This window comes from Akebia trifoliata, chromosome 7 (assembly GCF_017979445.1).
Source record: "Akebia trifoliata isolate Shusen 1 chromosome 7, ASM1797944v1, whole genome shotgun sequence".
NCBI lineage: Eukaryota > Viridiplantae > Streptophyta > Magnoliopsida > Ranunculales > Lardizabalaceae > Akebia > Akebia trifoliata.
The window spans coordinates 3,676,073-3,806,295 of NC_141381.1; the positions used below are offsets into that span (position 1 = coordinate 3,676,073).

Genomic DNA, 130,223 nt, shown 5'->3' on the forward strand with positions numbered 1-130,223 from the left:
GTTCTGTCAGGGAGTTCGGCATTACAAAATAATTCAGTCACCAGGACAGTCTAAAAACAAAAAGTCCAAAATAACATTAGAGTATCAAAGGCTAACCTGGCAATTTCTTATCCACAAAGAATACAACCAGGTTTACTGTGTACCTACAAAATGGATCAAATAGATTTGTTAGTGTCAACATGGAAACAAGTATTCTAAAATTGAACTTAACATAACAAGTCTTTCAAACAAGAATACCACTTACATTAAGTAGCTACACATAACAATCTCATAGAGTTAAAAAGAAAAAAAAAATTCAACACCACTTGGCTCAAGCACAGTTTCTAGATAATAAAATAATGGTGTTTCAATCCATGTTATGATGTTAATATGCATAGCAAATCACTAGATCAAGTAGAGTGGATCATACTTATGGGAAATGACACAATGTAGGCACCCCATTTTTTGCACTTACCTGATTAATCAATTCGTCAATCCAATTGTGACGATTCCCAATGATGGATGAATACTTCAATGTTTTTTATTTGTTACTAGATATGTTTCAGAAATTTAAATGAGGTATTTCAAGCAAACAAAACTTTAAAAATCACGCTGTGCTAGAAAAATACGACCCAAAAATATAGAAATCATCATTTTTAGATAAAAAGAAGTTTTACGAGAAAAATCACTAAAAAATAATCAAATTACCAAAATACCCATAACATCAAAACATCCATAGAGCGCATATTTCGCTTAGGAAAACTCTTTCAAACACATAAAACAACAAACTAAAATCAAATAAATTATTTTGTCAATTTTTACAAAATTTGACAAAATTACGAAAATGCCCTTCATAGGATCCATGATCATTTCACACCAAAAATCCATAAATGATACAAATCGATACTCCTATTAAATTCCTTATGAAAAGTCAATTCCAAAACATTGAAAAACGACTTTTCAACGCAAGTCCTCTTCGGAGGCAAAACGATAATTTTTTAATTCTAAAAATTTAAGATTTTAAAATTAATAATTAAAGTATTAATTAACGTAAAGTGAAATCTTAATAAATTAAATTAAAATTTTTAAACAATTAAAACCAATTAATTAAGCCCACGGGCCAAATTTTAAGTGGTGGCCCATTTATCTAAGTGGGAGCCCACCTAACATATATTAAAAGACCCCTCCATCTAGGGGCCCAAATAATTAAAGATATAATTAGGAGGATTCTCTAAAAAAGCTTAAAAAATATTATTTCATTGTACGTAAGAATTAAAATCCTAATTCACCTTATCATAAAGAGACTTAGTCAAACTAAAAAAACTCTATAAATAAGAGCCTCCATAACCTAATCTCGTAGGTCAAAGGAAATCCTAGGAAAGAGAGATCAAAAACACCCCCCGACATTCTCAAAACCTTAAATCCAAAGCCTCAACTTCCTACCTAACACCCAAACCCCCTTTTCTACTTAAAAAACACCTCACAAATCCTCAAAACACCCAGAACATCCAACAAATATTCAGATTTTGGAGGAGAATACCTCATCTTGAATATCTGAAGCCGATCCAGTGACAAAGACAAATGCAAGAAGGTTCATACGAGGAATGCACTCTGCCAGTACTGAGGGAATCGACCGTCACAATCACCCAAGGTAACAAAGGTAATATTTTATTTTGATTTTTATGTCATTTTTTTAGCAATGAAAATTTTGGGAAAGTAGAGACATACATTTGTCAAGCGGGATTGGTGCCTAAGACATTTCAATCCCATAACATAATCCCCGGACCCATAGTTTGTTTTTCGTAGATTAGTGTTATTTATTTGTTTAGAGTCATGATCCAATTCCTAGACCGTAAAACTAGGTGACGACTCCCAAACACCAAAAAAATGGATCCGCAAGTCACGGATTGAGGTTGCTTTTACATAATGTTATTTTCACTCTAAGAAAATTAAGGGAGGATGGTGATTGATTTAAAAAACTTCCAAAAATAAGTCATTAAAGGAAATAAATAAATAAGACTTCCAAGTCAGGTGACTTCAAAATGAGTTCATGACGTAAATCTAGAACTCAACTCTTGTCTGCTTTCCATAACCACCACAACGAAAGTACTGGGATGACATAATAATGGGAAAAAAAACCTGATAACATAGGTCAGAACGATGCCAATGAGAAAAATAAATTCGAAAAGGAATATAATGCAGTGTTAAGAATGGTGACAAAAAAACTTACCAATGTTAAGAGACAAACCCCTTTTCATGGCTCATATTCTTCCAAATATACTTTCATAGCTCAAGAAAAAGTGAGCTCTTCAAAGACAATTCTAAGATATTTGAACTACAGACTGCTTCCTTGAAAGCGCCCTCGATCCGCGGGGTGCGCGGATCCGCTTTTGACCCTTGAGGTTTGGGAGTCGCCACCTAGTTTAGGTCTAGGAACCAAATTGACCCTACAATGGATAAAAAGAACTAATCTACTATAGAAATCTGAATTCGGGGATCATGTTACGGGGTTGGAAGGTGTTAGGCACTAACCTTGCCCGGCCAATGCCGGTCTCTACTTATCCCAAATAGATCTACATTGCTAATGATAAAACCTAGATTAAAAAAATAATAAAAAACCTTACCTTCGATCTGCAAAAGCACTATTCCCTCAGATCTGAAAAACAGTTCCTTGTACCGTACTCCTTACTTCGTTTTGTCTCCGGATCTGATTTCTGATCTCCGAGGCAAGGTGTCTCCTTCTTGGATCTGAATGCTTTGAATTTGTGGTAGATTTTTGGGATGTTTTTGGGAGGTTTTTTTGGTGTTTTTTAGGCTAAAATAGGAGTAGGGGTGTTAGGGAAGGAGTTGGGGCTCCAAAATTTTGGAGGGGTTGTGGAAGCTTCTTCACCTACTTTTTCTAGAATTTTTTCTTTGATACGAAAATAGGGTGTGGAGGCTCCTATTTATAAAGTTTTTAGAAGCATTTAGGGTTTGATTAGGGTTTCTTTTAGGGTTAGGGTTTTGACTTAGTCTTTAGGGTTTTGACTTTAGTCTTATGAGATTAACTTGATTAGTTTTAAATTAGGATTTGGATTTAGGGTTTTGACCTTAGTCTTATGAGATTGACTTGATTAGTTTAGATTAGGGTTTTGATTTAGGGTTTTGACCTTAGTCTTCTGAGATTGACTCGATTAGTACCTTGACTTCAGTCTTGCTTGATTGACTTTAATTTTGACTTCAGTCTCACTTGATTGACTTTAATACCTTGACTTCAGTCTTGCTTGATTTACTTTTAATTTTTGGAGAACCCCCTTCTATTATATCTTTAATTCTTTGGACCCCCAACTGGAGGGGTCCTTAAAGAAATATCCCACGAACCCTCAACAATTTTGCATGAGAGTCCAATTAATCGATTTTTTAGGTTCAACTTTTTAAATTAATTTCATTAATATTTCACTTTAATTATTTAATGTTTTATTTATTATTTCGAATTTTTTAATTATGAAAATTGTGAAATTACCGTTTTGCCCTCGGAGAGGATTTTTTACGTTTTAAGTCGTTTTTCAATGTTCCAGGATGTTTTGGAATCAGTTTTTCGTAAGGAATTCAATGGGAATGCTGGTTTTTGTCATTTATGAAGTTTTTTGTATGAAATGATCGTGAAATTTATGAGGGGTATTTTCGTAATTTTGTCAAATTTTGTGAAAATTGGCGAAGTGGTTTACTTGGTTTCGATTTGTTGTTTTATGTGTTTGAACGGATTTTTCTAAGCGTAATGTAGGCTCTAAGGTTGTTTTGAGGCTAGGGGTATTTTGGTAATTTAATCATTTTTAGTGATTTTTATCGTGAAACTTCTTTTTGGTTTGCAAGATGATGATTTCTATGTTTCTGGGGTCGTATTTTCCTAGCGTAGCGTGGTTTCTAAGTTTTGTCAGTTCGAGATACCTCATCCGAATTTCTGAAACATATCTGGTAACAAAATAAAGCATTGGAATAGACATCCATCATTGGGAACCTTTGCGATCGGGTTGACGACTTGATTAATCAGGCGGATGCAAAAATGAGGTGTCTACAGATGCCCCTATTTGGCAGAGGGTTGAAGCAAACTAGATAGCAAATCTATCTTGGTAGATTAGTGCGATATCCGAATGCCAAAGCTAGTGACAGTTCATTTTGCAGCTTGATTTAACAATTCGTCGGGGTATTCGGATCATTGAGCATAAAATTCTCCCCGAACTAGAAAAATGTTAGGTCCTTGAGCGCGAGCTCTCACTGGCAGTGTCAGATCCTTGAATTTTGAAAAATTCTCCTTGACTGATATAACAACTGTGCAAGTGTGTGGGCTCAAAATCTAAGATAGATTTCAAAGAGTTTGAGTTGGAAATGAGTCAAAATGAAGTAAATTTAAACTGAGCGTAAACTGAGCATAAATCTAAGAAAACCATTGGCGGCAACCGAGCAAAGTCCAAGATAACACTTGGCGGCAACTGAGCAAAATCCAAGATAACCCTTGGCGGAAACTGAGCAAAGTCCAAGATAACCCTTGGCGGCATCTGAGCAAAATCCAAGATAACCCTTGGCGGCATCTGAGCAAAATCCAAGATAACCCTTGGCGGAAACTGAGCAAAATTCAAGATAACCCTTGGCGGCATCTGAGCAAAATCCAAGATAACCCTTGGCGGAGACTGAGCAAAATCCAAGATAACCCTTGGTAGAGACTGACTGAGTAAAACTGTGAACAAAGAAATAAATCTGGGAGAGAAACGATTGAAAATGAGTCTGGAGAAGAGTGGTTGAATCTGGGCATGAATAGATTTGGGACATAATGGATATCCTATCTCCTATGTGAGATTCAGAATGCATTTGTTTGAACCTCAAGGTTTTATCAAAAAAGTTTTGTAAATTTAAAACCTGAGTTTGAACCTTAAGAGTTTTTTGAAAAACTACTATCAAGAGGGTAACCTTAGGTTTGGAGTTCTCATTTTAGGATTAACATTGCTCAAAAACAAATGTCCCTAGTTTGACAATAAACATGGCATTGAAAATAATTGAACACATCATAAAGAAGATGCCCCTGGTATAAGGAGGAAATTACATATCTAGATGAAAAAGAAAAATGCCCCTGGTATGAAGATTTGAAATATTTGATTACCACAAGCGCAATAAAGATTCAACTTTTAATTTTGATTAATTTTATTAAAGATTTTGAGTCAGGCTCAAGAGAACAAAATATTTCCTTTTGAGACTCATCATAGAATTCACCATTCTCTCCATTGGTTTACTTGGGGAAGTAAGAATTTTCAGATCGATCGTAGACAAGATACTTGTGGCTTCTGAATCTATGCCTGGTTTAAGCTGAGTATTGAACTTGATTATTCGGATTTCTGACTTTTCGGCTCGAACTGCTCTCAGCTTGGGATTTTCTTCTATTTTTTTTATTGCTCTAATTTTTGCCTAGATCGCCTTTCCAGGTTTTCAATCTATCGAGCTTGCTCTAACTTTTGCCTAGATCACCTTTTCAGGTTTTCAATCTAGCGAGCTTTTTCTTTTTTTTTCTTGGCTCTGATTGTTGCCAAAGTTGTCCTTTCAGATTTTCAACTTTGCGAGCTTGCCTTAATTTTTGCCTAAGTCGCCCTTTTCGGATTTTCAACTTAGCAGGCTTCATCATTTTTTTTTTTTTATCTTTTTTCTTTTCCTCTGACCTTCTAGAATTACTGTCTGATCATGTTCTACTACTCTCCTTAACCTTTTCACACGGTACTTAGGAGGACTTTTATAGGTAGGCTTGAGGCTCAAAAACCCAAATGCCCCTTGTGTGGCATTTCATTTAAACTTTTTCTTGAATTTTCTTCCCCTATTCTTTTTTTCTTTTTAGATTTTTTCTTCATCGGGGAATCTATTTTTTTATTTTGGTGTGGTCGGTCCTGAAGTAACTTCTCAGGTTGCCTACGTACCCCAAATTTTTGGGATCAGACCAAAACGTAGTTCGAATTTTTCCCTCCCCTAGGTTAGGCGATCAGGCTAAGAAATAAAAGGCACAATTTTTCTCTTTTTGAACAGGCTGCAAAGGGGTTGAGAAAGAAGATAAAGAATTAGGTAATAGAAAAATTGATTCGGCCAAAAATGGCCTCCTTAAATATAGTACCGTTTGATTTGGTCAAGGTTGGTTGGTTCTGGTAACTCGATTCCATCATGATCTTGAAGCCTGACAGCTTTTCCTGGTAGTATCTCCTTGATGATGTACGGACCTCCCCAATTTGGTTTGAACTTCCCTCTAGGGTCAAAGATAGGTGCCCGATTCTCTTTGAGTTCTAAATCCCCGACTTGTAAGTGACGAACCTTGATCTTTTTATCAAATGCACGGGCAACTCTTCTTTGATAAGCTTGCACGTGATACAAAGCTCTCAGTCGTTTTTCTTCAATCAAATTCAATTCTTCATACCGCTGGCGAACCCAATCTATTTCTGACAACTGACTTTCCAATAAGACCCTCAGAGATGGAATTTCCATTTCAACTGGCAAGACTGCTTCCATGCCATACACTAAAGAGTAGGGAGTAGCTCCAGTAGAGGATCGAATTGAAGTTCGATATGCCCATAGTGCAAATGGTAATTTTTCAGACCAATCTCGATGTGATTGACACATTTTCCTAATGATAGTCTTAAGATTCTTATTAGCTGCTTCGACTGCTCCATTAGTCTGAGGGCGGTAAGGAGATGATTTGTGGTGTGAGATTTTGAACTTTGAACACAAAGTAATAACCTCAGCTTTGAAATGTGACCCGTTATCAGAAATCAGTTCTGAAGGTACCCCGTATCGGTTGATGATGTTCGTTTGGATAAATTTTGCAACTCGAGACGCAGTGAGAACAGCATAAGAGGCAGCTTTGACCCACTTAGTAAAATAATCGATAGCAACCAAAATGTATTCATGCCCATTTGATGCTTTAGGCGATATTTTACCAATAATGTCGATTCCCCAAACTGAGAATGGCCATGGTGAAGTCAGACCAACTAATCGAGAAGGTGGCACATGTATGAGATTTGCATGTATTTGGCATTTGTGACAGGTTTTGACCATGTGATGACAATCTGTTTCCATCGTAGGCCAATAGTACCCTTGTCTCATAATTTTTTTGGCTAACATTTTCCCACTCATGTGAGGGCCGCATTCTCCTGAATGTAGTTCAACCATTATCTGTTCAACTTGATCTTCATCGACGCATGACAAATGAATCCCATCATAAGACCTTTTGTACAAACTTCCAGCGCACAGGATGAATTGAGATGCTAATCTTAGAAGGGTTTGCCATTCCTTCCTCGATGCTTCTTCTGGAAATTCTTGTTTTTCCAACACCTTTGTAATATCTGTGTACCACGGCTTTCCGTCGGGTAGTCGAGTAGCAATATCGATCTGACAGCAATATGCAGGTTTGTCTTTGACTTCAACAGTGATCGGCCTCAGTTCCATGCCAGGGGGCAAATGGATCATTGAGGATAGAGTGGCTAACGAGTCAGCAAATCTATTATCTTCCCTTGACACGTGTTGAAACAGAATAGCTTCAAACTTACTCACTAAGTTTAACAAATATTCATGATAAGGCTTCAGCTTTTCATCCCTAGTCTTCTATTCTTCCAATGACTGGTGTATGACCAAGGCTGAATCTCCAAAAACTTCGATTTCTGTAATGCCCAGATTCAAAGCAGCTTCAAGTCCAGCGATGCATGCCTCATATTCGGCTGTGTTATTGGTATTAGAGAAAGTTAACTTAATAGCGATCGGAATGTGGCATCCTTCCGGAGAAAACAGGACTGCCCCTATTCCATACCCATTCTGATTGGCGGCTCCATCGAAATACAACTGCCATGTTTGGTTCTGAGGCTCTTCTTCAACATGTAAGATATTCTCATCTGGGAACTGATCAATAGGCCTTAATCCTTCTACTACTGGGTGATCTGCCAAGTATTCTGCTACAGCTCTCCTTTGATGATTTCTGTGTAACGTGCGTGATGTCAAACTCTGATAATAACAATAACCATCGTGCAGTTCTTCCTGTCAGTGCCAGTTTCTCGAAAAGATACTTGAGAGGATCCATCCGAGAGAACAAGATAATTGAATGGGATAGCATATAGTGTCGAAGTCTCTGAGTAGCCTATACTAGTGCCAAACAAGTTTTTTCCAGGGTTGAATACTTTCGTTCATACTCTAAAATCTTCTTACTGATGTAGTAGATAGTCCTTTCTTTACGAGTATCTTTGTCATACTGTGCCAGCATGCATCCCATAGCTTCTTCTGTGACTGACAGATAAAGAAGAAGTGGTTCACTCGGTGTGGGTGGAACCAAAATAGGTGGGTTCAAGAGATACTCCTTGACTTGGTCGAAGGCCTTTTGACATTGCTCATTCCAAACTGTTGGTTCATTCTTCTTGAGGAGCTTGAAAATAGGTTCGCAGACATTGGTGAGTTGAGCGATGAATCTACTGACATACTGGATTCTGCCTAAAAAACCTCGAATTTGTTTTTCGGTTTCTGGCGGTGGCATCTCTTGGATAGCTTTAATCTTCACAGGGTCTACTTCGATCCCTCTTTGACTGATCACAAATCCCAACAATTTTCCAGAAGTTACTCCAAACACACATTTCTGCGGGTTGAGACGGAGTTTGTACTTTTGAATCCTTGTGAGAAATTTTTCTAACGCAGCAACATGCTCCAATCGTTCTTTGGATTTGACTATCATATCGTCTACATAGACTTCAACTTCCTGGTGTATCATGTCATGTAGTAGAGTGGTGGCTGCTCTTTGATAAGTGGCCCTAGTATTTTTCAGACCAAAAGGCATAACCTTGTAGCAAAAGGTTCCCCACTGTGTGATAAACGACGTCTTTTGCATATCCTGAGGATCCATTTTTATCTGATTGTACCCCGAAAAACCATCCATGAAGGACAATAAAGCGTGCCCTGCTGTACTATCTACTAGAACATCTATGTGTGGTAAAGGAAAACTATCCTTTGGGCTTGCTTTGTTTAGATCTCTAAAGTCCACACACATCCTGACTTTTCCATCCTTCTTCGGCACCGGGACAACATTGGCAATCCACTCAGGGTATTCTACTACTTCCAAGAATCCAGCGTTAATCTGTTTCGTAACTTCTTTTTTTTTTTTCAAAGTCCATTCCGGCTTCATACGTCGAAGTTTCTGTTTAATGGGTCGAACATCTGGATATAACGGAATCCGATGTTGAACAATGTCTGTGCTTATTCCCGGCATATCCTCATAAGACCACGCGAACACGTCTTTGAATTTTCTGAGTAACTCTACTATCCCTTTGCGTTCATCAGGGGATAATGTGATCCCAATCCGAATCTCTTGAGGATTTTCTTTTGTTCCGAGATTGATAACCTCTACTTCCTCCATTGGAGGTTGAGCCCGACGTTCATTTTCTTGTTCAAGTAATTTGATTATTTCAAGGGGAGGTTCTTCATCAGAAGATTCTCCCTCCGAAGTCAGATTATTAGTTAAATTATTATTGCGCTTGGGGTAATCAAGAATTTCTTTCATTTCATTAAAAGAAGATGGGGTAACAGGACTCATTGCCAACTTGACAGACTCACTTAACTTAGCAGCGATAGTGGACTTACTTGACTCAACAGAAACAAATGACTCATCTGGCATGTCAGACTGAACAGGACTAAGGGGACTGACAGACCCAGTCTTGACATGCAATACAGGACTAATTACATGATAGCTAGAGAGATACCCTACAGCAGGTTTGATTGTAGATCGAGGATTTGAGATCCCTTTCTCAGTTGACAACACCAAGACACTGTGATCTTCAATGAATAACTGGTCGATGTTGAGGGAGTCTAGATTGAACTGCCAGTCTTCAATTTTCTTCTCTTCAGCTTCTATGCTTGCTTCCTCTTCAGGCCAATCCATGCCAAAGAAGATCTCAAACCCCGGTAGACGAGTACCTGTGATGTGGTCAATGAATGGCTCGGGGAACCCACAGTAACGGAAATCTTCTCCTTCCTTCATGAAATAGCTATTAAGGGTCTTACGATAAGGCTTCATTTTGATGAGATCCGTGGTGCGTCTTTGCCTTTTCGCAATTGCCTTGTCTCGCTTTGTCTTCCAGTATTGGGCCCAATCTTCATTAGTAGGCTTATACCCTAGTCCAAATGTGCCAATGACCTCTTTAATCACTGGTGCCTCTTTAATACCTTGTTGCTTGCGGCCTAAGCCCATACCAGGGAAAAATCTCATTTTCTTGAATATATTGGCCATATTGCAGTTAAAAGTATTTTCCATTGGAAAATATTCTTTCATGGCTTGATCCCATTGGACTGAACATATTTTCTCAAACTCGAACCCACTGAGCTCTACTCCCTGTTGTTCTGGCTGAATCTCAAGCAGCGGTTCATCCTTAGCTTCAGTACTATTTATGATCCCTACGATTTCAGCATCTCCATGGAGAGTGATCACTAGCCCATCTCTAATAAACTTGACCTTCTGGTGCAGCGTGGAAGGTATAACTTTGATTTGGTGTAGCCACGGTCTTCCTAATAACAGATTAAAAGAGGACTGGATGTCTATGACTTGAAATTCTACCAGAAATTCAGCTATGCCCGTGGACAATCGAAGGTGCAGAATTCCCAGTACGTCCCTTTTAGTGTTATCATAGGCCCGAACCCCTTGATTAGTGGGCTTGAGATCTTCAGTTTTAAACCCAAGGCAAGTGGCGGTCTTCAAAGGGCAAACATTCAATGCACTCCCATTATCGATCAATACCAGAGGTACCCTCATCCCGTTACAGTCAACTGTGATGTGCAATGGCTTAGTGTGGTTTGCTCCTTCCTTTGGGAGATCGGAGTCCGAGAATGACAAGATATTTTTCACATAGGTCGCCCCTACTATGTTGGCTAGCTGATCTGGAGAAGTGTCAAGGGAGACTTGGGCTGTACTTAATGCTTTGAGAACAGCCTCCCTATGGGCAGTGGAAGCCATAAGTAATCCCCAAACCGAGATATTGGCTCTTGATTTCTTCAATTGCTTAATCACGGAGTTATCTTCTTCAATGTTTTCTTTGATAGGATCTTCTCTTTCTTTTCTTGCCAAGGTTGCCGGATTATCAACACAAAGTTCTTGTGGCTTAAAAACTCTTCCCCCTCGAGTCATATGTCTAACTTCATCACAGGAGAGAGGATAAGGTTCATCTTCTTCAGACAGCACGTATGGATCTTCATCTGTTAAAGGTACCGGGCTTTTTAAGTTCATCTGGGCCAACAGGTAACTGGTGAATGTGGGGCTACTGTATCGAGGCGGGGACAAACAATACGTATCATCTGAGGTTAAATCGAATGGTTCGTAATTTGTAGTGAAAACCTCATCAGTGAAGGCTATCCCGGCAAGGGGGTAACTAGGTGGTTTGACTTGAATGGGATGGATGAGAGAGACAGGATCGAATGGTAATGGTGTATGAGACATCATGTTCAAAGTTGGTGGAGGTTGATAGGTAGGCAGTGGATTAGTGGTGACATTCGGTGGGCTAGGGATTGTGACCTTTTTGTTGTCGATCAGGTTTTGAATGGCATGACGTAGGGTAATACATCGATCCGTGTGATAGCCAGGATTTTGATGAAATTCACAGAATAAGTTGGGATTGTGTCCGGCTGGCAAGGGATTTGGTAAAGGCCGGGGTTGAATCGAGGTAAGCAACCCTTTTTTCAATAGTTTTTGCAAAGCTACAGTAAGGGTCATCCCTAAATTGGTAAATTGACGTGGAGTTCGAGGTTGACTTGGGTGAGCTTGGTTATTAGTTCGGATTGGGGGTTGAGCTGGGGTAACTGATGTGTTGGCTATGTAGACATGGTTGGTGCTAGGTTTAGAAACATAGGGTTTCTTAAACTTGTTATCCGAGGGGTTAGAAAGAATCCCAGAGGCAAATGCATCCTCGAGTTGGCTTCCAGCTTGTAACAATGACTCGAAAGTAGGGAGATATTGGGCCACTAAGTGTTGAGCATATCCTTGCGAGAGGTTCTTTAGGATAATCGATACTTGTTCTTTCTCTGACGGTCTATCCCACATTTGGGCAGCCTTGGCCCTCCAACGACCAATGAAATCAGTAAATGTCTCCCCATTTCTCTGCTTAGTCGCCTCCAAATCTCTTCTTGAAGTCTCAATCTCGGTACTGTACTTATACTGATGCCAGAAGGCCTTTGACATGCTCTCCCAGGTTCCCACAGTAACTGGATCTTGAGACATTAGCCAACGTAGTGCTGACCCTGATAAAGTCCTCTGAAACAACAATGTCATATGTTCGTCACTGAGCCCCATAGTGCGCATGTTAGTAACATACACCTTAAGATGTGTTTTTGCACACCCTATACCACTAAACTTGTCCATTTCTGGCATCACAAACTTCTCGGGCAGATGGATTCTAGGGATACGGTTCAGAGCTTCAATACCTGCTGCAATTTCATCGATGCCTTTTATACTTTTCATAGCCGACTCTAACTGAGACATTCTGTTAACTAACATCGGATTTTCATTGACATATTCTTCATCTCCGTCGAGTTCGAAGACTTCATGTGGACGTCTCTCTTCTACTTTCTTTCCTTTTGGATCATTTAGGAGATTGTCTGTTGATTCCGAAGTCTGTTCTAGCACTTCCACTTTGCCCTTTATACTGGTGATATCATTGGCAAAGGCTGCCAAGATCTTACGGATCTCTGTCAGTTCAGATTCTGAAGCCATCTCTGCTTGTTGACTTGGTACCGTAGCTCGTTCTAACCGACTGGACTTACGACTCCAACTAGGAGGTGGACGCTTGAGTTTGGGCGCAATGATAATCCTATATGACCCCATCAAAGGTAAATTTAGTCAATTTCAGTATTACCCTCTTGATAACATTTTAAGGAATCATTTCATTGAAGTTTGTGCACCAATCCATTAATTAATCCATTCACATAATGAACATTCAAAGAAGAAATCAATATAGCTTTATTGAAAATGATTGACAAATAAATGTTAAAAACATCTTTCAACAAATTTAACTTGAATTATTTTTACATGGACGCTTGGCTTTGTCTTGACGGTCATCAGGATTGCTGTCAGGCTTGACCCTCTTGGCTCTAACAACTGGCTCTTTGAATTCTGCTGGTCCGTCTGAATACCCTAAGGTGCGTTTGTTCCAAGCTTTCTCAATGAGGTGTACTAACTTTTCAGTCAGAGGCTCGGGGGGAAAGAAAGCTTTGTGCTGAGGTAAGGATAACTCTGTAGGTACATCGTACTGTTCTGGGATTAGATTAGGATGGTAGAAAGATGTTTCTTCTAAACCAATCAGACGGACATAGTATGATCCTTTGGTTCCTAGAACAGGGGGATCAGTCATCCACCAAGGGCACCTAAAATTGATATGACAGGCGAGGCGAGAGTCTAACCATTTGCTCCAGGCTTTGACTGAATTGTGACGCACTAACAGGTTTCTCTTGGAAAAATGTTCTGGACCATATTCGAGGTTTGAGGGAACCTCTATGATTTTGAGACGATCACAAAGCCACATATAGAGTAGGTAGGGGCTTCCCTTGAAGCTTTCCCGCTCACCATTTTTTATGGCATCTAACCCTGAGAAGGTTTCAACTAGGATGAGAGGTACTGGGTTGGCTTTCCTTGAGAGCTGAGAGGCTATATCTATGAAGAATTCAGGGATGGTTTGGCCATCACTATTGGAGGTCAGTATGTATTGGGCTAGGATTCCTAGGCACAATCGATAATCTCTAGTAGCTCGCCAGGCTTCGGGTTTTACATTGATAGGGTGACTGCGGGAGCGATATGGGCTTAGTAAGGGTACTAAGTTCAATCTCCCGTCATTGACTAAGACTTTAGCTTCTTCCTTGGAAATGTTTAGTCCTGTGACGAGTTCACCAGAATATCCGGTCTTCAATGAGGGCCTGACTAGAGGTCCTGAAGTGGATATCCTCATGATGCCGCAATAATCCTCGTGAGTGGGGTACAAATGCATATACCCCATATGGAATATATGAAGGTGGGGGTTCCATCGCTTAGCCATAGCATGTAGGAGGTTTCAGTCTATCTCAAACTCATGGAAGTAAAGAGCACTCCTCAACATGAATCTCCCAAAATTGATCTTCTCTACAGGGTGCATCCCTACAACGGTCGTTTTGACTAACTGTTCGATTGGATTGTCGCCTGCGACTAGCATCCTGGTTTGACACAAAAGGGTATTTTAGTACTTTTCCAAGGTCCATGTAAAAATATCAGTTTTTTATCTTCTTTTGGAAAATCTTGTTCTTATGGAAAATATTTTCTGGAAGATATTTTTCTGGAAAATATTTCTAGAAAATATTTTTTCTGGAAAACATTTCTTCTGAAGAACACTTCTTTTTGGAAAATAATCTTTTCTGAAAAATATTTTTTTCTGGAAAACATTTCTTCTAAAGAGCACTTCTTTTGGAAAACAATCTTTTCTAGAAAAGATTTTCTTCCTGTAAATTATTTGAAAATTTGATTTCCATCTTCAATTTAAATGGCTCGGCCCACCATGATTGTTGGATCGGGATGGACTGGGTCATATTGTAAAAGAATGGATTCTTTATTGGGTCGGTGCACCCATTTTAATTTTCAAAACAACATGTGATCCTCGAGGACAATCATACACTCTGATCTACACCATTCACATCACTCACATACATTCATCAATCAACAGGTTCCATTCAATAAACAACCCGGGAACACCCATGATAAGTTCGAGTCGTGACCTATTGGGAAGGTTTCTAGACTCTAAGCTTACTACGTGCAATGCATTTTTATCTGGCCACCCTTGCCCAAGCACACCTATATACCTTTCGATACGTGGTGACTTGATTTGATATACCATAGAGGTGATAATCTAAAACCTCAATTCACTTCTCTGAAGCCAAAAACAGCCAGTTTGATCTCCAGTTGAGAGGTGGCGCACAATGCTGAGCAAGGGCCCGCTTAAATACCTCTCGTCTAGAATAGACGTAGTCTATCCCCCTCGAACAGTAGGGTACAGTGGGGCAAGATCTGCTTAGGCACCGGTTTTGACCAAGAAGTGCAATTGATATACTTAGACTATCTTTTATACCTACGGGTACGAGTCAAGAGTTGTAACTTTCATAAATAGTTTGGCATCCCACGAGGGGACTGACCACGTACTAGTACTACGTTGGCAATCGGGACATGTGACTGTGTGGCTCACAATAGGACAAAGGCTCAGGTCGCCCCAGCCTGGGTGCATCAATATGTCTATCAGAATCACCTAATTAGACGGTATTGATGCCCCAGTTCGATATACCCTAAGGTACGTGACTGGAGTTGTGGGTTTCATGAATGACGTCGCATCTCCGAAGAGACCGGGCCACACATTAGTGCCACGTTGGCTAAATGGGACGTGTAAGTGAGTAAAGCGGTAAACGTGCATGTGGTGTGTGCAAAACAGGGTGGGGTGTGCCCGGGGCCTTTTCCAAACAAATGGGCCCATGGCCCAATCAAACCAATTATAACATGAATTATATGGACATAAGCACCATCACATAAACATTTAATCATGATCAACATTATGACCAACATCAAACATGTATTTCCAATGACATTATAGCATATTAAATAGGCAATCATCATAAATCAATAATATGGTCCGCTTCACGATTTAAACATGCACATATACGGTATGTGGCAATCAATTAGACCCGATCATCGCAATAATTTGACAAATTTTATAGTCCAATCAAGGGCGTTTTGGGGTGACTCGAAATAATTCAAAATTTCTAAGGGTATTGAATTGGGGGAATAATAACGATCGATGAAATGAAGCGGGTATTTTTTTTTAAAAAAAACAAGTTGAACCCGATCAAAAGGAATTCAGAAAAAAAAAAAAAACTTGATCATATGTTGCTGTTAGCAACATTTTAAAAATGATTGTGTTGTTCCTTGAACTTCCCTTTTTTTTTTTTAATAAAAACTCACTGATCTTTACTTTTTGATTTTTCTTTTTTTTCTTGAAACCAATTAATTTCCCTTTTTTTAAAAAAAAAACAAAAACATATTAATTTAAAACCCAGTAGTATTGTGAAGCAAATCATGTGCTGTTGGCAACAAATTGGACTCATCCGGCACACGTCGAGATCGGTCTTGTTGTTTTAAAACAGTAGGATAACGTCGAGATCAACAGCAGCTCAACGTCGAGCTCAACGGCAGCTTAACGTCAAGATCACCCTTAACAGCAGCTTATCGTCGAGATCAACAGCAGCTCAACGTCGAGATCAACTCATAACAGCAGACCAGCGTCGAGATCAACCTATAACAGTAGACCAGCGTCGAGATCAGCCTGTAACATGGGATTTTTCGACGAATTGTTCGCCATTTCAGCGCTGTGATGAGAGAAATCTCTTTCTGAACTTCTTCTCCAGCCGTTCGTTCTTTGAATCAATTTTCTGTTAATTCAACAGAAATCAACTCACCGCATCATCACCGATCGTTCAACCTTGAATCATGAGTTCAAAACCGTACAAAACTCCATGAGAATGTAGGTTTTCTATTTCTAAGTGAACACCAGGGGAGAGTTTGAGGAACCGCGATGGTCTCCCTCTCGTTATTTCGGTTCATGGTTCTCGTTCGACCGCGAAGTAACAGACTCAAAACCTCGGGATCGTTCGAGCTTATTAACCAAAACATGGGGTTTGGAACCTTCGAGGAGAAGCATTCTCAAGTCTCTGTCGAGACAGATGGGATCGAATGGGGAAGAAGACCTCTTTTAAAAGAACTAATTGAGAAGTAAAAATGGGTTTTCGCTTATGGCACACCAAACACACCATCATGGGTGTAAACGAAAAAATAGCAATTTACTTGTGGCACACCACGCGCACCAGCACTGTTGACAGAACTTAAATTTTTTTTTTTTACTATTTGTTTCTCACTTGCTGTCAACGGACAGCACCCTCATCAACACAAATCGATCATAAAAAATAAAAAATTAAAATTAAAATTAAAAAACTATCGACCAAAAGATCGACCACACCCCTACAAATAAAATTAAATCAAAAATCGTTCTCCCTTTCAAAAAAAAAAAAAACCCAAGAATAGATCAACGTGTGCCTAATTAAAAAATAAAAAATCGAAGATCTCCCTATTCTAATAATCATTAATCCATTCTTAATAACACCAACTTTCAAAATTTTGCATTATTTAGGGTCACCTTAAACAACCCTCAATTGAACCACAAAGATAATAATATGCCCAAAATATCAAACATTCGAAGTCCAAACGCATACTCAATAATCAAAAAAAAAAAAAATCAAAGATGCAAATAAGCTAACAAATAAACAAATAAACGAACAAAATAACTAAAACATTCTAGGTAATTTTAGTAATACTCCCATACTTGGGGCTTTTCAAGTCTGATCCTCAATGTCCCCAGTGGAGTCGCCACTGAAAGTGCCCTCGATCCGCGGGGTGCGCGGATCCTCTTTTGACCCTTGAGGTTTGGGAGTCGCCACCTAGTTTAGGTCTAGGAACCAAATTGACCCTACAATGGATAAAAAGAACTAATCTACTATAGAAATCTGAATTCGGGGATCATGTTACGGGGTTGGAAGGTGTTAGGCACCAACCCTGCCCGGCCAATGCCGGTCTCTACTTATCCCAAATAGATCTACATTGCTAATGATAAAACCTAGATTAAAAAAATAATAAAAAACCTTACCTTCGATCTGCAAAAGCACTATTCCCTCAGATCTGAAAAACAGTTCCTTGTACCGTACTCCTTACTTCGTTTTGTCTCCGGATCTGATTTCTGATCTTCGAGACAAGGTGTCTCCTTCTTGGATCTGAATGCTTTGAATTTGTGGTAGATTTTTGGGATGTTTTTGGGATGTTTTTGGATATTTTTTAGGCTAAAATAGGAGTAGAGGTGTTAGGGAAGGAGTTGGGGCTCCAAAATTAGGGTTTTGGAGGGGTTGTGGAGGCTTCTTCACCTACTTTTTCTAGGGTTTTTTCTTTGATACGAAAATAGGGTGTGGAGGCTCCTATTTATAAAGTTTTTAGAAGCATTTAGGGTTTGATTAGGGTTTCTTTTAGGGTTAGGGTTTTGACTTAGTCTTTAGGGTTTTAGGGTTTTAGGGTTTTGACTTTAGTCTTATAAGATTGACTTGATTAGTTTTAGATTAGGGTTTGGATTTAGGGTTTTGACCTTAGTCTTATGAGATTGACTTGATTAGTTTAGATTAGGGTTTTGATTTAGGGTTTTGACCTTAGTCTTATGAGATTGACTCGATTAGTACCTTGACTTCAGTCTTGCTTGATTGACTTTAATTTTGACTTCAGTCTCACTTGATTGACTTTAATACCTTGACTTCAGTCTTGCTTGATTTACTTTTAATTTTTGGAGAACCCCCTTCTATTATATCTTTAATTCTTTGGACCCCCAAATGGAGGGGTCCTTAAAGAAATATCCCACGAACCCTCAACAATTTTGCCTGAGAGTCCAATTAATCGATTTTTTAGGTTTAAAATTTTAAATTAATTTCATTAATGTTTCACTTTAATTATTTAATGTTTTATTTATTAATTTCGAATTTTTTAATTATGAAAATTGTGAAATTACCGTTTTGCCCTCGGAGAAGATTTTTTACGTTTTAAGTCGTTTTTCAATGTTCCAAGATATTTTGGAATCAGTTTTTCGTAAGGAATTCAATGGGAATGTTGGTTTTTGTCATTTATGAAGTTTTTTGTATGAAATGATCGTGAAATTTATGAGGGGTATTTTCGTAATTTTGTCAAATTTTGTGAAAATTGGCGAAGTGGTTTACTTGGTTTCGATTTGTTGTTTTATGTGTTTGAACGGATTTTCCTAAGCGTAATGTAGGCTCTAAGGTTGTTTTGAGGCTAGGGGTATTTTGGTAATTTAATCATTTTTAGTGATTTTTATCGTGAAGCTTCTTTTTGGTTTGCAAGATGATGATTTCTATGTTTCTAGGGTCGTATTTTCCTAGCGTAGCGTGATTTCTAAGTTTTGTCAGTTCGAGATACCTCATCCGAATTTCTGAAACATATCTGGTAACAAAATAAAGCATTGGAATAGACATCCATCATTGGGAACCTTTGCGATCGGGTTGACGACTTGATTAATCAGGCGGATGCAAAAATGAGGTGTCTACATTCCCAGCCCTCAAAGCTAGGAAATAAATACAAGACAGTTAAAAAATCCCATTTATTGTATACTTTACGCTGCAGTTTTGTGTAAATAACTTCTTAACATAATCCCCTTTTCCTTCATTTTTTTAATCATGTTTTTAATGTGACTAGTAGCTCAGTAATGGTGGGAATTGCACTCGGGTCATTAACAAAGATGAAATATTTGGTGAGATCATTTACAAAAATGAAATTAAAATTACATTGGTCCAAATGAGAATTATTGTGTGCTCAACTGAAGTTGGATGAGAAAAATGTTCAAAGCAAACTTTGGAAGACCACATCTTTCTAAGACATACCCACACCAATTCAGTGACCTTTTAACTTACGTTATCAACTTTTAACAATGATAAACCCATTTGGTCATTTTGGTGTGCATCCCGATACATCCTGAAATGTTTGGAAGCTATTTGAAAGCCTTGCCTCTTATTTGATACTAGTGTAAGCTCAAATATTGTATAGAATTTTCCTTTTTTCTTTTTGTATGGTTTACAACTCAATCCATAGATGTACAAACAAGAAAAAGAACTCATTGGATAAACAAGGTGCCATAAGCAACATTAATTAGTTGGAAATAACTACCACTAGTTAACTTCATTTCTTCACTATTAAGAATTTCGTTTCATTTACTTAAGAAACAAGTAAATATGAAAATCAAAAGAAACGACCTCAATAAGTTCCACAAGTGATGACTTTCAAAATTGAAACCTTACATGTAATTAGAAATTCTCTATAACACTAAAAGGAAGAAGTGCCACTTAGCTAAGTGGTAAGACGCGTGGAAGTTGTTCCCAGGTCCTAGGTTCAAAATCCTTGAACCCATACTTCTTATGCTAACTAACAAGTATCAATATTCTTGTACTAACCAAGCATTTACCTATCAAAAGAAAAGAAAAAAAAAAAAAAAAAACACCGAAAGGAAACAAAAGCATGTGTGTGCCAAAGAAAGCTATAAAAGATTTGCAGATTAAATTATTACGCTACAGAGCATGTGAAGACAAATAACAAAATAAGGCCAATTCGATGAGAACAGGTGGAACCTTTGCTGTTGATGCTTATTCTCTGCCTATAGAAATGATGTACCACTAGACCAAATCCAAAATAAATGACCCATAGGGCTGCAAGAATGAAGCTAGCACCTGTAAATCCGATAGACTACAAAATATAATAGTCAAAATATTCATAAGTTATGAGTGGTGTCCAATAAAATTATCATTCTTGTAACTAGAATAGGAAAAAAATAAAAAAAATAAAAAAACAATGCATGACTCAACCTTCAAATAAAACAATTCCAAAAGTAAATGCACATAACCCTTAAAATCAAACACATTGAAGAGTCCATATTTCTAGACAGATCAATCACTATTCCTACTACACACAAACAACATTCTTTAACCCATCCTTGTATTTGAGTAGAATTAACCAACATTATACCCTTAACTCTAATCCAATGTAACATGGCCAAGGAGTGGGGCCATTTTACTTTCTTTTTCATATACACTAGACCCTTAATTTATTTTTAGTTTTTCGTTTGTGGAGCTGTTAAATTATTGGAATAATCATACCTTTAGTGCTAAGGCAAGGATTTTGTGGAGAAAATTAACATTTTCAATTTTTTGGAATCTATAAAAAAAGATAAACAAAAGACCCTTTGAGGGGAAGGAAATTTTTTTGATTTTTTTATTTATTCATGTAGAAGCTAAAATATTTCTTTGGTAAAAGATAAATTCTAGTTCATAGGGTATTATTTGAAAATTTTCATTTTAGATGGGAATCCATATTGATGTAAAGTATGTAGCTTGTTTGTGACCTCATGATTAGTCTGCAATTTTGCCTCTTTGGCGGTTCATCTCGACTTCTTTAACTATAAAAATCAATAAAAAAAAAAATCTATGATGAAAAACAGATCAATGGTTCATAAGAGGAAAGAAATCGAGTTGGAAGAAAGACTAAACTAATATTACCACCTAAATTCATTATTCCAAACATTCTATAATCCTTTGTATGGATAGTGTCCTGTGCTGTGATTTAACCAACAAATTTAGTTTCTTCAATATAAAATATAACAAACTACCAAAATCACACTAAAATATGAAACAAAACCTCAAGAAACTAAAGAACTACTCAAAATTAAACAAAAACTAAAATACAACATGAAAATAGAAGAAAACAAGCTTCAAAACTCACCGATATTACTAGAGATTAACGCAGAAAAACCCTAGAACATAGTTATAGAATTCGAAGTGGAGAGTGGAATCCTGAAAAACTACTTAAAACTCTCTTTCTCAACTAAGTATATAAAACATTTAAAAACCTAAACAACGCATCAAAATGCTTAACAAAGTACTTAAAAACAAAACAAAAAATTAAATTAAAATTCAGATTGAATAATAGAATTGCATGCCTTTCAATTTGAATAATCTGAAAATCACTCTTCAGTTTCAAGAAGTAAATTCAGATAGCAATTTATGAAAACTATCAATCTCTCTTAATTTCCTCCTATCTCAACCTCAGTTTCGCAATTTTTCTATATCTTCCATCTCCTTAGTCCCAAATGTTGTCAAAGAGAGATCGAAAGAGATGTTGTTTCAAATTTTAGGGGAGTTCTTCTCCGACTGATAGAGAGAGAAAGAGAAGTTTCAACAGAGAGAGATATGAAGCCAACGAACTAAAGAGGGAAGAGACTAAGAGGTCGATCGAGGGAGCGACTGAGAAAGAAAGAGAGATGAGATTGAGAGTTTGATCAAGGGAACGGCTGAGAGAGAGAGAGAGATTTGTTCCAACAGAAAGAGATGGAGGTTGGGTTGTTTTAAAAACAAATAAAACAGTTTAATACCGTTTTAAAATAAAAACGGCTTAATGCCATTTTAAACGTATGTTCCTATTTTGCAATTTTTTTGTAGTGTATTTTAAAAGAAACCGTGTTATCACGAGCTCTTTTCATTTTTAACTGTCAAGAGGACTTCCTCAATAGACTCTATGTACAACATCTTTTATTTTTCATATTTATTGGAGTATTAAGTATTAAATAATGGAAGACACACAACAGCCTTCTAATACAAACTGATATAAAAACATGAAGGTAGTCCACTCATGAATAACCATAAGATAATAATTCTTAATATCCTTAAGAGATCCCTTTGTTAACTAAATCATGCAGTGTAAAATACTGCAGCCACTGACAGTCCACATATATGCATATTTTAACACCTTTTATGGCAATGTTCAGCCTTCTTTGCATTCCAAACTCATTTCACATCTACATAGTCACAGACTAACAACCTAGAGAAACATAAATCTCTCTCTCGCTCTCTCTCTCTCTTTGACACACACACACACACACACGTACAAAAGTTCCTGTTATCTAACGATATTTATTCTGGCATGATGTGAATGACCTCACAGCAAGAACTTGCTGCAATATTCAAAAAAATTGGTGACAAGCAGACGTACACCATCAAGAAAAAATGCACTCGGAAGGACACCTTCAAGTGTGCCATTGTCGACCCATCCTCCAGTTGCCTTAACCATTTCTTCCCCTAAATTTGCAATAATGTTGTTTGCTATTGTTCGTTGTGAATTTCGGTCATTGTTGCCGAAGATATGGTGCTGCTATTGTTTCTTGACACACCTAACAGTACAAAACAAGCACAGAAGTGGACCTTATGACCTGCAGAATACACAGAGAAAGAGGCCATATTGCATTGTATCCCATATTATGCAATAGAAAAGATCTAATTGTTGTCAGCTTTGACGGACTTCTTTAAGAAATTTGAGAACCAGCTTGCAAGATAAACATAACTAGGGATCACATTTCTTTAAAAAAAGGTTCCATAGACCACATTCATCAAAAGTAAAACATATGTCTGTTAGTAACACAAAAGACGTCATTAACACTTCTACATCACTTTATTAAATTGGTTTTTTCAACAAATTTAGAACAAAAATCATCAATATCAAACTCTACTGTTATTTTTATTTTTCCCCCTCTTGTTGAACTTGAGGAGCTGTTGCTTGCATTGTCCTTTGAAGACGAGCCTGAAGAGTTAGAAGACTTTGAATTCTTACGACTAGGAGGATTCAATGCATCATCTAACAACTGGAAGTCTCCGCAAACTTGGCACCTTAAAAATTTCTGACCAAAACTATGTGGTTGTTTTGATGTTAATAACTTCCGAGTACTCAAGCATATTGCATTTCGGCATAAAAGACCTACCTAAGAACAATCTTTTACCCAACGAGTGTGTTGCAACAAAGAATCATAAATAAATTATTTTTAACCAACAAAAAACAAAATCTTTTATAACAATAAAAATAAAACTCATCTCATATTTATTGCCTTCCACCCATTTTACCCAACGAGTGTCTGACAGCAAGCAAAATATCAATTCAAATTAAACCATCATCAAAAAAAGAAAAGTACAATCCATCCAAATTGTTTCAATGTCTAGGAAAAATAGTCTCAAAATTCTTGTAATAAAGGATTAGCCAATTAAATCAATGAATCAACTAATTAATGGACTATTCATCAATTTTAAAATGATATATGATAACATTTTAATCCTTCACTCTCAAAATTTCTATAAGGATCAACATTCAAACCTCAAGAACAAAATAGGGCTTTCAGAGAGGTCGAAGATAATGGATGGATTTCTATAAGGAATTTAGAAACATTGTTTGTACATAAATAAAAAAATTCAGCTTTTTATATGCATTTTTATGCAAATTTAAGATCAAAATTTGTTGAGCGAAACCTACAAACCTAAACCCTAAACGATTGCAAATGGAAAAAGAAATGCACCTTAGAAGGAAAAGATTTTTCTCTCAAAATCCATCTTTTACAACCTTATCTTCTACCCCTCGTTTTCAATCTTACCCATGATTTTAAATCTTGCTCGAAACCGAGACGTATCACTCGAGTTAACTCGATATCAGAGCTGAACGAGACCAACTCACAAAGTCATTTTTTGATCAAGATTTATGACTCACTATCATTTTTTTTATTTAACTCACGAGACATCTCAAACGTATCGAAAAACTCATCCGAGATGACTCGGTATCGAGCCTGGATGAGACGAGACGAAATACAGAGTTTAAAAACCATGGTCTAAAATCGAGATGTTCGAGGAAAAAAATAAGAGAGCTACTATTTCCACACTAACTTTTATTAATGCCACACCAATTCTTATATAAATCACCAAAGAATTGCAGTGAAAATTGGTGTGGCAATAGCAACTCTAAAAAAATAAATAGACACAGTTGAAGACAATGGACGGATCAATTTTATCAGTCAATCACATAAATCTGAGTTGAGTTAAAAGGCTGTGTTCTGTACTTCTGTTCGACTTTTTGATATTATTATTCGAATTTGAATCGAAAATTATTAGATATCTGATAAGTTATTAATGCATATAAAGATTTTGGATTCGAATTTGGATTACTCACCCAACTTCACAAAACCTTTGTCTACAAGGAACAAGGATGAAGGAAGGAAGGAATGATACCTGAACCGTTTCTGGGACTTAGGAGAGTTACAACCGTAAACTGCCATCACCTTCTTAGGGTTTTACAAAACAAACCAATTCTCTCCAATTTCACCCAAAATCGAAGGAACCAAGCTTTCATCAACACTTCCATGGAATATTCGAAGAAGAAGAAACTAGCATCAGCAGTACTGTATCATTACCCTTGCCCCGATGGTGCCTTTGCTGCCTTTGCCGCTCATCTCTACTTCTCTGCCACCTCTCATCCAGTACTCTTCTTCCCCAACACAGTCTACGATCCCATCAAGTCTCTCTCTCTCTCTCTCTCTCTCTCTCTCTCTCTCTCTCTATTTCTGTTTCTATCTCTTGTGCTGCTTAAATATTCTAAGAGACTGAAATTGTTGTTTTGTTCTCCTTCACAGGCCTGAAGATCTTCCTTTAGATGACATAGATGAAGTTTATCTCCTTGATTTTGTGGGTCCTTCTGGTTTTGTTGGGAAAATCTCTTCTCATGTTCGGAGGTTTGTTAGTATGCTTTAACATCTCTTTTCCCTTTTTTAGCAATTATTTTTTTAACTTTTGAGAAATTTTGGGACTCTCTGGATGCACAACAACAATGGGGTTTTTTTTTTTGTTGTTGAAAAAATCAATCAAAGTTATTGTTTTTTTGGCAACACCAAATTATTCATTCATACCCGCTCATCCACATGTTTCCAAACTTTAGGAATTTTCTGCTAGGTGAAATTCGCCCCTCATTAACAACAATGGATTTTTTAATTTTTAAAAAATCCGATCAAAATTATTATTATTATTATTATTTTTGGCAACACCCCTCTAATACAAGAAATCAATCATTAATGCCCATCCATCCACAAGTTTCCAAACTTCATAAATTTTCTGGTTGACAAAATTTACCTCTCATTGGCTTGTTTTCAGTGAAAAATACATTGTCCAAAAAGAGATGGGTTTTCCTGGATAAAATTGAACATTTGATTTGTGTAATAGGAAGAGCATTTCTCATTGTACCAATAAAGAAAAAGAGAAAAAAGATTTACATTTACATTGTTAGTATTTGCAAGTGCTTTAGCTCTCTCTCACTGATTCAGTAGTATACTATATGTCTATCTTTATTAGAACTCAGTTTTGGTGATAAAGACTATGGTGTAATCGCACATTTGAAGGAAAAAGCGAGACATTAGACAACATTGTTATGTCAATTTTGAACTTGCTGTTTTTTTGGTATAAGGCCTTTAAGGAGTTTAGGGGGTTCTTTTTTGAAGACTTTCTTGGAAGGTGGGACCAAGTTTGTTGAGTTGTGTCCCCTTAATTGTGCCTCCTTGTATTATTTCTTTGCATCGGTCATCTCGACTGTCTTAATGAAATGATATTTTATCTATCAAAAAAATAAAAATAAAGACTATGGTTCTCAAAGTATGTGGAACTTAAATTCTATCACTAATCATAACGTTAATGTTAAAAGAAAAGAGTAACACCTTGATTTGACTAGAATGCTGAAACACTGCGTTTCTTAATTTTGATCAAGGGTTATTCCTAAACTTTGAAAGTAAAGAAGGGTATTGTTGAAAATTATGATAATTTCCATATGATTGTATCATAGTCTGGAAATTACCAATCAAATCTTATTTTGTATTTTTGTATATTTAAGAAGGATTAACTTAACATCCATAAGGCTAGTTACTTAAAAGGATCATGATATCTATTTTTGATAAAGAAAATTGTAGTGTTGAGTGTAAGACTAACGACTGACATGAGAAATATTGCCTTGGGAATACTGAAAGCAAAGACATATTCCATTTTTTTAATAGGTAAGCTGGACTTGAACCCACAACCTCAAACTTGCTTTGCAATGTGTCAAACCAACCGAGCTATGGGTTTAAGCCCAGCAAAGACATATTCCTTGTTTGGTTTGTTATCTCAAGTGTCTTAAGTGAATTTCCTTTCCTGCAAATCGTGGGCTTTTTGGATGTGCATGCATAAAGAGCTTTAGTTCAAGTGGCAATATTAACTGCATGGTTTATTGTTCTAATTACTTTGATTGATTGATTGGTTTCCAGTGTTATCGTTTTAGACCATCACAAGACTGCACTTGAGATGTTTAGTGCGAACACTTCAGCTGATGAAAATGTGATAAAGATAATAGATATTGAGAGGAGTGGGGCCACCATTGCTTATGACTACTTTAAGAAAAAGTTCTTGGAGAGAGGTTTTGGGGGAGAGTTGGTTCCTGGGAATAAACTTGAAAAGGTGAATAAGCTGTTTAAATATATTGAAGATGGTGACCTGTGGAGGTGGTGTCTTCCACAGAGCAAAGCTTTCAGTAGTGGGATGAAAGATTTAAATACTGAATTCAACATTAGATCAAATCCCACTTTATTTGATCAGGTAGGCATTCATTTTAGACCTCTTTGATGTTTTATGGTTTCATTATCATCTGAATAGTTGTGATTAGTAGTATAAAATATGGTATGATAAGTGTGTTCTCAACTATGTAAACTCATTTTGGACCTCTTCTGTTTTCTTCTTCTTTTCTTTCTTCTCTTCTTCTATTTCTTTGCCATTGTTTGCATGTAAAATATTGGAACATTTATAGATAAATTTGAATATGAATATATGCAAAGAAAGTTGTTGGATTGATTTTATCATTAATGATTTTTTATAGTATCTAGTACAATACAAAGAAAGTTGTTGAAAAAATAATATTTAGTGATACTTTTGCATAAATATAAAATAGTTATTTATAGCAAAAACTTTAAATTATTGAAATATTAAATAGTGTTTCCTTATTATATATAAAATGCATATTATATATATTATTGTTAACGTAGGAGAATAAAACTTGAATTCGATTATGTGGGCTTGAAATTTGAAGTTTGGAAATATGGGTTGACTCATATGTTTTATATTTTCAATATTAAATATTTATAGACCTTATATTATTTATTTAAAAATTTCATGCATGTGAGGCTTCTTACTTGGCGTATCAGTTGCTCAGTCAAAATATGTTATTCCCACATGCTCTCTCATTGGGATCCTTCGGAGCATGGGATTAACAACATGTAGGGTCGTTTTCACCCTGGCCACTTAATGGAAGAGGACAAATAAAAAAGGAATGCTATGGAATGTCCATACATCAACCAAAGTGACGGTGACAAATGTTCCAAAGGGGTTGGTATTTTTTAAGGCCGCTTTGAACTTTGGGGATCACTCTTGTTGTGGTTACATTTCTTTGTTTAAAAAAAAGAAAAAATAAACTTATATGTCTAGATATTCTTATGTTGAGTTAATGTCTAGTTTGAATTTGATGCTCTATTTGATCTTTTGGTCATTTCTTTGAGCCAATAGCATCTGCAAACATGTAGTTCTTACACTGGTGGTGGTTCCAGCACTGGTTTATGGTGCTTGATAATTGATATCATCTTATAAACCTTTTTTGTAAGGATATCATAATTTCTTGGGGGAGGTTTTCTAAATGTTGTGTACATATTATATTTTTACATTTTGTCTAATTATTTATATTTTTTCTAACACAACTTCACAATTTTTAGCTTACTTGACTGTTGTACTCAACAAAAACTATCACTGTTTAACCAATAACTCAAGCATATGCATATATTTTTGTGATTTTTCCATTGCTTGTTACTGAGTGGAATTTCATAAATTTGCGCAGTTATTGGCGATAGATCCTCAGTCCGTCATCAATCAAGGCATGGAGAGCTTATCATATAAGCAAAAATTAATAGATGAAGTTCTTGAGCAGTCATATGAAATTGCACTGGGGGGTGGACCATTCGGACATTGCCTGGTATCTGCATTTTCCCATATTTGGTTCTCCACAACTGCTTATAGCCGTAATAAATTAATTAAAAAATCTTGTGTTCAAAATATTGATATAGATGCCTCGAAATCTAGCCTTCGAAAAAAAGAACAAGGCTTGAAGTTGTTTGATCTTTCTAGTTTTATGTATTTTGATTATGTTGTGGTAATTCTTGTCCATAGCACGTACACTCTTTAGGACATCAACAGTTCTTATGGAGTGCCATAACTCTGTACTTTTGGCACATAATCACCACAACTGGATGCTTCCATTTGTAGAAGCCCATGGGCCTAACTCATCCTCACAAAACCAGCTTGTAAGGTGAGGATTGCCCTCGGTTTATATGTAGCCCAAGGTCATACCTAGACAATGTGGGACTTTCTCTTACACTCCCCCTCACGTGTAACGTGTCTCCTACATCCCTATGGTTACCCGCTCTGATACCATGTAGAAACTCATGGGCCTAACTCATCCTTACAAAACCTGCTTGTAAGGTTAGGATTGCCCCAAGTTTATATATAGCCCAAGGTCTTGATACCTAGGCATTGTGGGACTATCGCTCACACTCCCCCTCGCGTGTAACGTGTCTCCTACATCCCTTTGGTTACCCACTTTGATACCATGTAGAAGCCCATGGGCCTACCTCATCCTCACAAAACCGGCTTGTAAGGTGAGGATTGCCCCAGGTTTATATATAGCCCAAGGTCATGATACCCAGGCAATGTGGGACTATCTCTCACACCATTAACTATTAGGCTTAAAACCTTTGAGACCTGTTGAGATGGTTTGATATGAATCCAATGTTGAGCTATTTGGTGAAATGGTCTTTTATGTAATTTGAGGTGTGATAAGGGTGTGGTGGTTATTTTGAATAGTTCTTTTTAAATATACATATGTGAAGGGTCAAAACCAAATCTCTCTTTTTAGCATTTTATCGATATATCCCACCCTCATGCAAACCAATTTTTGATAGGTCATTTGATTCTAGATATGACCCTTTCTTTTTCTGTCAATCTTTGTTCATAGGCTGTTGACGCGGACTCTGTTTCAGAATTAAGGAGTGAGCTTGGACACCAGTTGGCTAATAAGAGCCGTAACCTAGGTTTGAGGTGCAGTACCTATTTCTTTTCATGTTTTTCAACCTTCTGTTTACATTTTATTTACTTATGTTGTAAGCTATCCTTATTTTTTGGAAACCAAACTGCCATTATAGCCCCCATATTTCATGATTATCTATCCATCTTCATAGGTTTTCTTCAACTCTCCATGCCGATTCTTTATTCAATGTAAAAATCTACCATAACTTCACTGTAGACTGTTAGGATGATAAACCAATGGTATAGCGACCCAGATGTCTGGGATCGGATGCTTGGGTCTTTTATGGCCTTAGAAGTCTCCTAGATGGGTCTCATTGAATGTGGCCTTCACCCCCTCTTCATGTTTTCAATTTTGACTGCTATGTGGTTGCAAGACTTGGAGTCTGCCCAATGAGTACCTTGGAAGTCTGTCAGTAAGTGTGTTGCACAATATGGAGTTTGAACTTGCTGCAGACATCTGTTGTTTTCTAGAAGGATAATTAGGGTATACCTGAGCACTTTCATCCCATTTCAGGACATTAACATAATTGCTTACCAATTACTTATAAGGGGTAAAGCCATTTTGGGTTTTCTGTTACCGAATTCATTCTCTTAAACCAGTTCTCCACTTTTGATTGATAAGGAGGTGCTCATCCATACACCCTTCTTTATAGTTTCGACCTTTTCTTTTCTGATTTAACTCCAATGGAAATTATTTTTAAGATCATTGAATTGTGATCCGAAGTTTCTGGCCCTTCAGATTCAAGGCGTTTGAGGTCTGTTTTACTAGAAGTAATCATCTGTGGGAATTTAATGTGATTGGCTAGTGCAGAATATTATTTTCATTTGGACAGTCATCATCATAGCCCTTGTTCTAATTGTTTGAGGTTTGTAGTATGGTTCCTAGTCCTTCATTCATTCTATCTATAACCATTTCTTCCCAAAAAGACAAGAATCTTCAAATCTTTTCTTACTTCCTAAATATGTGGTCTTTTGGCATTGAAGTTACTCTTTAGACCCTTCAATTTGCAGTTCCTTCTTGCCGGTGGTGCTATCATCAATCACTACTTTATTGAGCTCTCAGACTTCTATAGCTTTGAAACGCATTATGATCTTGTAAATGAGTTTCTTGATTGCCAAATAATGTGCTTCATAAAGCACGGGCAGTTCTATTGCCATCTTATAAAATTTTCCTTACATTTTGGTTGGTGTTCATCCCTTACACAGCTCTCCATGAGCACATCTCCACTTTTGTCACCCAGTTCTAATGTATGGGCCTCCAGCCTCCTTAACATTTCCCTTCTATTGACAACTGAACATTGGTTGGAAAGTTCCAAAACAATATTTCTTTGAATTATTGGTCTAAATCTTCTTTGAATTTCAGTGACCTTTTGGTTTCTTGAACTGAACTTTCTCTTAGTTTTTGTGTTGCATAACTTATTAATGATTAACTGTGTTTATACCCTAGAGGCATTCTTGGTGGTAATTGAGGGTCCAAAAATATGATTGAGGTTCCTCATTTTAACATGTTGTGCCTAAAATTGACTCACTATGGTGTACTGCTATGCAATTTGTGTCATAAGGATTGAGGGATTGAGGAAGATGTTGCCCAAGAATCAGAGCTGGGTGGTTAAAGTGGAGGTGTACTTCACTTAATATGTGACAGATGCATACCAATCAAATTAAATGGAATCTTTTATAGGATGGTAGTAAAACCAAGTATGCTTTTATGGAGAGTGTTGGGCGGTTAAGAATCATCTTGTTAATTAGTTGAACCCCTAGGGATTGGTCTAGTGGCAAGCTGGGTCTTGATAAGCTCCTCAGGAAGGGTAGGTCAAGTGTTCGAAACTCCACGAAGCAATGAATTCCTTGGAGCCACCCTCCAGGGTCCAGTTGACCCTCCACTCAACCAGTTGCATGTAGGACTTTCCGTGGGGGTGGTGCGTGTGACCATGGTATCAGTCTCATTTGAAGGGTGGGGATACCCACGATAAGCACAAAAAAGAGGATGTTGAGATCATGGTAATGAAGTTTGGATTTGGCTGGGGGGACAATTCTTATGAATTTGGGATATAATCGACTCCCCCCCCCCCCCCCCCCCAAAAAAAAAAAAAAAAAAAAAAAAATTATCTGTTCAATTGTCACTTTTTTCGTTTGATTAATTTGTCAATTTATCTCTTCAGTTAATTTTTCCAAATTCTCGACAAGTTTCAAAGAATTTTGTGACGGTGGTTGACATGGAAGGGTGAAAGACAAAATTAAAAATGAATGCATTCGGGAAAATGTAGAAGTAGCTCCAATAGGCGATAAACTAAGAGAACGTCGAGGGATATAGTTTGGGCATGTTCAACAAAGGCCGGTTACAATGTCAGTTAGAAGAAATATTTAAATTGAAGATCCTAAAAGAGCAAGAAGATGGCCCAAAAGAACATGGATGGAGATGGTGAAAGCAGTTATGAACTCACTTTTAATAAAATATCAAAAGATTTGCCTATATCTATAGTGGAATGGAGGAGCAAGATCCATTTAGCCAACCCCAAATCTTTGGGATTAGGCTTTGTTGTTGTAGTTAATCTAGGATATCTTATAATCACTCTCTCTTATTTTGACTACTTGTTGAGATGATTCATACCCCCATGTTACTTGCCTTCCACTTACTTGATGTATGTGCCTTCTTAGGGGCATTGGAGCTGTTGTCTACTGGGTATCTGAGCTAGAAAACAAACAGTTACTGAAAATAAGTCTTAGGAGTGTGGACTCAGTAGATACAACACCTATCTCTCAGGTTTGTTCTTCTTTCCTGTTAGGTTTATGAGATGTGTTCCTGACTTTAACAAAGAATATATCAGCCTGAGTGCGATTTTGGAGAAGACATTTAGTAGACCATACATTCCTATTGTTCCATGTGTATTGGAGGGCATCCCAACGTGCATAACAATGACATTTTCGTAATTTTTTGGTGTCCTTCAATACACGTGAACCAATGGGAATGTATGGTCTCAGTGGGTCTCCCAAATGTCAATTTCCAAAATTGCACTCTATCAGATAAGGTTTGTAGAATTTTACAGTGCGTTTGGAAATTGCCATGCAGGAATTCGGAGGGGGTGGGCATCGAAAGGCCAGTTCCTTCATGTTAAGTTCTGCCAAATTCGAGAATTGGAAGGTTTAAATCAAAGGTGTCGATGCGGGCTCAATGGCCTGAATTTGAGTTGTATGATCGGGCTGAATCACCTGAAAATTTATCAAAAGCGAAGTCCGGCCCCAGCCCACTGACACACTACTGATTCCATGTTCGGGATTGAACTAGTTCATTTCAAGCAAAATGCTTGCATTGTTGGCATTCCCGGGGCTGTAGCATGATTGCTGAATTTCCATGGAAGCTGGCATATTGTAACTTATAGTTAGAATTTTTATGTTAGAACAATAGAAACACTTTTTGTTTCCCTTTTTTTGATCGATAAGCAGGTGAAGGCAGAGTTTGTTCAGGTGATTGGTGTCTATAACAGTGTTATAATATATTGTTGAAAGCGCCATATTTAGATTTTAGGTAATTTCTAAGTATTTGAGTGGGGTTAAATCTAAACCCATTTTAAGATTCAGATGGCAGCCAACTCTTATGCCTTGTTTGATTTCGGGTCATCACTGAGAGCTCAAACTGATCTAATCTCGATGCCTTGACGACACAAACCCACAAAGCACGATTTAACAAAGAGATTAAAAAATGAAAGGTAGTCTCACATTTCTTATATGAGAACCAATCCCAAGCTTTGTGGGAAATCTTATTTTGAGTGCTGGTTTTGTTACGCAACTTGGCAGGGTGACTCAAAAACTCACTGATGTGGCACGGGTAAAGAACCGTAGAGTCCTTCCCTCAGGATACACAACCGACCTGACCAACCTGCCATTTGCAGTTGCTTATCCCGAAAGAACCTATGATTCTTTACATATGCTAGGTCCGTGAGTTTTGAGTTATCTATTGTTTGTTTGTTTTACGTTTAATGAGTTTAGACATAAGTTCTCACTCCTGTAACTCTCTCAACAATTGAATCTCGAGACAAATGGGGGTGTGTTAGTCGTGTTGGAGTGACTTCAAGCTAGAATCTCATATCGCACTTCTTGATATGAAAGTGGATAGGAACCATAGATGCTTTTTCACTCCCATCTTGATGAAAAGCATCTATGATTTCCATACACTTTCACGTCAAGAATTGCGATATGAGATTCTAGCATTTGGCCACTTCAACATTATTCTTCAATTAATATAGCAAATATCCAATTTGGGTGGTCCAATATTTTGAAAATATGAATCAATTAGGTTTTATGTTTTTGATATAAAATAATTAATTTTTTTATTATTTAAATGATTGTTATCTATATGAAAGTATGATTCTTGCTGGAGTAACATAGAAATTGACTTCAATTCACACATTGTTGGCATGTAAGTCCACAACTATTTTTATCTCATATCTCGATGAAAAATATCTATGGTTCCATACACATCCACGTCAGCAATGTGTGAATTGTTATTGATTTTAGTGTCACTCCAACATTTTCCTAAAAATATAGATTTCTTGACTGAGCATCTACCATGGTTTTTAAACTCAGTATCTTGTCTCATCTCGTTAGCTCTAACACAGAGTTGACTCGAACATATGTCTCGTCTCATTCGACATTGACACAATGATTTTTAATCATTTAAAAATTTTAAAAAAATTCATAAATGATTCTTATTAAAAAATGAATTAAAAAAAAAATTATATATATATATATAAATCAATTTGAGGGTGAAAGAATAGAGGGTTAAGGCTTTAACTCGTTTGTCTCAGTTAACTCGGATGAGATTTTCAAAATCTTGTCCAATACATCTCATTTAACTCGTGAGTTAATTATTTTTTACGTTGTTTCGTTTGTATCGCTCGAGATATTGAAAATTATCGTTCGAGACGACTCGCTAATCTCATGATACGCGGTCGTCTCAAAATACTTTGTGAGTTAGTCTCATTCAACTCCGATACCAAATTAACTTGGGCTATATGTCTCGGTCTTGGACGAGTTTAAAAACCATGGCATCTACTAAGCCACTTTATAATAATAAAAAATTTATTTAAACATCTAAATATAAATATAATATAGATAATTACTATTGACACCCTAACTTTTACTTATTACACTCCAATTATTTTTAATTATTTATCACACCCTAATCAAAGACTAAAACAAACCATTCAAACATTACAAAAGTTTGGTTTAAATTATTATTCCAAACAAAACAAAGTGTTACAAGTTATAACACATTGGAACAACTTCAACAGTTGTTCATATAAAATCCTAAATTTAATAATTAAAAATCTAAAAAAAATTGATAGAGAGAGAGAGAGAGAGAGATTCTATTGGCACCCTAACTTTTACTTATTACTTATTCTCAATGTGGCTCATCTTACCATTTTTTTTTTAAATAATTAGGGTGTAATAAGTAAAAGTTGCGGTGTCAATAGCAACTCCAAATATAATGTTTAGAAGTAGAGGTGCAACTTGGTTCGGATTGAAGTCAAATTAGAACCGAACCGACATAGATTGGTTCCACTAAAGAAGAATTAGAATCAAACCAATCCAAATCGAACTAAAGTAGGTTTAGTTCAGTTCGATTCTAAGGATTGCCAATATTCTATAAATTGTAAGTAATATTTTTTAATGAAAAAACAAATATATAATAAGCATAAAATTTCATACAATAATCGTTAATGTATCCATAAAAAATCATTAGTTTATCCATACAAAAATACAAATTATGACTTAACTCCTAAATTAATTCATCATTATTATTATTTATATATTTATTTATTGCATAGGGATTTGGTTCTTAGGTTGATTTGGTTCTATACAAGCTTGATTCGAGAGTTGAATCAAATTGATTGGTTCTCCATTTTCATAATCCGAATCAAACTGCAACTTGTTACAAACCGAACCAAATCATTTTAAAGCTATCAGTTTGGTTCGATACTCGATTTGGACAGGATCAAGCTTCACCCTTATCATGGTTTTTAAACTCAATATCACGCCTCGTCTCGTTCAGCTCTGATACCGAGTCGTTTCGGATGAGTTTTTCAATACGTTTGAGACGTCTCATGAGATAACACAAAAAATTAAACGTGAGATGTAAAACTCGGTCAAAAGAATGACTTTGTGAGGTGGTCTCGTTCAACTCCAAATACCGAGTTAACTCGGGCGATACGTCTCGGCGTCGGAAGAGTTTAAAAACCATGACCCCATTTAGAAGTGCAAACCGATTGACTCGTCTGACACGAGATGACTAGTATCAGCTAACTCGGTAATCTTGGGGAGCGAGACGAGACGAAGATACCTGATACCCGCTATTACCGCCGGTGCACATATAGAGTAATAGAGACTATGGAGTATGGACTATGGCCTATGGTACGGTACCTAGTTGCAGTTGAGACGGTCACGACTGTGGAAATCTAACTTTCACACAAGAAGAGAAGAGAGAGAGAGAGAGAGACTTGATGGGTGTGGGAACAGAGGCTCAAAAGTACGTATGGGAAGGAGCCATTCCACTTCAGATCCATCTTCACGAATCCGAGATCACCACTCTCCCATCTCCTCCACCTGCACTGGTAACTATCTTTCTCTCTCTAATTCACCTCTTTTTATTTTTATTTTTTTGGTTTTAATTCTTCAATGGATTGGGTTATTGATCTTCATATTTGTAATTTTTTTATTTTTGATTTTTGATTTTTGATGATTTGATGCGCTACTAAGCTTTTCTGAGATAGAAACAATATATAAACCCTAAAAAGATCCAGAGAATTTCTGAATCTGAGCGTTAATAAGACTTGGGTCGATGGAAAAAAAGTCAGCTTGATGTTACAATGATCTATAGCAACTATTCTTGAAGAGAAAAATTGAATCTTGAAAGTAAAATAATTTTAATTATAAAAATGAATAGATTGCCCCTAATTTTTATTTTATTTTTAACCAGATTTGTTAATAACAAGTTTAGAGAAATAATTTTTGTAGATCTTCAATGCAACATTCCAACAAGTCAGATCAGATGTCAAGAAAATGGACGTTGGAGTGCATAAAATTATTATTTATAAATATTTTTTGTTGTTTTTAATGGAAAATTTCTTGCCCATATGCATGGATGTGCAACAATGTAGTAGTTTGTTAGTATTGCCTGAAACAAGGATAAAAATCTGTTTTGTTTTGGTGCTTCGGTAAAAGTTGAAATGGAATCAATACATATGGACCTCCAAAAAATGTTCTTAGCATTCCATTTAAATTTAGAAAAAAATATTTTTTAATGATTGGAACTTAGAATTAAACGTAAAAGTTTTTTCACTTTGATATGCATTAGGAATATGCCAACATGTTCATAAAAAAACCGTTGTGTACCTTGAAATATTGCATTTTATGGCATTATATAGTTCTAGTTCCTCATTGTCTTCATCTTCCCTTCTGCTCTCTCTTGTTTGAACTCTTGAATTTGGAGAAAGACGATATTTGAAGATCACTTTCCCTTTCTTAAATAGATGGGAGTGTTTTTTTTTTTTTTCTTTTGGTCCAGCATGATCTTTGGCATTGAAAAATCTCATGTTTTTTTTCTCTTGAAAAGTGAATGTTAAAAACAATAATGAAATATATTCTTTTTATACATATATGTGCTACGAAGCGTACAAATAAAATACAAAACCTATTGAAATATTGCGGTACATTTCATTCTTTCAAACATAAAGCAAATGTATATGTATATGTATTGATAAGTAATGATCAAGATTATATTAAGATGAAAGAAGGCGCCGAGAAGGCCGCCCAGATACAACAGAGAGAAACTAAAAAAGAAGAAAATGAAAAGATACAGGCATTACAAAACACTAATGCTGAACATAAAAGATCCCACTTGCACGTAAAGTTGGGAACTTTGCGTGACATACAATTTACCTTTTCCTTATAATTTACAAAGTTGGAGTTTATATCCTATTCTTTACAGATTTTAGGCCCTCGGATTGGCTACCTGCCTCTGTTAGTGCCTCTTATAAAGCCTTACTTCAGTAGTACACTTCCTCCTGGGGTAGACACTGTCTGGTTTGATTACAAGGGCTTGCCTCTGAAATGGTATGCAGTTCTTCTCTTTTTTCATATTCATGATCTTCTTTTTTATCATTGGGAAAAGCATCACTATATCAGAGAATGCAGAAGGAAACCACTATATCAGAGAAGTTGGTCTGCCTTCACAATTTGCATACTTTTCTAATTTGAAAATAGATACAAGTCTTATAATTTGACTGCTTTCTAAATTTAGATACTTTTTAATTTGAAAAAAAAAAAAAAAAAACCCTCCAGACCTACCACTTTATAACATTTTATCAAATGCAATTTGATTTGTTGGCCAAATAGATGAGTGAAGTCAAAACTTTTCTTGGTTATTGACCTACCAAATCAATGGATAGATGAATAAATAACTTTTGTAATATTTTTCTGTTTTCATTTTATATTATGGTTAAATGGTATTTGGCCTTACTCTCTTACTTTATTGGCTGAAATAGAAAGCACTTGATATTTTCTATTTATTGGCATTTCACTCCTTGACTCAGGTCAATGTGACATCCATGAACATTTCTCATCCGGAGGTGTTAATTAATCTTTTGCTCATCATCTCCATTGTCATTGTTGTCAAAGCTCTACCCCGACTGTTGACATTAAACGTTTTCCATGCGGTCCAAAATGTCTATGAAACACCTATTGGGTTTTCCTCTTATGCTAATTTGTTAGCATTAGAATATATATTCTCCTAATTCACCTTAACTATGAATCTAAATTTAAGATTTTATTGGAAATTTGGCCATTTCACAGAGGGCATTCGAGAATGTCTCAAGACAACAACATTTACCTTTTGATTGCTTGATCAACAATGCCCCTTTTTATTCCCCTTGACAAGGAGAAGTAGGTGTGGTCGAAGGAACATAATGGCTTGTTTACTGTTTTGTCCCGTTTGCGTTGTATTCTTCTCTGGGTTCTTCCTTTCCTGCATTTTGTTTTAGGTTTTGTAAATGCAAAAATTTACACTACCTTGAGATTTGTGATGATGCCTCACGATTTTCTCTCCTCGTACCCCTATGTGTGCCTACAACAACATCACTCCAACGCTCAAGTCAGGAGTTTAGTACAAAAAATAGTGTAAAATTTAGAAGGGGGAGAACTCATACCTTTTAATACCTCTATCCATCTATTTATAGATATGAAACCCTAAGATTCCCTTAAATATTGTTATTGATTTTACCCTTATCTAATTTAGAAGGAGATTTTGGATCATATCTAGTTAATATCCCATTTTCATACATTCCTTCTTCTGTGAGACTTTTTCTCATTAAGATATTAACCACTTTTGATGTAGTACCTATTTTTTAAGGATTTGGGCTGATTGAACAGCTCTATCACTCGTCCTTGACCCACTATTTCCCCGATCAACCGAGACCTAAACCCACAGTTGGTATAGCGAAAGCCTTGGCCCGTCATGGGAGCATAACCCGATTTGGGACTTCGATCGGTTATTCTATTATCAAAGTCTTGACCTGTTAAGGGAGCCAAGCCCGATTTAGGACTTCGATCGATTATTTTATTATCAAAGCCAGCCGAGCCTGATCTGGGATTTCGATCGATCATTCTATTATTTCTTTAAGCCTTTTCCCGTCAGGGGAGCCGAGCCTGATCTGGGACTTCGATCAGTTATTCTATTATCAAAGTCTTTGATCATTTTGGAATTTAGACCCAATTTGGGAGTTCAGTCGGTCCTTCTATTATTTAACAAAAGCCTTGGCTCGTGAGGAGAGCAAATCCCGATTGTAAGGGGGTCAGTACACAATGAAAATCTTGGCATGTAAAGGGTACCACGCTCTACCAATGAGGGTCGGGCTAACTTGTCCTTGTTTCTAATAACGACTGATTCGTAAGGGAGGCAAGTCCAATCATTGGGAGTGGGCTTAATTGATTTATGTTCCAAACCTGACCATAAGGGGGTTATATCCATTGGTTTTGAAGATTTGGTTCATGGTGGCACCAAGTCCAATCGATAAATAGAAAAGGACAAAAAATGGGGGAATAGACAATGTATTTGTAAAATAAAAATACCTCGAGATAAACCAAAGTCATTATAATCATCACACTTTCGAAGGTAAAACAGGTAGATGACGCATGGAATGAACAGATCGTAGACCTCGAATTGAGAATTTATAAGGAGTGCGGCCACGTGTCACATGGTACCGTCTGTTTATTCTTGGGCGCCTGGACTAAAAGCCCAAACCCTCGAGAGGGGGTATTGTGGAGCATATTTCTCCCTAGGTATCAAGGGGCAACACGTGGCACCTAAGGATTTGAATTAGACACGGAGATCCCAGCCAACTTGTCTGAGGGTAAGCTTGGTGGTTTGGTTACAAACCAACAGTGGGTTCAGGTCTCGATTGGTCGGGGAAATATTTGGTCAATGATGTATGGTAGAGTCGTTCAATCAGCCCAAATCCCTAAAATGTAGGGGACTAAATCAAAAGTGGTTAAAATCTTGATGAGGAAAAGTCTCAAGGAATAAGGAATGTATAAGAACGGGATATTGACTTGATACGTTCCAAAATTTTCTTTTAAATTGGATAAGGGTAAAATTGGTAACAGGATTTAAGGGAATCCTAGGGTTTCATCTCTATAAATAGATGAATAGAGGTACTAAAAGGTATGAGTTCTCCCCCCTCTAAATTTTACACTATTTTTTGTACTAAACTCCTGACTTAGGTGTCGGAGTGGTGTTGTTGCAGGCACACCTAAGGGCACGAGGAGAGAAGATCGTGAGGCACTATCACAGATCTCAAGGTAGTGCAAGTTTTTGCATCTACAATTTGCAGGTTTCAAGATACCATCCAATGTGGCATTTTTGTGTGGTCCGCCTCTTTGGACAAAAAAACTGTTATTGTCGTCATTTATTTCTCGCAAAAGAATCATCATTAATTTCTGCTCCATGTGTAAATCGGTGAAAATTACAATCACCTTTGTCATTGTGAAGTAGCTATTTGTTTGTGTGTGCATGCAAATCCACTGCTGAAAATGTCAATCACCTCGTGTGTGTGTGTGTCTGTGTGTGTAAATCCCTTGGTGAAAATGTCAATCACCTCATATCTGTGTTTGTATGTGCACACCTGCGTGTGTGTAAATCCCCTGTTGAAAATGTCAATCACCTTGTTTGGAAACTATGCCCCTATGGAATTCATTGGTGCATCTAGAAAGAAGTGATTTCTGAAATTTCTAAGCCAAAGAAACTAAGATTCAGTCTATAGACTTGAAGGTTAAGGCCACACGAGGCATTGAGTGTCTATCTACTTTGAAGATTTTGTTTTTAGGTGTAGCAGACAATATCCTGATCATATACTTTCATTTTCGTTGATTGTTTTCCATCCACCCCTTTTGAGAATCTCTCTATCTTTTTTCTTAACGTTTTCTTTGCTTCTTTCTAATAAAATTCTTGGTCACGACCAGCTAAAGCTAAAGTTCCATTAAAGAGCGTTTCCACAAGGTAGAACCTTATAAAATAATAATTATAAAAATACTTGAAACTTCTAATCAAACACCCCTTATTAGTTTAGCTTCCCCTCTTGTTCCTATGAACTTAAATCTGTGTAAAATGGATTTATGGGTCTAATTGAAAAAAAAATATTGGATTTATGGGTCTGGATCATTCAAGCCACATTTTTTTTTTTTTTTTTGATAAGTTCATTCAAGCTATAATTGGAAATGCAATTATTTTGTCCTTCTCTTTGAGAACTATGATGAGCCATATTTCTCACAACATTGGCCTTAGACCCATAGCTCAGTTGGTCGACACATTGAATTTTGAAATGCAATTGTGTGGTCATGGATTCAAGTCCAACATGCCCATAAAAATTATTTCTTATGACATTGAGATATTTCTTATGAAGAAACAATGGTTGTTATGTACATGTCTTGCAGGTATATACCAACAGGTGTTCTTTTTGATCTTCTCTGTGTAGAACCAGAAAGGCCTTGGAATTTAACGGTAGAAACATTCAACTTATTTGTTTTAGTTTCTAAGTAATCTTAACTTAATACTGTCTCTCTTCATTTTTCATTTAGGGAAATTGACAAAGCTGCCAACTTCTTGGCCCATTTTTGTTCTTTTCATGATAAGATACTTGTATATCCTTCTGACTTCCTAGCAAGCGTACCAAATATATTGTGGAAGATGCTAAGGTTTATATACTTATACCATACTGTAGCTTAGCAACAAAAAAAAAAAAACCACATACTGTATATTCTTTTCTATTGATTAATTTAATATAGCTGGTTTGGCCTAGGCTTTCCTACTAATGATATTGTTGTTTTTTCATTTATAATTTTTGGAAATTTGAAAAATTGTCACTACTTTATTCGCTTGCATCAGTAATACCCTCCTCTTCCTATTGGTTTAAGAACAGACAGTTGTAGTCGAGGAATCACAATCCTATTTGTGTTTATATTCTTCTATGTGGCCTTGGACATTTTGTCTGGTTCTTGCTTTCCTGTTTCGCTTGTTTGGTTTCCAAGATCCAATCCAAAGTGCTCTTTTTGGATAGAATTTTCATTGTTGGTAATCTAATTAGTTGTAGAAGGATTATCATAATTTCTGAGAATCACCAGTTCTTCATCAGTATCCAAAATCCTTTTAGATAGTGGTTTAAGAGTGCCTTGTTTGTGAATATTTGAAGAACTTCCATAGAGCTGGGACTTTTACGAATTGAAACTGGTAAATTTATGAAACAAAAAAGTATGACAAGAACATTTGAAGACCTTCAAGAACAAATTTGGCTGATAACCAAAACCCAGTATGTGTATTCTGACCTTACGAAGTAATAATTTGATTTTATGGGTTGTCATTGGAAGAGATCTGGGATGCAATATGTGGGTGCTTTGTGTTATGTCCATCTCACAACATCTGTTTTCCAAGTCACACAAACCTGGAAGGTTTGGAGAACCCTGTCCAACTTGAACGGTTGAGCCCTCTCTTTTACTTTCCTTTATGCTAGTTTGTTGAACCTGATGCATATTCTGGTGGTACATATAAATAAAGATGTATAATCTGGTAGTATATTTGTTTTTGAGTACTGGTATATGCTTTTCAGTAGATTTATGCTCTACTAATTTCATTTGTTGAAAAAAAAACCTGTCTTTTGGATAATATGTTTTTGCCGGATGATGTCTTCTTCCCCTTAAAAAACAAGCTGACAGTATGGTTTCCACAGGTACATTTTAGAGGATACCCAGGGGATCTTCTAAGCCCCTGCGAAGGTGAAGACAGTGTAAAGTGGAGCTTCATTAATTCACTGAAGGAGGTTAGGGTATAATTGTTTTGGTTTTTGGTTTATTTTTTCTAGGATTTGTTTCATCCAGAATATTACATTTTGGCATATTTCAAAAGAAGAAAAAATTCTTGGCTGAATTTTTTTTTTATGTTACTTTTGGGTTGAATGCTTAGATTATGGTTATAATATGGTACTGTGAGTGTATAACTATGGATAATGAATTTTTGTTTGGTGTCATGTATGGAACTATGCTTTATGGGTTATAGTTGTGCATTGGCTGTCTTGATTCATGATTACTTTATTTATGATGTTATAAACATACTTCTTAGCTGTTGAATGTTGATGATACTTTGAAGACTGATATATAAGGTTTTTTACTTGGAAGTGATACCTGTTAAGATAAATCATACAAGCTAACAATCTTATTTCCTTACTTTATTTTTATTTCTATTGTTTATTAAAATTTTAAAAATCATTACGATATTTTTAAGGGAATTTTCGGGAAAATTTTGAGGTTCACCCCTTGTACTTCTGTCAAGGTTTATGTCCATATCATGAAAGCAAACCACCTCATAATAGGTTTCGCTTCTTATTATATCCTCTCATTTTGGCATGAGCACCATGACAAACATCTGTGATGTTTTTTTGTAAAAGAAAAGGAATTTTTAATATAATTTGTGTTTGTTAAGTAGTTATCATCTCTTCTTGTTTGGTCACCTATTTTTTGTGATTTGTTCTTTCTTCTTCCCCAGATGCATTTCTAATTAGTCATCTTAGGGTTTAGGGTTTCTTCTCTTCTAAATTTAGCTTGATGACTATGTTATTGAAAAGGATACAAGCATATGTGCCCTGTAAGATACGGTTGAATGTTCTGATGCTATTTATTTATGTCTGCAGGCAGCGTATATACTCAATGGTAACTGCAAGAATGTCATGTACATGTCCCAGTCTGATCAATTGGAGCTCTGGCGGTCTGTAGTAAATGGTATGCATGCTTCATAATGAAAAATCATGGAACACTTAAAAAAATGAACGCTTTCTTTAGTAAATTTATTTTATTTTATTTTTGTGTGGATGATTGAAGTTTAGACTACTGTTATTGCTTGTGTTGGAAAAAAATGACATGTCTTCAATATGTAGAGATACATGACAGTTAGCTATTTTTAACACTTAACTAATTTAATAATAGATTTCACATTTTTTATGTATGCTATATGCTATAACAATCACATAATATAAAAACTAGATTTTGGGTGCGTAGATTAGGGTTTTGTTTACTAGATGACAAATACTATTATGTGCACTTCACAGGAATGAGACTCTGCTAAAGTCAGTTTGATGGTATGATGAACCATGACTAGAGACAATTATGGCTACAAGTCCAAGTGTTAAACTTGCTTGACTCTTGGGAATATAATACGTGGCCTTGGAATTTATAAGAAAGTTGGTGCAACATAAATATGAGATAATTGATTTATAAGTTGATTAGGATAGTTTTCTTTGCTGTTAGGCATAAGGGCAAAGGCGGGGTTTTGATCCCAGATCTTTGGTCTGACTACACACAGATTTTACCAACTTACCGAGTTGGTGCCTTTTATATGTAATTTTGAGAGCAGAGCTTTGGTTTTTCTGCTTCCATAGCCGTCTTGGGCATCCTCCTCTCCTGTTTTTGTGTTTGATCATATTCTTTATTTTGTTGCCATAAATTAGCAATCACATTGGTGCTGTGTGAACTAGGTTACAAATGAGCTTATCTGATAGAACCAGGATTAGCTTCAATAGGTGTAATAAAATAGAGTTTCTAGTACCACTCAAAAAATATATATATAGCTTCTAGTCTCGGTCTTAGGACAATACAGCAATGGGATTGATGTGTTTATAAGACAATATGGATACCAACAAGTCTGAGATGTGACACATGGAGAGGTGTTAAATATTTAAAAATCCCAAAAATCAATGAAAAATCATGACAACACAAATGATGTGTGTTCAGACGATGCAATCAAAATTGGTGTAGCTGATCATATATATCCACACACTACATGGCTTGGAAAGTAATTCACATGTCCCACCACTGTTTTTATTTATTTATTTATTATTAAAACAATGGCATGTATAAAATTGTTTGACAAAAATGATGGAAAAAATTTATGTTTTGGTTTTCTTTAGAACATGTATCTAGTCTTCACAATCTCCTTATCCTTTTCAATAAATAGCTTACCTCACTACATGTTGGTAGTGCAAATTGTCTTTTTCCTTGTTTTGACTTACATCAAGATGTTTTAACATGGGTTTTGCATCAGGTAACCTGGATGGGTACTTGAGGATTTCATCTAAGCTTAAGCTTGGAATATTTGGGGAAGAGTGTGCAACAAAAGTGACTCCAGGTTCAACACAACCTCAACAAATTACTATTGAGACAAATATTTCTGGACCAAGCCGAACAGGTTCATTTCCCCCTCCAAGACATTTCCTATTAAATACACATTTAATGCGTGCTCACCCAATGCTTGACTGTATCAACATCCTTATTTATTTCAATTGACCTTGTTATTTATTTTTTTTTTTTTTGAATTTTTAGTATCATATTATTTTTAAGAGTTGTAAAGGACGATCATTAAAAAAGTAACTTTAGGAACATCCACACTTTATATATAAAAAAAATTAGAGGGATACTATTGCCACGCCAATTTTTACTTACAACACACCAATCCTATGAAATTAAGCAATTGTTTACGTATGGATTGGTTTGTTAATTAGTAAAAGTTGTTGTGGCAATAGCAGCCCTAAAAAAATTATATTTACAAGATAATTTTAGACAAGTATATTTTGGGTAGGAACTGACGAGGAAGAAAAAAAAAAATCAAATTTGGAGAAAAGGTTGGGAATGAATGTGTTCGATGCTCCAAAATTCCAAATCAGTAAGCTCCTATATGGCTGATGACATAAGTAGTAGGGGAGAAGGAAAAGAATTACATGTTACGTACAGTCCCTACGTTTTTAGTTGGCATTTAATTAATTTGTTGCAGTAGCTCATACATGTACATGGGTCAAGTGAAATGATACATGTGAGGCATTTACGCGTGTGAACTATTATGTTAAAAGTACTTTCTAGCAGGTCTGATTTCCTGCTGCCATCATTTAGGGATAAAAATTTCCTTAAAAGGTGACTTTCCCTGACTGTTTGGCTGCCTTAGACGAGATTCTGACTTGCGATCACCTCATTTCTTGTGGTATCATCCTTTTGGCAAAGCTGGTGATGATTGTGTAGCATTAATTGGATTTTGTCTTTATTGAATATTTCTCTGTTCCAAAGTTGACAAACCACAACCTTGGTCTCTTGAAAGAAAATTTTGTTGAGATAGATACCGTTCATGATTTCATGGGGTCTTTAGAAGGATAAGAATGGATGTTTTTTCAACATTTTCTCTCTTATTTTGTTATGTCATTTCAATGAATTCAAATGTTTCATATTTGAGGGCTTTTTATTCGGGGGAGGAGCTTGTATGTCAGGGTACGTTTTAGTCCATGACCATTTTTTTTTTCTGTTTATTTTTTTTTGTGGTTGTGTTTTCTGTTTTCTAGGTAGCTCACCTTGACCTCTTCTTGGTACCATCTATCTTCTTCCTTCATGAATTTTTTGTTCCCAAATCAAAAAAGAAAAACAAAAAAGTAAATCACAGGAAAATGCAATAATGTTGATGAGCTGTAATGAAATGCATCTACTCCCCCTGGAAATATATTAAAAGTGTCCATGACAGTATCCCTGCCCTATATATGATGTCATTATTTTGTTGTTTGGGGGAGCTTAACCTAACTTTCAGGTCATGGTTAAAGCCCAGCTTGGCCACCACCAAAAAAAAAAAAAAAAACCCTTAACATATTAAATTGGTTTATTTCAGGACCTACACTCTGTGTTGTTTTGCGCTTTTATGATACTTACATGCCTTAACATGGCTCAGATAGGGCTATCAATGGGTTGGGCATTAAACGGGCCGATGCTGATCATTCCTCAAAATCCTAGTTCGAACCTAACCTGTATAATGGGTTGGACTGGGCGAAATAACATATATATTAAAGTTATAGGGCCAGGCCACCCAACAGGCCTAAGTTTGTCTGATTCGTGAACGGGTCTAGTTGCACTTCCCAAACCTTGTCCATAACCCAGCTCATTGACAGTCCTAGTATCAGACCAATGTGACTTTTTGTTGATTCAGTTCAGTAGTTGACTTGGTAATACTAGAATATTACTAGAAATCTGCCTTCAAATAATTGTGCCACATTTTACCGTCTTTCTTTCCTATTGCCATCTTAAATTTCACATGTCAGTGTTTATTGGTTTTGGATGGTTTGAGCTACTTGGTTGTTTCATAAAGCACCTTTTTGTAATATGTTGGATAAAAGAATCTTGGCAGGATGTGAACGGGCAATTCTTTTCTTTCTTTTTTTTTGTTTCCCTTTTTTTTGTTCTCTTATTATTTGTAGTATGGTCAGGCAGGATTCCTGTTCGATTGTACGTGCAGAATGTTGGCGAGGATATAGCTGACATAGGGGACGTACCTCCCATCGATAGTTGGGACAGAATCTCGTACATAAACCGCCCTGTTGAGATTCACAGGGAAGATGGTAAGTTCAGGATCTCTGTTATGTGCATACAAATGTGGGTGTGGTTGTGTGACCCAACCCACTAACCTGTTATTTATCTGAATCTTTTTCATACTAGTTTGTATTTTAAGATTTAAAAACTATATGATTGCCTATTATTTTAAAAAAAGAAGCACTATTTGCCCTCAAGCTATTGGATTATATTCCCAGCATTCAGGGGGACACTATTATATTTGAGTGCACATCTCATTCTTCCAGGCTATCTAGTCATGAGACTATATCTTGGATTGGATGTAGTACATGAAGGCTTGCAAATTGGTTGTCTTTATCTGTTCAATCTGATGGGTAGTTAAAATCATGGTTTAAAGTTTCATACCATCTTGGAATGTCTAGGTCAAGATATTCCAGCTTTGGCTGTGAGATTAATGAAACATTGACTCCAAACAATGAAGATTCAGGATTGTCTCGGAATGTTTTGTTTCGAGACTGTAATGAGACATTGACTCCAAAACAATGAATATTTCAGGTTGGTCTCATAATGTTTTGGTTGAGACCGTCTCATTTTTCTCTTGACCAGGGCATTGCCTTGAGATTAGCTTTTAAACCTTGGTTAAAATGATTTGTCAACATAACTTTTGGATTTGTGGTACTTTTCCAATTAATTGGATGGTATGGATCAATAGTCATGTTATATCTTATGTTTGTACTACAGGTAAATTCTTCACTTTACATGATGTGGTTAAAACTCTACTGCCCGAGTTCTTTGAAGATGAGCCCTCAATTGATGAAGAAATATTGAGAATGGAACTGGAGGATGAGCCAAGAAACTCAGAGACTAATTTGTGCAGTCAGATGTCAGATAATGCAAGCCCTTCGAAGAGTGGATTGGTTAGAGAAACATCAGATAAATCTCATGTAGAGGCTTGTTTCTCATCCCAGAAGGCTGAGATCAAACTTATTCGCATACAAGGGATTAAACCCAAATTGGACATTCCTTTCACTTGGGTGGTTAAGAACTTGATGAACCCAGAACACTTTCTTCATATCTGTGTTTTTGTTGGAGTTCCTCAAGATCGAGCCGAGAAAAGATGATGGGTAGTCAGTCTACTTCAATCTCTCACCATTTTTAGGAATCTGGTATCCTCATTTTTCTTTACAAGGTCTCCCACTATATTTGATTTGCTGTATAAAAATGTACAGATATAATTTCATTTTCTAAAACTATTGAAAGGTTTCATTTCTTGGTTTTCCCTAGAAATTTGGTGCATATGCCTTCTGATCTAACTTGATGAAGTATTTCATAATGTCACTAATTAATTCATACTTGCTTATACGTGTGTACTTGGGGATTTCCTAAGTTCACTCAGATGATACAACCATCTTTTATGTAGTCGGCCTTGCTTACATGTATACTTCTATTTTCTTTGATTTTAACTCTAGATCTCTACTTTGTGAGGTGTGGTCTTGGTCATCTCACCAACCCTTTTTTGGGTTAATAGTATTTTATGTTCCCCCAATTAAAGAATTGCTCACTTCAACTACATTACTCACATCTCTTATTATGTATAACATTTCACTCCTCAAAAATCCAATCTTATTATTGAGGTTTGTAGGTTGAAGGTAAATTTTTTTATCTGAAACCATGGGTTTTAGGGTGGGGTAGCCAGGCCTGAGGTTTGTAGAACTGACCCCATATATATATATATATATAGAGAGAGAGAGAGGGGGAGATTTAACTGACAGACCAAACTGTTACATTTTTATTACAAAAACTCCCTTGAAATTCTGATAACTCTACAAAACCTTACTTTATGAAGTTTGTTACCCACCAAACCTCACTTTTTGAAGTTTGTAACCCATCAAACCCAAAGTGAGATCCACGTCATAAGATTAAAATTTATCGGGTTAATATGGGTTAATATGTTACTTAACATACGTTGGAGTGGATTCTGACTACACGAATTTATGACATTCAAAAACATGATCTGATGCCACAAAGTTATAAAGGATAAAATAATAAGAATTTCAAAAGAAAATTTTGAAAACAAATGTTAATTTTCACCGTTGAATTCTAATTTTAAACTTGGGAGTTCAGTGGCCATCCATTTTCAACACCTATAATCAAAGATCAAAATGGTTTTTAGTTTTGAATCTGAGTTTTTTCGTGAAAGCTACAAGTCTCTGTCGTTGGATTGCTAATTTAATAATCCATGTATGCTCAACGACCCTTAGTAAGTTTGGAAATCTTACTTAGTCATGGTAGTGTGATTCATAAAGTAAGGTTTGTTCACGTAACAAACTTCGCAAAGTAAGGGAGTTTTTGTAATAAATTTACAACAAATAGGTCTGCTCGCCAAATCTCTCTCTTTCTCATATATATATATAGGGGAATGCTAACATTCAATACTTCAAGGGAACGTTACTATTGTCCGGCATTTTTTTTTTAATGATACCCCTCTTCATTTTGTCTTTTAATGAAAAAGACAAGGATGTATTGATCTTTTACATAATAAATATTTATTTACATAATAAATACTGTGAACATTTAAGTATTTTGAATTAAATATCTTTTTTATAGTAAATATAGTCATTTTGGTAGACAAACATATGGACAAAATTTGTTGTCTTACTTGGGCTAGAAGTTTAGAAAGAGCATAATATATATATAGGGAGCGGTTCAGCAGCCCTAAAGTTTGCCAAGTTTGGTGCCAAACATTTTTTGTAAATCACTTTTGATGGGGTTAGAAGTTTTGGAATAGGCTGATTTTTTGTAAGGATGATCTCTACGGTGAAGAGATCATCCTCACAAAAAATCAGCTCATTTTGAAACTTCTAACCCTAGTTTACAAGTTGAAGAATCGTGGACTGTCCAATTTTTGTAACTCACTTTTGATGGGGTTAGAAGTTTTGGAATATGCTGATTTTTGGTGAGGATGATCTCCTCATCATAGAGATCATTCTCACAAAAAATCAACTCATTCCAAAGCTTCTAACCCATATTTTGAAAAATGTTTGGCACCAAACTTGGCAAACTTTAGGGCTGCTGAACCGTCCCCATATATATATATATATATATATATATATATATATATTGTGAGGATGATCTCTTTGGTGGGGAAATCACCCTCATAAAAAAATCAGCCTATTATGAAATTTCTAACCCTACCTTATAAGTTTGAGAGTCGTGAATTGTGAATTTTTTACTGTTAGTTTGTAACCACTTTTCATGGGGTTAGAAGTTTCAGAAGTAGCTAATTTTTTGTGAAGATGATTTCCTCACCATAGAGATCATCCTCACAAAAAATCAGCTCATTCTGAATTTTTTAGCTATGTAAGATAAAACTTTGTCTACCAAACGTTGCTCTCTCTCTCTCTCTCTCTCTCTCTCTCTCTCTCTCTCTCTCTCTCTCTCTATATATATATATATATATATATATATAATATATATATATATATATATATTGTGAGGATGATCTCTTTGGTGGGGAAATCACCCTCATAAAAAAATCAGCCTATTATGAAATTTCTAACCCTACCTTATAAGTTTGAGAGTCGTGAATTGTGAATTTTTTACTGTTAGTTTGTAACCACTTTTCATGGGGTTAGAAGTTTCAAAAGTAGCTAATTTTTTGTGAAGATGATTTCCTCACCATAGAGATCATCCTCACAAAAAATCAGCTCATTCTGAATTTTTTAGCTATGTAAGATAAAACTTTGTCTACCAAACGTTGCTCTCTCTCTCTCTCTCTCTCTCTCTCTATATATATATATATATATATATATATATATATATATATATATAGGGAAATGTTCAGCACCCTAAGTTTTACCACACACTTTAACAAACGTTTTTTGTCCTACATGGGTTAGAAGTTTTGGAATGAGCTGATTTTTGGTGAGGATGATCTCTATGATTAGAAGATCATCCTCCCCAAAAATCAGCCCATTCCGAAATGTTTAGCCCCATGTTTACACGTTAAAAAATTGTGGACCGTCCATTTTTTGTAAATCAATTTTGATGGGGTTAGAAGTTTTGGAATGAGCTGATTTTTGGTGAGGATGATCTCCTCACCATAGAGATCATCCTCACCAAAAATCAGCTCATTCCGAAACTTCTAACCCATGTAAGACAAAACGCATTTGTTAAAGTGTGTGGTAAAACTTAGGGTGCCGAACGGGACCCATATATATATATATAGGAGCCAACGCCTTTGTCCTATATGGCTTAAAAGTTTCAAATTAAATTGATTTTTTGTGAAATGTTCTTTATGACGAGAAAATCATCTTCACAAAAAATCAGCCCAATCTGAAACTTCTAACCATAGATAGAGAGACAGAGAGTAAATTAAAGAAGTTTGATCCGGTCCTTCTTAGCCCAAAAATATTATGACCTTATCACTGTTTCCTAGCCCGATCCATGTCAAGTCAGGCCATTTTTCGACCCTTAATAGCTTTGCCTAATTGAATATATCTCTAACATTACCATCAACACTTGAAATGAAGGCATTTGAGTATGGACTAAGGATGATAGTAAAGAAATGTTTCGCTAAAATCTTATATTTTATCTCATTTTTTGATGTCTCAAAGGATCATTATTTCCATCCTCTTTCGTTTGAGTTATGAAGATCCCTTCTAAGGTAGCATGTTTTATTTGGTAAATTATTTTAAATAAGATTTTCGACTCTCATTTTTTCTCGTTTCTTTGTCACCTTGGTGAGTTTGTTGATCACATTCTTATTCATCCTAAATTTTCAAGTCTCTTAATCTCATGAACATTAATTCAATCTATTTTCTTTCGGAGTTTAAATGAAATCGAACAAGAAAATTCTATGGAGAATACTTCCTTTCGAGACTTGTTGGGCTACTCTTTCGCTCTCTCAACGGCTCCTCCTATAGATACCTTCCCTTCCCTCACTTTACTTCAATAGGTTTGGATTAATCTTTAAGCAACCAACTTTCTTTTCCTACCAGAAAAGAATGCCTTCTTTGATTGGGCCCACCTTTGATTTTGGGTTTGGTATCTAGCATTGAAAGGTTTCCTACCTTTTTTTAGAGCTGCTATTAGCACTCCAACTTTTACTTATTACATCCCAATATCTTAAATTATTTATCACTCTAATTAAAGATTATACCTACTCTTCAAGCAGTTTTGACTCAAATTATAATCTCCAACATTATAACACTCGTTCAAAAATTTCAGTAGTTGTTTACAATTATGATTAGGGCTATAAAATCCTAAACCCAAAACATAGATATCTAGCAATAAAAAGTAAAAAATAAAAATAAAAAAATTCTATTGGCACTCTGACTTTTACTTATTCTCTCAATCATTCACTTAGTTCCTTTAGTTTTGATTGGGATGAATTAATTGTGGATGCTCAACTATTATGGGGAGCAGATCTTCTATAACACAAATCTTTTGTAGCCCTCTGTAGCACATATCAACATTTGAGGGTCTGCTACATCATCACAATGATTGCATCCAATGGTTTAAATATAGGAGTATAGTGACTATCCATTTCAAGTACTTGGTTAAGGAATAAAAACAGTTTTTTTTTTTTTTAAAATTTATTTTCTCAAATATGATCTAAACCATGAATCCAAGAGGGTTGTCTTATTATTTTCCTTGAATGTGGTGTTCTACGCATTGTAGAACAAGAGCTACATGAGAAATGGGTTATAGAGGAGTGATTGTTTGCTCAAAGACCAACACCTTGGCATGTAGCATTGATGACGTAAGTAATAAGAAGGAAATTTCTCTCACCTGCCCACACATGCACTATCCAGAAATCTTTATTTTTAGATTTCAAATCTTAAAAAGCATTGTGGGATCCATATATTGGCAATTAAACATTACAACCTTCTAGATTTCAAGAAAAACATCATGATAGAAAATAACGAAAAAAACCAAATTTTTTCGAACTTGATCAATGGTATTGAAACTAGGTGGCTACCAAACACCAAAATTTAAAATAAAAATACAACTTCATCATAGAATTTCATTCTCTACAACACTTTTATATTGGATCATATTTTTGAATGTGACAAGATGATCTTATTACAAAATTTCACTTTTTTTACCATTGGGCAAGAGAGAAAAAATCTCTTATTATTACTTATGTCATTAGCGCCACATGTCAAAATGGTGTTGGTATCTGAGCAAACAATCACTCGCTGCGGAGAATCCGCTCCCGCTATTACGGGGATCTGTATATAAAGCCAGCTGTGCCACTTGCATTAGCTAAACTTCAGTGGGCCCATCATCAAATCAACACTATCATGTTCACCTATCCTACACAATCTCTTAAATGCATAAAATTATTATAGTAAGAGAATAATTGAGAAAGTGAGACCCATAATCTTAAATGCATAAGTTAAGATTACGTGTCTAGGGTTCCCCATAATAATGTTCCTTCTTTTTCTTTTTCTTTTTTATTTTAAATTAAATTTTACGTCGTCAACTTTGCCATATATAATTATATATATAAGTTCCACTAGAATCGTAACCAAAGTTTCATCTTTTTATCTCCAATATTCCAATACTAATAATCTCTCTATCACTTTACAATTCTTTATTATTGTTTCCTCCGCCATGACTAGTTTTTCAAGCAAATCATCAATAGTTCTCTGCCTTCTCTTCACATCCCTGTGTTTGATCTCTACTACTTCGGCCGAGTTACAAAAATTCCATCAACGTGTCAAAGGTGATGGGTCACTTAGCTTTTTGGTTGTTGGAGATTGGGGAAGAAGAGGTGATTATAATCAATCTCAAGTTGCCCAACAGGTATTTTTTTTCTTTTTAATTTTATATATTATACCATATTTTTGAAAATTTTCGTATTAATATTTGAAACTCAATCATTTGGAACGATTTTCAAAGATCGAGAAAAAATGTAGATTGAGATAGTGAAAGTAGATACGATAATAAAAGAAATTAATTCAAATATAGCAATAGTTTTATTACTCGAACCTTCATCAAGTCAATCCAAGCTTTCGACTTGAAAGATTCAAATAAATATATATAATTTCTTTTTTAATTGATAAAGTGCAATTAATGCATCTACAAAACCCTTCCACCAAAGTATTGTTTTCTCTTAATACATTTAATTTTTTGTTTAAGGTGCGCTAAATGCATCTTACCATATGACCTTAGGACACTCATTAAGAGGATCCTCTCTCTATATATATATGGAAATTTTCCATCAAATTTCGGACTAAACCACCAAGCTGACGAATTGAAATTTAATGGGTCGTTCTTCTTTTTAAATTTCATAGGTTACATCATCTTTTAAAAGTTTTGTGTATTAGTATTTTTAAATTTTTAAATGATTTTAAAATATCAAGAAAAAAGACTCAAGAAAATGGGTTAAGGTCATAAAAGTCCATATGAATATAATTAATAACAGAAAGCAATGCAAGGACTCGAATGAGTCAAATAAAAATATGTTAAAACTACAAATATTTTCAAAATAATTTTTAATATGTAAAATAAATATAAAAAAACATTCTTTTTTTTTTCTTTCTCCACCACTAAAATATTGTATAAAGGCCAATAATTCAGTCAAGTTTCTAACTTGACACAATGCATTTTCAAAGTGTCGTGATAATCTAACGTCCCCTTTGATATACGCCACCATCACATAATCGTAGATCATTTGCCTCAAGACACACAAGAAAGAAATTTATGATTCTATATATCTCGAGGTAAATGATTTACGGTTCTAGGATGGAGACGTAGGGGGGACGTAAGTCAGAGGGGGTCTTTAAAAATCACCTCAAAATTCAATTGAGTTGAGAGACTCGGCAGAGTTTTGAGTCGACTCGACCAATTTTAAAACTATAGATATAAATTAGATGAACATGAATCGTTTGGATGCATTTGATTATGATGAATAAAAAAGTATAGGAAATTAACTCTGCATGTGTGAGCATTTGGCTTTGGATTACTGCCAAAGCCACTGAGATAACGTATGTAGACCAAAAAGGGCCTTGTAAGCTAAGGAAATGCCCACGATGTGAGCCCTACACTTATAATAGATTCATGGGCCCAAAAGTTTTCTCTATTTGCAAGTGAGGACACATGTGCCAAGGTTTTTTTTTTCTTAACCCACAGACTAGTGATTTTTTGGCCAACTCACCATATGTGCAATTACTCTCATTCAGTTATTCAGTTACGTTTGGTTGAGAGTCAAATTGCCTTTCCTTGGTTGAAAGTCCTTATGTCAGCTTTCTCTGACACTTTTTTGTTTTGTTTCAGTTCAAAGTTGAAACTCAATCTCTTCTCTTTATCAAGTACACACTTTTATCAAAACTTAAAATCGGCCAAGTGCGGTGGACAGTAGGTCACAAGATAACATTTTTTATGTTATCTTGTTATACTCTTAGCCAATGATCAACAGACACCTGGCAACATGTTTCAATATTTTAAACTTGCTAAGCTGTCAGCTCTCATTTAATAGTAGCCACAACTGCTACCATAATTATGATGAAACTTGATACGGCTCAAATCGATAATTTTGGCATGATTTGGTTCATTTTGAAATAAATTATGATTCAGCTCAAAATTATTAATATGAAGAATCAATCAATTTGATTCGATTCTCAAATCAAATCAATAATCAAATTCACATCTAATAAATAAATATATTATGAATTATTTAATGGGTTAGGACATATGATAGTAATCTTTTATGAAAAAACTAATGAATTTTTTATGGACAGATTAATGATTTATTGTATAAAATTTTATATTTATTTTTTTATTAAAAAATATTACTTATAATTTATAGAATAATGATATGTAGAGTCGAATCGAACCAAGTTGCACCTCTAATTATAATAATAGAGATTATATTAAGACACCAATCTATATGAAGGATTAATGGCATTATTATTATAATATTTTGGTTATATAATAAATAAATATTATTTTTCCCCTTTTTTTTAAGTTTCTTTTAATTAATTGTAGATGGGAGTGATTGGAGAGAAGCTGGACATAGATTTTGTGATATCAACTGGTGATAATTTCTATGAGGATGGACTGATGGATGAAAATGATCCAGCGTTTCAGGAGTCCTTTACCAAAATCTACACAGCTAAGAGCTTGCAAAAGCAATGGTACAGTGGTATGAACTATGCTTTAATGTTCTAAAACACCACAACTAGTCACTTAACTCTTCTTTTTTTTAATATTTAATTAGTATGTTATAATTATGTCAACACACCATTTTTTTGGTGCGTTGTAAAAACAAAGCTGGTGTGGCAAAATAAGTTCTTTTATTTTTTTATTTTTTTATTTTTATTTATTTTTTTGCTTTGACGGGTACCGCACACATGTAAATATTAAATAGTCACCTTTTAGTAGAAGGGCATATAGAATTTCAAACGTATGACTTAGAGAGTAAACCCAGTCAACCTTACCAACTCATCTAATCCCTTGTGATTAAAATAAACCCTTTTATGCTTTGATTTTATAGAAAATAAATATAAAAGAATTTTTTAATTTACTAATAGCAATAATATATTTTATGATTTATGAGTCATTGAGTTGACTCAATTAGGTGAGTCGAGTATTTGAGTTAAATATTAATGTTTTGATTTTCATTTTTTCCAAATAAAAATTGCAGTTTTGGGTAACCATGACTATAGAGGTAATGCAGAAGCACAATTAAGCCCTGTACTCACGAAGATCGATAGAAGATGGCTTTGCTTGAGATCCTTTGTTCTCAAGGCAGGTAAATCCAATAATAATAATAATAATAACTTATTTACGTTCGAATTCTCCAAACCATTTTGAAATTAAAGAAATTAAATGATCTAATGTATTTCTACTTCTTTTCTATTTATTAGAAATTGTAGAATTTTTCTTCGTCGACACGACTCCTTTTGTGGACATGTACTTTACTGACTTGGAAGGCCATACCTATGATTGGAGAAGTGTATCTCCCCGAAATGATTATATTACCCAACTTATAAAGGTAAATCATCTCAATTCGAAGCGTTGGAAACATTAATCTTATAAGATCAAGTATAATTATATAAATCAAATATTAAATTAAAGTTGATTTAAGAAGAACATTGCAACTCAAAGGGTTAATTTTGTGACAAGGATGTGGAATTGGCATTTAGAGAGTCAACGGCGAAATGGAAGATTGTAGTTGGTCACCATACAATTCGAAGCATTGGGCATCACGGTGATACCTTAGAACTTGTCAACCAACTTCTCCCAATCCTACAGGTAATTAAAAGTATTTTATACTATTAGAAAGATTGTCATCATCATCTTCATCTTCATCGTTCAATTATATTTCCGAAGTCATGTCTTGTGTTAAGTATATATATATGGGAAATGTTCAGCAACAAATATTTTGGCAAAACATTTTTCAAAACATGGGTTAGAGGTTTTAGAATGGGCTGATTTTTGGTGAGGATGATCTCTACAGTGAGGAGATCATCATCACCAAAAATCAGCCAATTCCAAAACTTCCAACCCCATCAAAAATGGTTTATAAAAAATTGACAGTCCACGATGTTTCAACGATGTTTCAACTTGTAAACTGGGGCTAGAAGTTTGGGAATGGGCTGATTTTTGGTGAGGATGATCTCCTCACCATAGAGATCATCCTCACCAAAAATCAGCCCATTCCAAAACCTCTAACCCATGTTTTGAAAAATGTTTTGCCAAATGTTTGTCAAAATGTTTGTTGCAGAACGGGACCCTATATATATATATGGAGACCGATCATAGGACAATAATTGTGACAAAATCTATGACAATAGTTTTTGTCTTATATAGGTTAAAAGTTTCATAATGGGCTGATTTTGGTGAAGATGATCTCTTCACCATAAAAGATCAACCTCATCAATCAAAAGTGATTTACAAAAAAATTGACTGTCCACGATTTTTCAACTTGTAAACTGGGATTAGAAGTTTAGAAATGAGCTGATTTTTGAAAAAAAAATTCAATGATTGAGATTTATGATTATTTTGATAACACAAATCTCGGAGATACTTATTCCAAGGATAAATCTCACACCAATCTTTTTAAATTAAGCAGTTCTCGAAATTAGATATGATGTATGGGTGCCGTTAACAACTCTGTTTCAAAGTAATGACTGCACCCCTTCATTTATTGGTGTTGCAATAGAACTTCTTAAACTATACATAAAAGACTTCTCTTAGTAAAAATCTCATTATGATTTCTCAGGCCAACAATGTTGATTTTTACATGAATGGGCACGACCATTGCCTGGAACACATCAGTGACACTAATAGGTATAAAATCAAACTCTTAACTAAGATCTAATAAAGCTTTTTGAAATAAATATTTTGATTAATTTCACTCGTTGAATCGGTTTGTGGATGCAGTCCTGTCCAATTTCTAACGAGCGGAGCAGGTTCGAAGGCATGGAGGGGTGACGTAAGAGGATTGAATCAAGATGGAGTAAACTTCTTTTACGACGGACAAGGTTTCATGTCCATGCAATTGACCATGAACAATGCCAAGATTATGTTCTACGATGTTTTTGGCGAGGTTTTGTACGAACGGAACATTTGCAAGGAACCTCACTCGACCATATAAAAGATTACCCAAAATCTGTTGTATCTAATGCAGCTTATATAAATCATCAACCGTTAAGAAATTTGTAAATGAAATTATCATATTTAAGCTATGGTATTTCTAATTTGCTGTAGTTACAAGTATTTTAAAGTAATTTCGTATTCGATTCAAGTTGTAAACCTATGTAAAATTTAGAGAAAATTCTGAAAACGTGCACGCACAATTGCAAAAATTTAGATTCCGATATATTATTCATTTTAATTCCTAAAACATGTTTTCTAGGAAAATCGTCATTTTTATAATAAGAGATCTCATTGATAAATTACTAGTGAGATCGCAGGTAATTTTAAAGTCAAATATCCTTAATATCTTTAACGATGAGATCATGGGTATTTTATCTGCGAGATTGCAGATTATAAAATGAAGATATTCTCATTGGAAAACATGTTTTGGGAATTAAAATGAATAATGTACTGGATTCGGAATTTTGCCATATTCAATGCACAAAATGGAAATTTACTCTAAAATTTACATATTCAGGTAATAAGAATAAGGGTAAATTACACCCTAACCCCCTGTAGTTTGGCCTAATTCCATTTTGATCCTCTAATATTTTGATAATTGCACTTGCCTCCCCCTTTAACTTTAAAATTCAGATGTTATTTTACCATTTTACCCTCTTATTTTATGTTATTTTTCATTAAAACAAATTTAAAAACAGAAACTTAAATGCCCCGGTCTAACCATTCATTGAACCCATTTTTAAAAACAGGCATATTTTTATATATTAAAAAGAATATCATTTTAAAAAGGGTAAAATGATATTTATAAAAGGAACTTAAAGGTTGGCAGCAATTTTAGGGGGCGATTGATTCAGCTTCTTAAAACTGCTGTCAGTTTCTGCTGTCTGAATCTGCTGTCTGAATCTGCTATCAGAATCTGAAAAGCTGAAAAACTTGTTTGATAGAGCTTTTTAAAACTGCTGTGCTGTTGACTAGAATCTGACTGTGGACTGTTTGATACAGCTTCTAAAATCTGCTGTAGTAGGGTAAAATGACCAGAATGCCCTTAAGGTTGATAATGCAACCAGAATGCATAAAAATTACCAGAATACCCCTATACATATATAATTACACTAAATATATATATAAATATAATAAAATTATATAAAAAATTAAAAAAATAATTATTTTAATTTTAAAATGTTTATAAATCTATAAAAAATTATAAAAAAATTTATAATTCTATAAAAATTTCGGCAGCATCTCCTCTTAAAAATAGACATATAAAATTTTCCTGATAAACAAAATACCTGCATAATACACAATCTTGCATAATATTCACTTTCAAATATTATTATACATCTTACAATCCCCCACTAGATTGTAATATTAGAAACATAATCATATTATGCATATGAAAAGGTATCTTTCGATTTAAACCTTTAGTTAGTGTAAGTATTTCAAAGTTATAATGAACACAATGGTGGCCTAAGCTTAATCCAAGATTTCTTAATGTCAAAATCGGAAACATCACACACATTAAATCGGAAACAGTTGGATTGGATATTTCTAAATGAGTATACTAGTACAATAGAAAGAAAAAAAAAACTGTTAGAGAGGTAAAAATACTTTACAAGGAGGATCTACCAACCCTATTGCCATGTAATGTGCATTGGCAAAACCTATCACATACTTTACAAAGCCCAAAGAAGGAACCCCTAAACTCTTCGTAACTTTTAGACAAAATGAACATACGGTTGCCAAAATAGAATTAGGCAAAGACTCCTTGCCCCAAATGTTCTTCTATTTCTTTCTTTCTAGATAGACCAACAAACTGCAAACAACAACTCTCCAAAGGAGTCCCATATTTAGCATTAAAATGATATCTGAGCCAGCTAATAAAGAAGGATGGAATTGAAAAGGGGAGAGTCGAGTAAATGTCTAAAAGAGAAAAAAAAAAATGAGACCAGATACTTCTAGTCCCAAGGCAATGGATGAGTAGGCGATTGACACTCTCTTCACATATCATATAGAAAGTAATGATAATTCACCTACAAGCAATTTAATTATCAACAATTATGATTCTTCTAAAGTGGCTGAACAGAGAAAGAAGACCACTTTAGACAATTTTCAACTCCAAAATTATTGAACCAGGAAAGAAACAACTCTATAAAATTCATAAAATTAGAACTATTTGGTGAGAAATTACATATAGTCCTCAAAAAAGGATGTAAAACAATTAATATCAAACTCCTAAAAGTTTCCTAAACTAACATCATACCCAAGGTTACTAATTTTTTATTTAATCCCAACGAAAATAAACAAACCATATAGATAATTCCGCCATAATTCTGCATCTTGTTTGCTTTTTGAATGAAGCTCACTCAAATTATTTCAAATTGTACAATCTTGAGATCATTGGCATCAAACTTGAAGCATTCAAAAACAGAAAAATATAGCCACATATTAAGAGATGAGATTGTACAACATCATTGACGCAATTAGAGACCTATTAATCATGGTAGTCTCTCACTTATTTGCAATTCTAGCAATGGCTAATGTTGAGGAGAGCTCCCTCTTCATAAAGTTAAATATGTCGTCACATAATTACATCACAAAATGCAATCAAACTCTAACCAGAATAACATACTTTCTAATTTTTTCCCTGTTTTTTTGTGTGTGTTTTCCAATTATGGAAGAACTTTGATACAAGATGAATTAGGATTTTAATTTTGGTAGTTTGAAAAGAGCTAAGAATATTATTATTGCACAACCAAGGTTATAACTCCAAGTTTATATTTTATTCTATTTTTTATTTTTATGAACTCCCACATTCAATAAAATCTAGCTACAACCTCAAACAAGTTCTGTTACGAATATTATAATCTCAAGCAAATTACTTTAAACATGGAACAAAGGCAAGTGGAAGGGTATTCAATTATCATAGTTCTGTAATTTGTCATTCAAGTAAAAAAAATTACTTTAAACATCAACTAAAATTCAAATATCATATTGTTTATTATCTTGAATTGCTGTCTTTCTTCTTCTTGGCTAAGCAATTGAGTCTATATTAGAAAGTAATGTAAGTACTGTACAAAGTTTTGGGACCATGCCACCTACTATTCAAAGATCAATGCCAAATCTGAAGTAATCATATTTTCTCCAAAATACAAGCGTAGGTTGATAAAAATTAAAAACCCAACTCAAACTATTTTTCTCCTAAATACAAACACGGGTTGATAAAAATTAAAAACTCAACTCAAACTTATGGGGAATCAATGGTTAAATAAAAAAATCACAATCATCTTAATTTTTACTCCTAGTTTAGAAAGTAGAAAATTGTTCAGATTAATGATAGTTGGATAACTTATTTACTGAAAAATAAAAAACTAAAATCATCAAATTTTTTTTAACAACTAACGTCTCAATAACTGTAAGATGAGTTTCTTTAAGTTTCGATACTAAACAAATAATTTTATGAACTTCCTCCACATTGATTATAGTTACAAGCTCAAAACATGGTCTATTAAAAATATCATACTTGAAGCAAAAAAATTTAAACATGGAGCAAAGGCAGTTGGAAACAATATCCAATGAGTCATCAAACTTGTCACTATTATCCATAATATAGAAATGGAAAATGGACAAGAAAATAAGTTGGAAAAAAAATGAAAATTAGTTAATTAGGAACTTCATGAATGACATTATAATTACTCCAATTTCAAGTACGGAAACTTTGGACGTAAAAGAGCTCAGTATTAAAATTTCTACCAAATAAAATTTCTATTAATTTCTAACAAATAAAATTTCTATTAAGCTATTATTTTTTAATAAAAATCTACCAAGAAATTAGAACCCTAACAGAAAATTTTCTGTTAATCCAACCTTTAATACACAATTTCATCAAGAATCATTCACACAAATTTCGGCAAGAATTATTCACAAAAATTGAAATCAATTAGAGAGAGAGAGAGAGCTCACAGAGATTGGAAAAAGGGGTTCCGATCGGGAAAAGGGGTAAACGGAGGGATTGATTTCGAGTCGTCGTCTTCAATGCCGTCGATAGCAAACGGGGTCGTCAATGCCGTCGATCTTCGTCGCTGTCTTGATCGGGGTTGAATTCAACGATGAAGGGTGTCGATCGATATGGGTTTTTGCATTTCAAATGGTTTTACCGCCGTCGTCGTTGATGGGTTTCGCTTGAACGAAGTTAGCGTCGTCGATATGTTAGATCGGTGCTGGTGGTCGTCGTCGTCGATGAGTTCAGTCGGCTGCTGCTGAGGAAATCGATGGGTAAGAAAAACCCTTTCGATGAACGAAGTAAATATCGCGGACATAAGAAGTAATTTCTAATAATGTCGAAGGGTATAGTAGTCATTTCACTTGACTGCGTTTAAACGTGGTTGGGCGAAGCGTCTCTCGTGCGCTTTTCAAAATAGCGGTTATATTTCGTAAATCGCGTTAAAAATTTCAAAACGCGGCATTTAGAAGCGTTATCAAACACGCAAAATATCGTCAAACGCCGTTTTTTAACGCAAACGCTGGAAAATCTGCGTTTTGAAGCGCAATCAATCGCCCCCTAAGTGATCCCCTTAGAGAATTATGAGGGAGGTAAGTGCAATTATCAAAATATTAAGAGGTCAAAATAGAATTATGCCAAACTGCAGAGGTCAAAGTGTAATTTATCCTAAGAATAAATACAAACATGTTTGTATTAACCAAAGAAATGGAATTTGGAAAGACAGAAGCTCACATATTTTTAGGATTAAACTTTATTAATGTAAACTACATTATGTATTATATTTAAAGTTGAATCCTAACTTCCAAGATTCAACGGCGTGTTAGCAACCTCCACCACACTTGATTTTTCATACATATCTTTTTTTTTTTAAAGGTCAACAGGGTTAAGGTAGACCTAGACTAGCATAAGAAGGGATTCAAGGGGTTTGAACCTAAGACCTTAGGAACAACCTCCACAAGGTCTTATCACTAAGTTAAGTGGTCATTCTTATTTTTCATATATATCCATCAAAAGATTTTATTATATTTGTCTTTTAGTATAAAAAAATAAGGGTGTTACTATCACGGGCAATGAGATTTTTATAAATATTAAAAAATTCAAATAATTATTCACTAAAATATCATTGCAAAATGTCAAAAACACCCTTACTTTTTTGCAATAGATTACAAAACAATAATTCTTTTTTAAGATATACATAATATATATAATATAAAAAAATCCAATATTGTGGTGGTTGCTAACATGGTTTTAAAATAATCCGTGATAGAGATGATTCAAGAAGTCATCTCATTATCGTTAGTGAACAAGAAAAAAAGTGGCAAGATCCTTCAAGTTCTTCTTCTTCTCATTTTTTTCGTCTCTTCATTCAGGCTTAGAGATCTTCATCCCATTGAGATGTCTTGCCGAATCATCTTAGTATAGTTCGCAAATGAAACGAGATGGAAAATCGAGATTGAAAATTATGGTTACTAATGTCCCCTATGAGGTCTTGGAAATACTAACAAATTACGTGATCTTAGATATTGTCTATGACAGTAAATGTAAAACGTAGACGATGATTAAGGTCTTAAATATATTACAGATTTACATGCACAATGGTCCTATACCACGTTAGCAACCGATCACGGATAGCTTTCCAAGCCTTAGAATAACAGGAATCAAACTCGTGATAGAACCTTCTCCCTTTTTACCTTTGAGATGGTTCAAAGACCTAAACTTATAATTCTCTTGATCAATGTGAAGCTTACTTCATCATTGCTCTTACTATTTATACCACTTTTCTATCAAAATGAGGGAATCCCCTTGCCCCACATGTCCTATTCCTTTCTTATCAAGACTTCCAATAATGCCTTGCTTCCTCTTTATAATATTTATTCACCCTCCAAGGGCCATGCCATTCATTCCTCTACCAGCAACTTGTTTGACTATATCCTATTTGTCACGTCATGATGGTCATGCCAGGTTGTCATTTTATGGCCAAATCCTATTTGACCACCCATAGATGTAATGAGTAGAGAACAAAATTCAATCAACCATGAACAATCTAAAAAATGATCGTTATTATCCTTCTCTTTATTTTTTGTTTGAAAGTAAGGAGTGCAACTTTTCTTTTCTTTCTCTTTGGGAGTACAATCATACCAATATAGCGCAAAATAGATATTCTAAGTGACGTAGACCAGGACAAGTAGTCGCTCCTTACATATAATACAATAAAGAGTCTAGTTGAACTGGGTTAGTATCTTTTTGTTGGTAATCTAGGTTATCCCACATACCTTTTGGGATGGAACTAGCCCTCATAGATTTGGGCATTGTTAAACCCTACCTTAACCTACCTTCAATATGTTTTAAAAAAAAAATTTTAACTTAACCCTGTCTTTCCGAGCTCAAGACCAAGGTCTTAACCTTTTTTTCAAGTGCGGGTTGGGTTAGTGGGCCCAATTGACAGTCCTATTTAGACCTCGACATACCTCTCTATATTTTGGTGAATATTTTAGATATATATGTTCGTGTTTATAAATTTGAGACATGGTCTCTTTGACCTCAATCTTCTCTTATAGGCTAATAAAAAATTATGTTTTCTTCAACTTATAATAAAAAAAACCCTTCATCTTTAGAAAAACAATCTTTTTCAAACTCTTCAACTTTTATAATTGATTATTTTTTAATTTATTAAACCTCATCTTCAATTCATTATTTTCTACCCCACCTTAATCCCTAGTAGAAAATTCTTGATTTTTTTCAATCAAAATTTTGTCATCTTTAAATTTAAAAATTATATCTTGTTCTTGAGTTTTGAAAGTTGAAATATATATATATATAGAATCTTAAAATTTAATAGAAGACGGATTTTGAGAAGAAAAATCAAGATTATTACAATTTGAAGATGAGGCATTTAGGTCATTTTGCATTAGTAATCTATTAAAGAAGGCCGAGGTCAATAGTATGTCACGTGACAACAATGTACATTCCAACAATGTACAATAGTATAATCTATTAAAGAAATTATATATATTCAGTTAAACAGTTGGACATGGTTGTGCCAATTTGCTCACTTCCTCATGTCAACTTCACTGAAGCCTTCTTGTTTTAAATAAATAAAAACTCAAACCTTTATATTGCTTAAAACCGACAAGGTGGTGTATATAGACCACTATGTCGCAAGAAGACATTTTTCTCTGACAATTTTTCGGTGTTCAAATTTTGACTAATCACAAAGGAACAACTGACAGTTTTAAAACTACAAATATCCAATTTAATTTGTTGGCAATGGAACATGGATGATCACTCATTAGAGTTACATATTAATTGATCGCACAATCCCCCACATGTGTAATGGTTATATAACTCAGTTTCACGTCTCATCTCATCCATGCCAGATATTGATTCGTATAGGACAAGTTTTCCAATACATTTGAGATGTCTCATTCAAAAATTTTAAAAACGAACATGAGATATTAAATCTGATTCAAAAAATTGATTGATGCATTTGTATTGTTCAACCCTAATATTGAGTTAACTCAGATGATACGTCTCAATTTCGAACGAGTTTTGAAACCTCACTTGTGTTGAGATATTCCCAATTTACAAAACTACCCATGTGATTGGTATGAAAATTAAAGATACATCTAGGACCGTAATGTTTTAGGAATATTGATTTAATTTGGATTCATTTATAGAGTATTTTTTTTTTTTAAATGTGATAATTATTGTCTATATTGATTTATGGGAAAATGACTTCATAACATCAAATTATTCACGTTGAAGAATGATTAGATCAAAATTTGAAGTGATAAGTACCCACGAGAGTGTACCCTCACTCACCTAGTTCGTGTGATGTGCAGGTGCTGCATGTGCCCAAAGAAGGGACTCATATGTTTTGGTCCCCAAGCCTTGGCTCACCTATTCCCTCTAGTCGGACGTAAGTTCGGATATTCTTGTCATTAAAAAAAATCAAAATTTATTCAATTAAAGCACTATTAATTTGATAATAAACTTCCAATCATGTAAAAAAGATGACTTGAAATAACTGTGACCAACATATAAGATTTCATTGAAGAAAATAGAGTCCAACAAACCATACTAAGTTAGTAATGATTTCAACCTTACTAAGGGTCCTTAGATTCACCTGGTGACATCCAAAAAAGAGATCTGATGCTTTGGGGTTGTAAAGAACAAAATTCTTTGAATTTAAAAAAGAAAAAAGTTAATTTTTCATCGTTCGATTTTAATTTTAAAATTTAGAGTTAACTAGAAGTTCAGTAGTCATCCATTTTCAAAATCTTGGATTTAATTCAAAAGATTTTTTTTTTAATTTACGTTTTTTAATATGAGTTTTTTGATGAAATCTAGAGGATTGTGATGTTAGATTGCTAATGTAGTAATCCATTTAAATGAAAAATCCTTAGTAAAACTTAAAATCTTTACTAAGTTAGTAAGAAAATTGTTTCTCAAGAAAATACTTGATTCAGTTAAACAGTTTCATACGGTTGTGAAAAGTTGCTCGTCTCCTTATGTCAGCTTTCTCTCAACGTTTTTGTCTTGTTTCAGTTTCAATAAAATCTCAAATCTCTATAAAAAGAGTGATGATTTACGAACTGGAAAATCTTCACACACGATCAATACTCGGTTGACGTGGCATGGATAAAGAATTATAACTCTTTTTCCTCGAGAAATACAACTTCAATCCAAGTGCCGTTGTGTATCTTAAGGAAGAAGATCTATGATTCTGTCTCCGCCAAGTCAGTCGAGTATTCATCGAGTAAAGATTTTTTAATTAGAAAATCATTATTCCTATAAAAATGACTCTTTTAACTACTTAAAAGTGGTCGAAACTGCAATAATAGAACCACTGACTACGGTCGCAAGAAGACATATTTCTCTGACACCAGTTCGGTATTTTAATTAACCAATAACGAACTGACACCTGGCATTTTAATTACAAGTTGCATCCAATTTTATTTACAGGCAGCAAAAAATTTCTCAAAGTCTATAGCCACAAAATATTTCACGTTAAAAAATAGAGCAAAAACTAAATAAAAAAAAAAAATTCAAATTATTCAATTAGACCTTTAACGTTAATTTCATAATAATAATCTTGGGAGGTAAAAATCATCATGGTTCTACAATTATATTGTGAGAGATGATGAGCTCATATAAATTAGAGAGCTGCTATTGCCACACCAACTTTTGCTAACACCACCCCAATTGTGTGCAATTCTTCCATGATTTACATAAGAATTTGTGGCATTATCAAAACTTGGTGTGGCAATAGCATCTCTCATAAATTATTGTTACATAGAGCAATTAAAAGGAATTCTTAAGCACTCGCAAAATACTTATGTTAGTGGAAGCTGGTGTTGTTGGGATAATTTTCGGGTGATGATACTAGAGACCTGGATTCAAATGAATTCATTAAAAATGAGTTTACTAATAATAAATATTACAAAATACTTATTTATTTATTTTTTGATATTGTAGGATTTTCACTCATCCTTTTGGGATTGGACTAGTCTTTAGAGTTGCAAGTCCCGAACCCTTGAAAATTTCTCAATGTGCAACATGATAAATAAAGAGACCATAAAATTTCTAACACATAATTAAAGCGACAACATTTTGCTAGTTTTACCGATGAACCTAACTCCTAAGAGTAACAAACATATAACATTGATTGTTGATTTACGAAATTCAACAATTATAATCTACAAATGACATAAGTAGGTAAATCAAGGGATCTCCCTTCTTCGCTCCTAAACACAATAGGCTTATCTATATTATCCAAACTCGATCGATCTCTATGGAAACACGTCGTGTTCTAGTCTATCAACAACCGTCTCTATCTACCCTCTGGATGAAGATGTTCGAGTGTTGACAAAGGATCATAAATAATTTTTTAAGTTAATTTTATATATATATATATCAATTTTAGATTCCTTGGCTTAGATCCTCTTTTCCATCCCTTTTCCTCTGGTTCTGAACACTCTTTCCAAGATAACATTTGTTTATTTTGTTATTCAATTTGAATAAAATTTTAACTATCATTTCTCTAATATCTCGAAACATCATGATCTTAGTGAGTTTGTTTATCACATTCTCATTCATTCATTGTACCTTCTCAAGAGTCATTTGAGTCATATTTCTTAGTCTCAAGATCACTAATTGGATTTATTTTCTTTCTATGTCTACCTGTTGATCCAAAGTTGAAGTTCCCTTCTCCCCTTTTTCACATTTAAATTTTAAGCAACCAACTTTCTTTTGCTACCACAAAACATGCCTTCTATCATGGGTTGGGCCCACATTTAGTTTTGGTGTTTGGTGTCCAACAGTGAAAGGCTTAACTTTCCATTTCTTTAATCTTCTTTATCGTAGATGCCCATCTATTCAGAGGTCCATATGTGCCACTCTAATTGGCCAAACTTTATAGTAGGCCCACCAAATTAACATTACCCTATCCTACTCTATATTAAATGAATTATTGTAATAGAGAATAATTGAGAAAGTGGAACCCACACTTTTGTACATCCAATAAGTTTTTCTTCTAATATTTTCTTTTAAATTGAAAAATGTTGGATGACTTCATTCAACACTGCACTGATGTAACAGTGCATATCTCGGAAAAAGAAATGTATGATTATATGTGCATTGTCACATTAGTGCAGTGTTGAACGCAGTGTCCAACTAAGTCAATGTAACACGACTTTTTTTTAATTTTCAATATGCTACCAGGAGTAAGGTTAAGAAACAACTACTTTTTATAAAATTAAAATATAACTCTTTTTTTATTTATATTTATATAAATTAATTTTATTATGATGTCAATTTTGCAATATAAAGCTTAGGTTGAGTTCCACTAAGATTCCAACCAAAACTTCCACTCTTTCATCTCTCCCACTTAGTAATTCTTTCTTGTTTCCTCCACCATGAATGGTTTTTCAAGCAAATATTCATTAATGGTTATGTGGCTTCTCTTGACAGCCCTTTGTTTGATTTCTACAACTAATGCTGAGTTACAGAGATTCCAACACCATGTGAAAGGTGATGGGTCACTTAATTTTTTGGTTGTTGGAGATTGGGGAAGAAGAGGTGCTTATAACCAATCTCAAGTTTCCCTACAGGTTTTGTTCTCTTTTTATCTTCTTTTATCTTTAGTTCTATAGATTATATAATAACTTTTTATAATTTTTTAAATAAATATTATTGTGAGATGTCTAGTATTCTTATTGGGTTTGGTGAGTTGCAAGTTCTGTAATCTTTGTTGATAATTCGTGGACGTAGGCAATTTGTCGAATCACGTAAATCTTATTAAGAAAGTAATTTACTCTTATTACGCTTCCGCACAACAAATATTTTTTAAAAATAAAAATATTTTTTTTCCACATGAATATTATATATAGCCGAGTAATTAACGTGGTTGAGTTTCTGACCCTACTCGATGCATATTCGAATTTAGTTGATCGAATTGGCGGAATGTTTTTTATTAGTTGATTCTTTCGAGTTTTTGGATGAGGTTTCGTATCGGTTAAAATGATTAAAATTGGATGAAAATTAGATGTATAACAAAAGGACATTATTTTACTTTAAAAATGATGATTTTCCTTGGAAATTAAACTTATTTTTTTTAATGAATTTCTTTAAAATGGTGATTTTCCAAAGAATTTATTTCACCTTAATTTTTTTAAAATAAATTTTTTTTTTTTTTTTATAGTTATTTTGATAATTTCAGTTGGAAACAGTGTTTAGTGGATTACGGTCAAACCAATTGAGAAAATGTTGACGATGTGGGCCCTACATAACAATTACGGAATATTGATGTACAGGTGTCAGCTCTTACCTTGCGAGATACTATCAGAACAATGAGCCTAGTACATTGTATCATATTCTCAAACCAACGTTTGATTTGGAGTGTCAAATGTGAGCTGAGAAGGGGAAAATATCACCTAGAGATTCCTCTGTAGCTAATCTCTATGAAACTGTACTATTCTCAGTCATGTTTCATACTTTACTTTCGAACGTGGTTTGAAGTTAGAAAAGTCCCAACAATGCCAATATTCCTGCACAGAGTTAGTTTTTGTCTCACTGTGAGTGAGGAGACACGTGGAATGATTGGGTTTTTTGGGCCCACATACCTGTGAAAATGTAGACTAGCCCACACTTTGGTGGACCTTTATATCATAAATTTCATGATCAATGATTTCCAACCATCAGATCTGAGCAAGCTTAAGCATGAATCGCAATTGTGGATGAAAACCTTTAGGACTTCAAGCCCCTTTGATGATTATTGCTCAAATCATGGCTCCCACACTGCAGATCTTGCAACATAGATATCAGAATTTTCTTTTTTAAGTGCATTTAATGAGAGATCACAGTTTTAAATTAAAGAGAGATTTATGGGAGGAACTTATTTGTTGCATTTATGTTACAAAAATTTTATTTATTAACTTTGTTACTCGATAGACCTTAAGTAAGATTCACATCATTTTAAATAAATAAGGGTATTATAAGTATTTAATTTTTTTAAATGTAGATTGCATTTCAAGATTTGTTAAAAAAGATAAACAATTAACCAACGAACGTTGGGCAAAGTAACCAAGGCATCTCTCCAAAGAAGGGTGAGGTCATGAGTTCAAACCCACAAGGATTTAACCTTGCTTACTTGGTATTTGTGATTTGTGGGGTATGACATTTACCCAGGGATTTTGGACGAAATATGATGCTCTAAGAGGTTAGTTGCCTCATGTTTGCTAGTCAGGCCTATGGGTTTGAAATCCCTATTATAACAACAACAACAACAACAACAACAACAACAACAAAATTCATCCTTATTAAGATTGTAAGAAAAAAAATTTGCATCAATTGTTGTCATTCAAAAACTTGTTATGATGCCACAAAGTTGTAAAAGACAAAATTCTAAGAATTTTGAAGAAAAAAAAATTAATTTTCACAGTTGAATTTCAATTTTAAATTTGAGAATTCGGTAGTCGTCATTTTTAACATCATTGATCAAGCTAAAAAAGGAAAAGAAAAAATCTTTTTTTCTTCTTTTGAGTCCGAGTTATTCCATACAATCTAAGAGGCTGTGGTGTTGGATTTCCAATTTGATAATCCAAGTGGGCCCAATAACTCTCAGTAAGATTTCAAATCTATGAAAGTCAGCCTAGTCTATTTTTCTAGAAAGAAAGTATTTTTGAGTAACAAACTTGAAATCCAAGTGGGCCCAATGACTCTCAGTAAGATTTCAAATCTATGAAAGTCAGCCTAGTCTATTTTTCTAGAAAGAAAGTGTTTTTGAGTAACAAACTTGTTAGGTAGTTTGTTTATGTCAGCTTTATGTCAGGATGCCCCCCTTCCCTAATGTCAACTTTCTCTCAACCTTTTTGTTTTGTGCAATAGTACAATAGGTCACAATTAAAAATAAATAAAAAATTCCTTTTATAATTTTAGCCAATGAAAAATTGACATCTGGATACATTTTACAAAAGATTTTTAAAAAAATGAACACTTTTTTTCCCTCTATTTTTGATTAAATATGAAATATTATTTTTCTTATATTTTTTTATCATAGATGGGAGAAGTTGGAGAGAAGCTAGAGATAGATTTTGTGGTCTCAACTGGTGATAATTTCTACGACTATGGACTGAAGGATGTAAATGATGCAGCTTTTGAGGACTCTTTTTCCAAAATCTACACAGCTAAGAGCTTGCAAAAGCAATGGTACAGTGGTATGTTCCAATGTTCTAATATTATATTTAGAGGATTTATATTGACACACCAATAATTTATTTCTATGTAACAGTCCAGTAGCAATGAAATTATATATAATATACGAAATAAGGAGAAAATATTTTACAAAGAACTGCTATTGCCACACCAATTCCTATGTAAATCATCAAAGAATTGCACACAGCCATCGATCGGCATGGTGTTAGTAAAAATTAGTGTGGCAATAGTAACTTACTCTCAAAGATAATGAAGAGGGGGAAAGGACGCGAGCAGCTGTGACAATAATATTTAACTATTGATTTCTTCCTTTTTTTTCACTATTTCTCATAACTTATCCCTTCGGAACTTGAATTTTGGTGTGTTAAAAATTAAAGTTGGTGTGAAAATATAATTTTTATTTTGAAATAATTGATTAAAAAGTAATTAAACATCGTTAACATCCCTCATACTCAATTATAAGATTGATAATTGATTATCAACCTCAAGAATGATTACCAAATGGCCCATTAATATATTTTACGAACTTGTTTGAGTCAAATTATGAGTTATCGAATTGACTTGACTCAGTGAACATTATCGTCAAGTCGAGTTTTGATCTGTACAACGACTTATAGAAATGTATATGGCAGTGTTGGGTAACCACGACTACAGGGGAAACACAGAAGCACAATTAAGCCCAATATTACGGAAGATCGATAGGAGATGGCTTTGCTTGAGATCCTTTATTCTTGACTCAGGTAAAAATAAATAAAAATTGTCGCATTTACGCCAAATTCTTTTTCTACAAATGAATCAAAGATCTAATGTGTTTCTTATTTTTCTCTATTCATCAGAAATTGCAGAAATCTTCTTCGTCGACACAACTCCTTTCGTGAACGCATACTTTACTAATCCTAAGGGCCAAACCTACGATTGGAAAAATGTGATTCCCCGAAATAATTATATTACAGAGCTTCTAAAGGTAACTTAATTACCATCATAATCGTCTACATCTTATATCAATTATTGGGATTGGCAAAATGAATCTTATAAAATCAAATATAATCATACAAATTAAAGTTGATTTAATAAGGACATCGTACCCCGCAAGAAGGCGAAAACATGCATGTGAGACTTAATATAAATTTTGTGAGTAGGATGTGGATTCGGCATTGAAGGAGTCAGTAGCGAAATGGAAGATCGTAGTTGGTCACCATACAATCAGAAGCGCTGGTCATCACGGTGATACTCTAGAGCTCGTAAACCAGCTTCTCCCAATCTTACAGGTAATTAAAGTGCTATTAAAACACCATCACCATTAGAAACATATGATCATCATTCTTATTATAGAAAATTTGGGTTCCACTAAAAGGAACATTTTTAATTATATATATATATGGGAAATGTTCAGCACCCTAAGTTTTACCACACATTTTAACAAACGTTTTTTGTCCTACATGGGTTAGAAGTTTTGGAATGGGCTGATTTTTAATGAGGATGATCTCTATGATTAGAAGATCATCCTCCCCAAAAATCAGCCCATTCTGAAATGTTTAGCCCCATGTTTACATGTTGAAAAATTGTGGACCGTCCATTTTTTGTAAATCATTTTTGATGGGGTTAGAAGTTTTGGAATGAGCTGATTTTTGGTGAGGATGATCTCCTCACCATAGAGATCATCATCCTCACCAAAAATCAGCTCATTCCAAAACTTCTAACCCATGTAAGACAAAACACGTTTGTTAAAGTGTGTGGTAAAGCTTAGGGTGCTGAACGGGACCCTATATATATATATAGGGGATGGTTCAGCAGCCCTGAAGTTTGCCTAGTTTGGTGCCAAACATTTTTCAAAATATGGGTTAGAAGCTTTGGAATGAGCTGATTTTTTGTGAGGATGATCTCTATGAAGAGGAGATCATCCTCACTAAAAATCAGCCTATTCCAAAACTTCTAACCCCATCAAAAGTGATTTACAAAAATTAGACGGTCCACGATTCTTCAACTTGTAAAGTAGGGTTAGAAGTTTCAAAATGAGCTGATTTTTTGTAAGGATGATCTCTTCACCGTAGAGATCATCCTCACAAAAAATAAGCCTATTCCAAAACTTCTAACCCCGTCAAAAGTGACTTACAAAAAATGTTTGGCACCAAACTTGGCAAACTTTAGGGCTGCCGAACCGCTCCCATATATATATATATATATATAGGGAAATGTTCAGCAACAAACATTTTGACAAACATTTTGGCAAAACATTTTTCAAAACATGGGTTAGAGGTTTTGGAATGGGCTGATTTTTGGTGAGGATGATCTTTACGGTGAGGAATTCATCATCACCAAAAATCAGCCCATTCCAAAACTTCTAACCCCATCAAAAATGATTTACAAAAAATGGACGGTCCACGATTTTTCAACTTGTAAACTGGGGCTAGAAGTTTTGGAATGGGCTGATTTTTGGTGAAGATGATCTCACCGTAGAGATCATCCTCACCAAAAATCAGCCCATTCCAAAACCTTTAACCCATGTTTTGAAAAATGTTTTGCCAAAATGTTTGTTGCTGAACGGGACCATATATATATGGGAAATGTTCAGCACCCTAAGTTTTACCGCACACTTTAACAACGTTTTTTGTCCTACATGGGTTAGAAGTTTTGGAATGAGTTGATTTTTGGTGAGGATGATCTCTATGATTAGAAGATCATCCTCCCCAAAAATCAGCCCATTCCGAAATGTTTATCCCCATGTTTACACATTGAAAAATCGTGGACCGTCCATTTTTTGTAAATCAATTTTGATGGGGTTAGAAGTTTTGGAATGAGCTGATTTTTGGTGAGGATGATCTCCTCACCATAGAGATCATCCTCATCAAAAATCAGCTCATTCCGAAACTTCTAACCCATGTAAGACAAAACGCGTTTGTTAAAGTGTGTGGTAAAACTAAGGGTGGCGAACGGGACCCTATATATATATATATATATATATATATATTATATATATAGAGAGAGAGAGAGAGAGAGAGAAGAGAGAGAGAGAGAGAGAGAGAGAGAGAGCATTTCTCTAATAATTAGAGTGAGTGATTGAGGGGGAAACAAATGTAAATGTTCATTGGTGTGCCTATATCCCAATTTGATGTGTTCTACATAATTAAATTAATTAATTGGTCTTTAGTGTTGGTAGGGGTGATAAAAAGTTTTCATCAAAGTATGGGAAAAGAAAATTTCTCTTAGTAAATTTCTCTGTTTTATTTTTTTTTTCAGGACAACAATGTAGATTTTTACATGAATGGGCACGACCATTGCCTGGAACACATCATTGACACTAACAGGTACATAATCAAACTTTCTAAGATCTAATAAAGTTTCTTGAAAGAAAATTTTTGACTAATTTCACTCATGAAATTGGTATATGAATATAGTCCCATCCAATTTCTAACGAGCGGAGGAGGTTCGAAGGCATGGAAGGGTGACATTAAAGGATTGAACCAAGATGGAGTAAACTTCTATTACGACGGACAAGGTTTCATGTCCATGCAATTGACCCTGAACGATGCCAAGATTATGTTCTATGATGTTGTTGGCAACATTTTGCATGAATGGACCATGTCCAAACAGCTTTACTCGATCATATAGAGAATTAGCCAGAGAATGCTGTATTTCATCTTAGCTAAATCAGCCCTTGGAAATTTGTAAGCGAAATCGTATTTAAGGTATGACATTCCCAATTCATCTTAATTTTTCTTATGGCTTGGTTGAATCCTAAGAAATAAATATAAAAAAACCCACATGAATGAGAAACAAGATTCGTTCAATGATTTTGAATATTCGAAATCTGGCTTTTGATGATGACGTAGTAATAAATGAATACAAATGCTTGACTCGAATATAACAAACTCTATTCCATCTGACCAAGAAGTATTCAAGAGGACTTGCCCCGCACTAACTAGGAAAGGAAAAGGAATGTGAAATGGCGACAAGGTAATAATAGAATGACCTAACAGAGAAAACCCAATCTTGGCTACCATCCCAAACCCAGTGATCATCCTACTCAAAGATAGATGAAGATATGAGTAATACACTCAAGTGAGGCTAGAAATCAAGACAAACTTTGACTCATTAAATGTTCTTCTGAGACACCAAATGATGCTCTATTAATAGAATATATTTTGAGGTTTCAAGGGTTTACATGGATTATGTGTTATGAAGTACCTTTCTGAAGTCCCATGAAGGGCACAGAGAAAATAGATTGATGAGTTCTCCAGTATAGTAAGCTTGCAAACAATTCCCGACGCAATTGACATGTGTAATCTTCCCATGCAGCAACTGCAGCTGAAAATTTGCCCCAATCAAAGGAATGCTGTATGGGCTCAGCACAAGATACATAGGCGAAAACCATTTCTGCGAGCTGGTGATCACCCAGAAACATTGATTTCAGGCCATTGCTTTTATCTGAAAAAGTTTTGGATGATTGAAACACATTTCTAGTCTCTTTCCTGACATTGGTTGTTTGTAACTCAGAGGCTTTCCAGCAATAAAACTGCACCACCTGCACAACAGATATCAAAACAAAATAAAACAATTAGCCAATAAGAAATTCAATTTCAATTTCCCAATAATAAAGGATGCATTTTATTCAAGTATTAACATCATCGTCATAGCCCTATCCCAAAAAAGTGTGAGAAACCCATGTAATCCAAAAAAGTTGCATGTTTTCGATCATCCCTAAATAGGAAAACGTGTAAATCAAATCCCATTGATCAAATATGACCACAAGTCCGTCCTCTCAAAAGTGGCACAAATTCAAGTATACATGCACACGTGCTGGAGACTGCTAAGTTAAGATAGTATGTGTATAGATTATGAAAAATATTAGTAAGCCTCTTACACAGTTTTGGGACAGAGTCGCAATACTGATACAGTATTAGTAGTACTTAGGGGTAAGATAATCCTATCGATCTAAAATTTCAAATTTGCGGCTTAAGTATTTGTGTTTTAAGTATAAAATGTTTATAAAAAGAAACCAAAGCAATGCAGAAGAGGGAGATCAATGGACCTCTCAAAGAAAAGGAGAAATAAGGCAAAACAATAAGAGAACAAAAAACAGAGAAAAAGATAAACACAATGTAGCTAAGCAACTTCATTGACAACATCCTCCCACCTAAAAAAGTCCTAAAATACGACCCTGAACTCCTTGTAAAAAATTACACCAAAGAAATACATAAGCTTTTAACCTCAAGTATCATATCTTGGGTCGAAGCCTCCTTACCCTCCAAGACCCCTTTTATTTTATAAGTAACAGAATTTTATTAATAACGTGGTCAAGGTGACCAACTAAACAAACAAGCAAGAAAAGGAACAAAGCTAAGGTACAGGGATACTACAAACCCACTCCCATCTACCCATGAAATCGTCAAAGAACACTCCACTAAACTCTTTATAAACCTTACACAAGTAAAAAAGACGTCACAGACTTTTTCCAAATACCCCAAACAGTAACATTCTCCAAGGTAATCAACCTCAAGAAGTTGACGTTGTGTTGTACTGTTTTTCAAGAATATTTACCAAAGAGAAAGGAAGAGTCCAATAGAAACTGAAGTGGCTAAAAAAGAAAGACCACACCTCTCCCAATCATACTTTCACATAGGTAAAAAAAATCAACTATTATCTTTTTACTGCTAACAAAATGATCAACTGCGAAATCTTATTCAAAGGGATCAACCAAACAAAAAAAATGTCACTTTGAAAGGAATTTTGAACCACAAATAATAGAAGCCAGAAAGGAAATACTAGTGGAATAAAAGGACCTGATTGAAAAGGAACCATTATGCTTCTCAACAAAACCCGATTATCATATTCCCTTGGGGAAATCAAAGATATTGACGATGTTAAGTAAGATAGGTAAAGAATCCATCTCCCAATACCTTAAGGAAAAATAAGCTAATAGGGTGCATGTCCCATTGATTCATGCTCTATTCTTGCACTTGACTTCATTCATAATTGCTTTTGTTTTTTCTATTGTGTGTCCCTGGATTTCCTCCCAATTCCATCCATCCAAATGTCAATTATAGTTCTAGGAGTAACCTAAATGAATCGACATCCATCTCCACAAATACTCTAAGATGTCCATGAGCAACATTTAGAATAACATGTCATGAAGTAGAATAATATGTAAAAGTTTTTCGAACTTAAATGAACAAAATCCATATTATACCCCATGAATTCAAGAAAGTGGATAATCACTCAAACTCCAAATGAGATATCAAACATGGTTTCCTAAGATATGCATGAGTAAAATTACAAAGAAGACTTCAAAGCATTGACAACTTTAAGATTTCTAAAAGCAGGGTTTCCTAACTTTCCTTTAAAGAAAATGTTATATATGTCATCCATCTATCTCTGATAATCCTAGAGCATTTATCCTAAGTACATATGATATAGACAACTTTTGGAATTAGAATATGCATAGAATTCCAAGTCGAGATACAATTATGTTGATCTTTCTGTTTATAACTCACAGAAAAGCATACCGACACAAAATTTCAAAGTTAAGATTACATGAAAGGGATACCTGCAGGGCATGCAAACTGTTGACAAATTCCTTGTAGAATATCTCATCTTCCCTAGCTATCTGTAATGGCCCCATCAGTAGCTCTGACAGATCATATGATGAATCTGATGTAAAATTATAAATCTTCTCATCAAAAGAACAGAAAGTATATCCAAGAATATGTGCTCTTGCACAGCGTACATCAAATCCTGATTGGTGAAGAGTTTTTTCTGGAGAAAACCAGTACATGTTACTAGATGCCGGCAAAGGCAGGTAAGCAACAGGTTCATTATCTAGGCTACTCGAGAGACTTTGAGAGAGAAGGGAGATAAGTTTGGCATCTTCATCATGGGTACTGTCACGGCTGAACCACAATGTTAATGTAAGCCTTTCACCATAAGTTATCTGTAATGAGATGAGAGAAGTCAGGAAGCAATATTTTATTCAGATAATACAAATAATAATAAAGATTAACAAGAAAGAATGTAATACATGCAGAATTTCCAGTATGTATTATGAACATTCAAGGGTGGTTCAGATATTTAGAAACATAAAACTATTATCATCCTAAATGCATGACATGAGTTTAGAAACACAGATTTACCTCATCTACAGAATGAACATTGCGACTGTCAGCTGTGTACATAACAACATCCTGAGAGAATATAAAAAAATTAATGATTATTTATCAAGAACTCCTTCAGCAGTATAGATTTAATTGCAAATATATGATAAGTTATACAGCCAATCTTAATCCTTTAAGTATTCAGCTATGAAATTTTCATCGAGTTCAAGAAGAAATTAACAGATTTTGTATTCCTATGCAGAAATGTAACGTAATAAACAGTCTAGCCACAAATATCAATTGCAAGATAATTCCATCCAGGAACATTTATAGATAATTAGAGATTTTGGGCCTCCTATTCTACTGGAACAAATTATGTAAAGATTTTGAAGAAGTCTTTTTTGAGGATTTTGTGTTCAAGTGGGACTCTTTATGTGATTTGTAATAGGCTTGGGCTGTGTTGATTGAGGCATTTGTGCTTTTTTCTCTCTTTTTATTTTATTTTATTTTTTTAATATTCTTGTATGGGGAGCCACCTCAGCCTCCTCTTGCCTTCTTTATCAATAAATTTTTACAATTATCAAAAAAAAATAAAAAAATCCTCTCACATGTGAGATGTTAATAAATTGCACTTACTCCAGCCACAGGAACAATGGTTGTAGGCACCCCATCTTGGAAGTGAAAATGTCCACCTTTAAAATCCTTTCCATGACTATTCAAATAACAGACTGCCTTTCACACTCAAATGCACACAAAAAAACTGTGTTAGTGGGAGTTGTATAATACACAATTATCAATAACTATATAAAAATATTTACTGAGATTACACATAGGAGAGTTTGTGGCAAAGATGTGCTATCAAAATCGAGGACAGTATTGAAAAGAATTTTTTTTTTCTTTGTTTGTGAATAGCTGATGCAGTGAAGCAGGTCCTTAAAATTTAGTCATTGTGGGGGCTTGATTTCCATCCAGGAATATCTATAGAAAACACAGGTGGTCATGTGTCCTTTGCATCCAAATATCCCCAGAGATTCCCCTCACCACCTTCAAGGCGGTATAATTATGAAGCAGTATTCCACGTTGTGATGCAATAACAAGCATATACTAACCTGAGGTCACGAAAAACATTGTTTTTAAATAAGTTGTGTTAAAATTTTGTTTTGTCCCTTTAGCAAATAAACGACTAAAAATTTTATTTTGCCAAAAGAAATTAAAAAAAAAAAAAAGAAACAAATGTTTATACATTTTAAACGCAAATATTTATTCTTAAAAAAAATTATTTTCTGGGCCTGTGGTTAATTTTTTACTTGTTTGTTTGTGATTTGGTTCATGAATGTTGTTTAATTTGAGATTTGATATATAATATAAGATTTATGATTCTTAAATGTAGTTAAATGAGGGATTTGATGATAATTTCTTAATATTAAAATTGTTAGTTTTTTTCAATAATAAGTTATTAGCTCAAAAAATGTGTTGGTGGTACGACTGTTTATTTTTTTTATTTAGCGTCATAGCATGTATATTTTTGCATGGAAACACATCTACATGTATATATACATTCAATAGTGCGTGTGTGTGTCCTCAAAATTAGAATAAATGTCTTATGTATTTACATATATTTTTACCCATTTTTCTTCTTTTTTCCCCCCAAGTTGTCACTTGCCCTTTTAAACCCATACTCCGATTGGCTACAACACACATATATATACAAAATTAAGTAACTCTAATAAGTAAAACTATGGCCAAAAAGACAAGTACGCACCGCAAAATCTCTTTGTTTGAGATAGGACCTATTGTCATCACTATGCCATCCAATACTTGCCCCCTTGGTCCAGCTGAATTCCAACATAAACTAACATCAGATTAATTCAGTTGGGAAAAAATTTGATTGAAACTGTAATACCAATCATTCCATGATCATGAAATTGCAAACCTATAATTAACTAATTTATTGAACTTGCATTCATGGTTTCCCAAATTTCTAATATAAAAAACCTCTTGATTTTCTAGGGTTTTGCACTTTTTTTTAATTGTTTTATTTTTCCAAATTATTAACAATGTCAAACTAATTAATAGAAGTAAATCTAAAGAGATACAAATTATTACCAAAGATGAATAAGAATCGAACCTTATCAAACCCGTGAATTCTACGAAGAGCTCAAACTCGCACCCGAAGAACTCCTCCACTTTCTCTTTAAGCCTCTCTGCAATTTTTAAACTCAGAGAGATTACAAGAACTCATTTTTTTAGATTAATTAGGCAAATAAACAACATTTTGGGTGGAAATTAAAGAACCTCTGATTGAGATGAAAGGGAGGATGAGATGAGCAGAGTTTGTGGCGATGAGATGTGAGAGAGTAGTGGAGAAAACGTTAGGTCTGTAACCCACTGTACTGCAGCTCTTATGTATGAATTCCAGCTCCTGAGATTGTAAGAATTATATATATAATTAGGGTTTTAAAGTAAGATTTAGAGAGAGAAGAAGAAGAAAACCTTGCAGAGATCTAGAGAAATGAAATCATGGAGAATGAGACGAGGATGAGAATCAGCTTCGGCCATCTCTCTCTCTCTCGATTGCTCTGCTTTTTTATGGAAACCCATCAAATAGGCCCACTTACCAATAATAGGAATACTTTGGGCCATGAAGATGTGGGCCGGAAGTTCAGAGGCTCAAGCGGCCCATTATCAAACATGTGTTGTAGACCTCAATAATCTTGTTTGTAGAGCTGTCAATGGATCCTGTTCGGATCGGATTGGATCTGAGACAATCTGATAAGTATTGGATCAGATCTGGAACAGACCCAATAATAATCAGATAGGACCCTTGTCGGATTGTTTTTTTTTGTCGGATATCGGATATTGGGTTGTTGAGAAGGTTGAGGAGATGGGTTTTTCTTGATGTGAGGAGTTTGAAGTATATAGTTTATGTCCATGTTCTAAGGATTTTCTGATGATTTAGAAACCGGGTTTTAGGATCGGATTGGATCGAATCTGGTCAAGTCTGATTTGAACAGATTGAATTGGTGCTGGAGCGGATGCGTCAACCATTACATACTGGTTTAGCTTGTTCGATATCAATGGAATTATAATTTTATTTATTTTTTATTTTATTATTATTATTATTATTTCGGGAGGTGGGGGTTGTAAATTTGTTTATAACAAAATCTATTTTTTATATTAATTAAAAATATTTGCATTCTTAAAATTATTTATATTTACAAAATAAAGGAAAATATTTACCTTAAATTTGTTTAGGGATTCCTTTTTCATAAAATTACAAGATTCGAATCAAGGATCGATCAAGAGGCTTAATGTGGAGTTTTTAATAGTTTGAAACTTGAAGTGTATTTTGATTAAGAAAGTGGAATCTCATACTCTCTCAATAAGAGGGTGAGTATTGTTGACCTAAATTCACATTAATTATTTTTTAAAATTATAAAAATATCTTTGTATTATATTTTTACTCATTAACTCTAATGATCAGGGATGAATAATTAGATTTTGTTTTATACTGAAGGTAGATTTGTCAGAAATCTGATAACACCTTTGTTTTTCTAAGCGAAGTAGGGATTCCAATTTTTATATTGATTTATGTGTCTCAGAGCAATTCTCAACTCTATTTTACTTCAAATTCTCTTCGATATATCTTCCTTACCATTAGCTTAGTTGAATCCCAAACAAAAGATCAGGGTATCGTTGTGAATATTCGGGAGGCTTCCATTATTTTAAGAAGTGTGTTACAAACCTCCACATTAAAGATTCGAATTAATTTGAGGGAAACACCTTTCTCATAGAATCAACTCATTTACCAAATTAAATGGGGGCCAAGCACCACCAATTTTTGAACAATATGTCTTTGTAAGATATATATTATTGTCAGGGGCGGATTTAGAGTGGGGGCAATGGGGGCACTTGCCCCCATAAGAATTTTCAAACCTTCTTTGGAGTAATGAACTATTGCATCCCAATTTGTTTTACACTCTTAATTGCCCCCCACAAAACAGTTTTCATTGTTATGTTGCCCCCACAAAAAAAATTACAACCTTCGTTGCCCTCACAAAAAAACTTCCACTCTTACATTGCGCCCACATGAGTTAAACCCTGGCTCCGCCCCTGATTATTTGCCTACATCGTAGAAATCTAAATTTTATTGAGAATTCTTAAATGGGTCTCTGTAGATTCAGAATATCCATGAATATGGAAAGATAATCAATCAATCTAATATAATATAACTAATTGATGCAAATCTAAGATTTGCTAGATATACGACGAGATACACCGAAGCATTGAGAAAGAACATATGGAAAATTATACATAACTTGGTTTAAATCAAATAATTTGCATTCATGAGAAAAAACATAACAAATAAATTAAAATTCATGCCCTCGATCACCAATATAATGAATAAAGCCTTGTTTTTGTTAAAAATCATGTCAAAAAAAAAAAAAAAAAAAAGAATAAAAAGCACACATTATGATTAGAACTTAGAATCCAAGGGCAAGTGAAAGATCCACAGTGACACCAAAGAGAAGGATGAAGAGTCCGGCAAAATTCATTAATCGAGATTCATTTCCATGTTGGAGTTGCATGTAAGTGGATTTCTCCATTAGCCCACTCACTGCTGCGCATATTCCCAAGAAGAGGAGAGCTCTCCCGCCAAAGATATGCCATGGAATCATCCTTTCTCTCGTCCCAGATGATGCTTTTGGGAGCCAAAAGGCGAAGAACCCAAACACCCACTACAAAATAACATCACGGTTAAAAAACATGAAAAACTCCCTACTAACTATTTTAGTGAGGTTCCAAGCCTGACAAATAACACTTTCGGGTGCGCTACATAGAGGGGAAACTAACTATAGCCAGCAACTGGCTATAATAGATTTTCCCTCCACGTGATGCACTCAAAAGCATTAGTCAGGTTTACAAGCCTGACCCTGTTATATAGTTAGGCTCGCCCTATTAAAAAATCATTCAATACTCCATAAAGTTGTTTGGATTTGTTAGATTCATTTCCATGTTGCACTAAGGTGGCTTGTGCTCAATAGAAGGATGGCTTTGCACTTGAACACCTCGACTATCTCTATTATTATTAGAGTAATAGTTATATTGTTATGTACTTAAGGTACATAGAGATGCACAAAATCATGTTTATGTGATTTGGGTAGTTATAATAAGAGTCGTGATTTTCTAACACCCCCTTCGACATATGCTCCCTGATGTGGCATAGGATAGAACCACAGATCTTTTTTCTCGGGATACACAATTGCACATATTTACATCCTTATAAATATGTGAGTTGTGTATCCGAGGAAAAAGATCTGTCGTTCTAGCCCATGCCACGTTAGGGTGCATATGTCAGAGGTGGCGTCAAAAAGTCATTATTCTTATGATAAATACTTGAAATCTGCCTTCTCTATTTGATAAAAAATTCACACACCAAAGATCATTGATCTAGATTTTCAATTTACTAGAATTCTCGTCAATTATGTATAACAATTACAGTTCCTAAGTGACATTCAAATGACAGTAGTCTTCTTTGGTCATAACTATTTGTAACATTTTCAAATTAAAATTATATTTTTTTATTTTAAAAAAATTACGACACATATATAACTAGACCATATTTTTAATCAACCTTGGCAAGTTCCTTGAAATTCAATCAAGTCAAACTAATTGATTGAGTGGAGTTTCGAGTTAATTAACGTGAATTTTAAAACATGTGTAGATAGTTTTTAGGATTTCATAAGAAAATAAAATGAGGAAGATATGGGAACTAGTGATAAAAGAAGGATATACGTATGGGTATGGGACGATTACTTGTGGAAAGGTTTCTTTCTAAATAGTCTCTAAGTTTTGCGCGTTAGCTTGACAGGACATTTAGTAAAAAAATTTCTTTCTTAATAATCTCTCATACTGTAGAATTCATAATTTTTACTATCAAACTCACCTCTATTTATTGTTGAGCTCTTTATTTATTGTCAAAGTCAACGCTTTTTCTTTATTATTGTCGAGTTCACCATTTTTTGCTGTCGAACTCACCACTTTTCATTTATTGTCGAACTCGACACTGGTAAAACTCACCTATTTTCAATTTTTGAGTTTTTTTCCGACTAAAATAAATGAAAAGATCAACTAAAAACTTGAGATAACGACTTGTTTAAATGATTTCAATCCAAAAGAACCATTATTGATCGATTTTCATTCAAAAACTAAGAAGAAGAAAAAAAAATCTTGAAAATGATTTCTTCTTCTTTCTTAAATCCTTTCTGACATAATGGAATCTCCGAAACTCGATTGAGGTGTCAAAAATCCAATTTTTAGATAATAATGATGAGTTTGAACGGTTATTTAATCATGAGAAATGTGAGAGGTGAGGTGTAAGGACCATTTAAAAAGAAAAAGTTTACTAGATGTCCTGCCAAGCAACCCTTGAAAACTTAGGAACTATTTAGAAAGAAGTCCCTCCACAAGGGTCCTTTAAGTAATTTTCCTTATATGTATTCTCAAATGATACACACGACCTTCTAATCTCCTCTTATATATAACCATATATATATATAGGGTCCCGTTCAGCACCCTAAGTTTTACCACACACTTTAACAAACGTGTTTTGTCTTACATGGGTTAGAAGTTTTGGAATGGGCTAATTTTTGGTGAGGATGATCTCTATGGTGAGGAGATCATCCTCACCAAAAATCAGCTCATTCCAAAACTTCTAACCCCATCAAAAATGGTTTATAAAAAATGGACGGTCCACGATTTTTCAACGTGTAAACATGGGGCTAAACATTTCGGAATGGGCTAATTTTTGGAGAGGATGATCTTCTAATCATAGAGATCATCCTCACCAAAAATCAGACCATTCCAAAACATCTAACCCATATAGGACAAAAAACATTTGTTAAAGTGTGTGGTAAAACTTAGGGTGCTGAACATTTCCCATATATATATATATATGGGTCCCGTTCGGCACCCTTAGTTCTACCACACACTTTAACAAACGCGTTTTGTCTTACATGGGTTAGAAGTTTCGGAATGAGCTGATTTTTGGTGAGGATGATCTCTATGGTGAGGAGATCATCCTCACCAAAAATCAGCTCATTCCAAAACTTCTAACCCCATCAAAATTGATTTACAAAAAATGGACGGTCCACGATTTTTCAACGTGTAAACATGGGGCTAAACATTTCGGAATGGGCTGATTTTTGGGGAGGATGATCTTCTAATCATAGAGATCATCCTCACCAAAAATCAGCTCATTCCAAAACTTCTAACCCATGTAGGACAAAAAACGTTTGTTAAAGTGTGTGGTAAAACTTAGGGTGCTGAACATTTCCCTATATATATATATATATATATATATATATATATATGGGAAATGTTCAGCACCAAACATTTTGGCAAAACATTTTTCAAAACATGGGTTAAAAGTTTTGGAATGGGCTGATTTTTGGTGAGGATAGAAGTTTTGGAATGGGCTGATTTTTGGTGAGGATGATCTCCTCATCCTCACCAAAAATCAGCCCATTCCAAAACTTCTAACCCCATCAAAAATGGTTTACAAAAAATGTATGGTCCACGATTTTTCAACTTGTAAACGTGGGGCTAGAAGTTTTGGAATGGGCTGATATATATGGGTCGAGCACCAAACATTTTGGCCAACATTTTAATCAACCATTTTTGTCTTACATGGGTTTGAAGTTTTGGAATGGGCTGATTTTTTGTGAGGATGATTTCTACGGTGAGGAGATCATCCTCGTCAAAAATTAGCCCATTCCAAAACTTCTAGCCCCATGTTTACAAGTTGAAAAATCGTGGACCATCCCTTTTTTGTAAACTATTTTTGATGTGGTTAGAAGTTTTGGAATGGGCTGATTTTTGGTGATGATAATCTCCTCACCGTAAAGATCATCCTCACCAAAAATCAGCCCATTTCAAAACTTCTAACCTATGTTTTGAAAAATGTTTTGCCAAAATGTTTGGTGCTAAACATTTCCCTTTATATTAAAGATTTGACAAATAATTTAAATGTTTCGGGTTAATTACCTGTAAGCAATATAAGCAGAAGGTTCCCATGCCTATCCATGAATGCAAACTATACATATCGGATAATCCGACCTTATCATGAAACTTAAAGGCAGCATAAATTCCAATGATCCCCATCGTAATAGCGACCAAGTGAATCGCGGAGTGGAAGAACTTCTGCACTTTCCTGTCGGCTGCGACCGTTCTATAAGCCATCATTGCTGCTCACACCACCACAAATATCATACATTTTTTTACAACAAAATAAACAAAGAATTAGTGTTTTAAAAGCAAGACCAAACCTCTAGTCTAACCAGTCTTTTAGTAATTAAAGGTAAAGATGGCTAGAATTGACATATCTTTGATGTCAAGGGTTCAAGTCCATCTTACTTATTCAAATAATAAAGAAAATACATGATTCCAACTGTGTAAATACAAAAATCTTATATGGTCAAGACTTATATGTATCTGAATAACACAGATCTCAAGAATAACTCCCAACAGTTGAATTTCATGTTTACATTGTAAGGATCATGTGTTTTTTTCTCTGAGTTATTCTTTACTAGCTATTGACCAGAACTAAATCCTAAACTAAATAGTATGAGGGTTAGGTTATGGTGACTCATGAGAAAATACATGGTCCCAACTGTTTAGATACTAAATCCAACAATTGAAATTTATGTTTATCTTAATAACACATATCTCGGTGATACTCATCTTGAGGATAAATCTCAATGATTCGATTGTATGTTTACATGGTTGGGATCATGTGTTTTTTCATGAGTTAACAAATCCCAACCCATACATATAGATAATGTCATAATTTATGAAAATAAAATAATAATTCAGATTTTAAAAAAAATACAAAATTTTAAAATTCTATAACAAATGTAAATCCATCCAACATATTGAACTGGGGTCTGGAACGGTCCTACTAATTCAACAAATATTCAATCTGATCATTGGTTCAGTTCTTGAATCATTGCAAATAGTGGATGCCATACCTTCTCCCATCATAAAAAGAAATCCGAAATACATAAGAAATGGGTGCACCTGCATTAAACAAAACACAAAAAATGGTAAATTTATAGGTAAAATAATATATAATTCAATAAATAAATTTATAAGCTTAGTACAATAATAATTCTTGCAACATAAATTAATGAGTCAGGATTCATGAAAAAATATGAAACTCCTACTATTAAAACACGAAATCCAATGTTGGGATAGGCATCTCTTGTTTCTACTTATAAGATGATTTTTAAAATCATGATCGGAAATGTAAACTAATAACATTTACATTGAAAACACGGTCGTTGTTGTTAGAATCCAGATCGAGACCCCCACGATAATGCAATAACCAGATGACTATGAGAACCGCGGCCATTATACCAAAAAAGTGAGCCATGAACGTGACACGAGCGGCTAATGGCCGGAAACGGGGCCTAAGAACAGGGTCCATGGTTAGTGGTATTGGAGTTGAGGTTGATGGAGGGAAAGAAGAAGTGAGTCTGTTTCAGATTTACATGAGTTGGGTTCTATTTTTTATATATCTAACAATAAAGCTAAAGGAGAGAATAATATGTTCTTGAGGTTTGCTTGTTGGGTTTGGTATTTTAGTTCTCCCACTTTTTTTTTTTGCTTTATCTTTCTTCTTCTTTCCATCATTTTGATTAAGGAGACGTTGAACTTTAGCAAGGAATCTGGTTTTAAGGCTGTGTTTGGATTGAGAGAAATGGAGAGGAGAAACTCATTAAGGGAAGGGAAGAGGAGAGAAAATAAATTCAATTTCTCTCCATCATGTTTGGATTGACAGAAAAGAACTTGGACAAATTTAAAATTTTAAAATACCTTAAAAGAGATCAAAGAGCAGAATTGACATTATAAAATATTTTAAAAGGATTTTTCTCTATTTCTCTCTTCTCTTCACTTTTAAAACCCAATTTTTCTCTCCTCTTCTCTCTAATTCTTTTCTCCTCTCTCCCCACTAAACAATCCAAATAGGATAAATGGAAAGAGACTCATTTATTTTCTCTTTTCTTCTCTCCACTTTTCTATTTGAATCGAATGCTCTTCGTCTTGGCAAAGAACCGACTCAAATTGGCTGACTTTTTGAAAGAACTGGGTTGAGTCTATCCTTTAAACATAAATGATTTTGTAAGAATTAAATATTGTTGTCGATGTAAAATGGATTTTTCTTTTTTTTATGATTATAAACTTATTAGTCCACTTTATCATATAAGAAAAATCAGTTGTTTTTAAATTTAAATATGATTTTAATAATTAGTATTAATTTGCACATGTTTTACCCGACCAACCCAGACATTGATTACGTACATTCCTAAATCCGATGAATTAAAACCATGTTTCAAAAAAGAATACTAACAATCGGGCTGTCAATGTATTGGGTGTTTCATGCCTATAGATGCGTTTTCTCCGAGATATGAGTAAAATGCATTAATAGACATGCACAAGCCACCACGTCAAGGTGTCCCCCACTGAAGTCACTCTAGCACGACTCTTAAATAAAATATAAAACTTAATTTACATACTTTCTCACGTTTTATTAGATTGAGATATAGTTGATCTAGATCAACTGATCTGATAGGTTATCAAATTAGATCTATACAGGGATCCAAATCTTTGATGTCCATCCTATATCAATATAGAGAGAAATTATATTGCCACATCGACTTTTTCTAATGCCACCCCAATTCATATATTAATTACCAAAGAATTAGCGCACATTTTTCGGTGACATTAGCAAAAGTTGGTGTGGCAATAGAAGCTCTTTTAATACGTTATCTAGCCTTGACATTTGACTTATTTGATGAGCCTTAATTATAAATGAAGAGCAGATAAGTGATCAGATGGCGTGAGTTTAACCAATCAAGACATGGCACATCATCTGTTGGTTCATACTAACAGCTACAGATGTAAAGTGTTAAAGTGCTTTAAGCCTTTATCAGTTATTGGACGGCCAACGAAGGATATTAAGAATTGCCAAAAGTGAAAGATTGCTACTAGTGGACGAACAACCAGCAAAAAAGTAAAAAAAATAAAAATAAAAAAAGTTACCCAAAGTAATTGAATTAGGAATTTAGGATTCAACATTATGTTTTTAAATCATTTAAATCTATTTAGATCTATTTAACATTCAATCGGAGTGCAACTTGATTCCATTTGAGGTTAAATTAGAATCAAACCGACATAGGTCGGTTCCACGAAATAAGAATAAAAAACGAACCAAATTCTATTAGAATCAAACCGAACCAAAACGAATTAAAGTCGGTTTGATTTAGTTTGGTTACACAGATTGTCAATATTCTATAAATTGTAAGTAATATTTTTTAATAAAAAACATAAACATAAAATTTTTATACAATAAATCCCAAATCTATCCATAAAAAATCATAAATCTATGTCTTAACTCCTAAAATAATTCATGAATATATATATAGGGAAATGTTCAGCAACAAACATTTTGGCAACACATTTTTCAAAATATGGGTTAGAGGTTTTGGAATGGGCTGATTTTTGGTGAGGATGATCTCTATGGTGAGGAGATCATCATCACCAAAAATCAGCCCATTCCAAAACTTCTAACCCCATCAAAAATGGTTTACAAAAAATGGACGATCCACGATTTTTCAACTTGTAAACAGGTGCTAGAAGTTTTGGAATGGGCTGATTTTTGGTGAGGATGATCTCCTCACCGTAGAGATCATCCTCACAAAAAATCAGCCCATTCCAAAACCTCTAATCCATGTTTTGAAAAATGTTTTGCCAAAATGTTTGTTGCTGAACGGGACCCATATATATATATATATGGGGTCAGGTTCAAGGGACATATGAGAAAACATATGTAAAAATAATGTAACATTAATAAAATTTTAAAATATGGGTTAGAAGTTTGGGATTGAGCTGATTTTTTGTGAGGATGATCTCTATGATGGGAAGATCATCCGGAAAAAAAAATCAGTCCAATCTGAAACTTCTAACCCCATTAAAAGTTATTTAGAATGTGGACCATCGATTTTTTACCAATTTTTGTTAATAATTTGTAAATCACTTTTGATGGATTTAGAAGTTTTTGATTGAGCTGATTTTTTGTGAGGATGATCTTCTCATCATAGTGACCATCCTCGCAAAAAATCAGCTCAATCGAAAACCTCTAACCCATATTTTGAAAAACCATTGTTTTTTCATATGTTTTTACATATGGCCCTTGAACCGCCCCCATATATATATTGCATAGGGGTTCGGTTCTCAATTTGGTTTGGTTCTATACAAACTTGATTTGAGAATCGAACCAAATTGATCAATTCTCCATTTTTGTAATCCGAAACCGAATCGCAACTTATTCCAAATCATCTCAAAGCTATCAATTTGGTTCGGTTCTTCGGTTTGAATCGGACCAAGTTGCACCCCTAATATTCAATATTGATATTTAAGTAATTATAAATAAAAAAAATTATTATTGTAAAGTGGATTAGTAGATACAACATACTTGTGTTTTAACTAGTGAGTTGACCATAACTGAATCTTGATTGGGTATTCTGGAGCCATTGACTAGATTAATTATAGCTATCCGACAGCTCAACTCAAGGAACCAAATGAGTCAAGGAATTTTAAAAATGGAAAACGAAGAGATTGAAATAGTGCAAATAGATGTGAACTCACTTTCAATAAAAGAAGACATGACTCTTAATAGAGTTGAATGAAGGAACATGATTTCTTTAACCGACCTCAAATATTTGGAAAAACACTTCAATCGTGAATATGAGATATTCGCCTTCTTCCTATTTTTGGTGATCTAGTACATCATAACAACCTCTATGGTTTTTTTTTTCTTTTTAATATCATTAGTCTTTATGAGGGACAAATGAGAAATGATAATGAACGAGTGTTGGCGTAGTGACTAGGTCCTCCCACTAGAAAGGGAGAGGTTTTGAGTTCAAGCCCCCTCATTGGCCACCCTCGGGGATTTATCTCAAAAATTAGCTTGTGCATGAGGGAGAGAGGACTACACATGATTTAAGTCACTATTTATTCTTACTCCAAGTACATTCTGAAATCGCTTCAACCCGACCATCCACTAAATAGCGAATAGAGATCCGATTCTGCAAATCGAGAATTTTTAAAGAATAGGGAGTCACCACCTAGTTTAGGTTTAGGAACCATAAATAACTTCAAAATAGATCGGGTTGGTCCATGAATAATGGGTAAAGGGTTAAATTATGGATTTCAGAAGGTGTTAGGCACCGAACCTGCCTGATCAAGATGATCAGTCTTTACTACGATCTAAAGATATGCTACGGCCAACATTCAAAGACTAAAGGTCAAACTAAAGTCCAATCATCATCAAATTATATCAGATTTACTAAACGAATCTTACAACTAAAATAATTACAAGGTTTATTGAATATCGGGTAGTGGAATCCGATGATTTAATAGGGTTTATATGACACCAAAATTTAGTGAATCTATTTAGTCACATTTGAAAGAATGTGAAATCAATTTTTAATGTCATGTAAACAAAATTAATGAATTGACTCATTGACGACATTTTATCAAAGAAAATTTGCACTAAATTAGTGAATTGACCCACACATTTGTTATCAAAAAAATTTGATGTTTGAATCACTATGTGCATGAAAATCAGTGAGTCGACTTACACATTTTTAATCAAAGAAATTTTGATTTTTGAATTGTCACATGTATTAAAATCAGTGAGTCGACTCAATAATTTTAATCAATGAAATCTTAATTTTTTGAATGGCCGCATGTATTAAAATCAATGAGTTAACCTACAAATTACTAATCAAAGAAATTTTGATTTTTTTAATTATCACGTGTATTAAAATCAGTGAGTCGACTCACACATTTTTAACCAAAGAAATTTGATTTCTTAATTGTCACGTGTACTAAAATCAGTGAGTTAACTCACAAATTATTAATCAAAGAAATCTTGATTCTATGAATTGCCACGTGTATTAAAATCAGTGAGTCGACTCACACATTTTTAACCAAAGAAATTCGATTTTTGAATTGCCACGTGTACTAAAATCAGTGAGTTGACTCACATGCCCATTTCATAGAAAATTTCTATTTTAAATTTTCAATATACACAAAATCAGTGAATTGGCTCACATGCCCATTTTATAGAAAATTTTTATTTTAAATTTTCAATGTACACAAAATCAATGAATTGATTTACGTGCCCATTTCATAGAAAATTTTGATTTTAAACTTCCAATGTATACGAAATCAATGAATTGACTCATGTGCCCATTTTATGAAAAAATCGATTTTAAACTTTCAATATACACAAAATCAGTGAGTTGACTCACGTGTCCATTTTATAAAAAAATTCGATTTTAAATTTTCAATGTACACAAAATCAGTGAGTTCACTCACATGACCATGTCATAGAAAATTTCGATTTGAAACTTCCAATGGACACAAAATCAGTAAGTCGACTAAACAATTAGTAAATTGATTCGATTACATCTTAAAAAGTATGAAATCGACTTTTAATGCTACGTTCACCAAAAATCAGTGAGTCGACTCAATAATTTTGATCAAAGGTATTTGATTTTTGAAATCGTCACATGCGTCAAAATTAGCTAGTTAACCCACACATTTTAATTAAAGAAATTTAATTTATTTTTAATCGTCACGTGCATCAAAATCAGCGAGTTAACTCACACATTTTTATCAAAGAAATTTAATTTTTTTAATCGTCACGTGTACCAAAATCAGGAAGTGAATCCGATAATATTATCAATCAATGAGATAATCCATTAACATCGCAAAATTAGTTAGTCGATCCGATTAAATTGTCAATCAATGGGTTGAATCACATAGAATCAATGACTCGATCCGATTAAAAAATCAATGAGTCGGCTCTCTAATTTTGTATAAAAAATTAACTTGATCGATTATCAACATTAAAAATCAATGAATCGATCCACTAATACATCGAGAACTCAAATATTACTATTAATGCCACGTATACCAAAAATTGACGAATCCATTCGAGTACATAAAAAATTTATTAAATCAAGAATAAATAAATAAAATAAAAAAGAAAAATTACCTTTGCCGAATGATTTCGGATCCTTGGATTCCTTCAACATAGTGCCGTGATCTTGCGAGTTTACTGTGTAAATCTTCCTCCAAAATCAATATTTTTTTAAGAATTATTTGAATGATTGAAAAAAAGAATGTAGTGAAGAGGAAAAAGAATAGAGAGAGTGAAAGAAAGAAGATGGTTGGAGGGTATCTTTTATTTTTGATTTCTTTTCTTTTTTTCCTTTAAAGATGACAAAAAAATGTTAATGGAAGAAGATGATTGTTGTAGATTTTTTTCTTTTAAAATGGGGAAGAAGGAGTGGGATTATCGTCCAATGTGGGAGAGAGGAGTTGAGGACGTTAATGGACGAGAAGGTGTGGCTTCTTTTTTTTTCAAGAAGGAAAAAGAAAGTTGTACGCTTAATGGTGGAAAAAATGTTGTTATTTTTTTTTAAGGGCAGCCCAAAAACATTTTTCTCCTATATAAAATAGTTTCCTTGATTCTCTTTTATGGTGGTTCTACCATCGAACATGAGAGAGGGAGAGATGAGAGTGATGGTGGAAGACATGGGTAGTTATGAGAAGTTGGAGAGATAGAGATGGATGACATGGGGAAGAGAGAGTTGGAGAAGAAAATGTGTGCCCACGTTTTTTTTTAAGAATTGGGGGTGGTGATCCCATTCTGCTTGCCTTAATGATCTCTCATAAACCATTTTTAATGTGATTGGTCGGTTGGAACTCGATTTTAATTCAATTAAATTTGGATTTCAATTTGATCGAGTGGATTTTATTTTTAATTGAGTGATTTAATTTTGAATTCAATTGATCGATTTTAGTTTTGAGTTTGGTCGATCGATTTTAATTGGTCGATTGAATTTTAATTTCAATGTTAATCGATGGATTGGATTTTGATTTAAAAGTTTGATGGATTTTAATTTTCACTTTGCTTAATCGATTAGATTTTAATTTGATTTTTGTTTTATTATGATTTGATTTTGAATTTTTTTTAATTTGATTTTGAATTTCAATTTGATTTGATTGATTCAATTTTAATTTGATTTTGATTTTATTTCAAATTTGATTCGGTTGAACAAGTTCGATTTTAAATTTAGTTGGGTCTGTTTTGAATTTATTGGTTGATTGATTTTTGTTTTTATTTTTAATTTTAATTTTAATTTAATCGGTTGAATAATTTTAATTTTGATTTTCGATTTGATTTTGCATTTTAATTTGACTTTTGGTTAGATTTTAATTTGATTTTCAATTTGAATTTTAAATTTGTTTCTTGATTAAATTTTAGTTCAATTTTCGATTCGAATTTTAAATTGATTTCTGAGTTAAATTTTAGTTTAATTTCCGATTTAAATTTTATTTTGATTTTCAGTTTGAATTTGATTTTCCTAGGGATCAGGGTCTTTATGTTAGAGTTAGATATTGAGGGGCATTTTGGTTATTTTTATGATTTTTTCTAAATTTCTTTGTTTTCGTTGATTTGGGTCCCATTAGACTCGAAATCGCATTTTGAGTGTAATAGAGGTACTTTCAAGATTTTTCAGGGTCCAAAATTTATTATGGGTATTTTCGTCATTTTTGTGATTTTTACAAATTTTTATTGATTTTAGTATGAGGTTTCTTTCAGTCTCTATGTGATTATTTCTAAGTCTCAAATCCATATTTTTCTAGCTTAATAAGGTTTCTAAGTTATCGAATTGTGTAGCGAACATATGCGTACGCACTTGCTAAGTCGGGGGTAAGATGTAGCGATTCTAAGCGTACATAAACTTCTATGTTGAGTCATGACGAGTAGGGGGTGAAAATAAACTAGAAACAAAAGGAATCAAGAACAGTACTCACAAGCTTTCAAGTTCTTTTATGCTCATTATTAGGAATCCACAACAACCGGGTGACAAATTGTTGAATTAGGTAGATACAAAAATGGGGTGTCTACACATTCCCTCTCTCAACTAAAATATAAACTATCTTTATTGCTCTCTCTAATATTTGTCTATTAATTGATCAGTTGACTCGAATAATAAAAAATGAAATTGATTGATTGTCATAGATTCTTGGATGAAAAACAATAAACCCTGATAGGGTTTATATAGAAAAATAAATCCAAGAGATTTATCCCTAATCTAATCAAATCAAGTCCTAATCTAATCGCATACCTTATAATACGATCGTATCTACTATGAAATTTATCCAAATCTCTACAGAAATGATGTGGTGTGTCATAAAACACTTTATTACAATACATCATGACTAATGCTTTAATATCGAAATGAGAATTGATTTTTAGTTTACGGGGCAAGGTACTACTCGTGACAAATAACATTAGGATGTTCTCGTCCTTGCAAGACAATCATTTTCTTGGGGTGTCAAGGTGAAGAATATTAACTGACCAAGATGGAAAATCATTTTCTCAAGATATCTAAGTGATTTTTTTGTAAAAATGTGTAATCACTACACTTGCTAATTGCTTTTTGTATACTAAAATTGTTTTCAATCTCTTACACATAAGAGAGAATTCCATGGAACTTTTAAGTGAGAGAAAAATGAGTGATTCATTTGAGACATACATGTACTTTGGGGTGGGGGGACATCTGGGAAACATAAAAGTTTGTTTAAGAGATAAAGATGTTTGGGGGACGTGTTTCATATATTTGTGGTAGAAAATAGTTTAGATTTAGATAGGTAAAATATGCGCGTTAGAAATTAATTAGCTTAAAAATAGATATAATAGTACACATGGCTCTATGTTGTTCATTTAATATCTTATTATTATCATTTCTTAATAGAAAATTCGAACTCGTGATTTAATCATCCCCACTTTGTCGTGGTCCTTGATGCCACCAGGTTTGTGGCAGTCAAGGACAGATTTACCATGGGGACTGTGGGAGCACTTGCCCTCACAAAAATTTTCAAGGTCTATGGATTAGTGAGCAATCGTGACAGATTTTAGCAACGGATAAAAAAATGTCACTATTGCCTATACAAAAGAAAAATAAATAAATTTCCACTCTCAATTACCCCCACAACTATTTTTTTTTCACTTTTAGTTATCCCCTCAAAAAAATTTCTACCTTAGCTTCCCCCACATGAGCAAAATCTTGGCTTCACCCCTAGTGGCAATATAATGTTAATTTCCCTTCGATTATGGTCGAATCAATCAAAGAGACTCCTTCAAGAGGAGGAGAAAAAAAATATAAAAGGGAGTGTATCATCTCTTTCAAATCTTTTCATTTCTCCATTTTGAGAGTTTTGGGGAAAACTTTAATAAAATCTCTAGTGAATTAATAACTTATATAAAAATTCAATACAATGACTCTAAATAAAGTGCACAAAGGCTTAAGAAAAAAAAATGTTCCAAAAAATAAATATGAAATTGTGGTACATTAAACCACATCAAAATGATGATAAATAATGGTTACAAAATTCAATGATATGAAATTCACTTAAAATCATTTGAATTCTATATCTTAACTATTGTAATAAGAGAATGCCGAATAAACCTTTCTCAACACCAAATTTGAAAGGTCAAAAATGCCCTCACTTTTAAATTTACTTGAATATTATCGACGTTATTTTTGTCAAAAATGAAAAAAAAAATTACAATTCCTCAACCCTTATGTCAATGTTAGATAGTTTTTACAGTTCTAAAATTACATAAATATCATTTTATTGTATTATCTACAAAATCATCTTAATTAATTTTTTAAATAACAAACAGACTCTTTAATATATTAAATGATGATAAAATGTGATACAAAATTAAATTATTAATTTAAAAATAATACATAATTTTTTTTTTTTTTAAACACCAATCTTTATGTTAATTATTAAAAAAAATACTATTTTTTTTAGAAATTAAAAAAAACAAAAAACAAATAACTTAATGCATTCTTATCCAACATTTTAGTAACTTGCTGGACTGTCCAAAATTTTAAAACCATTTATATGTTAAAATGTTGGACTGTCCAACAAGTTATTAAAAATGCTTGACAGTCTAGTATTTTAAATCATTGTTAGTAATTAAAAAAAATAGAATCATTTTAACAATTAATAATAAAACATTTAACCATCATTTAATATATTTTTTAAAATAATATTTAAATTAATTAAAAAATACATGTGTGGTTGCACATGCCTCCTACTAGTTTTATTTATATATGGCCCTACTAAAATTTTAATCAAATTTATTGATTTATTTAGATTTGGTATGTCAAATCGGGTATGGCCTGATCCGTTTGTTAGTAAATCAGTTTTGAATTCTAGTATTGAGATCTGATGAACCCGACCAAATAAGAATCCTGGTCTGATTTGTATTGGATCAGTATTGGGTCTGATCCGATACTTAGCCGACTAGACGACTTGGATTTGGAATATTCTTGCGAAGTATTTAATAAATTGAATGGCTGAGAGTAATCCATCAACGAAAGAGACCAAGACAACCCCACATGTGCTAACAGTTGAAACAAATGTAATCGTGTCAACCACATGTTTCTCGCGTCTCACGTGTGGCTATTCTTAAGAGAGACCGAGATTCTATATTGGACTGGGTCCCACTTTTAATGTTTTTTTTTTTTGGTATTGGTAGGTGGGTCCCACTTTTTAAGAAGAGATTTCGCGATGATGAAGGTGGCCAGAAAAATATATCTTTAAAAAATAAAACAAAATAATATTCAATTACCAAATTAACCCTTATCCACAAACATTACGTCTTTTTAAAAAAGAACAAAAGAAAAAGTGATTTAAACATACCTTTCACGTTTTGAGTATTATTTGAGATATCCATGTGTTTCCATCACCTTGACCTTGGTCTTTTCTCTCTTACACATAGTAAAAAAATGAAATTTCCTCATTAAATCATCTTGTGACATTCAAAAATATGATCTAATGCCACAGTGTTATAAATGATGAAATTATATGAATTAAAAATATATGTATATATATATATTTCATCATTGAATTTTAATTTTAAATTTAGATACTCGGTAGTTATCCCATTTTCAACATCTTTGATCAAGCTTGAATTTTTTTTTTGTTTTCATTCTTTTTTAACATGAGTTTTTCCTTGAAATTTAGAAGATTGTGGTGTTTGATTGGCAATATGATAATTCACGTGGATCCCACAATATTTTTCGGGTTTAAAATCTAAAAATTAAGATTTTTGGTAGTGGATGTGCATGTCACAGAGAGAAATTTCTCTCTTGTTACGTTTATCCAGGGGCAAAGCTAGTAAGGAGTTGTTGGGGGCAATTGCCCCCACAAAACTTTGAGACACCCCTATATTTTCAACTAATTACATGTCACATTTGTCCCTACTCCCTCACTTCTCTTCTCATTTGCCCCCACACCCTTACCCCCCTCCAATTTTTGCCCCTCCCCATTAATGTTTTTTTTTTTATGATATTGCCTTTTGACCAGGCCTTCTCATATACTAATTGGAAATGACCTTAAATATCATTTTCTTCAATTTCTAACTAAAAACTTCTGAATTTCTTCCTAAAGTCATTCATTTTCAAGTTCTTCAACTACACAACTAACTATAGTTTGCCCCCACTACAAGAAAATCATGGCTCCACCTCTACTTTTGTCATCAGCACCACATGTCAAATTGGTTTTGGACTGTGAGCAAACAATTACTCATCTAAAAGGACTTAAAATAACCTCTTCTTCAACCTCTAGAAAAAGTACCATTTATTTTTTTTCTAACAATCAATTGCCTTCAAGCTCTTTAATCTCAATGACAAATTATTTTTAAGAAAAATTGTTTAATAGCCCCTATGGGAGGGAAGTGTTTCTAAATGCACATGTGTTTTAGATTGGTATATTAAAAACCCAATTAATAAAACTTTTGGTTTTTAATGCTCCCTTATCTCGATAAAGCTGCAAATGCAAATAGTCTAGATTGATAATTCAAATAGTTAAGATCAACATTCAAATCATCGTTCTCAACAAGTTGAATTGGTAATATCAATGGTTCGTGTTGAAACGTCGAGATCGATGATTATAAAATATCTATCTCACAAATCTGAACGATAATTTTGATGATTCATCTTTAAATATTGAGATTGATGATTTACAATCTTAGATCCTGACAATTGTAAAAGGTGCTATTGATGATTGGAAAAAGGTAGATCTCAATTGTTTGAATTGTCAATCTCGATTATTTGAATCATTGACTTCACTAATTGAAAAAGGGGGTTAGAAGGGCATTAGGAAAGAAAAGTTTATTGAACGGATCATCAAATTATCGTAAAAAAATAATAATTAAGGGGGATTTTGAAAGAACTCCTCGCACAGGGTGTATTAAACAATTTTTTCTATTTTTAATATATTCAACCTTCTTCTCAATCATATAGTTTACAACATCACCTCAAAATCTGTGCAAAAAGATTCCAAGGTGAAGGTTGAAGGTTAGTGTAAATTTTTTATCTAAAAAGTAAAAAAATGTATGATTTTGAAGCAAAAGAATTTTCTACTAGAGTTTGAAAATAGTGTTTTAATCAACCAGAGAAGACTGAGGTAAAGGTATGATGTCATCGATTCGAAAACAAAGCCAACGTATCTTAAATATTCACCAAAATGTTGCCGGGAGGTTGTTGAGTTGGATTACAAAACATCAAGTGGCATATCCGTAATAAATTACAAAATCAGGGTCCATTCTCTTCTCTTCTTCTGTATCAATTATCACGATAAAAGAGATTCGGTCGTGGCAACAACTCTGTACCTCGCGCAACACGGACGATTCTTCCAACACTCTCCTCAAACCCTAACCAGGAACCTCTCTCTCTCTGAGACAAGCGGACGCCTAATTCCTCCTTTTAAAGGTAATTTAATCGATGAGATCGATCTGATCTTCTTTTGGGTTTCTAATTTTCCTTCTTTGATCTGCAAACATTGATGAATTTGGGTTTATTGGTGTTGAAATCTTAGCAGATGGAAGCAGCAGCAGTTCTCGGATCATCCTCTGGTGGTGTCTGTAAATCTTCAAACATCCTCGTTAAATCAGGTGTTCAAACATCGAATCAGCCAGATTTCCTGTGTTTCAGTACCAAATTTCATTTCTCTAACGGATTGATCAAGGTAGGAGAACACAATTCCAAATTTTAGCTTTAATTACCGTTTCTAGGGTTAGGTTTTTGATCTGAGATGTTTGTTGGATTGATGAACTTGCAGCATTGTTCTTCGATTTCTCTTCCCCAGCAACGATCGAAGAGATCAGTTTTCAGTGGTAGGAGAAGCAGTGTTGTTAGGGCATCGTCGGCTTCTTCATCTGATTCTCCCATCGCTCCTCTTCAATTAGAGTCTCCGATTGGGCAGTTTCTGTCTCAGATCTTAAGAAGTCACCCTCACTTGGTTCCTGCTGCGGTTGATCAACAACTTGAGCAGCTTAAAACCGATCGTAAGGCCGAGGAAGTGAAACAGAAAGACGAGCCTTCCACTACTGGAACCGATCTCATCTTGTACAGGTTAGTTGAATATTTGCGGTATCTGGACAGATTGATTGTGAGTTTTAATCAGAAAAAATTTGATTTTTTTTTTCTTTTATTGTTGAAAATTGAAATTTCTTGGATTATTGCCGAGCTTAAGGCGAATGAGTGTGAATTTTGTTTCTTTTATTGTTGAAAATTGAAATTTCTAGGAGAATTGCCAAGTTTAAGGCGAACGAGAGAAGAAAGTTTGAATTTTGTTTCTTTTTTATTGTTGAAAAATTGAAATGTACAGGAGAATTGCCGAGCTTAAGGCAAATGAGAGAAGAAAAGCTCTGGAAGAGATCTTGTATGCATTAGTTGTGCAGAAATTCATGGATGCCGATGTCTCTTTGATACCTTCCATTGCCCCCTCTTCTACTGATCCTTCTGGACGAGTGGACACTTGGCCGAGTCAAGAGAAAAAGCTTGAACAACTCCACTCTCAGGAAGCCTTCGAGATGATAAAGAACCACCTTGCTCTCATATTGGGGAATCGATTAGGGGACTCGACCTCAGTTGCTCAAATTAGCAAACTTAGGGTTGGGCAAGTATATGCTGCTTCAGTGATGTATGGGTATTTCCTTAAGCGAGTTGACCAGCGATTCCAACTCGAGAAGACAATGAAAATCCTTCCATTTGGATCGGACGAAGAAGAGAACGATATAGTGCAGGCTGTGTCTGAGGATATGAAACGACCTAATGTTATTGAGGACTTGCGAGATATTGAACAATCCCAATCAAAATCTGAAACCCACCCGGAGGTCTCTTCTTGGTCTGGTAGTTTCAGCCCAGGGGGTTTTGGTCATGGGATCAAATCATCTCGATTGCGAACCTACGTGATGTCATTTGATGCAGAGACGTTGCAGAGGTACGCATCAATTCGATCAAAGGAGGCTGTTAGTATCATTGAGAAGCACACGGAAGCATTGTTTGGGAGGCCTGAGATTATGATCACACCACAGGGAACTATCGATTCATCCAAGGATGAGCTCATCAAAATAAGCTTTGGGGGTTTGAGGAGGCTTGTTCTTGAAGCTGTAACTTTCGGTTCTTTCCTCTGGGACGTTGAGAGCTATGTGGATTCGAGGTACCATTTCGTGACAAATTAGTTAGCTCCAAATATACAAGTACATGCTAATGCCAATAACAAAGCTTCCTAGATGAGAAAAAACTGACACTCCCATGAAATCCTATGAATGATATGTAAATGTTGTATGTTGCGAATTGATATGCTACTTGTTATGAACTTTTCGTTGTTTGCTTGAAAGGAACCAAGTAGTCAGAAGTTATGCAATACTGAGATATGTAAGCTTGAACTTTTCTTCTTTCAGTTATTGGAAGCTATTTTGTGTTTATCTCATGCTAACAGCTTCATAAATCATTGTTGGTCTTAAAAGAGCCTAGTTTCTAAAGGTTTATAGGAAATTTTTATAATAATTTAAATTAAAATATTAAAATGAGTATTGTTCACACAAACAACCTCATGGATTGGAAGCTATGGTATATTGCAAATCTTCCATAAAATCAATAGTAATTTTTAAGAGAGAGGGAGGAGAAGTGGGTAGATGTGTTTGGTTGCAATGTTTTAAAGGTGTTGGAGACTGGGAGGCTTATGACTTGATCCTTAAGGAAAGCTTATTTCTTTCAAATGCTTACAACTTATTCAATGTGAGTTGAATACATAGTCACTAAATTCGTGGGCTTAATGAAAAAGTTGTGATTGAATCATGATTTTTTTTCCTTCAAATATGTAATGGTGACTTCTATGAATTTTGCAATTCAATCACAAACTTCATGAGTAAAATGGGAAAAGAAGAAAAGAAAAAAAAGATGATCAATGCATTGGTAAGAGATGACTTTGATGAAGATGGTAGTGGCCATTTTACCGATGAAGATGATAATGATGCAAATGAGGATGGCATTGAATTTGATGGTTTTGACTGGTGGATGAGTCCTAATTTGGATTCATGATGATAATCTTTGTTATACTTTGAACAATATAAATCTTGAATGTGTTGTGGATTTATGGGTACTTTTCTGGATGTATAGATGATAACCAACATAGGATTTGATATTTTTTTATTGTAGTTTAATATGGGATTTGATGATATAATATGTGAACAACCCTTAGTAGGAAAATTTACAGTGTCCTAGTCCTAGTCTTCCTGATTTTTTTTCTTATTTTTCTTTTTCCTAATTTTATACCTTTCAGATTTATTCCCGAACCCTGACATGGTAGCTTATTTCTTAGGGGAGGATCGTGTTTTTTTACTTCAACTCTTGACGCTTATTCCTTAAGATTGGCTTGTCAACATTAGTGAACCACCTTACCTTCATGCCTTAGAAACTCCAACCCATGCCTCTAAATTTTTACTCCTAATTGGCATCTTCTCTTAATTTAGAGAAGATGCTCACTTCCGAACCAATTTGAACTCCAACCATTTCCTTCTCTAAAACACTATTCATTCACTTGAAAAAGTTAAAAAGTGAAGGGGACACAAATGGTATTTAAATATGTTCCATGAAAAGAGAAGGTCAAAAAGGGTATTTACGGAAAAAATGGGACAAGATAGGTATTTAAAAAAGGGGAATAAATATTTAGAGAGGCCCTCTAAAATTTCTCAATATATCTATATTTGGATATGTGAACAGTGATTTAGAGGGTTTTCTAAAATAGAGACCGCTTGGAGCTTGGTTTGGACGTTTCTATCTCTGAATTTAGAGTTTTATAGACCAGTTGGAGTTGCTCTTAGTGTTTGAAAACATTGGTTAGTTGCCATAAAGTAAATTGTTACTATAATGAATTGCTCTAATAGTGGTGTGAGCATGAGTTGATGGCATACAAGCGTCCTACAGAAAAAAGTGGCCAAAATGTGAACATCACAAAGGTCCGATTTCGTTATGTACAATAGAGATTGAGAACTTGCCTTCGATGCACGTACCAATCAAATCTTAGGGGTTTGCTACATGGATTCTCTTTCTGCCCCACTATTATCCATATATGGTTGGTTATGGCATAGGTCTTAAGTATCTGAACAGACTAGAAATGGTAGAATGTGATTCGTTTAGCTGTTGCAAATATTTGGGACATGGCTTAATTATAGTTGTTATCTTTAGATCTTTTTCCCCTGGTTTTCTTCTCAGTTCTCATCCTTTTAGAGGGCTTGAATTGCACCAAGTCGCTCTTTTTCTCACTAGCAATTTCATTGATCTTCATTGGATCTGGATTTAACCATCTTGATCAGTTTCCCTTTATTTCTCTTTCTTATTAGAGGATTTGTTGTATTCCAATGAAATAATATTCTCTTTAATTTCCTTTTCAATTTGATTAACCTGGTCTAGTGGAGCTGGTTTTAGGCCTATTGAGAAAAAAAATAGCAAATTTAGGTACAGATTTCCCTATTTTCTGCTGAGTAAGACGCTGTTGGAAACACTTGAGGCCATTCAGTTATGTCCCATTAATAGGGATGAATATGGTTTGTATGATTATTGGGCAAAATTATAAATGAAACTGCCATTCAGTTATGTCCCGTTAATAGGGATGAATATGGTTTGTATGATCATCGGGGCAAAATTATAAATGAAACTGCCATTCAGTTATATCCTACTAATCGGCATGAATTTGGTCTGTATGATCCATAGGGGAAGCAGATACGGCATATTTGTTATTTTGAGTTGTCATTTTCCATTAGGGCATATTTGTTATTTTATTTAGGTTAAAATTGATTATATTATGAAGAGAAACTAAAGCATACAGTAGCTGTCTCCCCCATTAAATCCTCATACATTTCCCTAGTAAGTTCAATGGGAGGAAAATTTTAAAAAGACACTGCCTCAATTACACTGTCACAGCCTTGTCCAAAAGATTTGGGATCTGTTAAATTAATCCTGTTCCTTTGATTGTCCAAAGTCAGGTTATACCTGCTTTTGTTATCCTCATCCACATTCTTTTGGGTCATCTTTTTGCTCATTTAGGATCTTTAATTTGAAATATTTCTTCTAATTTGATTCTAATTATCAAATATGTTAAAAACATCTAACTTTCTCTTTCATCTAGCTGTTTTAGGATCTTCAACTTGAATATTTTTTCTAACTATGTTGTAATCAGTCTCTGTTGGACTTGTGCCCAAACCACCTCAGTTGACTTTCTCTTAGTTTATTATCTGATGGTTAAATTAAAAAGTTTAACACATAAGTTTGGATTCCCCATGAGCTATGTTGAAGGTGACAAGGAGGAAAACATCTTCATCAATAGATTTGTCTTGCGTGGTAGTAGGATGGTGTTTTGACATATTTTTCAATTTCATGAACAAACTAGGGGTCATTTGGATTTTATAAAAATAAAAAAATTAGCCAAGTTTTGAAGGATTCAAGAGTCTTGAGAAGTGTGGTAGGAGTATTTCCTTATCAGGGTTGAAAGTTTGGGATCCATTAATCCGACCATACTTGAAATGAATTCCAACTCCTCCAATCTTTGATCACTTGGAGAGACTTTTTTTGTTTTTTGGGGGCACTTGATTGGTTCATATCCAAGAACCTCCACAACCTTCTTTTGGGATTGAGTGGAAAGAGAACCAGCAGAAAAGTATTCCAGTTTTTTGTCATAAATTATATTTTCTATGCGTTATCCTTTAGGAGTCTGGTCTATCTTTGCCCCATGTCCCAAAGTCTTTTTTACAGCTATGTAAAACACACGACTTACTTTTAGAAAGAAGTCTTGACTTGTTCACATTATCTATGCCTTGTCCTAAATGTGGAGGTTGGCAACATGAATCCTATTTTGTCAAATCATTCTATCTTCTCATATTTTATCTCCAATTCTCATCATTTTTTTACCTTTCTTTTGTTGACTAAGATGAGAGAGGTGCCAACTTTTCGTTGACTGAGATTTGAGAGTGAGGGGTGCCAGCTTGCTAAGTTGGCCAAGGTTTGTGATTGATATGATAGACCGAGGATGCCGCGTCAAGCCAGTGAATTTTGAGTCAGTTTATTGCAATTCTTGGTGATAGCACAACACAACCTAGGTTCAAAACCCATCTTCACCTACTAACATGGTTTTAAATCTCATCCAAGACTAAGACAATTTCTCCGATACATCTTGGTATTGTCCACGAACGAGATGGATAGACAAGTCAAACGTATCAGACGAGATGTCAAAACAAGTTTTAGAACCATGCCTCCTAAATACTAATCTCCCAAGTGGAAGTGAGGGGGGGGGGGGGGGGGGAGGGGAGGGGAGGGGAGGGGGGCGGGGAAGATCCATAGTCATGACAACATAACTTGGGTTCACCCCTAAGTGATTGGCTTAGTGGTAAAACTAGTGATAGGAGTTTGCTTGCCCTATTCATGTGTTCAACATTTATCCCATCGCATGCATGTGGAAAAACTTCCATGGAGTCTCAGGTTGCTGGAAAAACTTCCATGGAGGCTTGGGGCATGCGATCGTAGGGACTATTCCCATCCCAAAAGGATGTGGGATATCCTGTGTTATTGAAAAAAGAATATATATTGTGCCAAACATTTTTCGTAATAGGGGTTAGAAGTTTTGAAATGAGCTCATTTCGAAACTTTTAAGCCTAGTTTGCAAGTTGAAGAAATGTGGACCGTCCAATTTTTGTAAACCAGTTTTTATTGAGTTTGAAGTTTTGGAATGGGCTGATTTTTGGTGAGGATGATCTTTGTGATGAGAAGATCATCCTCACCAAAAATCAGCACATTTTGAAACCTCTGACCTATACATTGAAAAATGTTTGGCTCTCTTTAGGGTCTCCGAACGCCACCCACATATATATATGGGGGCGGTTCATGGGACATATGTATGAACATATGTAAAAAATAATGGTTTTTCAAAATATGGGTTAGAGGTTTTGGATTGAGCTGATTTTTTACGAGGATGGTCACTATGATGAGAAGATCCTCACAAAAAATCAGCTCAATTTGAAACTTCTAAATCCATCAAAAGTGATTTACAAAAAATTGGTAAAAAATCGATGGTCGACATTCTAAATCACTTTTAATGGGGTTAGAAGTTTCAAATTGGAATGACTTTTTGATTTATTTATTTATTATTTATTTTTTATTTCTGATGATCTTCCCATCATAGAGATCATTCTCACAAAAAATCAGCTCAATCCGAAGCTTCTAACCCATATTTTGAAAATTTATTAATGTTACATTGTTTTTACGTATGTTTTTTCATATGTCCCTTGATCCTGACCATATATATATGGGGCGGTTCAAGGGACATATGTAAAAACAATGATTTTTCAAAATATGGGTTAGAGGTTTTGGATTTAGTTGATTTTTTACGAGGATGATGAGGAGATCATCCTCACAAAAAATCAGCTCAATCTGAAACTTCTAAATCCATCAAAAATGATTTACAAATTACTGACAAAAAATCAACGGTCCACATTCTAAATCACTTTTAATGGGGTTAGAAGTTTCAGATTGGACTGATTTTTTTTCTTTTTCGAATGATCTTCCCATCATAGAGATCATCCTCACAAAAAATCTGTTCAATCCGAAACTTCTCACCCGTATTTTGAAAATTTATTAATGTCACATAGTTTTTACATATGTTTTTTCATATGTCCCTTGATCTTGACCCTATATATATAGGGAAATGTTCAGCAACAAACATTTTGGCAAAACATTTTTCAAAACATGGGTTAGAGGTCTTAGAATGGGCTGATTTTTGGTGAGGATAATCTCTACGGTGAGGAGATCATCATCACCAAAAATCAGCTCATTCCAAAACTTCTAATCCCATAAAAAAATGGTTTACAAAAAATGGACGGTCCACAATTTTTCAACTTGTAAAATGGGGCTAGAAGTTTTGGAATGGGCTGATTTTTGGTGAGGATGATCTCCTCACCGTAGAGATCATCCTCACCAAAAATCAGCCCATTCCAAAACCTCTAACCCATGTTTTGAAAAATGTTTGTTACTGAACGGGACCCATATATATATATTATATAGAGAGAGAGAGAGAGAGAGAGAGAGAGAGAGAGAGAGATGTGAATGATTCATTGGGTGGAGGGGAAAAAGATGGAGAGATCTGTGAGCATGGCTTCAAATCTCGTCCAAGACTGAGATGATGTCTTGGTATCATTCACTAACGAGATGGATTTACATCACATTTCAGACTTCATACCATCTCATGACAATATTTTGAAATTTCGGCTAAGTCAATTGGGATTTTATGTTTTTTTATTAAAATAATTTTATGTTATGATTTAAATATTTTATTATTTAAAAATAAAAATGATCATGTGACTGATAATCTTATCTTATTTTATATAATAAAAAAAGAATCTTCTTTTATTTATATGCAAATAATTGTAAACCGAGTTAAATGTTTTATCTTGTTAGAGACAAGATGACTAGTCCGACATAACTCAATCTCGTCCATGAAAGAGACGAGACAAGACGTTAAACCGAGATTCAGATGTCTATGAATAAGTGATGTGGGAGAATCATTGTGTAAGCGAGGATGGAAAATCCATTGTGTGTGTTTATGAGAGAGATTTGAAGGAGGGATTCTCCTCACGACATTGGAATAAGTAAATCTTGCTTGGAACATGGTTTTAAAACTTAGTTTCGCATCTCATCTCGTCCATGCCCGATATCGAGTCGTCTCAAACAAGTTTTCTGATACGATTTGAGACTTCTTGTTCAAAAATATAAAAAACAAACATGGGATTTAATATCTTGTCCGAAAAAATTGACTTGTCCGTCCATCTCATCCATGCTTGATACCAAGACGACTCGGGCGATACGTCTCGCTCTCGGACTAGTTTTGAAAACATGGCTTGGAATCCAATATTACAGATTTCTTCCTCAAATTTTACTAAAAGCGTACAAAAATAGAGATTTATGTTTCTCAAACCCTAGGCTCGAGTCATAAAGATTAATTGCTAAACAACACAGACCTAAGTTTTTGTAACTTCCAACATATAATCTCACAAATGAACGGGCTTAAAACCAAGGTCAATAGACTTCTTGACAGCATCCATCACAATCTGATTCTTTCTACTAATCGCAGCCCATTTACTATTTGGACACCTCCCAAAGCTTCTAATACTCTCCACCAACTTACAAAACTCTTCAATCATTAAAGCCTCTTGAGGAAGTTTTGAAACAACTTCAACTCTCTTAGGCTTCACATTCCACCCAATATGAAGTTCAGTGAATTTCGCACCCGACGTGAAATCAAATGAAGAAGAATTTTCTTTATAAGGGATGATGAAATCTTCGAGATGAATGGATCCGTTGGTACCATAAATAGCGAGGTCCATGGACACATTGGAGAGGAAAGAACAATAAAATGTAGCTACTCTTTCTTCCTCACCTTCCCAATGTAAGGAGGCACCACAAGCCAAGATGACTCCTTCGGGGTTGCGAGCGAGGGTTGGTAGAGCGGTTACCGTGTTGGGTAGTTTGTAGTCGGTTGCCCATAAGATGGCGCCAATGCAGTACCAGCCAACGTCGCCTAGTGCACCAAGGCCGTCAAGATCTGGTTTTACTCTTATGTTGTTCTCGAAAAATTCTTGAGTTTCTGAGAATGTTGATGTGCTGTGGATCTATAGTTCAAAACAGTAAATAAGAGAATTATGAATGATCGGTAGATATATGGGAATAAAACTCTTGGTGGGAAGGATTTAAATTGTGGTTTTGAGCCAAAATGTAATGTATATATGCCATCTTATGGCCTAGTTAACGCACAAGATCATTGATAACTGAGGTTTAAACATAGCGACAAAATTCTCCGATTTTTTGAAAAGGTCACGATTAGTTCAATTTAATCCTGAATTATTTGGAAAATTTTGAAATATATATTTTTATATAATGTTTAATTTGAAATTTTGCTTGATAACATATTTTTATGATACAAAATTTGTAATTTTGTTAAATATTATGTTTAATACATGAAGTATATACCTCTATATTATCCATAAGTAACAGTATAGATTTTTTTTTTTTTTTTTTCAACTTAGCCGGTTTTTTTTTGTAATCTCAGTTTGATGTTTCTTATCGTTGATGGACAAGACTGAGTTATCTCAAACAACTCATCTCATCTTAAACAAGATAAATCATTTAACTTGATTTTAAATTATTTATTATTATTAAAATATATTTATATATGAATAATTATAATTTTTATTAAATAAAGTAGGTTATAATATTATTAGTCACAAGATCATTTTTTATTTTAAAAAAAATTATTTAAATCATAAAAAATAATTATTTTAATAAAAAAATATATACAAAATCCCAATTGACTCGGTCAAGTTTTACTAACATCGTCTGAGTCATTTCATTTATCTCACGAGATAGTGTGAAAGCTGAGTCATGATGTAAATCCACCGCATTGGTGAACGATACTCGGATGACCCAAACGAGAATTGAAACCATGTTTACTATTACATGTTTTGAGGAATAACATTTCTATTAATTTACCGTTACATATATGTCTTGTTATAATGCATTCGGTTCAAGCTTTTCAATTAATTCATTTTTGGTGTCCAAATGAGATTATTATCCCATCGTTCTTTCAATCTTGAGTTATGTGACCTCTTCTTTAGATCTAAGTTTTTTTTTTTTAATGAGTTATATTGGAGTGACCTTAGCGGGGGACACCTTGACATGGTGGCACGTGTATGTCTATAGATACATTTTACTTGTATCTCAGAAAAATGCATCTATTAGCATACGTGCCACCACGTCCAAATGCCCCTCCATGTGTCCTCAACTGAGGTCTCTCTAGCACTACTTTTTTTAATTAAAATTAAGTTGGACGGGGTCTACATAGAGATAGGCATGCAAGGGTACCTTTATAATATAAAAAATAAATAAATAATGTGCATCTACTTCAATAAATACCATTTTAGAAAGAAAGATAGGCTCCACCAGGTTAAAAATAAAAAAGGTTGAATTAGATTATCGAGTGGTCATTGTCACATATATCATCTTGTAAGGATTTTTTTTGTTTTTTTGTTTTTTTTATAATATTAATTAAGTGAATTTTGAAAATAACATAATAAAAAGATAATTTTGTAGTTTTAGAAATTAACCAAAGTGATTATATTGCGGTACCATTGTAACTTAATTAATAAAGAGATGCTATTGCTGCACCAAATTTTACTAACGCCACACCAATGCCTATGTAAATTGTCAAAGGATTACACAAGGTTGGTGTGGTGTTAATAAAAGTTCGTGTGGCAATAGTAACTCTCTATAATATTTAAGGGTAAAGGTGTGGGGGCGCTCCTGGTATTCCTAATTTTGGTTAAAACAAACACCTATTCGGCCTTGTCTCATATAGTGGCAATAGGAAGAGAGGTTCGATTGACGCACCAACTTTTACTAGGAACACATCAAGATTTGTGATAATTCTTTTGTAATTTTCTATGAATTGGGGTGCTCTTAGCAAAAGTTGATGTGGCAATAGAATCGAAAGATGCAGCACTTTGTAATCTACATTGGGATTATTTACGAATCCCAAGGTGATTATAGATTTTTATTTATTTTTACTTCTAAATTAGGTAAATTTATATTTACCGTTTTAAGTTGTCCGAAGAGTTGAGTATCAGAAAGAATCCGCATCATCTCTGATGTCCTAGGATGATGCAGCCACATCGTTCCATCCATGAATTGTACACCGTTCGATTCACAAGACTCCAAGATCAGATCAAGCTCACCCACATCAAGAGCCGTTGGTTTCTCCAAAAGCAAGTGTTTTTTCTTTTGTGCAGCCAATACAGCCCACCGCACGTGCAGGCTTGTAGGGAGTGGCATGTACACTGCATCCACACGTGTGTCATTAAGTACTTCTTCGTAACTCCCGTAGATCCTAACGGTCTCTGAGAAACCGTTGAGAATCGCGAATCTCTTAGCTTTTTCGATCGAACGGCTACCGATGGCGTAGATGATCGAATTGGGTGCAAGATCTACGGCTCTAGATATCTTCCTCGCTATCTCTGCGCATCCAATTATACCGAAACGTATCGGATTCTCGCCCATCTTTATTTAATTTTTTTTTTTCTTTCTAAGAGAGTATTAAAGTGTGGCTAGACTTGTAGACTGTTGGGCAGTTGGGTTCTGGCCTTAATATTATTGGATGTGTTTTTTACTCGTGGATTAGGTTTTGTTCACACATTTCTATGGTTTTATAACTTGAACGAGTCAGAACGGACTCGGATGTGACAGACAGGTTTTCCATGTGATCGGGATCTCGACTCGGAAAAAAAAAACCCAGCTCAAATAGGCCCATTTGCCTTGGGATACATAAGAAAAAGATTTATGATTTTATGTATCCCGAGGCAAATGATCTACGATTCTATGATGGGAGTGTCAGAAAATCATTATTATTTCTAATATACTGGTAAAGTTGGCAAAAGACTAGGGTATTTTTGACTAGGTATTGAAAACGGGTGAGAAATACATTTTTAATGTGAAAAAAAAATATATTTTTTCCTTGATTGATTGCTCATTTTCTACTGAAAATGATTTTTCATCCTCATTTGTAAATCTACTCTTAGTTTGAGGCTATGTTTGGTAACACTTCTGAAATCCAAAGTTTGGGAACATCTGAAGTTTGGAAACTAGAAATTAGGTTTAGAAATGTTAAATCAAACGTCCCCTATTACTGGTTCAAAACTTCTGAATTTTAATTCTGAAGTTTGAAATTTGAAACGAAACAAACATAAATAAAACATTGAAAATCTGAATTTTAAAGGTAGACTACCTTCATTCAAACTTTAGAAGTGTTACCAAAAACATATTTGTATAGATAACAAACATTTAAATTATTAAAAATTGATTATTTTATGTAAAAGCATTGATACATTTGGCTCATATGAGTTTATAAATATGCAATCGATGTAGATACGTGGGCATCGAAATCGTTGGGGAGGTTTGAGTTCTTCTACTTGAAATTATAAAGTCGCAATCATTTAAAGAGTTTGGGTATGAATGGACACTACTAAAATAGATTTTAAAATTCATTTTTCTTGACTTGTAGTAACTCATATCCAAATGGATAGGTAAAAGTCTACCTAAAGTTCTAAGTGAGGGAGTTCGGTTGAGAGATAAGGAAGGTGTTAGGCTCCTTGTCCCTCCCATCCTAAATGGTTACCAATATGACCATAAAAGAAGCAATAAAACTATTTATTTTTTATTTTTAAGGATAGAGAGAGTTATAGAGAATTAAGGAAAATTAACTATAGTTTATTTCTAGAAAATAGGCAAATTAAGATGATAAGAAAGCTCCTACTAGAAGTAGGTGCTTGTTGGATTTTTTTTTTTTTTTGTGAGCCAAAGACTTTGGTGGGAATCCACTTGATTTCTATTATTTTGAGTCTTTACGCTTTAAAGGAAGTTATGTACTCACTTGGGAGTAATTTTTTTACTAGTTTAGTCTTAAGGAGGCATTCACGGGTTGGACACCACCATTGAAAAAATTATGGACCTTCATGCATGATTTATATCCTTTTTAGAACTATTTTTTTTTTGTTTAAAGAGTTAGACGAAAATCTAAAGAGATTATCACTTTTGACTTTTAACCTTTTTGTAAAGTAAAATGTGATGTGCGTGGGAATGTGTATGCATGAGATAGATTTAACAAGAGAAGATTACTTCTTAAAAGGGTTTACTCTCTAGTTCTATTGTCATCAAATAAAATAAAAAATCATTATTCTAGAAAACTTAAAGTGTAATAAAAGTAAAGATAATAAAACATATACATATAAATTTAAATTGCATAAGTAAAGAAATTAAAGACAACCTATTCTAGTGCTTTCAAAAAACTTATTGAGGACTTAATGGGGGAGATCACCTCTAAGAGGGATTACTCTCTACTCTCAAGCCTCTAGGTAGGATTAGAGATCTACATCATTAAATAAACATAAATGAAAGCTTGAAATTAAACAACTAAAGTAATGAATGGGAAGATGAAGACGGGGGAATTAGAGAGGAAGGTTGTGGTAGAACTTCTCCTATCTTGTTCTTCTTCATCTCCTTCTTGAGATAATTTGGATAGAATTTTGAAAAGATTTAAGAGCTTTGAGAAAGGATTTTAACAGAATTTTGGAACTCTGATTCTTTTTTGTTTTCATGTGCCTTGTCTTAAAACCTTAATTTCTCAAATATTTTATGAAAAACCTTCATGAAAAGCATAAATTTCATATTCTAACATTGGCCTTGATGGTCTTTAACCTTTTGTAAAGTCACTCCAATCTTGATGATTAAGGGATATGATAGTCTATGCACAAAAAGTTCTAGAGAATTCTTAGTGGAGGGTAAAATGTTTCTAGATCATATTATTAGGGTTAATTGTGAGAGATTTAAGCTAAATGTCATGTAATTAGGTGAAAGTTTTTTGTTTTTTTTGATAACTTCCTTAGGCTAGCTCTCTAACAAACTATATATACAAAGATTTTTGGGCACAAATTTTAGAAACTTCTTGAGGTTGGATAAGATGGTTATAAGATTTGGAAAGTAGTCAATTTATCTTAAATGGTAAAAAAAAAGGTAGAAGAAGGTTTTGACTCTAATGTGTCTCAACAAACCAAGGTTAGATGAGGTAATTATTTTGGAGTGGGGACCAAGTAAGACTTTTGGTCAAGTTCAGAAGAATAAGAGGATTAGCAAAAAATTATTGGTGGGAAAATTTGGAGATTTAAAACATGGGTAGAAATGGAATTAAGAACGGATTAGAGGATGGAAAATCCAATTTAGAAGGGTGGATGAAATCATTTCTTAGGAAGAATCTCGTGTACATATGGCCTCTTTAACTGTCTAATAGAATTTGATGTATGTTAGGTATGGCCAGAAGGAATTATGTCTGGCCGTACTTGAGGTAAGGCCAGTGTAAAATTAAACCTGCACATTACAAGGGTAAGATTAATAAAAAAAATGGCTTAGACATGTGATCTGTACGACTAGGCCAAACTATGCTTGCCCGTACAAACCATATAACCAAGCAAAAAATTAATTTTTAATGATCAAATTGATTAATTTTAATTAGTCCAAGTGAATCCCATTTTTTGATTGAAATTCCCTTGATTTGATCATCGATGCATGGATTCAAGCGAGTTATTGGGTTTGTTTGATCAAATTGAGGTGTTTACAATCGAGTTTTTTAAAATATCAAGGAATCATCTTAGATTCAGATGAGTGAATGTGATGGACGATTCACACCAACTTTCTTACCACTTCCCTATGAAAGTGAGATGACTATGACTTATCTAATGCTCCAATGAGATTTAAAACCATGCTGGAAAGTCATCTTGTTGAAATTTTAAAATGACCCGAAAAAAGTATTGTTGAAAAGGGGTCAACTGATCAAGTTGACTCAAGGAGGGGTTTATGATGTATCTTGCTTACTATTTTTTTATATTTTAATTGCTTCAAAATAAAGGGTGTCAATGGTTCGGTTCCGATTTCGCTTCTTATGAAAATTAGAACTATAACCACTATATATTTTTTTGTTCTGGTTCTTGTTGGTTTTGATTTTTATTTTAAAATAAATAAAATCGAAATTATCAAAAATCACGGTTACTTGTCAGTTCCGATTCTCAAGAATTGAATGGGAAAAAATATTTCAAAATCATTGTAAATTAAAAAAAAATCCTTTCTAAAAAATAACATATTATTTGCAAAGTATCAACTTAATAATAATTTGTTCCACTAAAAAGATGATGTAATGAGTTTTATTTTTCAAAATTAAGATTCATCACATTTATAAATAATAAATTTAAGAAGAAATGACTCATTTTAAGTTTCCATATTTAGTTTATATGAAATTTGAAGAACTTTACATAATATATGTTAATTTTAAAATATAGAAAAACTTTCAATTATTTATTATGTAAAAATAAATTGGTTCTGAGTACCCACGGGTTCCCTTTGAATAGATTCTAATGGTTCCAAGTCTTATAAGTTCAGTTTCATATTAGACCTGACTCTAATCGGTTCCAATAAAAAGGGAATCGGGATTTTCAATTTTAGTTCCAATTTGATTCTAAGTAAATGGGTACCCATTGACACCCCTATTCAAAATAAGTTAAAAATGAATTATTCAAAGATTTTCAAAAAGAAAAATCCACTAGTACATGTTTTTTCATAGGGGATTGAATACTTCCATATTAACATCGTCCGATTGCACCCAGCTTAGACAAACTCGCGTTTCTATTTGTTTTTAAATTTATATATTATCTATACTCAACTGTATTTTTTTCTCTATTTTTCACATACACTCTCTATTTATTTTTGAAGGAAGAAGGTAGACTTTCTCTAGTTTTTTAGTGAACAAAAAGAATGGAAAGAAGTAAAGTCGGACTGCAATTCTTTTTGTATTCTACGGAGTGTTGGAGGAATTTTAAGTGATGGGATGCAATCGGTTCTTAGTGATTTGAAGTAGTAGCCCCATTTTTCAAATTTAGTTTGTTTGGCGTTGGATGCATCTTATATTAGACAAACTCATGTTTCTATTTGTTTTTAAATTTATATATTGCCTATACTCAACTGCATGTTTTTTTATATTTTTCACATGCACTTTTTATTTATTTTTGAAAGAAGAAGGAGATCTCTTTAGTTTTTTAGTGGACAAAAAGAATGGAAAGAAGTAAAGTTGGATTGCAATTTTTTTTTACATTCTATGGAGCGCGAGAGGAATTTTTAAGTGATGGAATGCAGTCGGTTTTTAATAATTTGAAGTAGTAGTCCCCTTTTCAAATTTAGTTTGTTTGGCGTTGGATGCATCTTAGATTAGACCAAGGATTTTTTGATCACTTTCATATATGAATTAATATGGGAAAATAAAAGTAAATGTACCATTAGATTCTATTTGTTGACTATTAATACCCAAAGATTCTAGAAATGAGTTGTGATTCAAAATCGTGTCCCGTTCATATAACAACGTTAGGTGTCTATGTGACATTTTTATTGGAGTTCAAACACTTTAGGCTGCAGATACAACTTGGTTAAGAGCCCTAGGTGTTTCAAACTCCAAAAAAATGTGGCACGTAGGCACCTTACCTTTATTATAAGAATGTGACACCATATTGGATCCCCAATTTATAAAAAATAGTGTGACATCATTTTTACAATCCTAAATACCATAATTCTCAATTTATTAAGCATTTATGAGCGTATTAAATAGCAAAAAGAATTACCATATCTTTAAAATAAGAATAAGCAATTATGAAAGTGAGATTATGATTTATATTATGCATAAAATGATGGAACAAATTTATGTGGGTAAAAAGTGGTACAAGACACGTGGCGTAAATAAGACGAATATCGATGATCGATCATATGATAATTAATGCGTATCTCGAGCCATCAATTTATATATTTTGAATTAGATTTTATTTGTTTAGAAATATAATTTTATTAAGAAATAGAAAGTCTCCTAATTGATTAGAGAGTATCTTTTTCTATATAAGGATAGATATAGTAGAGAATCCTGATGTCTTTCCTTTTAGGGTTTGATTTTTATATCTATATAAGGAGAGTTACTAGGTAAAATAAGGGGGTTCTTTGGAGGAGAAAAAAGAGAAGGGGAGGCTAGGTTTTTTTATCATTTGTGTGCATTAAGAATAATAAAGATTGATCATTAAGAGTAAATCTTAAGGAATCAACGGCATCTGAGATTTTACCTCTACAAAATTTATACTTACGTTTATGTGAAAAGTCTGTGAATTAATTTTATATTTAACTAAAAATTGGCATGTGCAAATACACATATACTAGAAGGATTTTTTTGTAATTTAAAATATTAATTAAAAGGTTTTGAGGATTCTATAATATAAAAAAAAATGATTTTTTCATAATTTTGAAAACTAACTAACGAGATTTCGAGGATGTGGGATTGCAATTTTTCTAGTTATTGACCAAAATGACATTGATTATGTTATGTTTAAACGTTAAGGTGGGGGCATTTTTTAAATCCAAATTTTGGTGTCAATCAAACCAATTCTACTCTTCCTTCTCTCATTATAATGGTAAAAATGATGAAAACCCTTTCTATACATGCATAAGAAAATTATGGTTGCATATTAATGAAGAAATTATTTAATATGACAAGCTCCCATATATTGATATACATGCACAATATTAAATAAAAATAACGTAAAAATTTCACATGAATGGAAATTATTATAAATTATTTTTTTTAATAAAGACCCCTTATGACAAGGTCCCATAAATTATTTAATATGACAAGCTCCTATATACCGATGTACATGCATAATATTAAATAAAAATAACATGAAAATTTCACATGAAAGGAAATTATTGTAAACTATTTCTTTTTGTAAAGACTCTTTATAACAGAACTTGTAAATTGTTAGCAAGTAAGAGTTATTTGAGAGGAGAGAGAATCAGAGATAGTGAATGATATGTGTATTATATAATTTTAGTGAACTACTAACACATTGGAGTTTTATTTATGCACAAAAATTCATGAAATTTTATTTTAAATACCAAACAAGATTAAAGGGTCTTCTAGTTTTTTTATAAAACTTAAGAGAAGAAATCCGACATAAAGTATAGGGAAAGGGGGAGAAATGAATGGAGAGTGATAAAATGAATTTAATTTTAGAAGTCCTAAAATGAATCTTATATTTCAAAAATCAAATTATTTAATATAAAAAAAAAGTCATATAAGTAGTGTAGACACGAGATTTCGTCATTACGATGACCCCATCTACGATGGTTTGGAGTCGCCACCATTCATTTTTGTAAGTGGGTGTGAATGGTCACCCGATGTGCATTTTTTAGAAAATGTGACATTTTGGCGTTTAGTGACTCTCGATGGATAGGAACTACTTGAACTTTGAGATTCGGGGTAAACGACTCAGTTGGAGAAAAGGGAAGGTGTTAGGCACCCTTTTCTCCCCACTAAATAGTGGTAACCTCAACTCAACTCGGTCATTTTAATCAAAAATACAATAAATAAAATGATGTGTCACGTGTTGATAATGTGTACCCTAAGTAGGGATTTATTTTTGGCTTGATTATAGGATCATCCCATTAAAGGGGATGATCATTATAAACATTTGCCTTGAGAAGACGGGAGGAAGAGAAGGTAGAGAGAGAGAGAGAGAGGGGGGGGGGGGGGTTGGCTTGAACCCACCTTGTATCTTCTTTCTTCTTTGCTTCTTTTTCTTTGAGTCTTCTTGAGTCCTTAGTATAATATGAGAGTATGAGAATGAGAAGAGGTGATTAGAGAGAGTAGGGATTTCTTTTGTTCTTTTTTTTTAGTGAGACTTGTGGAGGATTAGTGAGAGAGAGTGGTAAACTTGGTGAGAATTGGTGATGGTTGTTAGTAGAGAGAGTTGGAGAGAATTTTTTGTAGTGAAGGTTGGGGGCCATTTTTGGGAAGAGGAGGAGGGTATTTATATATGTTGAGGAGTTTTGTAGGGATATAATGGGTGAAGTGAAGAAAAAGGGTAGAATGGTTATGAGTTTGAGAGATAAGTGGGTGTAATTTAGAGGAGATTGAGGGTATTTAGGGAAGGGGGGTAAATGGGTGAGTTTTGACCCAAATGGTTTGGATCCTACCCAACCCATTTGGGTGGAGTGTTTGGTGAGGTGAGTTTAAGATGGTGGTTGTGATTAAATGGTATTTGATTAAGAGAATGAAGGATTTAAAGAGGTGGTTGATGATATTTTGGGAGGGTGAGGGAGATGATGCCATGTGTTAAGGTGGGTGGAAATGAAGGGTTGGGATAGGTTGATGGGAGAGGTTGAGTGTTTGACTTGAGAGGATGGTGTAGGTTTAGGTTGTAGATGTAGGTTTTGTAGGGAATGATGAGGGTAGATTAGGGGAGGTAGTAAAGGGTTAGGGGTGTGGAGATGTGGTTGATTTGAGAGAAAAGGTGATGAGTTGATGTGTGGGTAGATAGGATTAAAGCAAATTAATGGGGTAGGTAGTTGGGTGAAGGGCGGGGAGATGGGGTGATGACATGTGTCATCTTTTGATGATAAAAGAGTGATTGGTTGATGTGGGTTGTGGTTTATGGGTTAGGGTTGTGGGTTGGGAATTGAATTGGATATGGTTAATGATTTGTGGGCTTTGTAGTGTTGGGCTTGGGTTTTAGAAATGGTTTTGGGTTTTAGGGATTGGTTAGGGTTGTTTTGAATGGATTTTGAGGGTATAGGTTGGTTTTAGATTTTAGGTGATGTGAGATTGATTTTAGGCTAAGGGTAAGATGAGAAATCGATTTAGGAAAGTGTTGAGGGCTTGTGGGCCTTAGGTGGGCCTATGGTTTTTACGGATACGGAGGCGGAGCGGTGGTAGCACCTCGGTAGGTATCCCAAGTCTCACATTTTTAATTTTTTAATTTTTTTAGATTTTTGCAATCATTAGTTTGATCAAAAATGTCACGTGTTGGCAAATCGGGCCTTTTAGGCCCGTTGGTGAAATTTATCAAAAATTTGACGTTTTTAATTTTTGGAAGTGGAGCGGTGAATAATGGGAAAGCGTAAGGTAGGCCGAGTCCTTTTGGTGGCCTCCTAAACCATTGAGAGGTCTTAAGGGCCTCGGTTTGGTCAAAATGTCACTTTTCAATGACTTGGGCCCTTTCGAGAAATGGCCCGTTCAAATTGAGGTGTTTACAAGTAGATTTAATATGGGAAAATTTTTTCAAATAAATATCAAAGTTTTTAAAGTATCAGAAGTGTTACATATGTTGACAAATTGTTCTCAAAGTGTCAATACTATGTGCTAATCTTATCGACACTTGTAACACTTTCAAAATAAATAAAAATGCCAATAATTATTTGAGAAATTTTCCATTTAAAAACCTCCCCATGAAAAAGAGTCAAAATCCTTAAAAAAAGTTTTAATATTTATAAAAAAAAAAAAATCGAATAAAAAATGTGTAGTATATAATTTGAACTAAATCATAACCTTACATGTGGCATGATCTAAAAGGGGTTTGAAGGATAAAAAAAGATTGTATTTCAATACAATTGTAATTCAACCATGAGGTATCTGCGATGTTAATCAATTCAGCTTGACTGAGTTGAGCTGGTTACTTGTCGAAAAAAAAAAGTAAACAATTTGGATGAGTTCAGTAATTTCTACAATTGGATTGAGAGAGTATCCCAAGAATTTGGGAGTTGTTGACCATGCCAATCACATTCTTTATTACATGGATAACTCCCTATCTTGCGTGGACTTTTATTTAACTAATCTGAATATTTGAAGATGATCAATGTGTCTATTTGAGTAGTTAGGAAAGAATACAATTAATTTAGTCGTTACTTTCTACAATTTTTATTCTAACTTGAGTGTTAATGGGTATTTGACATGTACCACATTGATGCTTTAGTTCGACAAAGAAAACAAATTCACCATTAAAGTTAATGTTGATTTCACGCCCACAAAATTCAACATGAATCCTAAGGATTTTGTTACTGGATCTCAAGACATGATGAAGTAACCCAACCCCTGATGACATATAATAATAAGCAACAATTCAATAAATATCAACTAACTAAAATAGTACGACAGTTAATATCAACTATATCTAAGATCTACAACAAATCCTAAATACGTGAATATCTAAAATAACGTAAAAACATAGGTAGTAAGTAGTAGTAAATAAAATGACACACAATGCCTTGACATAAGTCACTCAAATCAGAAGACATAAATAACTAGTAAAATCTACGACTATTGAAATTGATGAGGACAATTTCTCATCAACATACTCAGTCTCAGGTATCTCCTCTTAAATCTTCTCATCAATAAATAACTCCTTGATAATTAAAAAATTCTGAAATGGTGAATGGTAAGGTGTGTAATGGGAGTTACCAAGCAGAAAATCTATTGTTTTAACATTTAGCCACAGTATGCAATGTATAATCATACTAAAATTTGAATAATAAAGGGTTTGATATAATATAATTTTCGAGTAAATATTAAAAGAAAAACAATAAAATAACATAGATAAGCATCAGTCTATTAGTTTTATCAAATAAAATGTTATCATTTTTAATACATTTTCAAAATAAAATACATATCTATTATAACAAAATAAAGAAAAATACATAATACAAATACAATGATGTAATTAGTAAGAGTGTCGAGAAATACATCAATACAACAGCCTCAACATAACCATCGATTTTCCAAATTATTCTCGGTATAGAACCCAATGTTTTGTATCTGATTTTGTGGTTGGTCGTTGTTACCACATTTGGGCAACCATTTATCTGGCTCAGACTGTTATTTTAAATTTACCTTTCATTTTCGAAAATATAATAATGCATCACTCTTTCTAGATTTTCTATGTCACTTTTTTGGTAAATAAAAATAATTTATTTTGTATACGTATATATAAATTCTTTCTATCGAAAATACAAATAAGGTATAGTAGTGCCCTTTGATTATATTATATGTCAATCCACCCATCCATCAATCTTATCTCACATAATCGTGGGAACGTGAGATATCCATCAATCAATTTATCTATCATGCATAATGTGGCATAGCCGTTACATAAGACTGGAATCACTATCCTATCAATCAATTGAGAACAAATGTCTTTTTATCCATTTATCAATAAAGCATCTATCATTTTAAATATATATTAAAGTACATTCTTTTTTAAATTATATGTGATCCTGAGATATCAACCAATACCATATGATGGTTTTGGTTGAGTAGGAAGACTCAAAAAAAATTATATAACAATAAATGGTAGAAGTTGCTGAAAGTTGTAAAAATTTGACTAAGTAACAAAAACATGATTTTTCAAAGTTCTTCAAACATAAAATAGATTTATGAAAATTAAAGTCTTAAATAAAATATTTTACATCATGTAATTTTTAAAGCTTAGTTTGAAAGAAAGATCAACGAAGATGGGATGAAAATCTTATAAAAATGCCAAAATTCGTATTTTATTCCTAAACCTAAAAAATTAGATTTTGATTATGAAAGCGCTCTCGATCCGCGGGGTGCGCGGATCCGCTTTTGACCATTGAGGTTTGGGAGTCGCCACCTACTTATTGTGGTCTAGGAAGCAAACTGACTCTAAAACGGATAAAAAAACTAATTTATTACAGAAAAATTGAATCCAGGGATCATATTACGGGGTTGGAAGGTGTTAGGCACCAACCCCACCCGACCAATGTCGATCTCTACTTATCCCAAATATAACTACATCGCTAATGACAAAACCTAAATAAAAATAATTATAAAAATCTTACCTTCGATCTGCAAAGGTTCTATTCCCTCAGATCTGGTGAAAATGCTCATTGTACCGTACTCCTTACTTCGTTCTGTCTCCGGATCTGATTTCTGATCTTCGAGGCAAGGTATCTCCTTCTTGGATCTGGGTGCTTTGAATTTGTTGAGGATTTTGGGGTATTTTTGAAAGGTTTCTAGGTATTTTTTAGGCTAAAATCAAAGTAGAGGTGTTAGGTAAGGAGTTGGGGCTCCAAAATTAGAGTTTTGGAGAGGTTGTGGAGGCTTCTTCACCTACTTTTTCTAGGATTTTTTCTTTGATACGAAAATAGGGTGTGGAGGCTCCTATTTATAAAGTTTTTTAGAAGAATTAGGATTTGATTAGGGTTTCTTTTAGGATTTTAATTAGGGTTTTGACTTTAGTCTTATGAAATTGACTTAGTTTTTAGAGTTTGAATTTAGGGTTTTGATTTTAGTCTTATGAGATTGACTTGATTAGTTTAGATTAGGATTTTGATTTAGGGTTTTGACTTTAGTCTTATGAGATTGACTTTAATACCTTGACTTTAGTCTTTCTTGGTTGGCTTTTAATATCTTGATTTTAGTCTTACTTGATTGACTTTAAGGTTGACTTTAGTCTTATTTGATTGACTTTGATTTTTGGAGAACTTCCTTTTATTATATCTTTAATTCATTGGGCCCCCAGATGGAGGGGTCTTTGAATAAATATCCTGGCAACCATTAACAATTTTGCCTGAAAGCCTGATTGATCAATTTTTTAGTTTAAAATTTTAAATTAATTTTATTAATGTTTCACTTTACATTATTTAATGTTTTATTTATTAATTTTAAAATTTTTAATTATTAAAATTATAAAATTACCGTTTTGCCCTCGGAAAGGATTTTTTACGTTTTAAGTCGTTTTTTAATGTTTCAGAATGTTTTGGAATCAGTTTTTCGTAAGGAATTCGATGGGAATGTTGGTTTTTGTCATTTATGAAGTTTTTTATACGAAATGATCGTGAACTTTATGAGGGGCATTTTCGTAATTTTATCAAATTTTGTGAAAATTGATGAAATGATTTATTTGATTTCGATTTGTTATTTCATGTGTTTGAATGAGTTTTCCTAATCGTAACATAGGTTTTACGGTTGTTTTGATGTTAGGGGTATTTTGATAATTTGATCATTTTTAGTGATTTTTATAGTAAAGCTTCTTTTTGTTTGCAAGATGATGATTTCTATGTCTCTAGGGTCGTATTTTCCTAGCGTAGCGTGATTTCTAAAGTTTTGTCAGTTCGAGATACCTCATCCGGATTTCTGAAACATATCTAGTAACAAAATAAAGCATTGGAATAAACATCAATCATTGGGAACTGTTGTGATCGGGTTGACGAGTTGATTAATCAGGCGAGTGCAAAAATGGGATGTCTACAGATTATTTGATTTTTGGATTTTGAAATCATTTTTATTGAATCCAAATAGGGGTATTCCCTTACTTTTATTAAACATTTTTAATGAAAAGGTGTCGAAAAGTATGCATGTTGGAAGGGAAAAAGTTGTGTTAAAGACAATGCTGAAATGAAGTTTTTTATACAAGCGATTAACAAATGTTTGGTCAATCAAACTTGTAAAGAGTTCAAAATGATTTGCATAGGGTCGGTCGACCGTAAAACAAACAATAAGTATTTGTTGTTTTCATATCTCAAACTGAGATGTAGAAGAATTCTTTATTATATGTGATGAGAAAATTACAGAGAAACCTTTTACATATATAGCTTTGATATACAAATATAAAAGGAATAATGAATCTAAAAGAGATATCAAATTCTTGAAGATACCTCAAATAGATAGACATGCATACATAATGAATGAATCAATTCACACATAAATAATTATTTAAATGGTCTTGCTGGCTCCAATAGTCACATTATTCTCTTCACTAATCTTGGAAGATTCTTCTCCATGTGAGATTGGAATATACTCTGATTTTTTCAATCTCTCATTGATTTTTGAAGATCCTTTACCACTGATTTTGGAAAATACTTTGATTTCTCCAATTTCTCCACTCATCGCGGCATCATTATAGGTTGTCTTAATATTCCCCTTCAAATTAAGCTACAAGCAGAGGTTCAATTTGACTCACAATGACTAAAAAGAAGGTTGAGGGAGTGGTTTAGTAAATATGCTTGCAAGTTGATTTGTAGAAGAGACAAAGTGTGTGGCAAGAAGACCCAATGAAACAAGCTCTCGCATATAATGATAATCGATCTCAATATGCTTAGTGCGAGCGTGAAAAACTGGATTAAAGTCATGTACAATGCACTAATGTTATCACAATAGAGTGTAGGAGGCCAAGATAGTGGAATTTGAAGATCTCGAAGAAGAAAAGACAACCACATCAATTTTCTAGTTGTTAAAGCCATCGATCTATACTCAACTTTGGCATTAGATTTAGCAACCATGTTTTGCTTTTTAACACTCTATGAGATACAATTATTGCTTAAGAAAATGCAATACCTAATAGTAGATCGTAGTGTATGAGAACATTCGGTACAATACGCATATGAAAATCAAAGAGATCAAAAGTGGATGAAGAGAGAATCCGCATCTCAAAATTCAAAGTGCCACTCAAGTATCGCAGAATTCTTTTGACGATTTGATAATGTCCAATTGTAGGATTGTGCATAAATTGACATACAAAATTAACACTATAGGCTAAATCAGGTCGTGTAAATGTGAGATATTGCAATACTCTAACAATACTTCTACAGTGAGATGAAATAGAGAAAGTCTCGTGAAGAGTGTCTGAACGTGATTTTAGAGCCATGGGAGTAGATATCGGCCTGCGCTTATGCATTTTTGCTCACTTTAATATATTAAAAACATATCGATATTGAGATAGAAAAAGACCACCTGAGATCTTGGAATCTTAAACACCTAGAAAATAGTAAAGATTTCCCATATCTTTGATGGCAAACTCATGTCTCAAACGACTAATGAAATAATTAAGTAATGAATGATTATTTCCTGTAAGCATCATATCATCAACATAAAGAAGTAAAACAAGTATGCCGTTAGAGGAATGAAAAAGAAAAATGAAGGATCTGCGATACTACAAAAGAACCCGTTTGAGAGAAAAAAAGTGCTTAGATAGTCAAACCAAGCATAAGGAGCTTGCTTCAAACCATACAAGGCACAATTTAATTTACATACATAAGTAGGATTTTGGGAATGCATTATTTACTTCTAATTGTCGAAGTTGCTAGCCTTTGATAGTAGCAATGGTAAAAATAGTGCAAATGGTGGTAGGCTTAACGATTGGGGAAAAAGTTTTAGTGAAGTTTATACCATCGACTTAATTATATCATTTGGCTACAAAGTGAGCTTTGAGTCATTTTAGTCTTCCATCGACTAAGAGTTTGGTCTTAAAAATCCAACGAGAACCTATGACATTCAAGTTAGGTGAACAATGAACCAAATCCCAGGTTTGAATAGCATGGAGAGTATCCAACTCTTCTTGCATAATAGATTTTCATCCTAGGTGTCATAAGGCAATATGAATATTATGAGGTTCTTTAAGGATAGACTGACTTACATAGATGTTGGCATATTTGGGATTTGGTTTTTGAATTCTTTCTTTTTATCGGGTGATCATGGGATGTGTAACAACCTTAGTAGGTGACTAGGTTGTATCTAAACCTTCAACATCGAACACATGGGATGAGCCAAGTCCAATTTGATCTTGAACACCTTCAAGCTTGTCATCGTAGTGACTTGAGATGTCAAAAACTTCATATCCCTGATCATGTATAGGGCTAACTATATTGGGTTCATCCATGCAACTAATAATCTGACATTGTTCATTAGAAGCTATATTGGGTTGAGAATGTTGGGTCAAAATGTCATATGACTGGTCCAACACATTAAGTTGGTTTGCAAGCATGTGCAACTAGATGGGTCTTGTTTATTACAAGTCATGTTGGGCTGAGGATGCTTGGTCAAAAGGTCAGGTGACTGATCTAACGTATTAAGTTGTTGTGTAGGTTGGTATGTGTAACTAGATGGGTCTTGAGATGTGTCTGATTTGGTGTGACCAGCAGTAGAAACATCTAAAATGTGACTGACTTGAGTGTCATCACACTTGTTCACATCATCTCTTTATACATCCCATTCATGGAAAGTAGTTATCCCCACTTGCTTGTGTACTGTTTCATACAACAATGGAGGATTTTTAAAAGAAAAACTTTTTCATTAAACATTACATTTCTTGAGACAAAGACTCATCTAGTTGGAGGAAAAAGACATCTATATCCTTTATGACGATCATTATATCCGAGGAAGACACATGGAATGAATTTGGGATCAACGTACTTGTTCGATAATCCTATAAGTATGGAAAACACTTGCAACCAAACACCTTAAAGGATGTATAATCAAAATCTTTTTTAAATAAATTTTCAAACGGTGAAATCATTCCCAAAGGAGGGGATGGGAGACTAGATCTTGATTTGAAGTTCTGGGAGGCTAGGATTAGGGTTTTATTCATAAAGAAGAGAATGAAAAATCTATAAATTTCTTATAAGTGTGGTATTTATAGTGTCCTAGGGACGTAATAGTCATTTTTAATTTAAAATCCCTATGTCTTGAACTCCGATTTTAGTGAACTTATAGTCCATTTTGGGTAGTTTGTTGATACGAATGTAATGACATCTTGAGATATGTATTTAAAATTTAAGGCATTATAGTTGAGGTGTTCGCAATAAGTTCAAGAAAATACCTCTACAAAAAATTCTTAAAGAATTTAGATTTCATAAATCTGACCAAAGGAAGAGGAACAAAATGTTTCATTTTCTATTTTATGATAGCTTTGAGTTCTTTCTGTATTGTTTTTTTCCAATATGATTGAAATGTTGCTTTAGAATCAAATCTAGGCATGAATGAAAATTATAAAAAAAACCATCACTCTTTGAAGAGTATTTGGAGGAGAAGAAATGGACTCCATGGCTCATGGGAGAAGAAGAAAAAGATGGGGTATCATATTTAGGGGTGTGACTCGGTTCAGTTTGGGGCCAAATCAAAATTGAATTGACCTAGGTCGATTCCACTAAGTAAGAACCATTATTGAATCGAATTATCCATAGATCAAAATCAAACAAAATCAAACTATGGTCGGTTCAGTTCTATGGGTTGCAAATATCCTATAAACATACCTGGAGGCAACATATATTTTAATTAAAAAAAAGTAAATAATAAACATAAAATATTTCATATAGTAAGTCATTAATCTATGATCTAATTCCCAAGCACACCACACAAAAAAAAAAAAAATCAATCAACCTCTCCCTTCCTTCAGATGCCAATCCATAATAAATATATATGGTTCTATATGATCCTTAAATAGAGAATCAAATCGAATTGATCGTTTCTTCATTTTCTTAACCTAGACCTAAATTGTAACTTGTTCTAAATCAAATCAAATCATTCCAAAACTATTGATTTGATTC

At 34.1% G+C, this 130,223-nt stretch overlaps 8 protein-coding genes across 10 annotated transcripts; 5 read left to right on the top strand and 3 right to left on the bottom strand.

The window, feature by feature from the left end:
* Positions 1-24,491: 24,491 nt before the first annotated feature.
* On the top strand, positions 24,492-33,137 carry LOC147398017 (DHHA1 domain protein). Of its 2 annotated transcripts, none has more exons than XM_086447130.1 (7): positions 24,492-24,982; positions 25,098-25,196; positions 26,751-27,078; positions 28,364-28,498; positions 29,537-29,619; positions 32,266-32,371; positions 32,678-33,137. In XM_086447130.1, the coding sequence occupies exons 1-7, from the start codon at positions 24,690-24,692 to the stop codon at positions 32,753-32,755; spliced, it is 1,122 nt and encodes a 373-aa protein (XP_086303256.1). In that variant the 5' UTR covers positions 24,492-24,689; the 3' UTR covers positions 32,756-33,137. The 2 variants fall into 2 exon arrangements, with proteins under 2 accessions (XP_086303256.1, XP_086303257.1); XM_086447131.1 differs by having other exon boundaries at positions 24,492-24,944.
* A 2,739-nt stretch (positions 33,138-35,876) lies between these two features.
* Positions 35,877-49,120, top strand: APG5 (autophagy protein Apg5 family). The gene is made up of 8 exons (XM_086447132.1): positions 35,877-36,218; positions 37,595-37,719; positions 41,593-41,659; positions 42,882-42,971; positions 43,839-43,926; positions 45,245-45,388; positions 47,436-47,567; positions 48,259-49,120. Exons 1-8 carry the CDS (start codon positions 36,108-36,110, stop codon positions 48,636-48,638), a joined length of 1,137 nt encoding a protein of 378 aa, XP_086303258.1. The 5' UTR covers positions 35,877-36,107; the 3' UTR covers positions 48,639-49,120.
* Positions 49,121-54,049: 4,929 nt separating this feature from the next.
* On the top strand, positions 54,050-59,253 carry LOC147398019 (purple acid phosphatase 17-like). Its single transcript, XM_086447133.1, has 7 exons — positions 54,050-54,330; positions 56,515-56,671; positions 57,173-57,280; positions 57,396-57,523; positions 57,655-57,783; positions 58,754-58,821; positions 58,915-59,253. The coding sequence occupies exons 1-7, from the start codon at positions 54,139-54,141 to the stop codon at positions 59,126-59,128; spliced, it is 996 nt and encodes a 331-aa protein (XP_086303259.1). The 5' UTR covers positions 54,050-54,138; the 3' UTR covers positions 59,129-59,253.
* A 10,723-nt stretch (positions 59,254-69,976) lies between these two features.
* LOC147398020 (purple acid phosphatase 17-like) lies at positions 69,977-76,555 on the top strand. The gene is made up of 7 exons (XM_086447136.1): positions 69,977-70,242; positions 72,690-72,846; positions 73,477-73,584; positions 73,681-73,808; positions 73,984-74,112; positions 76,082-76,149; positions 76,240-76,555. The coding sequence occupies exons 1-7, from the start codon at positions 70,048-70,050 to the stop codon at positions 76,451-76,453; spliced, it is 999 nt and encodes a 332-aa protein (XP_086303262.1). The 5' UTR covers positions 69,977-70,047; the 3' UTR covers positions 76,454-76,555.
* A 361-nt stretch (positions 76,556-76,916) lies between these two features.
* LOC147398021 (2-oxoglutarate (2OG) and Fe(II)-dependent oxygenase superfamily protein) lies at positions 76,917-82,515 on the bottom strand. Of its 2 annotated transcripts, XM_086447134.1 has the most exons (8): positions 82,426-82,515; positions 82,228-82,354; positions 82,061-82,136; positions 81,695-81,767; positions 80,569-80,664; positions 79,972-80,022; positions 79,389-79,772; positions 76,917-77,366 (listed from the first exon to the last, which is right to left on the bottom strand). In XM_086447134.1, the coding sequence occupies exons 1-8, from the start codon at positions 82,489-82,491 to the stop codon at positions 77,019-77,021; spliced, it is 1,221 nt and encodes a 406-aa protein (XP_086303260.1). In that variant the 5' UTR covers positions 82,492-82,515; the 3' UTR covers positions 76,917-77,018. The 2 variants fall into 2 exon arrangements, with proteins under 2 accessions (XP_086303260.1, XP_086303261.1); XM_086447135.1 differs by lacking the exon at positions 80,569-80,664.
* Positions 82,516-84,313: 1,798 nt separating this feature from the next.
* Positions 84,314-89,499, bottom strand: LOC147398022 (Cytochrome b561/ferric reductase transmembrane protein family). The gene is made up of 4 exons (XM_086448951.1): positions 89,258-89,499; positions 88,962-89,010; positions 87,979-88,178; positions 84,314-84,671 (listed from the first exon to the last, which is right to left on the bottom strand). The coding sequence occupies exons 1-4, from the start codon at positions 89,417-89,419 to the stop codon at positions 84,417-84,419; spliced, it is 666 nt and encodes a 221-aa protein (XP_086305077.1). The 5' UTR covers positions 89,420-89,499; the 3' UTR covers positions 84,314-84,416.
* A 12,206-nt stretch (positions 89,500-101,705) lies between these two features.
* On the top strand, positions 101,706-103,872 carry LOC147398023 (UV-B-induced protein At3g17800, chloroplastic-like). Its single transcript, XM_086447138.1, has 4 exons — positions 101,706-101,867; positions 101,977-102,123; positions 102,217-102,509; positions 102,766-103,872. The coding sequence occupies exons 2-4, from the start codon at positions 101,977-101,979 to the stop codon at positions 103,619-103,621; spliced, it is 1,296 nt and encodes a 431-aa protein (XP_086303264.1). The 5' UTR covers positions 101,706-101,867; the 3' UTR covers positions 103,622-103,872.
* A 6,326-nt stretch (positions 103,873-110,198) lies between these two features.
* On the bottom strand, positions 110,199-113,647 carry LOC147398024 (putative oxidoreductase At4g09670). The gene is made up of 2 exons (XM_086447139.1): positions 113,076-113,647; positions 110,199-111,097 (listed from the first exon to the last, which is right to left on the bottom strand). Exons 1-2 carry the CDS (start codon positions 113,535-113,537, stop codon positions 110,477-110,479), a joined length of 1,083 nt encoding a protein of 360 aa, XP_086303265.1. The 5' UTR covers positions 113,538-113,647; the 3' UTR covers positions 110,199-110,476.
* Between the last annotated feature and the right edge of the window lie 16,576 nt (positions 113,648-130,223).

Excerpts from the sequence above, each read along its gene's own strand:
- LOC147398017 (XM_086447130.1), top strand. The coding sequence starts at position 24,690 with ATGATACCTGAACCGTTTCTGGGACTTAGGAGAGTTACAACCGTAAAC. Across the intron at positions 29,620-32,265 it reads AGCCGTAACCTAGGTTTGAG|GGGCATTGGAGCTGTTGTCT; the intron begins GTGCAGTACCTA and ends GTGCCTTCTTAG. Across the intron at positions 32,372-32,677 it reads ATACAACACCTATCTCTCAG|GAATTCGGAGGGGGTGGGCA; the intron begins GTTTGTTCTTCT and ends ATTGCCATGCAG.
- APG5 (XM_086447132.1), top strand. The coding sequence starts at position 36,108 with ATGGGTGTGGGAACAGAGGCTCAAAAGTACGTATGGGAAGGAGCCATT. Across the intron at positions 45,389-47,435 it reads TTCTGGACCAAGCCGAACAG|GCAGGATTCCTGTTCGATTG; the intron begins GTTCATTTCCCC and ends TAGTATGGTCAG. Across the intron at positions 47,568-48,258 it reads TGAGATTCACAGGGAAGATG|GTAAATTCTTCACTTTACAT; the intron begins GTAAGTTCAGGA and ends TTTGTACTACAG.
- LOC147398019 (XM_086447133.1), top strand. The coding sequence starts at position 54,139 with ATGACTAGTTTTTCAAGCAAATCATCAATAGTTCTCTGCCTTCTCTTC. Across the intron at positions 57,281-57,395 it reads ATCCTTTGTTCTCAAGGCAG|AAATTGTAGAATTTTTCTTC; the intron begins GTAAATCCAATA and ends TCTATTTATTAG. Across the intron at positions 57,784-58,753 it reads AACTTCTCCCAATCCTACAG|GCCAACAATGTTGATTTTTA; the intron begins GTAATTAAAAGT and ends ATGATTTCTCAG.
- LOC147398020 (XM_086447136.1), top strand. The coding sequence starts at position 70,048 with ATGAATGGTTTTTCAAGCAAATATTCATTAATGGTTATGTGGCTTCTC. Across the intron at positions 73,809-73,983 it reads ATATTACAGAGCTTCTAAAG|GATGTGGATTCGGCATTGAA; the intron begins GTAACTTAATTA and ends TTTTGTGAGTAG. Across the intron at positions 74,113-76,081 it reads AGCTTCTCCCAATCTTACAG|GACAACAATGTAGATTTTTA; the intron begins GTAATTAAAGTG and ends TTTTTTTTTCAG.
- LOC147398021 (XM_086447134.1), bottom strand. The coding sequence starts at position 82,491 with ATGGCCGAAGCTGATTCTCATCCTCGTCTCATTCTCCATGATTTCATT. Across the intron at positions 80,023-80,568 it reads CCATTGTTCCTGTGGCTGGA|GATGTTGTTATGTACACAGC; the intron begins GTAAGTGCAATT and ends ATATTCTCTCAG. Across the intron at positions 79,773-79,971 it reads ATGTTCATTCTGTAGATGAG|ATAACTTATGGTGAAAGGCT; the intron begins GTAAATCTGTGT and ends ATCTCATTACAG.
- LOC147398022 (XM_086448951.1), bottom strand. The coding sequence starts at position 89,419 with ATGGACCCTGTTCTTAGGCCCCGTTTCCGGCCATTAGCCGCTCGTGTC. Across the intron at positions 88,179-88,961 it reads TCTTTTTATGATGGGAGAAG|CAATGATGGCTTATAGAACG; the intron begins GTATGGCATCCA and ends TGGTGTGAGCAG. Across the intron at positions 84,672-87,978 it reads TCTGCTTATATTGCTTACAG|TGGGTGTTTGGGTTCTTCGC; the intron begins GTAATTAACCCG and ends GTTATTTTGTAG.
- LOC147398023 (XM_086447138.1), top strand. The coding sequence starts at position 101,977 with ATGGAAGCAGCAGCAGTTCTCGGATCATCCTCTGGTGGTGTCTGTAAA. Across the intron at positions 102,124-102,216 it reads TCTCTAACGGATTGATCAAG|CATTGTTCTTCGATTTCTCT; the intron begins GTAGGAGAACAC and ends ATGAACTTGCAG. Across the intron at positions 102,510-102,765 it reads ACCGATCTCATCTTGTACAG|GAGAATTGCCGAGCTTAAGG; the intron begins GTTAGTTGAATA and ends TGAAATGTACAG.
- LOC147398024 (XM_086447139.1), bottom strand. The coding sequence starts at position 113,537 with ATGGGCGAGAATCCGATACGTTTCGGTATAATTGGATGCGCAGAGATA. Across the intron at positions 111,098-113,075 it reads TCTTCGGACAACTTAAAACG|ATCCACAGCACATCAACATT; the intron begins GTAAATATAAAT and ends TTTGAACTATAG.